This window comes from Bufo gargarizans, chromosome 6 (assembly GCF_014858855.1).
Source record: "Bufo gargarizans isolate SCDJY-AF-19 chromosome 6, ASM1485885v1, whole genome shotgun sequence".
NCBI classification, from domain to species: domain Eukaryota; kingdom Metazoa; phylum Chordata; class Amphibia; order Anura; family Bufonidae; genus Bufo; species Bufo gargarizans.
Window position 1 is genome coordinate 95,443,263 of NC_058085.1, and position 144,179 is coordinate 95,587,441.

Here is a 144,179-nt window from a genome sequence, read left to right on the forward strand (position 1 = left end):
ACAACTCGTATAATAAAGATAACATGTAATTAAGGGGCCATTCACACGTCCGTAATTAGGGTCCGCATTCGTTCCGCAATTTGCAGACCCATTCACTATCAATGGGGCTGGAACGGATGCGAATCTGCATTTCCGGGATCCGCATCAGTTTTTTCGGGATCCGCAATTCCGTTCCTGAAAAGAAAAAAAAATGTCCTATTCAATTGCGGACCAGAAAAGGCATTTTCTATTCTAGTGCGGATCGCACATTGCAGTTGTCCGTGTTTTGCGGATCCGCAAAACATATACGGTCGAGTGAATGGACCCTAAATGAACAACATAAAGAAATGTATGTTGTAATTTTAAAGTGCAAATAGTGGTGGAACTGCTTTTTCCATTCACATCCCCATTAAGGGCTCATGTTTTTGTCCGCATCTGATCTGCATTTTGTGTGGGTCTGATGTGAACCCATTCACTTCAATGGGACTGCAAAAGATGCGGACATTACACAGTGTGCTCTCCGCTTCCATATGTCCATTCTGTAGCGGCCTCAGAAAAAAACAGAACATGTCCCATGCTTGTTAGTTCACACTGGGAGTGTCGCCATGTACCCAGCAGCCTGAGGAGGGCTCAGGGGTGGACTGGCCATGGACCAGATAGGGGAGGTGGCCCCAGGGGTGGACTGGCCATGGACCAGAGAGGGGAATTTCTCGGTGGGTGGATGCCCAGGGGCCCGCCCAAACCAGGTACATAATGATCTGATACCTGCAGCAATAATTTACATAGGAGCATCAGGCACGGCCGCAGGTGTCCTCCTGAACGCAAGTGTTCGTGGGTAGTGTTGAGCGAACTTCTGTTTTAAGTTCGGCGTCTAAAGTTCGGCTTCCGGTTAGCGGAGAATCCCGATATGGATTCCGAATTCCGTTGTGGTCCGTGGTAGCGGAATCAATAATGGCTGATTATTGATTCCGCTACCACGGACCACAACGGAATTCGGGATTCTCCGCTAACTGGAAGCCGAACTTTAGACGCCGAACTTAAAACAGAAGTTCGCTCAACACTATTCGTGGGCGAACAATGCGAACTGGCCATCACTGCAGGTGAATACTGGGGTGAGGGCGGAAGTATTTTGTGTTGCACCACAGTATTGCAGGCCCCACCTACTTCTATTGCCCCGCCTTCTGTTAATTGGGACCCACCTACACTTTCTGGGTGGTTAGCAACCCTGGGGCTGTCCCTGGTGGAAAAATGGGTGTGGCTTAATATAACCCTGCCCATAAGTGGGTGGCCCCAGGCGGAGCGTGTTCCTAGGGGCAGGTTTCTGAATGTTGGTAAGTATGTGTGTGTCCCCCTGGTCATCTGCCCACCCGGAAATTTCCCTGTAGGGTCTATGGCCAGTCCGCCTCGTGCAATCACATCAGTAAATGTGGGCTACTGTCTTTTGTGAAGGTACCTGAAGTGTTATCAGAGGGACACAGAAAGCAGGGTTGCCAAGGGTCCAGAAATTTCTGGACAGTCCGTAATTTTTTTTTCCTGTGTCCGTGTTTTTTTTGGGCTGGCGGTGCTGAGAGTAAAAGCTGGTAATGAGGTGTTAAAGGTATATTGTGTTTTAGACATGTATTCCTTAGGGCTCAATCACGCAACTGTATGTATTTTGCAGTCTGCAAAAAATACGGATGACGTATGTGTGCATTACGTATTTTGCGGAACAGGACAGCTGGCCCCTAATAGAACAGTACTATCAGTGATGTGGACAATAATAGGACATATGGAAACTGAATGCACACGGAGTAACTAACGTTTTTTTTTGGCGGACCCATTGAAATGAATGGTTACGCATACGGTCCGTAAAAAAAAACCTGAATGGACACGTACAGAAAAAACGTACTTTCACACTAGCGTTTTCAGAAAGAACGCTTCCGTTACTGATAATACAACCATCTGTATCCGTTACGAATGGATCCGGTTGTATTATCTTTAACATACCCAAGACGGATCAGTCATGAACTCCCCTGAAAGTCCATAAAAGGGAAAAATTCTGGTTGCCAACCCTGACGGGAAGTGTCTTTAATAACGGATACTGAGAGGCAACAGAAAAACACGAGGTGGTGTCCAGCGCGCTCCGCCATGTCCCGTCCTACAGGCTCCGTTAGCTCACGGACCTGTCATCCACTTTTAGGCTAGGTCTACACGACGACATTTGTCGTGCGACAGATAGGGCACAACTACACTGCAACATTTGTAGCGCAACATTTTGTTGCACCAATGTCGCGCTACAATTTTTATAATGGCAGTCTATGGTGTCGCAATGCAACATGCTGCGACTGCGACGCAATAGTCGCAGAAAAATCCATCTCAAATGGATTTTCTGCGACTTGCATGTTGCAGTGCGACACCATAGACTGCCCTTATAAAAATTGTTGCGCGACATTAGTGCTTGTTGCACTAATGTCGCGCAACAATTTTTATGTCGTCGTGTAGACATAGCCTTAGGGCTCTTGCACACGGATGTACTTTCCGCTTCTGTTCCTTTTTTTTTTTTTGCAGACCGTATGGGGAACCATTCTCTTCAATGGGTCCGCAAAAACAATGGAAGGTACTCCGTGTGTATTCCGTATTTCCATTCTGCCAAAAAGTAGTGCGTGTCCTATTATTGTCCGCAAATCACGGTCCGAGGCCCCATTCAAGTCAATGCCGCAAGGACAAGAATAGGACATGTTTTTTTTTTTTTTGCGGAACCGCATCTTTTGCGGCCCCATTGAAGTGAATGGGCCCGCACCCGAGCCGGAAAAAATGCGTCTTGGATGCGGCACCAAACCACGTTTGTGTGCATGTAGCCAAAAAATATATAAAAAACTCAGATACGGAACAACTGACCCATGAAAAACGGACCGCAGCACAACAACGGTTGTGTACATGAGCCTTCCAGGCCGGTGCCCACGCGCCAGTTTCGAAAATACCGCCCTGCCCTGAGGCCATTGAAGAGCGCCGCCTACTGGTGCCAAGTGTAACAGAACCACCCGAGCCTGGCAGTGGGGGCACACGCCCGCCATTGGTCTCCGAGGCAGTGGGGGTGGGCTGTCAGTGCGGACGTCATTTGCCGGGTTCCTGCCCCCGCCCTCAGTCCTGTTCCGCCTCGGCTCACAGCCGCTCCACACCACCGAGAATGAGCTGCACCAAGCGCGGCCGCTGCGATGACTCCCCGACGCTGGAGGACCCGTATGTCACCCCCGAGAAACCGGCGAAGAAGCCGTGCGGGGAGGCGAGCGACAACTACGAGGCGTGGGAGGTGGAGGACGTGTGCCTGTTCTTACAGCAGCAGGGGCTGGGGGAGCTGCAGGACACCTTCAGAGGTATGACTGCAGCGGATGCTGGGGGTAGTAGTAGTTCCACTGCAGGGCATTGATGGGCATGGGTCACTAGAAGCAGGTGTGCAGCAGCACGGTGAGCGCAGGACTAGAAGGGCTGTTGATGGGGTCTGTGATGCATCTCTGGTGGGGAGATCCAGGACAATTAAAGGGAATGTCCAGTTTCTATTACCCCCCCCCCCCCCCACTGAGGCCAGTGAATGACAGCAGCGGTCATGTGGGGTATACAGCTCCATATCCCACTGAGGCCACTGAATGACAGCAGCGGTCATGTGGGGTATACAGCTCCATGTCCCACTGAGGCCACTGAATGACAGCAGCGGTCATGTGGGGTATACAGCTCCATGTCCCACTGAGGCCACTGAATGACAGCAGCGGTCATGTGGTGGTATACAGCTCAGTAAAACTATGACTCCCATGATGTACGCTTGCTTAGCTGTTCTTAGAACTCCATAGAAATGAATGGAGCATGCTGGGAGTTGTAGTTTCACCACAGCTGGAGTGCCATGTGACGTCACATTCATCGGTCATGGGGCCTAGGCGCAGCTCAGCCCCAGTGAAGTGAATGGTGCGTAGCGCAATACCAAGCAGGAAGAAGGCCACGGCATTTAGGGCTGTTTCACACGAGCGGATGCAGTGCGTGGAATCTTCTCCGTGAATGACAGCCAAGACCCGATGCGGACTGCAGAGGCACGGAGCAGTAACATGACTGATAATGCTCCGTGCCTCTCTGTGACCTCTTTACTACGAAATCACAGTGAAATAAAGTTGTCACCGTGATTTCGTAGTAAAGAGATCACAGAGAGGCACGGAGCATTATCAGTCATGTTACTGCTCCGTGCCTCTGCAGTCCGCATCGGGTCTTGGCTGTCATTCACGGAGCGGATGTCACGCACGGCATCCGCTCGTGTGAAACAGCCCTTACAAGAGAGCCTGTGCCTTCTCAAACAGATGATCGGTGGGGGTCCCGGGTGTCAGACCCTCACCGATCAGATACTGATGAACTATCCTTGATGTGGATGTCACCCATCTGCAGCAGTAAAATCTTGCGCATGCGCAGCATGAAAATGGGCACGGCCGGGCACCATGAATGCTAAGCACCGCCCCTTGGGCTCTTTACAAGTTTATTAGCATATTTATAAAATCGTTTTTTTGAGGGGCGAGAATACATTTATATTGCACATACAGGTACGCTTAGCGAGCCCTCCGGGAGATCTACAGCGCCATATAAGCTATTAAATACACTCGATGGTGGTGACACATATCCTTTAGGCCTCTTGCACATGACCGTATGTATTTTGCGATCCACAAAAAACGGATCCTCAAAAAATATGGATGACTTCCGTGTGCATTCCTTATTTTACGGAACAGCTGGCCCCTAATAGAACAGTCCTATCCTTCTACGTAATGCGGAGAATAATAGGACATGTTCTATTTTTTTTGCGGAAACTGAATGCACACGGAGTACCTTCCGTTTTTTTTGCAGACTTTTTTAAATGAATGGTTCCGTATACGGTCCACAAAAAAAATAAATGAAAATACGTTTGTGTGCAAGAGGCCTTCTGTGAGAGTATTGGTCCCAGTGAAGCAAAGTTGGAAAGAACACCGGTTTTACTTGGCAAAATCAGATGTTATTTTGAAATTTGACTTTTGTGTCCTGACGGTTTCCTGAGAAATTGCATAATCTTGGATTTCTGGGAAATTGTGTCATCTTTCCTCATATTCTGATTTTGTTTATTCTGGGGCATAAATAAAATCGGACTAGGAGTTCCCGTACGTTAGAAATCATCAGTAGTAAAGGGCTACTGTTCTCGTCAAATCAAAAATGACAGGTCAACACGCCTCTTTCTCCGCCCGCAGCCCCTCCCAAACCGCGCCCAAATAACGCCCCTTTATTCTGTTAGATCTGATATTACGTCAGTAATTTAATTATGTTGGCTTGAAAAAGCCTGTCACATAGTGTTGTTCTGTCACATAGTCACATTTTCTTTTTTAACATAATTTTTATTGTGTTCAGAAGAAAAAGAACATGTAAGTGTTACATACAGAGTACAAAATGTATGATTTGTCTGTAGTATTAACAATCATTATAAATCTTATTATATACTCTGCATGGTGTAGTCAAACAGAGCAGGTTTATATATACATTACCATAAGTAACATTGGGAGAATAAAGGGAAGGAAATAAAGATAAAGGAGGAGTAGGGTGGGAGGGTAAGTGACAAGGAGTGTTGAGGGTCTAGTATTCGGAATGGAGTGCCATGATAAACATATCGATCCCTTTCCTAGGGTACTTTCACACTTGCGGCAGAGTGATCCTGAACTGCCTGCCGCATCCGTCAAAACGTATGCCAACTGATGGCATTTGTAAGACTGATCATGATCCTGATCCGTCTCACAAATGCATTGAAATGCCGGATCCGTCTTTCCGGTTTAATCTGGAAAAAAACGGATCCAGCATTAATCCACAGACCGTAAGGACGGATCTGGCATTCCGGTATTTTGAAGGCACTAATACATTCAGGCAAGTGTTTTTGGCCGGAGATAAAACCGTAGCATGCAGCGGTTTTATCTCTGTCCTGATCAGTCAAGACCTCCTGGTGCATCCTGAACGGATTGATCTCCATTCAGAATGCATGGGGATATACCTGATCAGTTCTTTTCCGTATTGAGCCCCTAGGACGGAACTCAGCGCCGTGTGAAAGTAGCCTTACTCATGAGGGTAAATTCACAGAACAGCCCTCACAGTAACAAAAGGGTAGACAGAAAATAATAATAAACCAATAAGTCGTCCTGAAAGAAAGGCGCAAGTAGAAGAAATATTCTGCCTGGTAGAGCCAAGTAACATTGTATGTGGACAGATGTCTGAGAGTAATGGAGGAGGGGGCAGAGACCTGTAAGTACTGTTCTAATGCTACTTAAGGGGTGGGTCCAGCTAAAGAGCTGTCTCTCCAAGCTTGCCATGTAGATTGGGATTTCTTAAGCCTCATCCGCACGTCTGCGTTTCACGGACGTGTGCTGTACGTGTTGTTCACAGACGGCACACGTCCCCATTCATTTTAATCTGTGTAGTCGCACATCCGTGTTTTAGCACGGATGCATGTTCTATTTTGTCCTTGTTCAGTGATCCATCACGCCCATTGTATTCTATGGGTCCGTGAAAACCACAGATGCTGTTGCTTACTAGCGGGCAAGTCCGGGGCAGAAATAAGCTCTTGTTCTGAGTATTGGTTTATGAGTGCTATCCCTTCAGAGATAGATGGTGTGTAGGCTTGTTTCTAATGTCTAGCTATAACTTTCCAGGTAGCAGTTAAAGTATGGTTCCAGATCCATCCACAGCCCAGGGGCAATAGTTGAAATGTCTATCCCTAAGGCCCCTTTCACACGGGCGAGATTTCTACGCAGGTGCAATGCTGAGGTGAACGCATTGCACCGGCACTGAATCCCGACCCATTCATTTCTATGGGGCTGTGCACACGAGCGGTGATTTTCACACATCACTTGTGCGCTGCGTGAAAATCGCAGCATGCTCCTCTTTGTGCGTTTTTCAAGTAACGCTGGCCCGATAGAAATGAATGGGGTTGCGTGATAATCGCAAGCAAGTGCAGATGCGGTGCGATTTTTCACGCACGTTTGCTAGGTGACGATCGGGATGGGGACCCGATCATTATTATTTTCCCTTATAACATGGTTATAAGGGAAAATAATAGCATTCTTAATACAGAATGCATAGTACAACAGGGCTGGAGGGGTTAAAAAATAAATAAAAAATGAATAATTTAACTCGCCTTAATCCACTTGTTCGCGCAGCCGGCATCTGTCGTCTTCTTTGAGGAATAGGACCTTTGATGAAGTCACTACGCTCATCACATGGTCCGTCACATGATCCATCACCATAGTTGTGACGGACCATGTGATGAATGTAGTGACGTCATCAAAGGTCCTAATCCTCACAAAAGAAGAGATGCCGGCTGCGCGAATAAGTGGATTAAGGTGAGTTAAATTATTCATTTTTTATTTTATTTTTTTAACCTCTCCAACCCTATTGTACTATGCATTCTGTATTCAGAATGCTATTATTTTCCCTTATAACCATGTCATAAGGGAAAATAATACAATCTACACTACAACTAACCCAAACCTGAACTTCTATGAAGAAGTTCGGGTCTGGGTACCACAGTCGTTTTTTTTATCACGCTCGTGCAAAGCAAAACACATTGCACCCGCGCGATAAAAACTGAACATCGGAACGCAATCGCAGTCAAAACTGACTGCAATTGGGTACCTACTTGCGCAGGTTTGCTGCAATGCATCCGGACCTTATCCGGACATGCTTGTGTGAAAGAGGCCTAAGGGCTCATGCACACGACTGTTGTTTTTGCGGTCTGTTTTTCAGTGATCCGTTTCTCTCTGATTTAAGTCCTCTTCCGTTCCGTTATTGCACAAAACATATCCGTATGGTTTCCGTATCTGATCCGTTTTTTTGCGGATCGGATAAAGAAACAGTAACTTATTAATCACCAAACACATGAGCAATATGGGCTGGGCATAGCATTTCTACAGTATGGATCCGCAAAATACAGATGACATACGGATGTGTTCCGTGTGCGTTCCCTATTTTTTGCAGACCCATAGACTTGAATGGGGCCTCGGACCGTGATTTGCAGACAATAATAGGACATGCACTACTTTTTTGCGGAACGACCATGCGGACAAACTGAATGCACACTGAGTAAATTCAGTATTTTCTACAGCCCCATTGAAGTGATTGGTTCCGCATACGGTCCGCAAAAAGAACGTAAGCGGAAAGAAAATACGTTCGTGTGCATGAGCTCTAAAGCAGCTAAGGTTACTTTCACATCAACTTTTTTTATTCAGGATCTGAAAGCCTGAATAAAACAATTCAGTTTCATTTAATGCATCCGGATGCATCGGTTTCATCCAGATCCGGTTGTATTAAATAGACGCTGAACAAATCGGATCTGTCAAATCATTGTAAGCCAACGGATGCCGGATCCGTATATTTTTTTTTTTTCCAGTAACGGCACCATTGACTTACATTGATTTTCATGCCGTTTCCGGTTTGTTCAGTTTCACAGACCAGACACAAATGCAATGAATGGGGGCAAAACTGAACCATTTTGATCCTCTGGCAGATCTCAAAACCGGAAACCAAAAACGCTGATGGGGAAAGTAGCCTAATTCAAGTAAGAGAACTGGTAGGGAGATGATCGACAATTTGGCCGTCAGAGAATTGTGTCCACAACGGGGAAATAAAAAGGCATTACCACCTCTTATTTGCGTTTTTCACGATTTTATCAGCATCACATGTCCCTTTGTAATCGGGGATGTGCTGCCAGTAATCGCTAGAACTGCAGTAGTCATCATTCCTCCCATGTTCACTTTGCATCGGCCTATGTGTTTACCGTTGATCTGCGCTCGTCCTTCAGTGTATTAGGACTCTTAGAGTTCACAGATATCGCATTCGGTGTCTTCTCTTCGTGCTGACAGCACTTTATTCAGACTAGCAGCAGAATACAAACAGATGCAGATGGTTACAAAGATCGAATACTGAAGGGTGCAGCCCCATCCTCTTTTAGGGTACTTTCACACTAGCATTATTCTTTTCCGGTATTGAAATCAGGTAAAGGGTCTCAATATGCTTCCGATTTGTCCCAGTGCATTCAGAATTGAAAGCAATCCGTTCAGTATGCATCAGGATGTCTTCCGTTCCGTCCCTTGTACGGTATTTGACCGGACAAAATACCGCAGCTTGCTGCAGTATTTTTTTCTGGCCAGAATTCCGGAACACAACTGCACTTGCCGGATCTGACATTAATTTCCATTGAAATGTATTTATGCCGGATCCAGTACCAAGTGTTCTGGAAATTGCAGTATCGCCGGTCTGTGCATTTGCAGTTCTTTCTAGCTTTGAAAAATTAAATACCGGATCCGTTATTCCAGATGATACTGGAAAGACGGATCCGGTATTTTAATGAATAAGTCTAACGGACGGATCCGGAAAAACAAATTAAAAATCTGTTTGCATACGGATTTCCGGATCCGGCAGGCAGTTCCAGCAACAGAACTGCCTGTCGGATTCTAACCACGCTAGTGTGAAAGTACCCTTAGTAGGGACTTTTTATACTAGCAACATGATGATATGACAAATGCTCACTACTAATGGTAGTTGCAATGCAAGTTTTCTTTCCTACTTGCAACAGTTCTCATGACCTGTTAAGAGGTAAAGTTATTAACCCTCGAGAGGATCACACATTAGAAATCCACATTTGAGAATAGTCTAAAACTATGACTTCCTTTTCTCTATGGACCAAAGCAGCTGGTGTATGAAATTCTTCCATGGCATTAGATTTTTAATTCTTTCAAGGCTTGCGCCATACATGTAGGATGCAATTCAGGGCATTAAAGATGGCGCCCATTAAGGAGCTGCACAACTGCCATAGACTCTAGGTGCCTGTTTTACACCGCAGACACCTGGAGGTAGGGTCTGTGATTGGACAAAACGCCGATTACAGACAGTTAAAGGGGTTGTGTTTCAGGTACATCTCAATGACCTATCCTCTGGATTGGTCAACAATATCTGTTCATTGGGGGTTTTGACGCTTCGCCGATCATCTGTTTGAAGAGGAGGCAGCGCTTGTGTGAGCTCTGCTTCCTTATCAAGATTCCACTGCACATCGTTTCACTTGCAGCGACTGCTCAGTGTAATTATAAGTGCTTATTCCATTCATTGAATTTGACGAGCACTTATAATTATACGGCGCTGCCAAGATGAGAGAGCGTAATCTTCCACAATCGCCACTTCCTCTTCAAAGTTGTTTCGTGGGGGTGCTCGGAGTCTGTCCCCCACCAGTCAGATACTGATGACCTGTTCCAAGGATAGGTCATTAATATTTACCCACAGCACAACCTCTTTACCCCCTCAGGTGCCATGGCATCTTTGTGGTCTTTTCCTGGGGTAGCTGTGCTCTCAGGCACCAAGTGGCTCTCCCCGTACCGAGACTGAGAAATCCGTTTAGTTACTATGGCAGCCTTGGCTCTGAGGCCAGCCATAGTGCAGTTCACATAGTGAATCTCTTTATCCTGGTAAATCATTGCAGTCTGTGGAAGATCAGATTTTAAAGTCCCTTAAGGGGAAATTAAGTGTAAAACCCCCCCCACAAAAACAAACCAATTACATAACCCCCACAAAAAGAAATAAACCTATACAGGGTAACAATATCTATTAGTTTAACGTGAAATACTAAATGGCTAAACAGGGTGGATTTGATTTAAATCAAACAGATTTAAATCACTAGTCAGTAAGGGTTGATTTAAATCATAGTTTTTTACATAAAGATTCATATTTGGACAATTTTTCTGTTGTACTTAGGAAGGAGAAAAATGTGTTTCTTTGGTCATCTTCATCACAGCACATCTCATGATGTTGCCTCATTCGGGCCACCAGGCCTTGCATTTCTTTGTTGCAGTGTTTGCATTTTGCACGCATGCCTGCCTTACCGATAGGTAAAGGAACTTCATTAAAATATTGCCAAACGGGGTCTCTTTTACGTCCTGCTGCCATTATAGTTTTTTTCCTCCAAGGAAAGAATGTGATAAACCTCAGGTCATACACACAAAAAGATCCAAAGACTTGTCTGTCTGTGGCTGTGCAGAACTGTGCTCAGAAAGTTTAACTTTCATTTTGTAGTACTCCTTGTCTGCTTGCCTTTTCCTCCTTACACTTAGTTTCACTTTCTTCTTGTGCAGATCTATTCCACTCCAAACAATCAGAAAAATATTGTTTATATTCTATTCACTGAACTTTAAACTTAGCACTGAAGAGGTTGATTCTGTATTTATAGGTTTGTAGAAGTTAGGATTAAGATCTTTCTAAACTCTTCATGTTATAAATTCAGTTTTGAGAACTCCAAAATTAAACCAAGCATCTGTGATAATATCTTGTAGGCAGAGAAACTACCCAGTAATCTTACAAAAACCTCTGGAAGAGCATGTCATTGTGAATGGATTAATGGAATTTAACAAAAAATTTAACATATACAGCCTTATTCTACATAATTAAAAAAGTAATCTTTATTTCATAATGAAATAACCTTTGGATGGTAATATATTTTCCTCAGAAAGCATTTTATATAAAAAAAATCTGATTTAAATCAAAAAAAATCTGATTTAAATCAAAAATTTTTAGATTTTTATCCACCATGAGCAGCACATATAAAAAGGAGGCAACAGTGGTCTGTATCTGATAACTTTGTAGGGTATACTTGGTTTGCTCATATGTTTTATATGTGCAATCACTTTTTTGAAAATGAAGAGATTTAAAAAAAAAAGTCATTTGTTGCTATTCGATTTTAACTGGCAGAAAACATTTTTAGTGCCATGATTCCTTTATCTCTATGACAAGGCCTCACAACATAAAATAGTGTCAGATGCTAATTTCTGCTTTGTAGTTTGTATAAAGATCCTTATATTCATTTATTCATCTTTATTTAGGCTTTTTTTCCATTACGCCCCATGACCGCACCTGTGAGAGATCCTCCCCCTTCCGGACAGGAAACAGGAACTTCCCAGAGCTCTTTCACACCTGCGTTCTTTTCTTCCGGCATAGAGTTCCGTCGTCGGGGCTCTATGCCGGAAGAATACTGATCAGGATTATCCTAATGCATTCTGAATGGACAGTCCGTCCTTCAGGATGCATCAGGATGTCTTCCGTTCCGGAACGGAACGTTTTTTGGCCACAGCAAATAGCGCAGCATGCTGCGCTTTTTGCTCCGGCCAAAAATCCGGAACACTTGCCGCAAGGCCGGATCCGGAATGAATGCCCATTCAAAGGCATTGATCCGGATCCGGCCTTAAGCTAAACGTCGTTTCGGCGCATTGCCGGATGCGACGTTTAGCTTTTTCTCAATGGTTACCATGGCTGCCGGGACGGTAAAGTCCCGGCAGCCATGGTAAAGTGTAGTGGGGAGCGGGGAGCAGCATACTTACCGTCCGTGCGGCTCCCGGGACCGGGGCGCTCCAGAGTGACGTCAGGGCGCCCCAGGCGCATGGATGACGTGATCGCATGGATCACATGATCCATGCGCATGGGGCGCTCTGACATCACTCTGGAGCGCCCCGGGAGCCGCACAGACTGTAAGTATACTGCTCCCCCGCTCCCCGCTCCTACTATGGCAACCAGGACTTTAATAGCGTCCTGGCTGCCATAGTAACACTGAAAGCATTTTGAAGACTGATCCGTCTTCAAATGCTTTCAGTACACTTGCGTTTTTCCGGATCCGGCGTGTAATTCCGGCAAGTGGAGTACACGCCAAATCCGGACAACGCAAGTGTGAAAGAGGCCTTAAATTGGTCCATTGTCTTCCACCACTCAGTTCTTTCCTGTTTCCTGTCCAGGGACAGGAGGATTTCTTTTCAGGTCTATCTTTGGGCTTCAGGACCTCTAGGGTTAAATTGATGGAAACCTAGAGGAGGTACCTGTCGCCATCTTTATTGCAGAGTATCAAGGAGTTAGTTAAAAATGAAGTTTGTTCTTCTGTGGAAGAACCTAAAAAATCCATGCCTAGCTCATCTAGACATAGGAAGGCTCAGATGGTAGTGGAGGATACTATACAGTCTGATTCAGAGGAAGGCGCTATTGCAGATTCAGATTCTTCCTCTGAGGATTTGACAGGGAAGCCGTTGTTTAGAGCAGAAGATACGGATCTACTATTAAAAGCGGTTAGATCCACGATGGAGCTGGAGGAAGAAAAGGAGTCCAGGTCTAGGCCAAAACTTATGTTTGAGAGCCTAAAGCCTAGAAAGTCTAGGGTGTTCCCCATTCAGGACTGTATCAAAAACCTAATTAAACGTGAATGGGAGAAGCCTGACAAAAAATTCTTTATTCCTAGAGCGGTCAAGAGAAAGTATCCCTTTGAGTGTCAGCCTGGCAGGAGGTTCCGAGAGTAGACGCCCCCGTAGCGAAGATAAATAAAAAATCAGCTCTTCCGTTTGAAGATTTAGGATCCCTTAAAGATCCCATGGACAAAAGGGCTGATGCATACTTAAGGAAGAATTGGGAGGCATCCACTTCTATCTTTTAAGCCAAATATAGCGACTACTTCGGTAACAAGGTTATTAAAGGTCTGGATGGAGGAACTGGAGTCTCATATAGAGAACAAGACTCCTAGGGATCAGCTTCTGGAGGCTATACCAACCATGTCCAGTGCAGTGGACTTTATCTCAGATGCCTCCGCTAATGCGTTGAGGCTTTCCGTTAGAGCAGCCGCACTGTCCAACTCAGCCAGAAGGTCCTTATGGTTGAAGGGGTGGAAGGGCGATGTGGCTTCGAAGTCTAAGCTTTGTGCCCTCCCTTGCCAGGGGATTTTTTTGTTTGGGTCGGCCTTAGACGATATTCTAGATAAGGCTTCCGATAAGAAAATAGGATTTCCAGCACCGTCCTTTCCTAGGCAAGGGAAGCCATTTCGGAATAATGAGAGAAGGAAAAGTTCCGGGGATCAGAAGAAAAGAAGGGAATGGAGATCCGATAAATCAAAAAGTGTGCTGTTTAAACCCAGACCTCAAACTTCAAGTTCCACTCAACAATGATGCCAGGCCCCAGGTAGGCGGTCGTCTTTCTTTGTTTTCTCCAGCCTGGCGAAATATTACCGCAAGCGCCTGGGTAAGGGGTATTATAGAGGAAGGCTACCAACTAGACTTCAAAAGGCTACCACCCAGGACATTCAAAATGACTTCCCTAAACCAAAATTCTCCAAAACAGGCGGGACTTTTGGAGGAAATAAACAGCCTCCTGAGAAAGGCAGTCCTTGGTCCAGTTCCAAAGAACGAACAAAGGGAGGGTTTTTATTCAACCCTATTTCTGGTTCCCAAGCCCAACGGTTCGTTCAGGCTGATAATAAATTTGAAAGGTCTCAACCAATATCTGTCCTACCAGAAATTCAGGATGGAATCCATCTGTTCCCCAACTGCGCCATGGCCTCAATAGATATAAAAGATGCCTACTATCATGTGCCTATTCATCCATTGTCTCAGAAATACCTGAGGGTAGCAGTTGGATGGGAGAAGCAATCGTCCATTTGCAGTTCAGAGCACTTCCCTTCGGGGTATCACAGGCACCGAGGCTCTTCACAAAGCTAATGGCGGAGGTAATGGCAGAAATAAGAAGGTCAGACATCATTTATAATCTCATACCTGGACGACCTTCTCTTGGTAGGGCAGTCCCCAGAACTATTGAGATCTCAAATACAGAAGGTCCTGGGGATCCTGATGAGCCTGGGCTGGTTAATAAATTGGGGCAAATCGTCCCTGATTCCAACCTCCAAATGCGTTTTTCTAGGCATTCTATTAGATTCTCAAACACAAAAATCTTATCTTCCGGCAGACAAGAAGAAAGTTATTCAGCAGAAAATCAGGTCTTTCAGCAAAACCACGGAAGTTTCCTTAAGAAAAGCACTTGGTCAAAAACCCAGAGCACTCAGTCCCAGAATGCCAGGGAATTAAGAGCAGTCCTGTGCGCATTAAAGGAAAGTCTCCCATCTTTGCCTCAAAGACATGTCAGGATCCTATCCGACAACGCCTCGGTGGTAGCCTATATAAACAAGCAAGGGGGAAAAAGATCCCCTCAACTAATGGGGGCCTATCAGAACAAGTAATTGGGACTCTTCTAGCTAGTAGGAAAAAAGTCACCTCCGAGATCTATCTCAGGGTATGGAAGACCTTCCTCCGGTTTGCAGGGCCAGACCTAGATTTGAGCTCACCCAACATCCCGTTTAATTTAAATTTTTTTACAGGAAGGCCTTAACAAGAAGCTTAAACCTAGCACTCTCAGGGTCCAGGTCTCGGCACTCAGTGTCCTATTTTAGATTAGCCACTCATCCTTGGGTCAAAAGGTTCATTAACGGGTCCTGTAGACTATGTCCTATAGTTAAAGCTAAATCAGCCCCATGGGACCTTAACCTGGTTCTGTCCGCTCTAACCAAGGCTCCGTTTGAGTGGGGACATCCCCTTAAAGATGCTGTCATATAAGACCGTATTTTTAGTAGCCATTACATCTGCCAGACGAGTAGGTGAACTATCCGCTTTATCATCTTCCCCTCCATATACTAAAATTCTGGAGGATAGAATTGTATTCAAACCGGATCCTGCATTCCTGCCCAAAGTAGTATCTGTCTTCCATAGATCTCAGACAATAGTTCTCCCTTCTTTTTGTCAGGACCCAAAGAATGAAGGGGAAAAAGCTTTTCATACTTTAGACGTCAGAAGGTGTGTCTGTGCTTATTTAGAGTCTACGAAGGGCTTTGGAAAAACCCTGCAACTCTTTGTGCAGTTTCAGGGTCAGAATAGGGGCTCGAAAGTTACAAGCCGTACCTTAGCCAGATGGATCAAGAGAGTGATAGGTCTGGCATATTCACAATCGGATTGTCAGGTCCCTTCAGATTTTTCTGCTCATTCCACCAGGGCAGTAGCCTCTTCCTGGGCAGAAAAAGGGTGCGCTACCATTGATCAAATCTGTAGGGCAGCAACGTGGAGTTCCCCTCTACGTTTTACAAGCACTATAGGTTAGACCTGTCATCTGTGCAGGATATGTCTTTTGGGAGAAAGGTGCTGCAGGCTGTAGTCCCTCCCTAATAGTTGCCTAGACTCTCACAGGTGCTGTCATGGAGTGTAATGGAAATACTCTTACCGGTAATATGTTTTCCATGAGCCCATGACAGCACCTACATAATTCCCTCCCTGAAAAAAAGTAGGTTTATATCTATATATTGCAAAAAAAAAAAATATATATATATAAAAAAAAAAAAAAAAAAAATAAATATATATATATATATATATATATATATATATATATATATATATATATACATACATGGGGAGGATCTCTCACAGGTGCTGTCACAGGCTCATGGAAAACATATTACCGGTAAGAGTAATTGAAGTATTTCCCAAATAACTTTTTTTTTTTTTTTGTGTGCCTCTTCTAGAAAATCAAGTAACGGGAAAAACTCTTCCGTACCTCACAGAAGACCATCTGAAAGAAATGAAAGTCAGGTAAGCTTAGTTACTGCTTCTTTTGTTAAAGGGGTAGTCCCATCTGAGATAATAGGGGCATATCGCTAGGATATGCCCCCATTGTCTGATAGGTGCGTGTCCCACCTCTGGGACCCACATCTACACAGAGAACTGAGCGGGGAAGGTGGTGGCCGGACCCAGGCGCAATCCTCACAAGCACACGCGCTTGTGCGGCAGCCGCTCCCATTCATTTATATGGGGGCCGACGGAAGTGGCTCGGCTGTTTTTGGTGGCCCCATAAAAATGAAGAGGGCGGCTGCCCATGCCTGTCTGAGATGGGAAAACCCCTTTAATCTTTTGATCAATGCTACATTTTGTCTTACTAAATTAATAGTTTGAATTTGTCACCACTGAGACTGGTCCTAACATGGGCGACCCTACATGTCGCCGTTCGGATAAAGCCGATGACTCAGATCTCCTGAAATCCGCAGAGATTGGGAGATGCCGTTCTTTGAGATACTTCGTTTTTAGTGATTTCTTCCAGCCTTTAAAGCCAGCTTCCTCCGAACTGGGTGACCTATGTCATTGTATAACCATGTGTTGCCACAAAAGTCCATGGACTCAGCCATTGTTGTATTGGTCCACAACAGTTTGAATACCTAGTATATTTATGAAGGGAACTGTTTTATCCTGTGATCTGGGTTCCTCTTATAATTTACACTTTGCAAGTTTTATGTATCAGAGATAATGGGGGAGATTTATCAAAACGGGTGCAAAGATAAAATGGCTTAGTTGCCCATAGCAACCAATCGGATATCACCTTTCATTTTTCAGAGCTGCTTTAAAAAAATTAAAGATGGAATCTGATTGGTTGCTAGGGGGCAACTAAGCCAGTTTTCCTTTGCATCAGTTTTGATAAATATTTCCTGATGCCCATCCGTTTCTTCGTCAGCAGTTCAGTCACATTTGACTGTTTTTACGGTCAGAAACACTGGAACTTTAGCGGACCTCCAGTGAGTGCTTGGATCCGTTGTATGGATGTTTTTTGCTTTCCCCCTCGTTTGTTTCTTTAACACTTTTTTTTCAACTCTCCACCAGTCCTGTAGGAAAAAGATTGGATGTGGCCCGTAGTTTACATCTGCTGTGTCACAGCTACGGTCCCGAGATGAAGGTACGTCATTATAGTGCTGCTTCAGTGCAGGTCAGATAAAGAACATTTTTCCACCCAAAATTTCTTAACGTAAATGAGGAAACGTATGGATGTGATCTGCCGTAATTGTAGAAATTGTTAATGTTCATACCCATGCACTTTCTGAAGCTTCTTGAGACTGTTCCTCTGACAAACACTATTGACTTTCAGGAAGTGGCCTATTGTTTAAATCACATTTTTATGTTAAAAAATACATTTTTTTTGCCGCATTATTAAACAGGACCTGTCATGTTAAGGAGCTGATCAGATTGATAGTCTTGTGGGTAAAGATTCTGTAAAGTTTTAATTTCTACATTTAAAGAGGACCTTTCATCAGGATATGTAGCGCGTCACCCAGGGATCTCACTGCACTTACTATTATTCCTGGGCACCGCTCCGTTCGCCTGCTGTGGCCCCTGGTATATTCTCCCGCTCTGTATGCTAATTGCTAGCATCGGAGCAATGGGGAGAAGACTGCCCTTTTTCTCAAGGGACGTTCCGTTTTCCTGGCTGTAGCGCAAGTGCAGAGCGTCACAGCTAGGGAGTAAAAAAACTCACCTTCTCCCTGGCTGTGACGCTCTGTGCTGCGATTGGACGGCGCTACAGCCAGGGAGAAGGAACGCCCATTGAGAAAAAGGGAGGTCTCCTCCCCATCGCTCTGATGCTAAAAATTAACATACAGAGCTGGAGAAAATACCGGGGGCCACAGCAGGCGAACGGAGCGGCGCCCAGGAATAATAGTAAGTGCAGTGAGATCCCTGGGCGCCGTGCTACATATCCTGATAGTTAGTTTACAATGTTTGGACCCATGAAAGGTCCTCTTTAAATCTCTGCTGTTTCTGATTTCAATTGTACATGGGGAGGTGTTATCAGTAAGTGATAGCTTTCGCTGTGTAAGTGTGTATAGAGATATGTCATTGACTGACAGCTGTACACAGGGGAGGTGTTATCAATGATGACATTATCTGTGTAAGTGTGTTTACAGAGAGCTGTCAATCACTTATAGCTGTACACAGGGGAGGTGTTATCAGTGATTGATATCATTATCTGTGTAATTGTGTGTACAGAGATGGCTGTCAGATAGTTGTACGCTAGGATGGTCTTAGCTTCAGAAAGAGCATAGAGTTAAATGTATAAATCACAAGTTTTACTGAATAATTTCCCATAAAGCAATACATCAATCTGCTCCCCTTGTTCTTTAACATGGTGCCTGCCAATTGCACAGCATTTTGACTACTATCCTCTCTAAGGATAGTAGTCAGTTTTGAAAATACAGAATTTTTTTTATTTTTTATTTTTTTAATCCTGATATTCTCCTTTAAAGATGGCGGCCTCTCTGGAGCAGAGTGGGCACCATAGCCGCTAGGTGCCTGCTGTTTTACACAGCAGACACCTGGAACTAATTTCTAACGGCGAAGCACTGATCAGATATTTAACCCCTCCAGATGCCATGATCAATTGTGACCACTTCATCTGAGCGGATTTTACTCGGGGGAGCTGTACGTTCTCTGTGGGAGCCGGAGGCTTACTACCGCTATGTTACTATGAGACTTAAAGGATAACTGTCACACTTAGACCCTCATTTCAATTTTCATATATGTAGTTACTAATAACATGATATTCCAGAATCAGTTACTATTAGACTGACTTACCCTATATTTAATAAGATTCAGCCCTTAGCAACCAGTCTGCATAAAACTGCAATTTCACTATTTAGTTCAGATGGCCGCCACCGCCCTCACCCTGAGGCTAATCCCGCCTGCCCTCACTAGCCAGTAACACTAGCCCCCCAAAAGTGTCAGTAACCACAGCCCTCCCCCTAAAGGGTTAATCTCCTGCAGCACAAAGGGGTCCTCTTACCACATGTTGCTTTCATTTATACACTGAGCAGATGGCAGATCTCCCTTCCCTGCTCTGCGCTGGTTCAACTCTGCATCCTCCAAGTCTGCTGAGTGAGGGAGCGTCTGCCAAGCGCAGGGACAGGGAGAAGTGCACACAGCCCAGGCACTGTTATCAGCTGCTGGGGAGGACCTGGCTTTAATCATTTACTTACAGTCCCTGTCTGTCAGTATTCTGACCCTGCACACTGTGTGCTCATCCTTCAACAGATAGACGGACCATGCCTAGCAACCCTATTGTAAGCACAGGTAAAAGTAGGCAGTACAGGGAACAAAAATGTGGAATTAAGGGGTAATTGAATACACAGTGAAAAGTTTAAATAGGGCCACCAAGGTGATATTAATCACCACAATCCAATACGCAAAAAAATAAAATAAATATGACAGTTATACTTTAAAGGGGTTAGCCACTTTCTGGTTACTGTTGACCAATATTTGTGAGATGATTATATGGCTCTTGCTAGTATTCGCTTTGTTGAAATTCTGCACTATTTTCTATATTTCAGAAGGTACAGTCCCTTGTTTACAAAATCTTTTGTGCTGTTCACACAGTTCCTGTCAATGATGGCCGCTGATGGAGGGTCATGTGACCAGGCAGTTCACCTCCATGTGATGTCTCCTCCATTCAAATACAATGCACCTGCACTGAACTTCAAAGAGAACAAGTGCAGGTGCAGTGTATTTGAATGGAGGAGACCTCACATGGAGGTGTTTTGCCTGGTCACATGACCCTCCATCAGCGTCCATCTTAAGAACAGGACCTCTGGGTGGACAACACAAAAAACTTTGTAAACAATGAACATGCTATATAAAATATATAAGTGCAATATAATCATCTTACAAACACATTGGTCAACAGTAATCAGAACGTGTCCAACCCCTTTAATATAAGTGGAAAAGAAAGTAAAAATTATGTGTGTGTGTGTGTGTATATGTGTATATATATATATATATATCTCTATATCTATATTTTTTTTTATATTCAAATCACTGCCTTTTCTCGTATAGTAAAAATAAACGAGAAATCTTTTGCACCACCACACATAATGAGAAAATAATCCAAATGGCCGATTCAACGTTTTTTTCGTTGCTTCATCTCCCCAAAAATTGTATAAAAAGTGACCAAAAAGTCACACACACTCCAAAATGGTATAAATAAAAACTACAGATCACCATGCAAAAAATTAGCACATGCACAACATGTAAATATCTGATGATCAGAATATGGTGAAAAGACATTTGTATGTACACCTTCGGAGGCAATTTGTTTATGATTGCATTTTACTCATTTTTGACAAAATCATTTTTTCAATTTGTGTTTTATTTAAAATATTGAGCAGTTAACTTTTTCTAACTGTGTGACTGGTACATTACCTTTCACTTTGTGCTGGTCATCTAACTAACCTTATCTCTAAACTGCTAAGAGGTCATAAACACTTATTTAAGCCAGATTCTTATCAGTGGGAACTGAGCTATACTGAGTGTTTATAAAGTCAGAGATCAGGAGCCCGTCAGCTCCCCAAATGACGGAAAAGAGAGCGATTCTGCTATTAGATCATGTCTGCTCTGTACTAAAAAAAGGGCTCCATGTCTTTAATAAAGACCAGTTGAAAAAAATGATTTTAGGTGTACATAGCCTTTAAGTACTAAAACACAAGAAAAAAACGATATAAATGTGGTATCGTTGTAATCCTACTGACCTGAAGAAAGAAGATAACAGATCAGTTTTACCACATAGGGAACCCCGTAAAAATAAAACCCATAAAACTATGGTGGAATCCCATCCCATTTGGGATTTTATTTCCACCTGCCCACTACATAATTTGCAAAATTAGGCTACTTTCACATCAGCATCATCACTATAGGTTTTGAGATCCGGCAGGGGATCTCAAAACCACAGCAAAATCCTTCCGTCCTATTAATACAGCCAGCTGCATCCGTTCAGAGCGGATTCGGTTGTATTATATTGAAAATGAAGAAACTGGATCTGGCACTAAAACCATTGTAAGGGTGGCTTTACATCTGCATTCTGGATTCCATTATGGATTTCCGTTAGAACATGTTTATAATGGAAAATAACGGAATCCATAAGACCGAAGTCAAAACGGAAGCCTTTAAGAGGCGTTTTGATCCGCCTTAATAGAAGTCTATTTGCAATCATAACGGATCCGTCTGGTTCCCGTTATGCAAGACGGAAAACAAAGTCCTGTCAACAGGACTTTTTTCTTCGTTCTTCATAACGGAAACGGGACGGATTCATTATGATTCTCATAGACTTCTATTAAGATGGGAATGCCTTTTAAAGGCTTCCGTTTTGCATTCTGTCATAATACAAGTCTATAGGCAGCAGAACGGATCCGTCCTTCTTCCGTCTTATGGATTCTGTTATAACCATGTTATAACGGAAAGCCATAACTGAATCGAGAACGCAGATGTGAACCCACCCTAAGTCAATGTTTGCCAGATCCGGTTTGTTCACTTTCCCATGCCACACACTAAAACGCTGCTCCCATGTCTGGCATGGGAAAGCAACAAACCGGCACGGCCTGTTTTCCTGTCAAAATATGCCATACAGGAGTTCTACAGGAATAAGATCTGGTGCATACTGAGTATTGGCACGAGCACATATCGTTGCTCATGCCCGCTGCGCTCCACTAAAGCCTGACCTATATTTACAGCATACCCAAGGGCTATGCCAGGCTTTATCAAAACGGGCACAGACATAAGCAGTGTTGTGCCATGCAAAGCTCCTGCCTGCGCTGGCTTCACTACGCCCAAAGCACTGCACCAATGTCCTATGCCAGGCTTTAGCGGCGCATGCTTAGCTGTGGCGTGCAACTTCTGTATGTGCAGCAGGGATAAGTGCTGGAACTTCAGCGGTCAAGAATACTAAAATTAATTTTTGGGCATTTGGAATAGTTGAAAAACTTCAAATATAGATCTATATAGGCACGGAAAGTTGGAAAAAATTCTTCACTGGAAAGACTGTAATTCTCTGTGTTCACCTATTGTGCAATTTCGCTGTCGGTGGGGGGAAGGTCGGCCATTCTGGCTGGTTTGTAGATGGGCCTTATTGACACAGGACCGGAAAGGTTTGTGGATCCTTTGTCAGCGGTGTAGACATTGCCAGGTAGTTTATGTAACCTTGAGCTGTTATCAGTGTGAAGTGTATTCCTCTTCTGTGCACACATTGAGTCAGTATGTGCTGGGTCATGTTTCTTGTCTGCTGATAAGCTGTGCAGTCTGCTAATAGACTTCCCTCACCTACTGGCTTCATGGGATTTGTCTGCAGTAGCCATTCTCAAGACCAGGGATGCTCAACCTGCGGCCCTCCAGCTGTTGCAAAACTACAACTCCCAGTTGAGCAGTCCTGCTCTAGACTAACAAATCAGCATCTGCTGACCCAGGGTTTCTTGGGAGCTGGAAAACTGCAGCAGAGTAGGAATAGGATAGCCGTGGGGGAATTTTTACCTGATTATCCTATGCTACAGGAGTTTAAAGGGCACCTGTCAGCAGATTTGTGTCTATGAAACCAGCTGACCTGTTACATGTCCGCTTGGCAGCTGAAGGCATCTGTGTTGGTCCCATGTTCATATGTGCCCGCATTGCTGAGAAATATGTTTTAATGAGTGATCCTATCTGGCCCGGACTCCTAAATTCAATCAATGTGCAGAGGACATGGCAGTTGCAGAGAGAGCAGAGCCTGTAGGTGTAATGGTAACTCCCCCGTTGCTCCTAGAGGCTAATTTGCATATATTAAAACATAATTTTTCTCAGCAATGCGGGCACGTATGAACATGGGACCAACACAGATGCCTTCAGCTTCTAAGTGCACATGTAACAGGTCAGACAGTGTCACAGTTACAAAACTGGTGACCGATATCCATTATTCCACCCATAAGCCGTCATTTAACTGATGGAGAAGAGGATATAGGACAGCAGACTGGCGTCATGCATGATATACCACTTGGGCACTGTATAGCGGGAAAAAGCCCGCTATACAGTAAGACGTCAACAAGATGTTGAACACTTAAAGGCACTCTGTCCCCAGTGACCTCCCTATCAAACTCTTCGCATAAACACAAAGCTGGGGTTCACCTGAATTAAAAATTCTATTTTTCGGTTGTTGATCCTAGGATCCGTTCCTGAGTTATACTTTTTCTAATATGCAAATTAGGCCTTTGGTGCAATGAGGGCTTCACCATTGCTCTTGTTGCACCCAAGCTCCACTGCTTTCTGAGGCCAGCCCCAGCTTTGCTTCCTTGATTGACAGGGCCAGGCAGTGGTAGCAAGGGAGGGGAGGGGAAAAAAAGGAACATTTAAGGATTAAAGAGGGACTTGGGTAAAAGAAGGGCACTTGGGAGGCATGCATGTGTGTCTGGAAAGCTCCCATTACATATCCCGTGGATGCCAGTCCTTTTAGTTTATTTTTTTTTATTATTTTTTCTATTGCGTAGAAAATTATAGTTGACACTTTATTTTTATTTATTTATTTTTTACATAATTTTTATTACATGTGTGCTACTTTATGTATATACTGGAGATTTCCTTCAAATGGATACTTCAGAAAATCCAACATATACTCTGATGGAAGATGCAGCAGTTTACTGAAACCAGTTTTGACCCAAGGCCATTGAAAGCCGCCCAGTAATTACAAGGTCACCAGTCACAGATAACAGCATAATTGATGTTTGCTCAGACGGTTCTTATGTTTGTTCTCCCCCTTCAATGGATTCTTCTACAGAAAAAATGCAGTTTGTAGTGATAAGTAACTGTGCTTTTGGAGTTACCCCTGCCCCCCCTCAGTAATTAAAAATGAGATGGCTCTTGTTGACAGTGAAGCCATGGCTACTTTCACACTGGTGTTTTGGCTTTTTATTTGTGAGATCCGTTCAGGGCTCTCAAAAGCGGTCTAAAACGGATCAGTTTTGCCCAGCGCATGCGCTGAAGATGGCCGGGGACACTAGTACAGCGCTTCAGAGTAGCCGCCCAGCTCAGTGAATATTGATGAGCTGGGCGGCGCTTCAAACGGCAGTTGTGGCGAGGCTGGCTGGGCGCAAGTTGATATGAAGCACCGCCCCTTGGGCAGATTGAACACCAGGAAAGCAGGTTATAAAACTTCAGATTACTGTATTTATGAGGCGGACAGGGGGGATACTTACATGATTCTAATACCCTTTATAAGACCTATACTGTCATATATACCCCTAAATATGCTTTTTGGGCCCGTCAGTGTCCCTTTAAGACGGATCCGTGATGGCTTTAGAAGACCTAATACAACTGGATCCGTTCATGACTGATGCATGTGGTTGTATTATTGTAAAGGAAGCGTTTTTGCAGGTCCATGCCGGATCCGCAAAAAAACGCTAGTGTGAAAGTAGCCTATGCTGGATCTGTTTTTAAAAGGAGACTGATAAATCCCATTGACATGAATAGTGTCTGTAATGTTTCCAGTATTTTTGACAAAAAGAATGGACATAATTTAGTGATGGATCGCTCCGCCAAACGTAGAGTGAGGAGTAGCAGCAACATAACTGGAGTGACCATGAGGGAGAGAGGGGTCCGTATAGGACTATATGCTGATATCATTTTGTATTTATCCTCACCTCATACATTCCTTTGATAAACGAATTTGGGGAGTTCTCGGGCCTAAGAATTAAATGGGAGAATTCAGTTTACATGGCTCTGGGCAGCCTGGACAGGTGCTTCCCATGTGGAACGGCTAAAGGTAAACAGTCAAATATCTGGGAGTGAATATTACTAAGACATTCCCAGGCCCTGTCACTTAACGTTTATCCCTTAATTGATCACATACGGAGCAAGCTTCAAAGCGGGAAGACATTGCCTATTTCAGTGGCAGGATGCATTAACTTAATTAAAATGATTATACTCCCCAAGGCTCTTTACGCTATTCAACACTCAGAGGTACACATACCCAAATTGGTGTTTAAATTAATAGATTCCCTGACTAAAGTTTTTATTTGGGGCAGATCCCGCACTAAACTAAGCCTTGCTACTATAAAACGGCCAAAAACAGAGGGAGGCATGTCGCTACCGGACTATTATCTATATTACCTGGCAGGCCAGCTACTGTACCTGGTATACAATTGAAGACCTGCCCACCTCGGAGTACTTTTTAAAACGCTACCTAAACTGTTACAGGTTATGGTCAGTTTTGGAAATTCCCCCTAAATTCCAGGAACCATTGTTGCCGCTGCACAAATTGGCTCAAACGACCTAGAAAGAGGCTAAATCGCCAACCCAATTTACGGAGATCGTCTCAGATATACCTCTGTGGGCCAATCAATCGTTGCCGCATACACAGGTGGTTATGGGTAGTGTTGAGCGAACTTGTGTTTTAAGTTCGGCGTCTAAAGTTGGAGTCCGGGTTATCGAAGAATCGCGTTATGGATTCCGCTACCACGGACCAAGTTGTGGTCAGTGGTAGCAGAATCCATAACACCAGCACCATGGTCTCTACGTACCCACTCATAGGAGTCGTCGAAACCCAGGGCCCCAGAGGACTAGTATCAGTAATCTACTCACACTTAGGACATGCAAAGGTCAGTGCCAATCCCCTCATGGTAATAGACAAATGGAAAAGACTGATACCCTCACTCACAGAAGAATCCATAACTGTTTTAATAGAATCTCATTTACAAGTATCACCAGCAGTCAATAACAAAATAATCCAACTTTACATCATTCATCAGACATATCTCACACCAACTAGGCTATATAGAATGGGTAGAGCACCATCCACGGCATGTCCACGGTGTGGGGAACTGGAGGCGGACTTCTGGCACAAGATGTGGAGATGTAGCCCGATTGCCACATTCTGGAAGGAGGTGACTGACTGCCTTTCTTTCAAACTTGATGCCGGTTCAGGTGGCCTGCACACCTGATGTTTTCCTGCTGGGACTACTGACTGAGGATAGTTGGGATCATTGCATGACAACATTTTTGAGGGAATCTTTATTTATGGCACGTAAATGTATTGCTTTGAGATGGTACAACCCCATTACAGCGAATTTGTCCTTGTGGAAATTACAGATAAACCAGATCCTACCATATATGGTGTTGGTGTTTTAAACACCGCAATAAACCTCAAAAATTTGACAGGGTTTGGGGTCTGTGGTGTTGGTCGCCCCACACTATCTACTCAACCTCAAGACTGCGGCAAGCTTGGTCAACGGCTCGAGGATCCATGGTTCAGTCGGTTTAGTGGGGTAACCTGAATGTATTGTATAATGTAACGTCAGCCAAAGAAATAAGGGATTCGCAACTGGGCAGTGGGTGTTTGAAGCAATTGATTAAAAGGAATCTTTATATCTGGCCCCATGCACACGGCCGTGTGCGGGCCGTGGAACCGCGGCCTGGATCCCTCCTGAGAGCAGGAGCGCACGGCGTCACTGGTTGCTATGACGCCGTGCGCTCCCTGCTGCCGGCACAGTACAGTACTACACTGGTATAGATCATACCAGTGTATTACTGTATTGCGGCGGCAGCAGGGAGCGCACGGCGTCATAGCAACCAGTGACGCCGTGCGCTCCTGCTCTCAGGAGGGATCCAGGCCGCGGTTCCACGGACCACTCACGGCCATGAAACACGGCCGTGTGCATGGGGCCTCTGTCTGTATTATGACATGTAACAGAAGTGTATGATGTCGATGTTATTTCTATTCTGTTAATAAGAGTTAAAAAAAAAAAATAATTAAAAAAAACTTGCATGTTTTTTATGGAGTCAAGGTAAATCACTTGGTCAAACTAGACTCTTGGCCTACAGATCTCGCAATGCTGGAAACCCAAAACTTGTAAGACTTTGACATTATTTTTTTCTTGTTTTAATGTTCTTATTTTGCACTTTAGGTCTTCAATGATCCCATACATGGACATATTGAGTTACACCCGTTGTTAGTTCATATAATAGACACTCCTCAGTTCCAGCGTCTGCGATATATCAAACAGCTTGGAGGCAGCTACTATGTGTTCCCAGGAGCCACCCACAATAGATTTGAGCACTCCATTGGGTAAGCGACCGTTTTTTGTTTTTTTTTTGCCATATATTACATTGTGCTCTTCATTATACTCTGATTTACTGTCTGTCAACAAATGTTGAGTTGGGTTCCTGTTTTTTTTCACTCATGTTTAGAAAATTGAATATCATGTATTTTGTCTCATGATATATAATTTATTTTTATTTTTTTATCTCCATAGTGTTGGTCACCTGGCTGGATGCCTTGTACGCACCTTACATGAAAGACAGCCAGAGCTACAAATAAATGAGCGAGACATCTTGTGTGTCCAGATTGCAGGCCTGTGCCATGACTTGGGTAAATAGCATCCAAATTGGTAATACTTTCCCCAGTTAAATAAGTAAAAAAATTGTGTCACAAGGACTTGTATTACTGCCGTTTCAGGACATGGACCGTTTTCTCATATGTTTGATGGAAGATTCATGCCTCTTGCATGTCCACAGAAGAATTTCAAGGTGACTGACCATTTTGTTGACTTCTAACAATGACTATCCAGTAGGGGATTTAACATCTCCATCATAATGCTGGAGGCCTAGATAAGGCACCAAAGCAAAGGCCCCCATATAGGTTACATTATGTTGCACTCTAATCCCTGGCAGCCCAAAAAGTATTGTATTCTTTGGCTAGTAAGAGATATTAACCACTCACTTATTGCCACACTTCGTTTTATGAGACCCACTACCCCCCCCCCCCCCCCCCCCCAAAAGTGTAGAAAAATGGCAATGTATCTTATAAAATGAATACTAATGGAAGGGCCGGGGAACGATGAGTCTAGCACTGGTATAGCTCACCACTCCCTGGTCGTCTTAAGGTGTGTACGTAGTGTGCTTAAGGGCACACTATGATCTGATGCTGTGCAGGAAGAGTGCACTGGATCTCCCAAGTGACGGCACCATCCAGAGCAGGATAGGCAAGTTGTTTATTTTTTGTCATAGCTTAGGTCTGATGAAGATTGGGGGTCTGATGTGAATTTTTTTCTTATTTTCCTCCTCTAAAACCCTAGGTCACAGGGATTCACAGTGAAGAAAAGTGGTCAGGGGTGCACACAGAGAACGTCCTTGGGGGGGGGGGGGGGAGAGCACTATTCTGGGGTTAATGGGTTAATGAAAATAAAAAAAATCCCATAAAGAAGTGAATAAAAACTCAAATAAAAAAAATAAGTTAAAGCTTTAGCTATTAGTTTTAGCAATAGTATAGCAGACTACATACGCACATTTTCCTCCTTTTTCTTTCATAAACAAATACTAAATATATTTATTAGTTTTAGCAATGGTATAGCGGACCTTGCGTGTGTAAAATATAAACAAATTTTAAAATATAGGTATTCGTTTTGGTCTACTTTCACACTCGCGTTCTGGCTTTCCGTTTGTTAGATCCGTTCAGGGCTCTCACAAGCGGTCTGAAACGTATCAGTTTGCATTCTGAATAGCAAAGGATCCGCTCAGAAAGCCTCAGTTCAGTTTCCATTCTGCTTGCAGCGTTTTGGTGTCCATCTGAAACTGAGCCAAACCGTTTTCACTGGCAAAATCTGGCACAATAGAAAACTGATCCCGTCCTCCATTGACTTTCAGTGGTGTTCAAGATGGATGGATATCTTAAAGATAATACAAACGGATCCGTTCTGAACAGATGCAGACTGTTGAATTATCTGAACGGATCCGTCCATGACCACACAAAACGCGAGTGTGAAAGTAGCCTTAGCTATATTTAGTATAGCAAGGGGTTTTGGTGTCTAAAATATACCTGTACAAACACATGCGTAGTTTTTTAATTTATAAAAAATAAAAAAAAAGCCCCAAAAGTCTGTTTCCCCAAGATCAATACCGTAGGGCAGTGATGGCGAACTTTTTAGGGACCGAATGCCCAAACTGCAACCCAGAACCCACTTATATATGGGAAAGTGCCAACACTGAATACTACAGTCCAGTCCAGTATAGTATATCTTCCATGTACTTTATCATTTAGCTATAATAGCCTTACTACATTCAGTGCGCTGCCTGTGCTGTCCATAGCGTGCCCTGCACTGATGAATGGCAAGAAAAGTCTAAGGCATATTGGAACGCCATAGACCTTATCCAGGGAGTGGGTGCCCACATAGAGGGCTCTGAGTGCCGCCTCTGGCACCCGTGCCATAGGTTCGTCACCACTGCCGTAGGGGGTCAACATAAAAAAAAAAAAGTTACTTTGAAGGAGTTTCTAATGCTTTGGCACTGTATAACATCTGTACTCACAATAGGATGCCATAGAACAGCAATAGAAAAATTGGCCTCCAGAATGCGCTCCTGAACCTGTATTTAGAAGTGGTGCACTCCCCCTGCCTCGCCGTTTTCTTGTCAGCAGTGACGGGCTGCCTTATGTACAGAAATGGAAGCAGCACTTCAAAACTGTGGTTCAAAAGCTATCAAAATGTAATCCAGTGTGGCACTGTTTTGGCTTAAGCAAGATTGAAAAAGGCTTGTTCAAGCTAAATTTTGCATCGCTGGATTAAATTTTGATAGCTTTTGAACCTGCTTCCATTTCTACATTAGGGATAGGAAGAGGTAATGTGTGTGTTCTCGTAAAGGGGTTTTCTAGGAGGTCAGTATTGATGGCCTATCCTCGGGTCATTAATATCTGATCGGTGTGGGTTCGACTTCCACCATCTCCTGCCAGTTAGCTGTTTGTTGTTCAATCATTTTATTGAGGTATATCATACGACAACATGCACAAGTACTTCATGGAAATCGCAGTACAATTAATAACATTAGGGCTATACATCCTGTTTGAAGATATCCGCACATATTAAGAAACACCCAGCACAGAGTATCCCCCCCCCCCCCACCCCACCAAAAAAATGCATATACATGTAAACAAGACAAACGGGGTAGACAAACTAACACAACACACACACGACACATAAGGAAAAAGACAACCACACCGGTTAGCTGTTTGAAGAGGTCACATTGCTCTGTTGAGCTACACAAATTCTTTGTGGGCCACTGTCTCATTCATCACTCACATGAACTATTTGGAGCTCAGTCATATTCAAGCGAATGGACCTGGGCTGCAGTACCAAGCACAGCCACTAAACAATGTACGGAACTGTCCTCGGTATTCGATGAGAAGTTCCACAACCTCTTCAAACTTCTGAAAAATCCCATTAATGAATACAGCAGACTGATAAAAAAAAAACCATTTAGCTGTATTCTCTTAGCTGCTATTAGTCAAATGGCACAATATCTTTTTTGTGCCATTTGAGCTAGAATATTATTGTGACAGATACTATGTGAAATCTAGTGTAAATTATAACTCAAATCTACACATGCCCATACCTGGAATAGATTCCAGTTTTTGGCACACAGACAGCCAGCCAATGGCAGATTAAGAAGGTCCTGGTCTAAACTTGACCACCCCATACTTGCCACTGCTGACCTGCCATGCTAGGTCTATAGTAAACACAATCTTTTACTCCTAGCTTTGACAACTGGGGTTGTCCCTACACAGTGACTTCAACAATATCACACTGTATAGAGACAAATCCTCTTGACGAGGGGAATGGAACATTTGTCATTTAGTCCTCAGCTACTCAGACTTTTTTTTTTCTATCCTCTTCTTTTCCTTCCAGCCCAGACCACCAGTTTGACTTCTCCTGATGACTACCAGGTTTTCTGCTTAGGCATATATTCGGCCTCTCTCTACTGAAGCCATCTTCATCCTCCATAGGAACACAAATTCATACGAGATGCCTAAATAATCACAGACACAGGAAAGAATATAATTCTAAGCAAATGCACTGTACAAACCGATTTTTCTCTCAGTTTTTGCCACAATTTGTAGCGAAACCCATGATCAAAAATCTGAATTTTTATGGTGTCCATAAGCAGTTTGTCCCCAAACACCCACATTGCAATCCTCCATTATAGATAGTGCAAGATGCGCCAAGTTTATTAAAAATCGTGCTTATCTTACTCCACCTGACTTTTTACCAGTTTTCAGTAAATGTAGCCCAATTATATTCAGTTGTATGTTATTATTTTTTTAACTTCGTTTTTAGCACGAGACTGCTTCTGTAAAGATGTTCGACCACCTTATTGAATCCAATCAACTGGAAACCATAATGAAAAGATATGGCCTCGTCTTGCCTGAAGACTTAAAATTTATTAAGGAGCAGATAGCCGGACCTCTGCCTCCTGAAGATGAGGACTGTTTCAATTCTAGTCAGAATACATCTGTAAGTAACACTTGATATAGGGGATTTGGATTATTCATTGTACTACACCAGTAACGTGCCAGGCAAGACCATGAAGCATTTTCAATGTAGGGCAGCATTACTATTACTGTAGATTTTTGAGTCCATGTTGTAAGTTTTGATTTAGCATTGATAATGGATAACTCCTATGACAACCTATGTTACTTTGCACCTCTTAAAATGTCTGCAAACAACCTCATTAAATGTTTTGAGCCATGTTTGAAGTATTACGTTTATTTTAATTTAAAAAAGGGGTCTGTGATGGTGGCATATCCCAAGTACAAACTCTAACATTCTTCATTTACAGTGGCCTTATGAAGGTCGTCAAGAAGACAAAATCTTTCTTTATGAGATTGTGGCGAACAAACGCAATGGCATTGATGTGGATAAATGGGACTACTTTGCCAGGTACCTGTCTTCTTGGGTTAACTCAATTTTAAAGGGGTTGTCCACCATTTTTCAGACCTCTCCAGCAGTGGTGATTATAGTTACCTGATCCCCCGCCGCTGGGTTTCAGATCCACCTCCAGCTCTGCAGCTTCCAGGTGGGCCTGTGTCAACACCCTGTGACCGCTGCAGCCAATGGCTTGTCGCAGTGGTCACCTTCTCCCATTGCGTCATGTCAAATGGTCTCATGACTCGAGCACAGCAGGTCACCACTCTTGTTCATTTAATTTAAAGGGTTTTTCCGAGATAATGAAAAACTTCATCCAAAGCCTGGTCCATGATAAACTATCCTGTGCTTACCCATTAAACCCCCACTTCATCCAGCAAGCACTACTCTTTCTGACCCCACCTCAGTTCTCGGTTTACATGGCAGCATCCATATACTGGTTAGGTCCGTAATCGGCTGCAGTGGGCACATGGGGGTATACGGTATGTCACCACTGAAGCCATGTAAACAGATCCAATGTGAGGATCAGGTAAATTTTAGTATATTTATTACTTCTACAAATCCTGGCTTTTCTGCGGAGCCTTATATAGAAAATAATATTTTATATATTTTTTTTTTCTAAATAAAAATTGCTGTCATTGTAATCCTACTTATGGTAATGATGCAAAGTTATCTGTACAGACCAAGAAGTAGTGCCTATTATAAGGCTTAGTGTAGGTACACCTCTCTTTTCTAGCAAAGGAACAGACTGAGTTATCCGCACCACTGGATTCCCATTGAAAATAGTGGGGTCCTGCGGATTAGCGGCATAAATACCAGTAATTTCAATTTGTCTGGCCGAAAGCCGGCATTTATGCCAGAAAACCCACCGGATTCCCATCAAATCCTTTTAGTCCCATTGTCAATGGGAATCCAGTGGTGTCTGGCTCTCGGATACGGCTACTCCATTAGGGCTCATGCACACGACCGTGCCGTTTTTTTGCGGTCCGCAAAAAAAGGATGGCGCAATTTGCGAAACGGAACTGGAGGCCCATTATAGAAATGCCTATTCTTGTCCTCAAAACGGACAAGAATAGGACATGCCTCATAATTTTTGCGGAGCCACGAGACAGAGCAACAGATGCGGACAGTGCATAGAGTGCAGTCCACATCTTTTGCAGACCCATTGAAATCAATGGTTCCGTATACGAAATCAAAATATGGCCCGTATACGAAACACAAAAAACTTGTGTGCATGAGCCCTTAGTCTCTTCCTCTGCCAGAACAGACTATTGGATTTACCTGCTGGAGATGTGAACGTAGCCTTAGTGGCCAGTATGAAAACTGGAGGATTTTAGATTTTTTTTATTTTTTTTATTTTTTTTATATAGACATGAAAAATTTAAAATAACCACCAAATATTCTTAAATATTTGTAACATCAAATTTTTCTTTAAGGAATAGTTTGTTTTCTGATAATGCAGTCCCTTTAACCTCCATTTATGTGTTCTCTATTCTGTTAAATAGGGACTGTCATCATCTGGGTATTCAAAACAACTTTGATTATAAGCGATTTGTCAAGTTTGCGAGAGTTTGTGCTGTTGGGAAAAAGAAACACATATGCACCAGAGAGAAGGTAAGTATTGTAATTATCAACTATGTCTTGATATTATATTTTCTTATGACACATTCCCTTTAAGAGCGTGGCCCATGCAGACAACTCATTTTTTGATGAGGATGAGGAAAGTCGTGGCCAGGCCTTTACCCTGCAATGGCCCTGTTGCACGAGGAATGTAAAATCACTTGGCAGCCATTTAGGCATGGTTTGAGTGCGTTCCTTTGCGGATCATAGAGAGGTGTCTTGTCCTGCACCCCCTCCCCTGTGTGTTTTGAATTTTTTTTGTTACGTCGTTTACCGGGCAGGGATTTTTTAAAATACTTTAATAGTTCAGACATTTACGGACGTGGCGATACCTAATAATATGTTTATTTTTATTGTATATATGTTTTTTTATATGTAAAATTGGGAAAGGGGGGTGATTTAAACTTTTTTACAATTTATTTTTACCTTTTTTTTTTTTTTTTTTTCACTTTTTTTTTTTTTTTACGTTTACCCCTCTTAGAGGGCTAGAACCTGGGATCTTTTGATCCCTTGTCCTATTCACCCTAATAGAGATCTATTAGGGTGAATAGGATTTTCACAGGTTCCCTGCTGCCTGTGCTTTCTGCATATGGCAGCATGGAGCTTACCGTGGCAGCCATGGATCACTTCAGCAGCATCCAGGCTGCCATGGAAACCGATCGGAGCGCTGCAATTTCACTCAGGGGGCTCCAATCGGAAGGAAGAGGGAACCGCATCCCTCTGCCTTCACTCACAGGTGTCGTGATCAGCGTTGATTGCGGCACCTGAGGGGTTAAATGATGGGGCGGCACGATCGCCGCTCTCTTGTCAGTGCAGCTGGGTGCTGGCTGTATGATACAGCCGGGCCCGCTGCAGAGACCCACTCCAGTACATCACGGTGGCTTAAGGGGTGAAAAATGTTGTGTAGCCAATAAGCTATTTAATAAAATGTATCTATATAGCGCCACCTGCTGTTTGTTCTTTTTTTATTTTTTATTTTTTGTCCATCTCGCTAAACTGGTCGAACGTGCTCTGTTTAAATCTTCAACTGCCACCAGCCATATGTTCTGTTATAAGCTGCTGCAGTTACAGGGAGAAAGCTGCAGCAGAAAGGACACACTCCCTCAGCTATCAGGCTGAAGATAATCTACCAGAGCAATTGGAGTAATGAATGGGGAGATCTGTGGACCCCTATGCAGTACAGGGCTGGTTTTAGATTTGTTAGAAAGTTATTGTCATGTACTTATGATATGATGTCTGAATTTTATTTTTTAAACCAATCATGGCATAACCCCTTTAAGGCTTGAGCAAATGATAACCACATATAAAATGTAAGCGGTTATCCCATGATTAATGTAAATAATAAAAATCTGACATCATATAGTACACGACGAGCTCTTTCTAACAAAGCTAGGACCAGCCCTGTACCTCACCAGAGATCTCACCATTCATTGCTCCTATTGCTCTTCTAGATTCATATATAGTTGGCAGCTCAAGGGGAGTGTCCTTTGTCAGGGGGCGTGTCTTTCTTCTGTAGCTTTCTTCCTATCACAGCTCAGGAGGCAGTTGAAGGATGAAACTGAGCATGTGCGGCCTTCTCAGTAAGTAGGACAAATAAATAAGAAAAAACAAACAGCAGGTGGCGCTATACAGATACATTTTATTAAATAACTCGGTAGCTATATTAAATGTTTAATTACATGCAATTACAAAAGTATTCATGTGCTGGTTTGAAAACTGTAGCATATCTTTCGTGGGGCAACCCTTTTAACTCACTTTATTGTAGTGTGCACAAACTGAAACCTGTTTTCTTTTCTCACCCTTTATTCGTAGGAGGTTGGAAATCTGTATGATATGTTCCACACACGCAACTGCCTCCATCGGCGTGCATACCAGCATAAAGTTGGCAACATCATTGAGACAATGTAAGGCCAGTTACTATAACTTGGATATAAAACGGTCATGAGCTTCCTTCCTTACACTACACCCCCATTTGTACTTGCCGACACAGCACCACAGGAATATATTGAGAGGACTTCTGAACTTGCTCTCAGAAGATGCTCAGCATTGTGAGCGCGCGCTCAGGAGTCTTCTCAATGTATTTCAGCAGCACTTTGCAGTGGCACAGCAGGGAACGGGGTTGACTATTAACATATTGATTAGCAATCAAGATTCCATTCCAACAGTACTATATGATAATCGGGAGATGCACTGTTGCCAGTATGCAAACTGTATGGGGACGAATGATTGTAGAAATGGTCATTCACCTCTACAGAGTACAGTCATTTCTACTTGAAAAAGGAATGGTCTCGGATTCAAATGGAGATCCTCTTAAAAACTTCTTCTTCTTTATTGGTACATTCATATACAGCAGACACAGCCACTTGGTACACAAGACAAGTTGACGCGTTTCGGGTACTTGACCCTTAGTCATAACAATATCACATGGTGAGACACTGAAATTTAAATGCGTTCAGTGCTCGCCCCTCCAAAGTTCGGGGGAGGAGAGCACCTTCTTCATTGGTTGTCTCACTGTGTCACACCCATCATCTAAACTAATATCTAAAATATGGCAAGCTAATTATAAATGGATTGCGGCAGACGTAATAGCATTGTATCCTTCTATTCCCCACGGGGTCGCCCTGTTAGCCATGGAGTATCACCTCCACAGGTATACAGGATCCAATTCCAGCTATATAGACTATGTGTGTGAGGTTGCGGCTTTTTTGCTGACTCATAATTATTTTATGTTCGACGGTGTGCACTATCTACAGACACGTGGAGTGTCAATGGGGGCCAAATTCTCGCCCTCATTGGCGAATTATGGCATACTGGGAAAAAAAAATTCATTTATAGCTTGAATAACCCATTTGGGTCCGGATTGGTCTGGTACGGCAGATACATCGATGACCTGCTCATGATCTGGGCGGGCGATGTGTCTGCCGTCCCGGGCCCCCAGGCCTATCTCAATGCCAATGATTATAACCTGCGCTTTACGTGCACAGTAGATGAATTCAGTATCAACTTCCTTGATTTGACACTCCACGGTTGTCCAGGTGAGGTGGTGCACACCCGAACATATAGGAAAAAGGTAGCTGGAAATTCGATTCTGAATGCCAGAAGCCATTATCCCCTACACACTATCAGAGCGATCCCCGTGGGGGAATACATACGGACTGCGAGAAATTGCAGTTCACCAATGCTCCTAGAAGAGGAATTCAGTATAGTGGACAAAAGGCTAAAAGCTAGAAACTACCCTGACTGGATGTTGTTGAGGGGTAGAAACCTTGCGATGCAAAAAAATAGATGTGATATGCTTTTTGGGTCCGAAAAGGATAGGAGAAACTGCAAAACTCCAGGAAGGAGTGTGAAGGTACATGGAGACAGGGACCAGGACAATATTTCGATTCTATCCATAACATACAGTAAGGAATTTAATAAAATTAGCTCTGTGATTGAGGGATGTTTACCTATCCTATATGACGATGAGATCCTATACAATGCACTAAAATCTGGCTGTAGAATCGTACCCAGGAGGGCTACTACATTGTCCTGCTCTCTGTCTCCGTCTCTATTCACCTCCAACAGATCAGGGGTTAATAAAAAACAAAGCTGGCTCAGTTACAAGGGGTTCACAAGGTGCGGGGGGGGGGGGGCAAAACTTGCAACTATGTGACTCCCTTGCAATCTTTTGAGAATTCGGACCACTCCTGCAGTTTTCCAATTCAAAGTTACATCAATTGTAACACTGCAGGAGTGGTTTACATTATCCGTTGTATCGAATTTGACTTGATGTACATTGGGAGTACTATTCGGATGTTCAAGAATCGACTCCTGGAGCATCTGAATTATATTAGTAATCCCAACGCATTAAACATCTCCAATGTAGCAAGACATTTCGTGCAAATGCATGCTCGTAAAGTAAAAAGCTTTAATGCTTTTGCAATAGAGAGGAAGTTCGCACCCACGAGAGGGGGTGACCACCGGAAAAAACTCCTCCTACGGGAGGCGTTTTGGATATTCAGATTAAACAGTAGAGTCCCGGCTGGTTTAAATTTAAAAAGGAGCTAATGTACATCTATCAGTAAATTTACAACTTAGGCTACTTTCACACTTGCGTTCGGGGCTCCGCTTGTGAGTTCCGTTTGAAGGCTCTCACAAGCGGCCCCGAACGGATCCGTACTGTCCTAATGCATCCTGAGTGGATACGGATCCGCTCAGAATGCATCAGTCTGGCTCCGTCTGTCCTCCGCTCCGCTCAGCAGGCGGACACCTGAACGCTGCTTGCAGCGTTCGGGTGTCCGCCTGGCCGTGCGGAGGCAAACGGATCCGTCCAGACTTACAATGTAAGTCAATGGGGACGGATCCGTTTGAAGTTGACACAGTATGGCTCAATTTTCAAACAGATCCGTCCCCCATTGACTTTCAATGTAAAGTCAAAACGGATCCGTTTGCACTATCATGAACAAAAAAAAAAAAAAAATGTTTTTTTTTTTTTTTTTTTTTTTTTTTTGTTCATGGTAATGCAAACGGATCCGTTCTGAACGGAGCCACCGTCTGCATTAATATGAGCGGATCCGTTCAGAACGGATCCGATCGAACGCTAGTGTGAAAGTAGCCTTAGGAGGCAATGTATTATACATGTCATTCTCCTAGGGGTAATGGATGTAATCCCTTATGTTAGGAATTCAACGGCAGGATCAAGGTCATATTAGTTATGATATTATATATGTTTTTATGTGTAGTATACCATTCGCACTGTGCGGTTTCTCTTTCCCCCTTTTTCTAGTCAATATGACGGGACTATAGTTCTCTAGGGGTTAATTGGATCTAGTGTTTCAGCACAATGTGAAATACATCTATCCTGTGATTAGCAGCTTAGATGATGGGTGTGACACATAGTGAGACAACCAATGAAGAAGGTGCTCTCCTCCCCCGAACTTTAGAGGGGCGAGCACTGAACGCATTTAAATTTCAGTGTCTCACTATGTGATATTGTTACGACTAAGGGTCAAGTACCCGAAACGCGTCAACTTGTCTTGTGTACCAAGTGGCTGTGTCTGCTGTATATGAATGTACCAATAAAGAAGTTTTTAAGAGGATCTCTTTTTGAATCCAAGACCATTCCTTTTTCAAGTTGACTGCAGACTGCAATGGGGACACTCCCCTAAGGTTTTAGGAGTCGGGAGCATACATTGACCAGGAAGATGAGCTGGATAAAGTGTGTTTGTTATACAGTCACTTTTACATTTAAATGTGCTAAATGAGCTCCACTCAATATGCTAGATTGATTGGTGCTCGTCTACAGGTAGAAAGCTGTCCCTGTATAAGGACTCGCTGTTGGCTAAACAGAGTCGGTTTGGGGTGCTGGCGCAGATGACCAGCAGGCGCAGATGATTGATTATAATGCCACATCTTTTGACCACTGAGGAAGGGACCATCCAAAGTCCCGAAACGTGTATGGTTTAGATCCTTCATTTGACTATAAAGATAATCGCAACTTACAGCAATCATTCCGTACTGTATAGACATTTTAAGTTTGTGACAACCTACGACCTGGAACTACGGATTAAAACGCTGGCGCCAGTTAGGAAAGCACGTGTATAAGGCAGACGCCGGCATGGACTATACAAACAAAGAAAGTCTTTGAATTTACGACTTCACATTACGAACCAACGTTCATCGATTTTATTATGTGCCTCTGGTGGAAAATTTTGACACTCATGTAAGTTAGCAGGAGCGGGGGGCCTGGTGTAGTACACCACGCGGGACACCGAAACCTGGCTTGCGAGTATAACTTATTGTGCAGAGGAAAACTCTGTCCGATTTTTACGCTTATAGAAGTTGACTTTAATACGACAGCTAATTGGATATATTTTCAAGGTTATGTGCTTTGGAACATTACGAACATTCCTGACACTATCACGTATAGATAGACTATTTTTTTTTTAATGCGATTATTATCAGAGAATTGCGTTCATTGTATCAGTTGGATGGAAGTACTGCAGTAATTTGCTGATTGTTATAATACAGTGCAATTTAGTTTTGCGGCGGATCGATCGGATCCTTCTATTTTTTTCGCACTTAGTCCCTCTTTGAGTGGATAGCTATATTTTAAAGTCTGGCAGACCATTCATTATTAATAATATATATATAAAAATTAGTGGTATACTGTACACATTAGCTAAAGTACCACCTACTCCAGATAGTGAGTGCCCAGCTCTCTCTCTTTATATATTCTGTTATTTTCATAGATTGGGTGAATCTGTTGCCTGTGAGCACCTATCCGGGGAACCAGGCGCAGTAGTGCTACTTTTACACATTTATTTAAAAAAAATATCTTCCTGCTTTTGAGTATGAATGGACCTGTTCATCACAAGTAAATGCTGACTTCAAATAGTGGTCATTGTCTTTGAGGATCTGGTTTGGAGACCAGAAACATTTAATTGCTGTGTAAGGTCCCATTCACATGACTGTATCCGTTTTAACAGACAAAACAGATACCGGCCGTGTGCGTCCTGCGTTTTGTGGTCCCGCACACTTTTGTCTATGTTAGAAATGCCTATTCTTGTCAGCAAGTTGGACAAGAATAGGAAATATTCTATCTTTATTTACGGTGTGCTGTCCGCATCTTTTGCAGCCCTATTGAAATGAAGAAAAAAAAGTCGGACCTGAAATACGGTCATGTGAATGGGCCCTAAGTGTAGGTTCTGTGTGAAGGATTCTGTCCATGACCTATGCAATGGCAGAAACCACTGTGCTATGCTGCAGTTTCTGCCGTGGGTTTTCATGTGGACCCACTCTAGGTTTAGCTTCATTGAATGGAGCTAAACCACAGGCAGGCTTTTGCCACAGCTTTGCGAGGGGGCACTAAGAATGGGCCTGTACGTTTTTGGCATGGTCTTGAAAACCTTGTGGCAAAAACCCTCAGCTGCGTGAACTGCGGCAGAGCCTCCCACTGATAACAATGGAGGACAGTATCGGGCAGATTCAGCCTGGTTTTCTGCACCGAATCCACTCTGAAACCCACGCTGAAAATCCTCTGTGTGGATATACCCCCACAGTCATATGAATTGGTGTTGTTGGAGGTATTGGAGAAATTGTGAAGGTAAAAGTTTAAAAAGAAAAATTATAACTTAACGTTGTCCCTGTTGGAAAGCAGAAAGCCGCCTCATTCACGTTCTGTTATGCCTCTCCCGTTGTTAATTTTACTTTTTTGTTTAGGATTACCGATGCTTTCTTGAAAGCCGATCCACATATAAAGATTGAAGGATCAGATGGGAAGTACTATACAATCTCTGGCTCAGTGGATGACATGGTTGCCTATACCAAGCTGACAGGTGAGTTTTAAGTGAAGATTGCCCAAGGTCACCCAATGAACGAGCCTCTCTAAGTTTTATTGTGGCCCTTGGGATTGGATCCTTCTGACAATGTAGACCTCAAACCAGAAAAGTTGGGAATCTCTGAAAATGTTATGAGTCTTGGAATGCAGAGGCAGAAAAACAAAGCTTTGACCATAACCTATTGAGAATAGGGGATTGATCTATTTATCAATAAAATAAATAAATATAAAAATATATATATATTGTGTATGTGTCAAAGAGCACATCCAGTAGAAAAAACACGTGGTACAGTGAGGCAATGTTTTGGCTCATACACAGAGCCTTTCTCAAGCAAAGAACACAAGTGAAGGGCAAAATATAAATAGCTCAAACAGTTCATAGAAGTAATAATTACATGAATGAAAAGTGAAACAAGCAATATACATAATATTAAAAAATCACCATAGTACATGATGAAATCAAGTGCAAAAAAGGAAAGTGATACATTACTTCAATCTCAAATACATGATTATAGAGGTCAATATTTCTGCGAAAACAGATATAAAACATAAGTGATGCTAATTAAACACAAGTGCTATACATTGTGATAATAGTGATAAGATGAGGGGGTGGGACATAGGAATAAAACACAATCATACCCATCAGGTGTATTGCGCCATACTCGGCGTATGATGAATAGCAATGCGCAGGCGCCAGGTTGCGTCTAGAGTGTAGAAATCGATGCCGTCAGTGGAGCATGCGTACTACATGCCTACCACTACTTCGGCCATTGCGCAGCAAGTCACAAAAGCTAAATCCAGGAGCGCATGCCCACATGATGTCATAACAGGCAGCGCCATCTTGGGTATTGGCAAGTTGCCCAGAGTTATTTTTGCACTAGAATAACGGCATGCAGGTGGACAATGGTAATCAAAGGGGTAAACCCTCCACCCCAATGGGCTTACAATGTAAGCACGGTCTGCACTGCCATGTCAATCATGCAATACAGACAGCCCCATAAAATCCTCCTAACGCAGCCAGAAACAGGGATCTCCTGATAATTAGGCTACATGCATATGACTGTATGTGTTTTGCGGTCCGCAAAAAAAACAAAAACTGATGCATGCCATCATATTATTTTATTTATTTTTTTTGCAGATCCATTGTAACAATGTTTAAAATAGACTAGAATAGGACATGTTCTATATTTTTTGCGGGGCTACGGAACGGACATACTGATGCGGACAGCACACTGTGTGCTGTCCACATTTTTTGCGGACCCATTGAAATGAATAGGTCCGCATCCTATCCACAAACGGACACTGAAACAAACAACGTTCGTGTGCATGTAGCCTTAAACCGTATTCTGAGGACAGCAATACAGTTGACTTCAGGAGGTCACCTGTGGTCATTGGCCAGGTGCATAAGTACCTGAGTCTTCTACCATTATTTAATGCGGAGAGCATCAGATCATTTATGTACCTGTCCGGTGGCCGTGAGGAGAACTTGGGTGGCCCCCCTGGGCATCTGCACATTGGGAAATTTCCTTGTAAGGTCTTTGGCCAGTCCACCCCTGTGGATTCGGATTCAGGGTCGGACAATTAATTTAAGGTATAAACAGGCCTTGGCATTAACGAGTTAAAAGGCAGTTGTGACCCAGTGTACATGGTAGTGGTAATGTAAGCAGTGCTGCTCCCTATGCCAGCTAGTTACGGTTTATTGAGTCCTGAATTTAAATCAGGCCATCTGCCAGATACAACAGGCTTGTTTGTCTCTAATCTCTCTTAGCTTCTAGGCCTTTATTTATAGCTAAACCAGTTTCACAAAGAGTCGCTGTTCCGGTCATAAGCAACTTGTGCCACAACTAACACACTGTTTGTGTCTCCAACCACTTTGTTTCAATTTTTCTCGCTTTGTTCCATGCCAGATAATATTTTGCACCAGATTTTATACTCCAATGAACCCGAACTGTCCAAAGCCCGAGATATACTGCGCAAAGTAGAACGTCGGCAACTCTATAAGTACGTGGGACAGACTCAGCCGAATGCAGATAGCAGGATTAAGCCGGTGAGATCTCAATGTTCTGGCGTCTGTTTGCCTTTCCTGCTCCCATTATTGGTTTCAATGGTATTTTATGTGGTATTATTTTGTGGTCTGTTACAGGAGGAGTATGACAAACTACCAGCTGACTTGGCAAATTCCACCCCACAGTACTGTACATCAGACATCAGGCTCAGCCCTGAGGATTTTATAGTGGATGTAAGTCCTCCTCTTCTATATGATCCAACACAAGGGATTTTTACCATATGTGCGCGTAGTCGAGCGTCTGAATACTTTTCCCATAGAACATTGCAGTTGTAGGAAAGCTCATTAATGTAGAAAACCTTCAGTTCTGTGTGTGTCAAGGATTTGGCATTCTGAAATCCAGCATGCTCTCGATCCCTCTTTCCCCGGACATCTTTATCAGGGGACAGTTGTCAACAGATGATGCTTTCAAAATCAGTGGCTTTGACTGACTTATCTCTAGTGAATGACCAGTCTGAAGAAGTTTCAGGGCTTTAAATGTTGAATGGAACCTGACTTGCAGGAACCCAGCATGGCCACTACACATTGGGTGGAGATGTCGGCTTCTGGCTTCATCCATAGTTGATTGGTTGGGTTGCTGGATATCGAATCCCCACCGATCTGATATGAATAACCTGTAGACTTCATTTCACACCTTACTATATATGTTTTACTCTCTTCTCTCTGTCTATGCAGGTCATTCATATGGATTACGGCATGAAAGAGCAAAATCCCATCAACAACATGCGATTTTACTGCAAGACTGATCTGACCAAAGCTATAAAAATCACCAAAGATCAGGTAGGATCTCAACCCAGCCCCAATCCTATGTTTTCTTAGACAATTGTGACTTTACCAAATAACGCTTCAAGTTTGAATTTCACACTGGTGAGTGCCGCTTAGTATTTCTTCCTTTTGAACGTTTGCATATGAACTCCTGCTATTCGGAAGCTGTGCACCACCGGGAGTGTGATTTATTAGGAGGCCAGTGGGTCCTTCAGTCGCTGCATCTGAATGTTCACAGCTGTGCCGCCTTGCTATCGATGTTGCTATGTTTTCTTAGAGATGATGAATAGTAAATATGGTATTTTGTCCAATGGCTTATGTCAGATGTTAAATGGGTATTCCTATGACAGATATTAAAGGGTTTCTCCGAGAATTAAGATAATTAAAATATTGGGGCGTGGCCTACGAGCGCATGGAGTAAGACTCACAGCTCCTGCCAGAATCCTGTCTGAAACAAGTGGTAGCACCTATCGATTACTTGCAAAAACCTTGCCTGGTGGAAGAGAAGTGACCGGAGGGTATTGTGGCGATTTTGAGAGACTGAGCATGCCGAGGAAGTGGGCCAACATGGCGCCGATGGCGGAGAGGGGACGGCGCTGCAGCAGATGGTGAGCCAGAGCGCTGCTGCTAGACTGAGCAAGTATGCTCATACAGACTGCGGAGTGGGCGACTGGGCTGAAGAAAAGGAGCCAGATATACATACCTCCTCTGACCAGGAGGACGGATCCCTTGATGGTGAGGCCCTGGATGCGGTCAACTGGCCGCCGCTGACTCATGCAAGCTCAGTTAAGGACACAGTAGGCCCTAAGGCCGCGGCCAGTGGGGAGCCCACTTTGAAAGATATTATGGCCGCTGTGGCCAGCTGTAACAGCACCCTGAAAGTGCTCACGGTGCAGGTTGGAAGCCTGAGATCGGATGTGTCAATAATAAGACATGATTTACACAAGATTTCTGAGCGCACCTCTGAATTGGAAAAGAGGGTGTCCACTATAGAGGACGTGATTCAGCCTTTGCAATTGGCGGCGAAAACTACTGTAAAGGACATTGCGGCTTTATATGCTAAAACGGATGATCTGGAGAACAGGTCCAGAAGGAATAACCTGAGAATTGTGGGAGTGCCAGAGAAGACTGAGGGGGAATTTGTGAAGAAATGGCTGCACCAGTTGTTTCATGAGAAGGGCTTGTCTTTCTTGTATGCGGTGGAGCGGGCGCACAGAGTGCCCATGCGGCCGCTCCCGCCCGGCAGGCCTCCTCGCCCTATACTGGCAAAGATTCTGCATTTTAAAGACCGGGACACTATTCTGCGACAGTCCAGGGATAACGAGGAGATGGTCCTGAATGGGGTCAAAGTGTCCATATTCCCGGACTATTCTAATGAAGTGCAACGGAGGAGGAGCAGATTTATGGATGTCAAGAAAAGGCTGAGGGGACTTCAAGTCCAATATGCTATGCTGTTCCCTGCTAAACTGCGAGTGGTGGCGTTGGAATCCACCAGATTTTTTGAAGATCCAGAGGAGGCAACACAGTGGCTGGACGTCCACGAGCGGCAATTGAGGAGTGGGGCTCTGGACACTTGAAGGAGGCAGATATATGGTTTACTGTGTTTCATCTATATATGTATTTGCACTTTAAGGTCATGTTACTGTTGCACCAGTTAAGAAGCGTATTATGCATTGCTACCGTATGGTAGATCCTGAGGTGGGAGCGGGTGGTTGAGAGATTGTAATGTATTTCTCAGATGTGGGGAGTTTTCCCTGCCTGAGGGAGTGGGTTCTAATCTGTTCTGACCAATGTGGGTCCGGGGGCAGGTTGCCCTCGGGTTGCCCTGTTTTAGGGATTGAAATTAATGAAGAGGCGACTGCTGTCCTCTGTTACAGTATTCTAATTAGGGGTAGGGGGGGGGGGAGGGTGGTAGGGGAACAGTTGGGGGGCAGGGTTGGGATTGTAAACTCTGAGCGGATGGTGTCTGAGTGCGGTGTGAGATGCAGATATGGCTTAATGTTCTACCATGTCACAGGTGATTAGGGTTTTAAGCTGGAATGTGAGAGGTATGGCAGACGCACGGAAACGACAATGTTTGTTCCAATACTTAGGGCGGTTCCAGCCGGCCATATGCTGCCTCCAGGAAACACATTTGACTAGAGATAATCTCCACTGGCTGAACAAAAATTGGGTGATCCATGCGGTACATTCCACTCATTCATCTCACTCTAGGGGTGTAAGTGTGATAGAAGTATTAGATATGAACATGTGCAGGAATGTGTAGATGTTGAAGGCAGGTATGTGTGTGATGTGTGTAAGATAGATGGGATTAAGGTGGTGCTTGTGTCGGTGTATGTACCTCTGCCGTTCGCTTCTCCATTGATAAGAGAGGTTATGAACTTTGTGGCGGACTTCCCTGGGTTACCATGGCTGCTAGTGGGCGACTTTAATTGCACGCTGAATGACGCCTGGGATAGATGTCGGGTGGAAGGATCAGGCGGGTCGCCGGGGAGTGTTGCTCTAAAGAACATTGAGTGAAATTGGGGTGTATGATGTGTGGAGATTGCGTAACCCTGATAAGCGCATATACTCGTGCAGATCGGCTACACATCATTCTCTATCACGTATAGACTTGGCCCTTGTAAATGATGTTATGCTTCCACTGGTCAGGGACGTTGTCTATCATCCTCGGTCGTTGTCTGATCATTCTCTGGTGCGGATTGACTTGTGCTTGGGGGCGTTCAGACAGGGACAGAGGCTGTGGAAATGTAACTCACATTGGCTGAATGTGCTGGGAGATTTAGCCGGGATTTCTCTGGAGGTCAGGGAATTTTTTGCTATCAACGCGGGGACGGCTTCAGTGCCCGGAGTCTGGGATGCCATGAAAGCATTCTTGAGGGGTCTTGATGAAAGAAATTAGTAAGCATAAATCTAAGTCCAGGGAGGCGGATGTTAAGGCTCATGTTCTAGTGGCAGAGGCTGAGAGGGAGTTCGGTCGATCCTCGACTCTGATTAATAGTGAGGCTCTGGCGGTAGCGCAGGAGCAGCTGAGATGTCAGTTAGTACAGGCCGCTGAAAGGAAAAGTAGTTTTCTCGTGCATGGCATTGGGGGACACAGCACCATGGGTATATGTCCAACTACCACTAGGAGGCACTAGACACAAAAAGTGTTGGCTCCTCCCAGGTGGGCTATACCCTCTCCACAGGCACGAGGCTATTCAGTTTTAGTCTAGTGTCCGTAGGAGGCAGACCTGTCCTGCTTTTTTGCAGGTTCTGCTGTTTTTTATTTTTATTCTTTTATTTTTTCTCTCTTCCGCAGGTCTCGGTGTTCTCCACCGTTATACCTGCTGCAGGCTGGGGCTCCATCGTGTTCCACTTTAGTTGCCCCCCTGCGGGCGCGTACTTCGGTACCATCGCCGGTCACCCAGTCCCCACGGACTGCATCCGCAGTGGCTTGCCGGCATTCCCACGGTTTCCGTGTTGAGTCTGCCGAAGGGGTGACCCTGCTGCGCCCGAAGACATCGGATGGTGAGTATATCTGATGGTGAGTATACTCCCCTGTCCCTGTGTCCCTGCCCCAGGGTTAGGTTCCCTCCTGTGGCCAGGGGGATGGGATCCACCTTAGCTGGGGGTCCTGGGGAGCCTCCATCTTCCCCCTAGCCAACCCCCCCTTTTTTCTGGGGGGGGGGGGGGGTTATATTCTTGTTTCCCCTCCCTTCTCTTCCCCCTTGGTTGGTCTTTTCTCTCCTCCCTGGCCACACAGTCTTCTCCCTGGCTTCTCCGCTACTTTAGTCCCCGGCTTCTGCCGGGACTAGGCCTCATCTTCTGTGGCCCGTTCCCGGCTCCCAGGTGCTCCGTTTGCCCTGATCCACCTGTCCCTAGGTGTCGCTTCTCCCCCCCTACCCTCCTCACCTATTTTTATGATTCGGTGGGCTCTCTGTCGGCCGCGGTTCGCCCCGCCCCCCTCGCTCCATTCCCGGCCGCCTTAATAAATCGAGGCCCCGGCTTTTGGGCCTGCTAGGCCGCAATCTTCCCGGCCCCTCCTCCTTGCTTCCCGGGCTTTTCTGAGCCCCGCCCGGCCCTTGGGAGGGGCTATCTCTTCACCCTTTCCTGGGCTAACGTGTTTTTTCTGCTGAAGGGGGTGGTTAACCCCTTCCCTCCCCTCAATTGCTTCATGTCCCCTGCAGCCCTACTGACCACCTCTTTTGGGGGGACAAGCTGCTGCAGCGCCTCTTTGGGGGAACAGGGCGTCCGGGTCAGGATAGACAGCCTCTGCTGGCTGCTTTTTGAGCATCTCCTCTCCCAGCCTCTCCTCGGTCGCCACGTGTTTTCACGTGCGTCCGCTGTCTGCACCTCTCTGGGTCTAACAATGGCTGCCGTGCGGTCAGCCTGTCCCTGCTGGGTGCAGTACCTCTTCCCAGATCCTTTCCCCGAACAATCCCTTTGTGTCGGTCCCCCATGAATGGGCTCCCTCCGTGTCAATGCCATGGGAACCTTGACCGCCTCTCCCTGGCGGTGTCGCTGGCCGCTACCAATCCAAATTGCGGCCACCTCTGCCCTCCCAGGGTCCTCCCTGCAGATGGGGCACGCTCAGTTAGGGGTACCTGCACCCGGGTTCGGCTAGGGGTAGCTCACGGTACTCCCTCGGGTGGTCTCAACGGGGCACCACCCCTCCTCGGATCCCCCCCAGGACAGGCCTGAGGCTGGTGACGAATCCTTCCTGTCACCCCATCCGTTGCCTCTGGGGACACCTCTGCGCCGATTCCCTCGGAACAGAGCATCAGGCGGTCTTCCTCCATACAGAAGCCCTCTGGGAGGTCAAGACGAATGTGGACGGAGGAACCTTTCCTACCCAGGGTTGGTATCCCCTCTAGTGGATTTTCGGATGGTGCTCCCCTGACCGCACAGGTATTCAACCGCACAGGTAAGGCAGCCGTCCCCGTGTTTAGCATACTGAGTCACCTACGCGGTGTCTCTGATACGTACGCCTTCTCCTTAACAGGGGGATTCCTGCACCACTGCCATAGGCTGTCCCTGACAAGCCTTCCTGGTTCCCCTATACCAGGGGCTATCCTCTACACATTTGAGAGTGTTTCCACAGGGTCCCCATCCTGGTGGTGGTGTTCGCCACTCTACCTCATTACAGGGGGTTCCTGTTCTGGGCAAGCGGTTAGCTCGGCTATCGCCTCCTGTAGGTTGGGGAGTTAAGAGCAATTGTACAGCTGCCTTGCCCCTTTTCATAGGTAGTGTACCTACACCTACTCCAGATGCTGAAGCCATTACTCCTGGCTGGCTCTGGGGTGTTCCATACAGCACTATTTCTCCCTTCCGGGCGAGATGTACAGGCCACTTCGATTGCCGTTGCAATTGCACCTGTCTGTTCCCAGCCACTTTGCTCCCGTCATAGGTAGAGTATCTACGCCATCTCCTGATGCTGTAGCCAATTCCCCTGGCTGGCGCTATGGTGTTCCGTGCGGCACTATTTCTCCCTTTCTGGCGAGATTTACAGGCCGCCTTTAATTGCCGTTGAAATTGCACCTGTCTATTCCCAGCCATTTTGCTCCCTTCATAGGTAGAGTACCTACGCCATCTCCGGTGCTGTGGCCGATACCCCTGGCGGGCTCTATTGTCTTCCAGGCGGCAACATTTCTCCCTACGGGCGAGATATAGAGGCCACTTTCTATTGCCATAGAGTTGCCCCTGTCCGGTTCAGTTACACCTGTCTGTTCCCTGCCACCTTGATCCCTTAACAGGTAGAGTACCTGCACCATCTCCGGATGTGGTAGCCGTTCCTCCTGTCCGGCTTTATGGTGTACCATGTGGCATTTTCTCTCCCTTACAGGACGAGATTTTGAGGCCTCCTCCAGTTGCCGTGGCCATTGCACCTACCTCATCATAGTGTGCACCAAACAGCCATCTTACTTCCTTCATAGGTAGAGTTCCTGAACCGTCTTTGATGCTGCAGCCGTTACACCTGTCTGGCTTCTATGGTGTACTATGCGGCCCTGTTTCTGTTGCCATTGCACCTACCTGATTGTAGTGTGCACCTGTCTTGTTCTTTGTGGTACCGTGCGGCCCTATGGGTTCCATTGTTAACGCAGTTGCTGTTGCACCTCTCTGGGTCTGGGGTGCACCATGCGGCCACATTGCTTCGATCTTACATGAAGTTCCTCTTCACAGCCATATTTCTACTTTACAGGTTGTGTACCTGTACCCTCCGAATGCTGTCGCATCCCCAGATGCTGTGGCTATGCTTCCACTCTCCTTGGTCGGCAACATGCAGCCACTTTACCTTTATTTTAGGCGTGTGTTTGTAGTACCCCAAGTGCTGGGCCCTATGGTGCGATCTGTGGCCCAGACAGTTTCTTTCTTACTAGGTGTTTTCTGCCCACGGGTTCTAATCTGTGCTGCAGATGTTGGTTCCATCCGTTTGGTTCTTCCATACGTCTGCCACTCCGTTACTGTCGTCCTCATTGGTCTCCTTGTGCCGCTCAAGGCACTGTCAGCACCAGGTCACCCTTGTTCAGCATGTGCATGGTTACCATATCTGGCAGGGGTGGGTCAGCCCATCCCCCACCTTATCGGTCTAGTGCTGCTTCTGGTAGCTCCAGTATATGACTGATCTGTCTGGTCCGGCGGGTGGTCCTCATTCAACCTCCTACTCCATGGCCAGGTGGTTGTTGGCCTTTGTGCTAGAGTTGCTCTTGCTTTCTCTTTAAGGTCCTACGGTATGCTGTGCTCCGCGTTACCCCATGTTATAGGGGAGTACTCACATTGTTTCCTATTGCTGAGCGGGCCATTCCTGGTGTAGTACAAGGATCTCCACTGGATCTTCTACCTTGTTTGGACATGTAGCTGGTGAGCATCGGCCGCGGCAGCGGTTTTCGGTCATCGCTGGATGTCCGCCTCACGGTATCCTTCTGGGTCCACGGCTTTTTTTTTTTTTTTTTTTTTTTTTCCGTCGCTGGACGTCCTCCCTGACGGGTCAAGGACAGGACCACTGAGCGCCACACATCTGTCTGAATTTTCAGCTGATTGCTCTGGTATCGGTCAGGGCCCCGTAGTTCCTTCTGGGTCCAGGTGTTTTCGGTTTTCCCTTGTATTTTATGCTTGGTTGCACTACATGGCGGAGGGACGTTCCCCTTGGACCTTGCCGTCGTCTGTACCTATCAGGTACTTTCTCCCCCCTGCGAGTTTTCTGTATGCCGGTCGCAGTTGGTTTCTACATTTCTATGTAGGCTACCCCGGTTTTTTTCATGGCGACTTCTGCATTCCTTATGCATATCGATGTCTGGCGTTTTGTGGTACCTCCGAGCTGCTGTACTTGCCCTCTCTGGGACAATGTTTACGGTTTGCTGGTCAATGTTTTTGGTGCGGCTAGTTGTCCATGGCCAATGTCCCTTCCCCTATGGCGGTTTCTTTTCGCCTTTCCTGGATATGCTGGCTTGCGTTGTCTTCCGGTGGTTCAGCTCCTGGTTCCTTGTGACCCCATCTGGGTACTCCTTTCTGGAGTCCCTGTCCCTGTTCATTTGAGGTCCTCTTGGGATTTGTCTTTTTTTCCATCCTCCCACGTCAAGTACCTGGTATTGAGTGGTTTGGTGCTACGGTTTGCAATTCCACCGTATGGTCTCCTTCGGGAGGGACCTCCTCCTGTTGTAGACCCCTTCCTCCTTAGGCTGTTTGGAGTGCTCTTCTTCTACTCCCATGTCTGTCAGTCCAGTGTGTTCCTGCCAAGGTTGCCTGGGCCTGTCTCTGGTTCCTTTTTTCCATGATACTTCACATGCCCAGAGTTTCCTCTGGTCTTGCGCTTTACAGTGCTATCTTGTTTTCGGAGGCTTGTGCCTCGTTTCCTGTTTTTGGGAACGCAGGAGCGATCGTTCTTTGTTCCTGGCTTTTACCTACAACCCCCTCCTTCTCCAAGGGTTGGCAGTTTCCTCTAGCAGCCTTGGGTTTTCGCCTTTACATGGGGCGCTTGGCTTCTTCACCTGGCCTTGCGGTGAGGGGAGTCCTTCTCCCTTCACATGTGAGCCTTGCTATGGCTTCCCTCACTCGTTTGGTTTCCAGTGCTTCCCTGTTTCTTTTCTCCCCTGGCCTTTCAGGGGATGGCCACAGGTTTATGGGTCTGAGACAATGTAGGGCGTTGGGTCGATCCAACACGCAGTGCTGTCCTAATTTTTTTCTCCAGCCCTTGGCTGCGCTTGGTGTTCCCTTTTGCCACCTTCTTGCATTTGGGATTTTCTTCCAGACATTTGTCCTGGGGTGCTGGCGGTCTTCCCTGCTTCTTCTGAGGTTTCTTCCTTGTTATGAGACCTCTTGCCCATTCCGTGTTTTTTCCTGTTGGGTCACATGGTCACATTCTCCTGCACCTGTATGCCCAGCCGGTGGCACGTCTCTTCTTTTCCCACCCTCAGGGACTGCTTTGGGACGTCCCATGGTGCTGTGTCCCCCAATGCCATGCACGAGAAAATTGGATTTTTTGTACTCACCGTAAAATCCTTTTCTCGTAGTAGGCATTGGGGGACACAGATCCCACCCTATGTTTTTACTTCCGCTTCTCCGGGCTGGTCTCTTGATCTTTCCCGGTACGGGAGTTGTTGGTTCCTTGCTTTTCTTCTCTCTCCTACTGCTTTTGGTACAAACTGAATAGCCTCGTGCCTGTGGAGAGGGTATAGCCCACCTGGGAGGAGCCAACACTTTTTGTGTCTAGTGCCTCCTAGTGGTAGTTGGACATATACCCATGGTGCTGTGTCCCCCAATGCCTACTACGAGAAAAGGATTTTACGGTGAGTACAAAAAATCCAATTTTTATCGCCAGAGGTCTTTTGAGGAAGGTGAGAAGATGGGTCATCTGTTGGTTGTTTCTAGTGCCCAGAAGGGTTCCTCCTGTATCCAGGAGCTGAGGGATGGGTTTGGGAATAGTAGGCAAGACACGAAGGGAATACTGGATATTTTTAAAAGTTTTTATGTATCTCTATATGCTTCCACTGTTTCTAGCTCAGAGGAGGCTTTGAACGCCTTCCTGAGGGAGGCTCAGTTATCGGTGCTGTCGGATGAGGACAGAGAAAGGTTGGAGGAGCCGATTTTATTGGAGGCTGCGCTTGGGGATATGGCGAATGGTAAGGCTCCGGGGGCAGATGGATTGCCGGTAGAGAGATATAAAAAGTTGCAGGGGATTCTCCTTCCTGAGCTGCTTAAGGTTCTTGAGCACTCACTGGAGGCAGGTTCGCTACCACATTCGATGCAGGAGGCTATAATTGTAGTTATTCCTAAACCGGGGAAAGATCCCAAATTGCCAGATTCTTATAGACCAATCTCTCTTTTAACAGCGAATGTAAAGCTCCTAGCAAAAGTGTTGGCGAACAGGCTGTCCAGAGTAATCTTGACCATTGTGCACCCTGACCAGATGGGTTTTATGCCTGGGAAATCAACCGCTATAAATCTCCGTAGATTATATGCCAGCTTGAACATCCCGGCAGATAATTGTGGAGACAGGGCACTACTTGCCCTAGATGCCGCTAAGGCGTTCGATGGTGTGGAACTACCTGTGGGGGGTCCTGAGTGTCATGGGTTTTGGTGCACGGTTCATTCAGTGGGTAAGGGTGCTTTACTCGAGTCCTAAGGCGAGAATAAGAGCTAATGGGGGGTTGTCAGATAGTTTTGCTTTGGCCCGTGGCACCAGACAGGGATGCCCACTGTCGCCCTTATTGTTCGCTCTAGCAATTGAGCCGCTTGCGGCTTTTATTCGCTTGTCACTAAATATTGATGGGTTTCGTTATGGTATGCTGCATAATAAAGTAGCTATGTACGCGGATGATACCTTACTATTTCTGGGCGATACTGGTGCATACCTGGATGCGGCCATGGAATTGATTGATAGGTTTGGAAGCTTCTCTGGGCTGCAGATAAATTGGCAGAAGTCCGCTTTGATGCCGGTTGATGGACAGGCCCTGTCGGGTGGGCGTGTAGATAGCTTGGTTCCCTGGGTGGATAAATTCAAGTATTTGGGGCTGTATATTACGCCTAGACTGTTGGATTTTGAAGACCTTAATTTGACTCCGCTGCTAGCCACTTTTAGACTGAAGGTAAGGACATGGTGTAGACTTTTCTTATCGGTTGTGGGCAGAGTAAATCTTTTAAAAATGGTAATGATGCCTCAGCTGCTTTATGTATTGAATAATGCTCCTGTGTGGATTCCTCTGGATAGGTTTAGGAGAATACACTCTATGTTTAGGGATCTGGTTTGGAAATACAGTCAGGCTAGGATTAGGCTGGAGACGTTGCAATACCCTAAGTCAGAGGGGGGTCTGGCTGTTCCTAATGCGTGGATTTATTTCTTGGCTTCCCAGTGTCAACATTTTAAGGGATGGATTAACTTCCAATTGCCGGATATGACGGGACAGATACTACAACACTGGGTGGGCAGTCAGGACCTTATGTGTATTCTGGGAGAGAGAAATTGGTGCTTGTGGAGCTTATGCAGAAGATATGGGCGAAGGTAAAGCAGCTTATGGGTGTAGGTGGCGTCTGTGAGCTTTCCCCGTTCAGAAATAATTGCTTGCTGCCGGAGTTCCTAAAAGGGTCAGGACTCCGGAATTGGGAGTCTCGTGGTGCGATGAGGATTGGCCAACTAATAGAGGGCAAGATATTTAAATCATTCCAGGATTTGCAGCAGGAATTCAACCTTCCTCGGATATGGTTTTATAAATATCTTCAGCTGAGGCATGCCTTTGAGGTCATGATGAGGAAAGGATGCACAATAGCCCAGATGGAAGTGGTTCATAAACTCGTTCTTCCGATGGGGGGGGGAAAGAGGACTGATATCACAGGTGTATACTCTTCTACTGGACAAATTTTTGGAGGGATTTCCGCTTTCCAGGATGGGAGCCTGACCTGGGGGCCATCTCTAAAGATCAGTGGGATCACCTACTGGAAGGAGGTCCCAGAGTGTCTCTGAGTGAACAGGGCAACTGTTGATAATTCATAGAGTGTACAAAACACTGGTGTTCTTTAAAAAAGGTGGGGGTTAGGATGGATGACAAGTGTCCAAAGTGTATGGAGGACGGAGCGGATCTGGTGCATATGCTTTGGTCTTGTCCAGTAATAGGCCATTTCTGGGAAGGAGTACTGAATATGATTAATAGTAATATGTTGTTGAATCTTCAGAAAGATCCCAAGGTCTGTGTGTTAGGGTATGTGTCGGAGATCGGAGGGTCTGAGACGGTTAAGGTAGCGGTGGGGAGGTTGCTGTATGTGGCCAGGAAGTTGGTGGCTCTGAGGTGGATCCAGGGGAGTCTGCCCACAATGGAGGAGTTTGTGCGGAAGGTGAATGATATGTTGATGATGGAAAAAGGTGTGTTTGTTAAGAGAGGTTGTCCTCAGAAGTATGAGAGATTATGGAATGAATGGTTGTCTCACACGCATGTTGTCATCTAGGCTTTCTTCAGAGTTCAAGATGTGTTGGTGGGGGGTGGGTGGGATAGGGTGGGGGGGGTGTAGGGGGGAGTTAGGATGACTGCATCCATTGATAAACCTTGATCTTATGCCTCTGTACATTATGTACTGTTGTATGATGATCCTTGTCAGATGTTATCATATGATTGTGCTACGTAATGATTCTGCACTTTGGAATGAAAAAAGACAATGCATTGTTTTAACATGAGGTGCCTTTATTTGATCAATAAAAAAAATTATTTGATTAAAAAAAAGATAATTAAAATATTTAAATATTACTTTAAATATATTCCAAAATACCTTTCATTAGTTACAATGGCTCGTTTAGTCTAGGGAAATAAAATGGCTGCCGTCCCATTAGTACACGCAAAACCTGTCCTGATAACACAGGAGGACAAATTACTTCATGACACGGAGCTAAAGAGCTGCCTCATCCTCCTCTCTGCTCTAATTGTCAGGGATTATGTTGCCAAATACAGTTTAATCTGATCTTCAGCTAAATCTCTGTAGGAATAAAGTTCATGACGAGACATGAAGTACAGAGAGGAGGTGGGGATGTGGCTGATGAGCAGCAGCACCACTTGTATGCAGTCTCCATTACCACAGCCCCAGTCTGTCTTGTCCATCCTCTCTGTACTAAATTCCCCAGAGATTCGGCTAAAGTTCTTATCTGCTGTATTCAAGATCATAATCGCTGACCAGTAAGGCAGAGAGGAGGCTGAGGCAGCTCTTTGGCTCAGTGTTGTGAAGTAATTTGTCCTTCTGTGTTATTAGGACAGGTTCTGTATGTACTAATAGGATGGCAGCCATTTTGTTTCCCCTGATGATTGCTCCCCAAACAAAATGAGCCATTATAAATAATAAAAGGTATTTGGAAATATAATATATAAAATATTTATTATAAAGTAAAATTTAAATATTTTCATTTCTCACCCATATTCATTGGGGGACACAGGAACCGTGGGTATAGCTATGTTGACACTAGTAAAAGCTGTTAGCTCCTCTCCTGGCAGCTATACCCCCTCCAGCCTGGAGAGAGAGCTTTTGTTTTTTCTAGTGTCAATAAGAGGCAAGACCTCCCTGCTCTGCAGGGTAGCTCCTGAAGATTTTTTTGATTTTAGTTTATTTTATTCTTGTTCTTTTTCAGGTGGGAGACAGTGGACATCTCGCCTCCCTGTACTCTCGGGGGAGCACGCCAGCGTTGGTACGCAATGCTGCCTCCTCCCCCACAAGAAGACAAGGGGACCAGGGCAGCCTCGCTCGCCTGCATCCTGCCAGCTAAAGGGTCACCCATCCAAGTCCCTCTTCCAGCTTCCTGCCACTACGGTGCCAGTAGCTGAAGGGGTGACCCTGCTGGACCAGAGGAAGGGTGAAGACGGCTGCACGGATAAGTGACGTCGTACTCGCCCGCCAGCGATCCTGTCTACACACTTGGCACTGGCTGCAAGTTCTCTCACCGCCGCAATTCTGAGCGGGAGATGCAGGACCTGAGAGGGCGGGGCCTACTCTTCACGCCACAGCTATTCAGGAAGTCTTCACTGGGACATCCTCCTCCTGGACGGCATCTGCTCCTGGCTCTGGTAGGAACTGTGCTCCTCTCCTCAGGTCGCTGTTCTCTCTCCAGCCCCAGATTGCCATCCCCCCCTAGGTCACTACTATCATGTCTGATCCCTCAGGTGCTCTGCCTCGGCTTCCAATAGCTGTCCACTATGCCTGCTCTATGTCAGGCAAAATTCCCTTGCGGACAATCGGATTCTGTCTGCTCTGGCAGGTGGCCACCCTTCAGCCCGTACTGTTGCTGCCCCCCCCCCCCTTCTGGCCGCCGAGTTACCTGATTGGGCCAGAACTTTCTCAGGCAGTGGAAAACCTTGCAAAAATCTCCCAATCCACCCTATCTATAGTGGGTCACTTGGTTGAGACTCTTGCAAGCTGCTCCTCCCTCGGATTCACCCTCCAGAGCTTCTTGCTCGGGCGACCCCCCCCCCCAGTTCACTTCCCTCCAGTGATTCCATCAATGCACACATCTCCCTCTCCGCCCCGTGTACGGTCTCATTCAGGGTTTTCTTCTCCTGTGGACGTGCTGTCTGAAAGAGAGGTTGAGAATTCGAATTTGGATATGGAGTAGCCTTCTAAGTTGGCCTCCACCGTGGATAGCCTCATTGCTGCTATCTGCAGGATGACCCTCCCCCCACTGACCAACAGGGGGTATCCTTCTGTCTAAAACAGGCCTCAAAGGTGTTTCCTCGCCATAATGATTTTTCGCCGGTGGTTTCCAAGGCTTGGGATCATCCAGACATGCGTTTTTCTGCCCCCAAGAAGTTGGATATCCTATATCCTTTCCCAGCGGACTGCGTTTCCACATGGATATGCCCTCCTAAGGTGGACCCACCAGTGGCACGGCTAGCCAAAAATACGGCTATTCCTATATCCGATGGATATCTTCCCTTCATTCCGCTGAAGATTGTCGGATGGAATCCTTGACGAAGTCCCTCTTTGCAGCTACGGGGTCAGCCCTTAGGCCCATTTTCGACTCCGTGTGGGTGGCAAAAGCAATCTCTGAGTGGGGCAGCCAGCTGGACCAGGACTTGGTATCCGAGGTCCCTGCTCAGGATCTCCGATCCTTGGCGCAGCTGATCATTCAGGCGGGGAAGTTCCTTTGCGAGGCGTCGCCCTGATTGTGCGCTCTTCGGCGCTTGCGGTCACCGTACGTCACAAGCTTTGGCTGAAGGTGTGGGCAGCGGATGCGACTTCCAATCGTTCTTTAGTTGGTCTCCCCTTTGCTGGCACCCGTCTCTTTGGTTCTCGGCTGGACGAAATAATTTCTCAGACCACGGGAGGCAAGAGCACCCATCTCCCACAGCCTAGGGCCAAGCAGGCCTCTCACGTTAGGTCAGGTTCCTCACGTGGCAGGCCTTTTCGTCGATTCGCTAGTTCCCGCCCCGCAGCGAGCTCCTCCGCTGGGGGAGGCGGGTTTACTTCCCAAGATTGACGCAAAGAAAGTCCTTTCGGGCACAGCCCTCCTGGCGTCCCAGACCTCAGGCCGCTCGACCCCCTGCGGCTAAGCAGTCCTCAACCTGAAAGTGCGCCCCTGCCCAACTGGGTGGGGGGCCGCCTCCTCCTCTTCCAGGACGTCTGGCGGGCCCACGTGTCCGATGCTTGGGCACTCGAGATTGTATCCTCAGGATACGTGATTGAGTTCCTGTCTCTTCCCTCAGACAGGTTTTTTCAACCCCGTCTTCCACAGGACCCCGAGCGGGCAGCCACCTTCTCCCAGGCCATTCAGTCCCTCCTGGACCGTGAAGTCATCTCTCCCGTTTCCCCAGCAGAAAGGTTTCAAGGGGTTTTATTCTAACCTTTTTGTGGTTCCCAAAAAGGAGGGCTCGGTGCGCCCAATCTTGGACCTCAAAGTTCCTCCATCTCCAGCGGTTTTGGATGGAATCCCTTCATTCCGTAGTTGCTTCTCTGGAGCAGGGGGAATTCATTTCGGCCATAGATATCCAGGACACGTACCTCCATGTTCCCATCGCGCAGAGTCACCAGCGCTTCCTGAGGTTTTCGATAGACTATCATTACCAGTTTGTCGCCCTCCCGTTCGGTCTGCCAACCGCACCTCGATTTTCACAAAGATCCTGGCCCCTCTTCTCTCCCTGCTCCGTGATCCTGGCCCCTCTTCTCTCCCTGCTCCGTTCCAGAGGCATCATCCTTATGCCTTATCTGGACGACATCCTCATCAAGGCCCCCTACTTTGCTCAGGCATCGAACAGCGTACAGATCTGATACCCTCCAGACAATTTGTCTTTCTGGGTATGCTTCTAGACATGGACGCGGCACGGATTCGCCTTCCTCTGGACAAGCGACTGGCTTACACCGTTCTGTGAGGGTTCTTCTCGACGGCAGACTTCCGTCCATTCGACTCTGCATGAGGATGTTAGGGAAGATGGTCCCTAACACCCTCCAGACAATTGCCCAGTTCCACTCTCGCACGTTCCAGAAAGCGATCCTGTCCTCCTGGGACAAATCTTCCGAGAGGTTGGACTATCCCATCCGCCTCTCTCCTCAGGTGAGGTCGACCCTCAGTCAGAGACCAGTCGGAAAATGCCACGGCGGTGGCGTACATCAACCACCAGGGGAGAAGATGCAGCCTCGCGGTGATGCAGAAATCTGCCGAGATCTTAGGGTGGGCGGAGGCCCATGTACCGGCAATTTTAGTGATCTACGATAGATCCGGGCGAGTGGTCCCTCCACCCGGAGGTATTCAAGGCGATCTGTCTCCGTTGGGGTCGCCCCGACGTGGACTTTATGGCCTCAAGGCTCAATCGGAAGATTCCCACCTTCCTCTCCCGTGCAAAGGATCCGGAAGATTGTGGCGTGGACGTCCTGATCTCCTCTTGGCATGGGTTCTCCCTCCTTTGTTTCCCCCCTTCCCCCTCCTGCCCAGGGTTCTACAGAAAATCAGGATGGAGGGCATTCCGACTATCCTCGTCGCCCCAGATTGGCCCCCGTCGCACGTGGTACACTTACCTTGTTCTCCTTCTGGGAGACATTCCTTGGTCACTGACACTCAGACGACCTACTTTCACAGGGACCAGTCTTCCATCAGCATTTAAGGTCCCTTAGTTTGACGGCATGGCCATTGAAACCGCCATTCTAAAGCGAAGAGGTTTTTCAGCGGATGTTATCCGCACTATGATTCAGGCTAGGAAGCCTGCTTCCTCCAGGATCTATTACAGGTCCTGGAGGTCCCTTCCTGGGTTTCTGTGGAAGCCAAAACATTCCTCCTCTTTGTTTTTTCTCTCCCCACGGTCCTGTCCTTTCTTCAATCAGGGTTGGACCTTGGTTTGGCCCTTAGCTCTTTGAAGGGTCAGGCCTCGGCGCTTTCTATTTTTTACCAGCGCCCTCTGGCCCCCCTTGGGCCTGTAAGGACTTTTTCTTCAGGGAGTGGCACATACGGTTCCTCCGTACCATCCTCCTTTACTGCCTTGGGATCTGAATTTAGTCCTCTTAGCGCTCCAGGTTTCCCCCTTTGAGCCTCTGTGGGAGATTTCTCTCCGACTCCTGTCCTGGAAGGTAGTTTTCCTATCACTTCCATCAGACGGGTGTCTGAGTTGGTGGCGCTTTCTTGTAGAGAACCCTTCCTGGTTCTTCATAAGGATAAACCGGTTCTCCGGCCCGTTCCTTCCTTTCTTCTGAAGGTGGTCACAGACTTCCGTATCAACAAGGAAATTGTCCTTCCCTCACTGTGTCTATCTCCTTCACACCCTAAGAAAAAGGAGTTGCATTATTTGGATGTTGTCAGAGCTCTGAAGATCTATTTAGCAGCCTCCGCTCCCTTCTGCCGTACGGACTCCCTTTTTGTCATTCCAGAGGGTCCTCACAAGGGATTGGCAGCCTCCAAGGTGGCAATCGCACGTTGGAACCGGGCTGCAATTGCGAAGGCATGCAGCGCCCGGGACAGGGTTCGGCCCTTAGGTGTCTCTGCTCACTCCACCAGAGCGCATCTTGGGCTCGGAGGAATCAAACTTCAGCTGCACAGTTGTGTAAGGCGGCTACTTGGTCCTCCTTACATACATTTACTAAATTTTACCAGGTGCATATCTATGCATCGGCGGACGCTGCCTTAGGCCGCATGGTCTTGCAGGTGGCAGTTTCTTAGATGCCTGCAGGAACGCTTGCTTCCATAGGTCTGTGGTTTTTCCCTCCCTGTGGACTGCTTTTGGACGTCCCACAGTTCCTGTGTCCCCCAATGAATATGGGCGAGAAAAGGAGATTTTTGTATAACTTACCAGTAAAATCTTTCTCGCTCTTCAATGGGGGAGACGGCACCCACCCAGTATTGTTGTTTGACCACAGTTGCTGGTTTCAACCCCGTTTGGTCTTTTGGCATGGTTGGTGTTCCATGTTTTTTTCTTTGGTTGGCTTGCTTCTCCTACTGCTTGTACACAAACTGAAGCTCTCTCTCAAGGCTGGAGGGGGTATAGCTGCCAGGGGAGGAGCTAACAGCTTTTACTAGTTTCAGCACCTCCTAGAGGACATGGCTATACCCACGGTTCCTTTGTCCCCCAATGAAGAGCGAGAAAGAGATTTTACTGGTAAGTTATACAAAAATCTCCTTTTTCTTAATTCCTGGAGTACTCCTTTAATGGCCTTTTCCTAATGCATGGGGGTCCCAGCATTGGAAAACCTACTTTAGGATTCATGCACACGGACATATTTATTTTGCGGTCCGCAAAATGCTGATGACATCCTTGTTGCTTCAATTTTCTTACAGACGCCAAGAATAGGACTTGTTCTATCTTCAGACACAAGACACACACACACACACACACACACACACACACACACAGACAGCATACGGATGACATCCATGTGTGCAGGGGTGCACCACCATTGAGGCCAGGTGAGGCGATCACCTCAGGCAGCACCAGGTAGGGGCAAAAGGGGGGCAGCCGAATGGCCATGGGCTGAAGGGAAGGGGTTAGTTTAAGAAAGTGACATTAGGAAGGAAGGGGGCGCCGTTTCATTTTTCGCCTAAGGCAGCAGAAAGGCTAGGTGCAACCCTGCATGTGTGGTTCATGTTTTTTGCAGACCCATAGGAATGAATGAGTCCGTGTGCAATCCACAAAAGATGCAGATCGGATACAAAATACAGTTATGTGCTTGAGGGGTCCCAGTATCCTATGGTGTAGTTTTAGGTAATCAGCGATATGCCAGAAATGTCTGTTGCCTGAATCCCCGTTCAATTTGATTGACCTTTTTTTTTGCTAAAGCTTTTCCTTGGGGACAATATTCTCGGATCTCTGTTCATCGAAGTGTCTTGAAGGGGTTATCCGATATCTTAAACGCGCCCCCCCCCCCCATGTGCCGGGCCCCTCAGAGGGAATATACTTACCCTGGTCCTCGCATTGCTGCTGATGCTTCTCCCTGTACACGGATGAAAGCATCTTGTGTCGGGGAAAGGAGGGTGGAGCAGTCAACGGCAGGCGGGGACGAACATTGCTGGTGACGCTAGGGAGGCTCAGCCCCGCCTGCCATTGGCTGCTCCCTCCTGACACCAGATGTTATTACACATATTACACATTAAAGTTCTTCACGCACATTCATCATCAGAGTTTTCCCTTTAATACTTGGAGCCTCATGTCCTTGATGTGGCAGATTCTTCTCTTCAGTACAGCACCAGTCCTAGGCTATAACGTAGTATTAGCAGCGGATTACAAGCAGTCAGATATCTTGTGACCTTTTTGTCTCTGGAGATGAGAATATTTTATGGCTGCCCTCAGAACCCTTTGCAATCTTAAGGGGACCTTTAACCTTTCCTGACCTGACTGTGTTAGATGCTTTAGAATTGTTATTACAAGTCTGTCTGTTTTAGCAACTACTGGCCGTTGGGCATCTACATTCAGGAGAGCAGACCCTGCACATGTAGTGTGGTGCTCCTTGTCACCTCTGTGTGCACCAAGCAACCAATGAGAGGAGTAGAGCAAACAGCAATTATTATTTTTTTATTTTTTTTTGCTTTTACCAGTTGGGTAAAAAGGGTCAGACTGTGCAGGGACTACCCAGGTGGACCTTTATTGCAGACAGTTGGCAATTAATTCATAAAATTCTAGCAGGAATAATAGAGGAACGGAACATCATAGAATCATACAAATGGACACTCCAGAATTGTTATTACACTTGGAATGCAAGTAGTTACTAGGAGAGCTGACAAGTCCTCTTTGAGCCCTTCAGGACCAGGTGATTTTCCTTTTTCCTTTTTTTTTTTTATACTCCCAGCCTTACCAAAGCTATAACTTTTATTTTTCCGTACGCCTCCCCAAATGCACTAAGCAGGAGGATACCTCGCGCCTCCCAGGGACAGGAAACAACGTAGAGAACAAAGTTTAAAAGCCTTCTCCCCTTTACCTTCTCCAGTTGTTTCCTGTCCCTCTGGGATGAGGTAGAGAACAGGCAGGTTCCCTCCTGCTCAGCCTTTTGGTAAGTAGTCCCTGGCATCCAGGAGGGCTGTAGCAGAGCAGCGGAGTTCCGGAACGAGAGACTGTTCCCGCCGCCTGCTTTTGGCGTAAGTCCTGCTCTTCAAGGCAGCCCCGGGCAGCAACGGCTCATATCATAGCCTACACAGGGGACGGACGGCACGCCGATGTGAGACGCTACTGTGCCGAAGTCTTGCGAGATCGGGTCACATGATCACGGCAGATGCTGCGAGACTTCCCAGCCGTACCATGTGACCAGGAAGTAGTTAAGAATGCACGTATGGCGATCTGGACGCCGTGCAGAGTGTTTGGCATCCCGGATTAAGCACAGTATCATGTCGCTCCCTGCAGAGAAGCCTTCCGACGCCCCTAAGGCCCTCAGCCCGGTAAGCCTCCTCTTGGGAGAAAATCTTCCTACACATATGTGCCACATCTTTTTTTCACTTGTGGAGGTTCCCCATTCATATCCTACTCCTTAGTTAGGAGTTGTTTATTGTGCTTTCAGAGCAGAGATGCCGGGAAGAGTGGGAAAACTGCGCAGAAAAGGAATCTGTAAAAAAACAACTGGCAGGTCACAGTAAGAGACCTATCTGCCAGAAATGCACAGACAAGATTATGTCTGAAGAGGCCCCTTCCTTGGTGGATAGTTTGAAAAACATCATAAGAGAGGAAGTAAGCTCGGCCGCTGAGGCCAAAATAGCCTCCTTGCCCCAGAAACCCTCCACTTCCAGATCTAATATAGAAACCCCAGATGGATTGGGATCTGGAGGTAGCAGAAGATATGGATTCTTCTGAGTCAGACTCTTCCTCTGAGGATGAAGCGGGTAGACCCCTGTGTTCCATAGAAGAAACTGACTCTCTTCTAAAAGCTATTAGATCCACCTTGAACATTGAAGAGTCAAAAGGAACCCAGACTGTTCAGGATCAGATGTTTAAGGGCCTAGGGGATAGGAAGAAAAGAGTATTCCCAGTCCATGACAGCATTAAAAAACTTATTTCTAAAGAGTGAAAGGATCCTGAAAAAAGAGCTGGTACTTCTAAAGTATTTAAAAGGAAATATCCCTTCAATGAAGATGACTCAGTCCACTGGGATAAGACTCCCAGGGTAGATGCGCCAATAGCCAAAATTTCCCAAAAAGCATCCCTACCATTTGAAGACGTTGGGCTCTTGGAAGACTCTATGGATAAGAAGTGTTAATCTTCTAAGCAGTCAAGTTTGACGCCAGAGATCCTAAAAAGATTCTGCCCGGCATGGGAACAAATCTCAAACTCCCCTTGGATTCTGGACATAATCCATCAGGGATACAAGCTAGAATTTTCTTCTCCCCCTCCAGAGAGGTTTGTAATAAAAAACTAAAAGTAGATCACCATCTCTTAGAGTCTCAGAGTCTTCTCTTATTAGAAAAGGAAGCAGTTATCCCAGTCCCAGAAGACCAGATAGGGAGAGGCTTCTACTCCCCAATATTCCTAGTTAAAAAACCGAACTGCTCCTTCAGAGCTATTATCAACCTAAAATACCTCCACAGGTTCATCCAATACAAGAAGTTCAAGATGGAGACAGTGAAGTCAACAATCAATTTGTTAACACGGGATTGCTACATGGTCACGCTTGACTTAGCAGACGCCTACTACCATGTACCAATTTATCAAAAGCATCAGAAATATCTACGATTCACAGTCTTCTTGAAAGACCACCTAATACATCTACAGTTTCAGGTTCTACCGTTCGGCCTGGCATCAGCTCCCAGGGTGTTTACAAAAATGGTAGGAGATATCAAGTTTTTTTTTTTTTCATCAGAAGGAGATAATTTTTATCCTATACCTAGACTATTTCCTCATTTCAGCAGCCTCACAGATACTTCTACAAAATCATTTAAGGACTGTTCTAGATGTACTCCAGTCCCTAGGCTGGAAGCTGAATTTGGAAAAATCAGATCTAACACCCAACAGGGTAAAGGTCTTTTCTTCCAGAATCAAAGAAGAAAGACCTTATTTCAAAGATTTCAGCAGCTCAAAAAGGTTGCCTTCAGGAAGATAATGAAAATTCTGGGGCTTATGACTTCAACAATTCCGGCGGTCAAGTGAGCTCAGTTCCACGGACCATTTCTCCTAAAACATTTGAACAGAAGTGCGCTTTCACTGGACAGGTCAGTGACCCTCTCCCCGAAAGTCAAAAACTCCCTGAATTGGTGGCTGAACATGCCGAACATGAACCAAGGAGTTCCTTGGTGGACCACAAACCAAGTGGTCATAACAACGGACGCAAGTGGGTCAGGTTGGGGAGCCCACTGCAAAGAACAGCTAGTACAATGAACATGGGACCCAGACATTCTCCCCTTTTTACCAAACATTCGCTTCCAGAATGTGAAGATCCTCAGACAACCTAAACAGGGGGGCACGAGAAGCAGGACTGTGTGCCAGATTGCATCCCGGATTTTCTCCTCGGCCGAGACGCACATAGTCAATCTCCTCAGTCCATCTAAGAGGAGAAGAGAACATTCTGTCAGACTTTCTGAGCAGAAGGAGGTTATTTCCAGGAGAGTGAAGCCTCAAGAGATCAGTCTTTTTTAAAATTTGCAGCAAATGGGGACATTTGACGGTGGACCTTTTCGCTTCTTAGAGGAACAAACAAAACAATTTTTTTTTTCCCTCTCGTTCAGTGACAACCCAACGAGAGTGGATGCTTTTTCAGGTCCTTGGCTGCCAGGTCTCCTGTATGCCTTCCCACCAATCTAATTATTCCCAAAGGTCCTAAAGAAGATTGCAGAAGAACGCTCTTGCGTAATCCTGATTGTTCCATATTGGCCATAAAGGGCGTGGTTTCCCCTGCTTCTGAGTCTCTCCAGAAATAGGTACTGGATTCTTCCTCAGATCCCAGACCACCTGCTTCAAGGTCCGGCCTGGCACCCAACAATCAACCAGTTAAAACTCACTGCCTGGAATTTGAACGGTCCATCCTGAAGTCAAAAGGGTTATCAGATGTCGTCATCGACACTCTTCTTTCCAGCAGAAAACCGGTCACGTCCGACATCTATTTTAGGACTTGGAAGACCTTTCTCCAATTTTCCAGGGACTTCTGGAGTCCTACTCTACCACCAGATACGAAGGTAATTTTAGACTTCTTGCAAAAAGGTCTTGACAAAGTACTCAGTTAGCACCATTAAGGTCCAGATAGATGCTCTTAGTGCCTTTAGGCATAGGTCCACGATTCCTCCCTGGGATCTTAACCTGGTTCTTTCTGTCCTGATGGATCATCCCTTTGAGCCTCTTGACGGATACTCTCTCTGACTCCTATCCCTAAAAAAAAAAAGCCTTTCTTATAGCCATCACCTCGGCTAGGGGAATCGGAGAAATTCAAGCCTTGTCCAGTAGGCCTCCGCATCTTAATATTTTGGAGGACAGAATTGTGCTAAGACATGAGCCTTCTTTCCTACCAAAAATGTTATCAAAATTTCACTGTCAGCAGGAAATCTCGTTGCCTACATTCTGCGCCCAAGTAAAATCATCTAAGGAATTAAAGTTTCATTATTTGGATGTGCGTAGGTGTGTGCTGTCTTATCTGGATTCTACGAAAGAACTGAGGAAAACCGATCTTCTGCTGGTCCAGTAAGCAGGACAAAATAAGGGGCCGGCAGCTTCAAAAGCTACCATCGCTCGCTGGATTAAAATCGGCATGGCATATAAAGAAAGAGGACGCTCTCCACCCGCTGAATTGAAAACGAATTCTGCAAGAGCAGTGTCTACCTCTTGGGCAGAAAATGCCTCGGCATCATTGTCTCAAATCTGCCAGGCAGCAACCTGGTCCAGTACATCAACGTTTTTCAATTACTATAGACTGGATGTACAGTCCAACAGGGACTTGTCTTTCAGACGAAAAGTTTTGTCTGCAGCAGTCCCTCCCTAGCCTGTTTCCTTTGTTAATCCCCCTTCTTAGTGCCGTTGGGGAGGCGTACGGAAAATATGATTATTACTCTTACCGGTAATTGGATTTTCCGTGTAGCCTCCACAACGGCACTGGGTTTTTTCCCACGCTGGTACTTTTCGATTGTTATGTGCTAATGAATGAAAAAAAAAAAATGTCTCTCCCAAAATAAAATCTTGTTTCTTCAGCATCATCCTGAGTTCTTAGGTATTTACTGGAGAAAGTAAAGGGGAGGAGGCTTTTAAACTTTGTTCTCTACGTTGTTTCCTGTCCCTGGAAGGTGGGATGTCCTCCTGCTTAGTGCCATTGTGGAGGAAAATCCAATTACTGGTAAGGGTAATCATCATCTTTTCCATTCATATAGCTGTATGAGGGTTTGTTTTTTGCGGGACAACTTGTACTTTCTAATGGCACCATTTATGGTCCTGGTGTGAGATATTTTGCTGTAAGCGCCACTATTTTTTAACAATTCAAGATTAATAAAGAGTTGGGCTAACCTCTAAAAATGTAATTGCATCATGGACTTAAGACGAAGAGTACATTCACACGACCGTGTTGTGTTTTGCAGTCTGCAAATTGCAGATCCGCAAAACACTGATACCAACCGTGGCCGTTCCGCATTTTTCAGAACGGACATGGCCAGCGCCATATAGAAAATGCCTATTCTTGTCCGCTATTGCGGATAAGAATCGGACATGCTCTATATTTTTTGCGGGGCTGTGGAATGGAACTGCACATGCTGATGGCACACTGTGTCTTTTGCAGCCCTATTGAAATGAATGGATCTGCACCATTTCTGCAAAATTGCGGAACGGATGCGGCTCATTCATACGGTCGTGTGAATGTAGCCTTACAGTGCAAGCAAATGCAAACACTTCTCAACACAAACATGTACAGTCGTGGCCAATAGTTTTGAGAATTACATAAATATTGGAAAAGTTGCTGCTTAAGTTTTTATAATAGCAATTTGCATACAGTCCAGAATGTTATTTAGAGTGATCAGATGAATTGCATAGTCCTTCTTTGCCATGAAAATTAACTTAATCCCCAAAAAAACTTTCCACTGCATTTCATTGCTGTCATTAAAGGACCTGCTGAGATCATTTCAGTAATTTGTCTTGTTAACTAAGGTGAGAATGTTGACGAGCACAAGACTGGAGATCATTATGTCAGGCTGATTGGGTTAAAATGGCAGACTTGACCTGTTAAAAGGAGGGTGATGCTTGAAATCATTGTTCTTCCGTTCACATCATTATGTTGCATAAAAATGGCTTCACAGGCAAGGATATTGTGGCTACTAAGATTGCACCTCAATCAACAATTTATAGGATCCTCAAGAATTTCAAGGAAAGGGGTTAAATTCTTGTTAAGAAGGCTTCAGGGTGTCCAAGAAAGTCCAGCAAGCGCCAGGATAGTCTCCTAAAGAGGATTCAGCTGCGGGATCGGAGTGCCACCAGTGCAGAGCTTGTTCAGGAATGGCAGCAGGCAGGTGTGAGCGCATCTGCACGCATAGTGAGGCGAAGACTTTTGGAAGATGGCCTGGTGTCAAGAAGGGCAGCAAAGAAGCCATTTCTCTCCAAAAAAAAATCAGGGACAGATTGATCTTCTGCCGAAAATATGGCGAATGGACTGCTGAGGACTGGGGCAAAGTCATAATCTCTGATGAAGCCTCTTTCCGATTTTTTGGGGCATTAGGAAAAAGGGTTGTCCGGAGAAGAAAAGGTGAGCGCTACCATCAGTCCTGTGTCATTCCAACAGTAAAGCATCCTGAGACCATTCATGTGTGGGGTTGCTTCTCATCCAAGGGAGTAGGCTCACTCACAATTTTGCCCAAAAACACAGCCATGAATAAAGAATGGTACCAAAACACCCTCCAACAGCAACTTCTTCCAACAACAGTTTGGTGAAGAATAATGCATTTTCCAGCACGATGGAGCCCCATGCCATAAGGCAAAAGTGATAACCAAGTGGCTCGGGGACCAAAACGTTGACATTTTGGGTCCAAGGCCTGGAAACTCCCCCAGATCTTAATCCCATTGAGAACTTGTGGTCAATCCTGAAGAGGCGGGTGGACAAACAAAAACCCACTAATTCTGACAAACTCCAAGAAGTAATTATGAAAGAATGGGTTGCTATCAGTCAGGAATTGGCCCAGAAGTTGATTGAGAGCATGCCCAGTCGAATTGCAGAGGTTCTGAAAAAGAAGGGCCAACACTGCAAATACTGACTCTTTGCATAAATGTCATGTAATTGTCGATAAAAGCCTTTGAAACGTATGAAGTGCGTGTAATTATATTTCACTACATCTCAGAAACAACTGAAACAAAGATCTAAAAGCAGTTTAGCAGCAAACTTTGTGAAAACTAATATTTGTGTAATTCTCAAAACTTTTGGCCACGACTGTAGTATGGCAGTCCATGGTCATGTTAAAGGTTTTGTATAGGTGCTTATTGTGTTTGTATTGTATATTTAACCCCTTCCTGATGCAGCGATTTTCAAATAATTTTTTATTTTATTTTTTCATTTTAGTTTTTTCTCGCCTGCCTTCCCAGAGCCAAAACGTTATCTTTCAATTCACATAGCTGCATGAGAGCTTGTTTATTGTGGGACAAGTTTTGCTTTCTAGTGGCACTATTTACAGTTGCATACAATCTAGTGGAAAGAAGGAAAAACTGACCTGTTACATTTATTCTCTGTGTCAGTACAAGTACAACAATACCACATATGTAATCTTTTCTCACATTTTAATACTTCATACTTTAATATTCTTATCCCCATAACTTTTTTTTTTTTCCTTTTATGTGTACGGAGCTGCGTGAGGGGTCATTTTTTGCAGGATGATCTGTACTTTGGTATAATTTTGGTGTGTATGACTTTCAGTTTTTTGTGGGAGGTGAATTGACCGAAAAACTCTAAATCGGCCATTTTGAATTTATATTTTAATAGTACAGTCGTTTTTGCATGTGATGATACCCAAGTGTTTAATTTTTTTGTTTATGTATAAAAATTTTAGGGAAAAGGGGTATGGTGTAAAAAAAAATTATTTTAATTTTTTTTTACATTTTTTTTTATAGTTTCCCCCTAGGGATATTGAACAAGCAATCATGAAGCATCTGAAGGGTTAAACGTGTGCAATCAACGTTATTGTCTTGGGTGCCTGCTATTTAAAACAGGCACCCGGCAGCTATTGCGGGTGCTGTCTTTAAGTACCCAACTGCGGACATAAATTTACATTAGGCGTTTGGGAAGGGGTAAATGATTAGACCTCCAATATAATCATTGTACTACCATCCCTTAAGGGTCCTTGTTGCTGTGGAAAGATCTCTTTAAAGGTTCTGGTTTCTCCTGTTTGGCTGACCATCTAATATGGATGAGGGCCTCTGAGCTATTCACCTAACGGTATAGGTCTGAAGAATTATGGATCAGGCAGATGGATATCAACATGCACAATTCTTGTCCCTTTTTAACAAATAGTGTGCAGCCTTGTAACAGGGGTTGCTGTTAGCTGATGTTCCCCTGCTTATCGCCATGGTCCCGGGCTCCGGGTTCAGCAGTGATCTGCTGTCGCTGTTTCCCCATTCACCGCTGCAGTCCTGGGCTCCGTCCTTGCAGACAGCATATGTCCTGGAATCTGCTCCGTCGTTTCCTTCCAGCCATGAGCACAGCATGCTTCCAGCTTGTTCTCTGTAGAACTTCCGTTAGGGCTGGCACATGTCCCTTCCTGTTATTTATTGGTTAGCACATGTGACATTGCTGACCAATCCTAGCCCTCCTATACCTATATAAGTTGCCCAGCCCCTTCCCAGGTGCCTGAGCTTCAAGGTCCTTGTGTCATGCAAAGGTTGCGGTTATCTCTGCTTGTGTTCCTGTTTACCTGACCTGTGCTTGTGTTTCTGGACTTGGCTACATGTTTGATCCCTGCCTGCTTGCCTTGACTCTCCTGTTGCTGAGCCGGATTGCTTGACCTGTACCTGCCCTGACCTATTGCTTGTTTGACTTCTCCTTTGCCTCATACTTCAGTCCCACACTGTTGCTCCTGGTTACGACCCGGCCTGAAGACTATGTCTGTACCTCTGGTACCTCCTGGACCAGCTGTCTCATGTGCCTATCCTCCTCAAGAGGCAGCGACCTGGTGTTTCCCTTGGGAAAGTCTATCCCCACTATCAGGTGTACTGTGAAGAACGATTGGTTCACTTAGACAACACGTGGTACAGAGTGTTCACACCCGCTGGTTCGTGACAAGCCTACAAGTCAATGAAGTCCATGAAAGGCATCTTTTGATGGCAGGATGTGCAGGTCCTGAGCCTACAGCAACATATTTAGGCATCACTTCATTACATCTTCAATTTAGCCTGAGCAGGTCGGATTATAAATTGTCAGACAGCTGACCAGATATCACCACCCTCATGGAGTGAAGACGTGATGACGTAGTGGACGTCACGCTCCCGGCTCTCCCCGCTGTTCTGCTACCTCGCTGCCGCTTTGAGTATGCCGGCGTCTGTGTGCCGAATTCTACATCTACCTTCTCTGTGACCGGGACCGCGTGATCTGCGCTGCTGCTCTTTGCCCAAAGCCTGCTACGGTGCCGATATCGGCTGTTGGGTTCAGGCTGCCTCCGGTTCCTTCTTGACTGTGCCGTGTCTGATGCTGCCGCTCCTGCCTCCTCTCCTGCTCTCCATTTCATTGCAAACAGTTTGCTGTCTGGAGGTTTTCTCTCCTCTACCTCCATTGAGTGTGCCTCCGGTTCCTGCCTGATCCGTTACCCCCCCTGGTTCTGATGTCAGTGAGTAACCTGCTGTTCCCTCATATTTTGAGGAAGCTATAAGTTTCTCTCCTCTAGTGATTAACCTCCCCATGACCGCTGACTCCAACTAACCTTGAATGGACTTTGAGTAAGTTGTGTATGTATGGTTACATATGATTATAAGCTGCACTTGATCATAAGATCACAAGAAAGCTAACTTTAAAGTCTAAAATATAAGCTGGAGAAGGGGAAAAAAAAAAAAAAGGAAATAAGAGGAGAAAGAGTATAAAGAAGAGTGGACATAAAAAGAAAAATAAAAAAAAAAAAAAAATAGGGAGGAGCGAAAAATAAAAGGGTTTAAAAAAAAAAAAAAAAACAAGAACTAAGAAGAAGGCACTGAAAAAAAAAAAAAGGGGGGATAAGGAAAAAAAGAAAAAAAGGAAAAAAAAGCAAAAGAAAAGGAACAGAAAAAAAAAAAAAAAGAAAAAGAGAAAGAAGGAGAGTAAGGAGAGTATAGGAGAGTACAGGAGAGTAAGGAGGCGGAATAAGGGAAAAAAAAAAAATAAATCAAAAATCAAATAAATATCCAAGAAAAGAATATTTAAAGAAAAAAATTTACAAAAAAAAAAAAAAAGGAGGAATAAGATATGGGCCCAAAAGCCCCAAGGCGTTCGACCGATCTATCAGGTCAGAAACAGGGGTCTAGAACGGCTGAACCAACAAAACTTGACCAGTTTCTGAAATCCCCAAGGGTCAATACGAGGGGCGGACAAAAGGAATTCTCTGAAAAAAGAATTATGAATTGGAGGTAACTGAGCGAGAAATACAAAAAGGCGCTAGTTACCCTGAGGAGGAGGATGGAATAATGGGGGAAGTTATCCCTGATGACAATTCGTCCCCGCTGGAAGAAATACTCCTAGCGGTTAAACAGAACGGAGATTTGATACAGGTGGTTACAACCCAACTTGGATCTATTCAAGTTGATGTGGGACTAATAAAAGAGGAATTGACCAAAATGCGAGTCAGACTCAACACCCTTGAAAGCTCTGTTACTTTTATACAGAAGGAATCCAAAAAAATAAATACGGAAGTTTCTATACTTAAAGTGGAAAATAATCTCCTGAAGAAAAAGGTAGTGGACCTTGAAGATAGGTCACGAAGATATAACGTGAGAATAATAGGCATTCCAGAGGGTGAGGAAGGAAAAAATCCAACTGAATTCGTACAGAAATTAATTCTTGAGAACTTTGGTAAAGAATCATTTTCTCCTCTTTTCATGATTGAAAGAGCTCATCGGGTCCCAGGAGGAAAACCAATTCCAGGGAGACAACCTCGGACAATTCTTGCTAAGTCACTGACTTCAGGGGACAGAGATGTCCTCTTGAGAAGGGCGAGGGAATCCTCACCGGTTGTTTATAATGGGATTAGACTGGCCTTTTTTCCTGACTTTTCGAAAGAAATACAAGAAAAGAGACGCACATTCATGATTGTTAAAAAGAAGTTAAGAGAGAGGGATATTAAATATTCTCTTATATTCCCGGCCAAACTGCGGATTATTTTTGAGGATAAAACTTTTTTTTTTGATACCTCAGAAGAAGCCGCGGACTGGATTGACCGAAACAATCAATGACTCAATTGGGTTATGAAATGACGGGAATAACTAGTAATATAGGGGGTTCACACCCCTAAATGAGTCTTCTTTGCTTCAAAATGGCGGCGGGGGGGTGGTTGACTGGGGGGAGGGTCGAGGGTTGGTCTTAGGAAAGAAATCTACTACAATATGTGGTGGGTTGCCTGTGGGAGAGGGGTGGGGGGGGGGGTTGGGTTGTGGTGCGTCAAAGTAGGTGTGGTTCCCTTTTTTTCAGTTTATTATTTTCCCTTTTCATCTTGTCTTCTCCTTTTTCCCTCTCTCCTAATCTTCCATCTAACCACTGGTGATGACGATGATTAGAATTTTTTCCTGGAATGTACGTGGTTTGGGGGAAAGAGGTAAGAGACAAGCGGTTTTTGACTTGACTCAGGTCCATCTACCAGCAATAATATGTTTGCTCGAGACCCATCTTACTGAGGAGACCACTAGAGTGGTCGACAGGGGATGGGCTGTGCATACGTATCATTCTACCCTCTCCAATTACTCGAGAGGGGTTACGGTGCTGATACATAGACTTATTGACTTCGTTTGCGAGGCATCCTCTGTCGACCAACAGGGAAGATTTATTTTTCTATACTGCAGGTTAGGGGGAGAGTTATGTATTTTGGCCTTTGTCTATATTCCTCCGCCATTTTCTCTGCTGGTTCTTAATTCTCTTCTAGTATTCATGGATAAATGGCCAGAATGTCCAACATTGATTATTGGGGATTTTAATTGTGTCATCGATCCTTTACGTGATAGGGTCTCTATGAGTGCTAAGGGGGACAGTACGGTTCAGGGGTCCCCCCTCGCACGATTCTGCCTGGAGGCTGGATTTGAGGACGCTTGGGAATATCTGGGACAGGGGAAAAGGGTTTTTTCATGTTCTAGTAAAGCAGGTAAATCATTGTCTAGAATTGACCTAGTACTGATAAATAGCAAATATATGAAATTGATAAAACGAATGAAATATGAAACAAGGTCAATATCCGATCACTCCCCGTTAGTACTTGAACTATGTTTCTCTCAGGTTAGATATATATCAAAACCTCCCTTTAGATTAAACCCCTACTGGCTATCAGTCATAAAGACACATGAAATAATTCGAAATGAAATAGGCCGATTCTGGGATATCAACGACGGCTCGGCAAAAATTCAAGTGGTATGGGATACCTTTAAGGCCTACATGAGGGGATTGATGGTTAGTAATATCACGAATCTTAGAAGAGAATATGGGAAAAAACAGAAGAATCTAGAGAAACATGTGATCACAGCGACAGAATCCTTTCATATAAATAAGACGGAGAAAAATAGGGAAAATATGCAAAAAGCTACACAAATATATGCTAATTTTTTACTGGATAAAGCTCAACAGAATCTTTTCTTTAAAGGGCAAAAATATTTTACAGAGTCTGGGCGACCCGGTAGGCTACTCTCCAGAGTAATCTCCAATCAACAACCTAAAAAACATATAGAGAGGGTTCGAGTGAGGGATGGTAGAATAGCTATTGGTCAGGGTCCGGTGGAGAAGGCCTTTTTTGATTATTTTCTTGATATGTATAAGGCTGATTCTAATATTACAGACGATAAGATAGATCTTTACCTAGATAGGATCAACTTTTCAACTATTAGTGAGAACCAAAAGAAAGCATTAGAACTGGAGGTCTCAATTAAGGAACTTGAGGGAGCTATTAAATTATGTTCACCCAATTCTACTCCTGGTTCAGACGGGCTTCCATATGAATTTTATAGCAAATATGGGGACTGTATTTTTCCTAGATTACTGGAGGTCTTTGCTGAATCAGTGGAGGATGGGAGGTTGCCGGATTCAATGATGGAGGCTACAGTGATATTAATTCCAAAAAAAGGCAAGGACCCTCTAGATTTAGAATCTTACAGACCAATTTCACTGCTTAATGCAGATGTAAAACTTTTGGCGAGGGTCCTCGCTACAAGGCTCTCTGGGGTCATCTCCTCCATAGTCCATCCGGATCAGAGCGGTTTTATGAAAAATAAGGGTACACATTATAATCTACACCGGCTCTTTTCTAATATCCAGGCCCCTGGGGGGACCGCCCGCTCCATCCTGTCATTAGATGCCTCTAAGGCCTTTGACAGGGTGGAGTGGCGCTTCCTCTGGAAGGTTCTTGCTAGGATGGGCTTTGGAGAGAGGTTTATACGCACTCTTAGGTTGTTGTATGGATCTCCAAGGGCTAAATTGAGTCTTAATGGAATTTTGAGTAGCAGTATCGAGTTAAATAGAGGCACCCGTCAGGGTTGCCCACTATCTCCCCTACTATTTGATATATATATCGAACCCCTTGCGATGGCCATTAGGCAGGACGATCAGATCAAAGGATTTGGTACGCTGGGAACACAAGATCGTATCTCACTATATGCAGACGATGTTCTGTTTTTTATAGACCATACGGAAACCACTCTCCCTAGGATTATTCAAATGGTTAAATTATTTGGTGAGGTGTCTGGTCTTCTTATAAACTGGACCAAGACTAGTCTGCTTCCAATAGACCCCCTACCACAGAAAGAGATTCCTGTTACACAGTTGGATATTGTTGATACCTTCCAATATTTGGGTTTGACGATATCGCCTCGGGTCGAAAATTTTGTAGAACTTAATTTGATTCCCATCATGGTAAAGATTAGAGCTAAAATAGGAATTTGGCTGAAACTTCCCCTATCTAGAGCTGATCGAGTTTCACTAGTTAAAATGGTGATATTACCACAATTGCTCTATGTGCTCAGGAATACACCTATTTGGATACAAGACAAACATTTTAAACTTATAGAGAGTCTAATTAATGATTTAATATGGGGAAGAAAGCGAGTTCGACTTAAGTTGGAGTATTTGTATAGATCAGTGGAGTGTGGGGGTTTAAATCTCCCCTACTTTAAGGGATACTTTATTGCAGCCCAGCTATTGAGGTGCTATGAATCAGAGCATAGCGCACTTCTGGGGAAGTTGGTAACTAGTCATGCCCACAATAATATTTTTTCCTTGTTGGAATCTGGCCTATTGAAGAGTTATGAGCAAGGCTATAGAGAGACTATAAAACTACTCCTTAAGGTGTGGGCTACAACTAGGACATGGTTGAAAGTTAAGGGTTCACTTACATTTACGCCTCTTTGGCACAATTTGTATTTAAAAAGGCTGGATGAAATTGCAGCTGACACATTTTGGCAGAAGAATAAAATTTTATATATTTCACAGGTAGCTAAAGATAGAGAAATTAAATCCTATATGGAAATGACACAAAATTTAAAAAATCTTTCATGGTTTAGGTATTTCCAATTGCGTTCTGTGTTATCCAGCTTGGATGATAAGCGGCTGTTGGATATAGATAATGTTTCCTTTCTGAATGATTGGGTAGGAGGTACACATTCTAGAATAAAAATCTCAAATATATATAAGTTATTAATTAAAGCACGGTTTAGTGATATACACTCTCCAGGACAAAAAGCGTGGGAGGCGGACTGTCCGAATGTACAAATAGAAGGGTGGGATAATATTTTTGGGAATCTATCTTCACTATCCCAGAACTTTAACCATGTCCTGATACAATTTTATATCTGCCACAGATTATATATTACTCCACTGTGGATGAACAAATGTGGGTTAAGAGACACGTCCAATTGTCCCAAATGTGACACTGTAGGAGCAGACTTTCTCCATATAATATGGACCTGTCCAGAACTTATAAACTACTGGAACGGTATCAATAACTATATTATGTGTAAATTAAAAATTCTAATCCCTTTTGAACCACAAGTATTTATTCTCAATGATCTCTCCAAATTAAAAATTCATAGTTATCAAAAGATTTTCTTGAGTAGAGTATTCATGTTGGCTAGAGTTTTGATCAGCCGCACCTGGTTTGCCCGATCCACTCCAAATAAAAACACATGGATAAATTTAATCGATAAGGTAAAGAACTACGAAAATTTTTTATATAGACGGAGGGAAAATGAATACCAATGGACCAGGATATGGGGTGGTTGGAGGTCTGGTTAGCTGAGATCAAGTTGTTTTATTTATAAGGGGTCCTACTTTGACGCACCACAAACTGGGAGGGAGGGAGGGGAGGGTTTTTCTAAATATTTTGAAAAGATGAGTGGAATATACGCACATATAATTACTTGGGTTACTAAGAATTGAGAGATTGTAATAAATTTTTTGTTGTAAACGTTATGTAGTTTTCCCAATAAAAAATTTAAAAAAAAAAAAAAAAAAAAAAAAAAAAAATTGTCAGACAGCTGGAGGAGAGTAGGTTATCTCTGCTATTGACTAAAATCACCTGTAACTAGAGCTACTGCAGACGCCCCAATAACAGTGGAACTGCTAATTGACTGCTTTCTCTCTCTTACTGTGCAAACCTTAAATTACCTGTCAGTTTGCATGAAACAAATACAGTATCATTTAAAAATGAAACTCATCTGAATGATGGTGAAAATGTCCTTGTGTAAATTAAAATAGTTTATTTTTACATTAAAAAAAGTTGGACAAATAATTTTTTACAGTTTCTTTATCTTTCAACTTTCTCCATTAGGTTTCACAGCTTCTCCCAGAGAAGTTTGCAGAGCAGATCATCCGTGTCTACTGCAAGAAAACTGATGAAAAGAGCTTGGAGGTGGCTAAGAGATATTTTGTGCAGTGGTGCATGAACAGGGACTTCTCCAAACCTCAGGTCTGTTATTGCAGTAGAACTTCTTGGTGTCCCTCTCTCAGATCCATCCTTGCATTTCTGGATTGCTCAGAAAAGTAATATACCGTATTTTTCGCCCCATAAGACGCACTTTTCCCCCCCCAAAAATCGGGGGGAAATGGCCCTGCGTCTTATGGGGCGAATGCTGACAATTTAACATCGCTGGATGCGATGTAGCGTGAGCTGGGGCCGGGGGAGGGACTGGGAGGAGGAGCTGGGGGCCGGGAATAGCGGCGGGGCGGTGCAATCAGTGTAGTATAGCACCGCCCCGCCGCTCCGGTATACTAATATTAAATGTCTTAGTCGATTAAAATTTATTATATATGCCCTCTCACTCCTATATTGATAATCGTACCTTAAATCCTATTCCTAGGTGCTGTAATGCAGGCTGGGCGGGCGGCAGCGTAACTCCTTGATGTCACTTGCCTGCGCCGCCTACTTTATGAATGAAGCAGGCAAGTGACGTACGTCAGCGAGTGACGCGCCGGCCGCCCGGCCTGCATTACAGCACCTAGGATGAGGATTTAAGGTTCGATTAGCAACCCCCATAACAGTGTCCGTCATCCACAGATCCCCCCATAACAGTGTCCGTCATCCACAGATCCCCCCATAACAGTGTCCGTCATCCACAGATCCCCCCATAACAGTGTCCGTCATCCACAGATCCCCCCATAACAGTGTCCGTCATCCACAGATCCCCCCATAACAGTGTCCGTCATCCACAGATCCCCCCATAACAGTGTCCGTCATCCACAGATCCCCCATAACAGTGTCCGTCATCCACAGATCCCCCCATAACAGTGTCCGTCATCCACAGATCCCCCCATAACAGTGTCCGTCATCCACAGATCCTCCCATAACAGTGTCCGTCATCCACAGATCCTCCCATAACAGTGTCCGTCATCCACAGATCCCCCATAACAGTGTCCGTCATCCACAGATCCCCCCATAACAGTGTCCGTCATCCACAGATCCCCCCCATAACAGTGTGTCAGTCATCCACAGATCCCCCCCCATAACAGTGTGTCAGTCATCCACAGATCCCCCCCCATAACAGTGTGTCAGTCATCCACAGATCCCCCCCATAACAGTGTGTCAGTCATCCACAGATCCCCCCCATAACAGTGTGTCAGTCATCCACAGATCCCCCCCATAACAGTGTGTCAGTCATCCACAGATCCCCCCCATAACAGTGTGTCAGTCATCCAAAGATCCCCCCCCATAACAGTGTGTCAGTCATCCACAGATCCCCCCCATAACAGTGTCCTTCACAGATCCCCAGTAATAGTGCCACCCACAGACCACCATTAGTTCCAAACCCACCAAAAGCACACCTTTTTGTTAAAAATATTTTTTTTCTTATTTTCCTCCCCAAAAACCTAGGTGCGTCTTATGGGCCGGTGCGTCCTATAGGGCGAAAAATACGGTATTTGCTGACCTTAAAAACACACCTCTAAATTAAGCTTTTTTATATATATATTTTTTTAACTTAAGTTATATATGAATTCTTTTATGATTTACTTCTTGTTTGTAATAATAAAAGGTGAACTAGATAAAGGTCTGGATTTTTTTTCCCCTCGTTTCCACTATTGTCTGGTCATGACCCCTTTGGTAACAGACAGGAGGTCACTTGAGAACATTTTGAGAACATTTTCAAATGGAACTGGACGGATCATACATGTCCTGCAATTTGGGTTTCAAATTGTGGGAAGCCCACACGTATAGAAACTAACTTGTCTTTTCGTGTATTGGATAGGCTCCGAGTATTATAGATGCTTTATTATTGACCTATAGTCTACAGTAGATTTCTTGTTTGTTTTTCTTTCGTTTTTCAGATCTTTTTTTTTTTTCTTTTTTCTCAAATCAGTAAAACTTGCCATGTTACTCTTTCAGGACATTGATGTTGTAGCCCCAGATATGACTCCATTGAAGCCCAGCTGGGTTGCAAAAGAAGATGAAAACAGTGATTCAGAGCACAGAGTTCTCTTGCAGAAATCCAGGGTCAGGCTGTTCAACAATTAAGTGCTTTGGTCTTTCATCTTTACAGTTCTAGCAGCTCATGGACCCAGTTTGTTTTAAGCTGCTTATTTACCCTTCAGTATTGCAGATAGTTTACAGCAATTTATATGATGAACCCCAGTCTAATAATTCTGTCCAAATTGATATTTCAGTTTCTTGCCATGTCATAAGGGGTGTTGCCTAACCTTTTTCATACAGTGTAAAATATTTTAAAGAGAAAACCATGGACAGACTGTTAAACCACTTGATGGGCAAATTGCATGTGTTGTCTTTGGCTCTCGGGTTTCTCTCATTCAAGGGTATCGTACCCCTGTTTAAAGGGCAGCTGTCAGCAAATTTGTTCCTATAACACTGTCTGACCTGTTACATGTGTGCGTGGCAGCTGAAGGAGTCTGTGTTGGTCCCATGTTCATATGTGTCTGCATTGCTGAGAAAAATGATGTTTAAATATATGCAAATGAGCGTCTAGGACAGGGATCAGCAACCTTCGACACTCCAGCTGTGGTGAAACTACGACTCCCAGCATGCACACTTGCTTAGCTATTTTCAGAACTCCCATAAAAGTGAATTAGCATGCTGGGAGTCGTAGTTTCAACACATCTGGAGTGCTGAAGGTTGCTGACCGCTACTCTAGGAGCAACGGGGGCGTTGCAGTTACACCTAGATGCTCAGCTCTTTCTGTAACTGCTGCACCCTCTCCACTTTAACAGGGCTGGGTGTGATGACATTTGTGCTCCCTGGCCTTGTCAATCAAAGTGGAGAGAGTGCAGTAGTTGCTGTTAGAGCAGAGCCTTTAGGTGTAACGCCAATACCCCCGTTGCTCCGAGAGGCTCATTTGCATATATTAAAACATTATATTTCTCAGCAATGAGGGCACATATTAACATGGGACCAACACAGATGCCTTCAGCTGCCAAGTGCAGATGTAACAGCACCAAGGTATGAAGGGGACTCATTACTAAACCAAGGCTGTGGCCAGTTCTCAGGGTTGGATCTCAACCAATCCTGAAGGTATAGCATCCCCTTCTGAGATGAGAAAATGTTTTAAATGTTAAAATTCTGCTGAAAGCTTTTACCTTTACCAAGGTACTCTAGCTGCAATGTTGAACAATGTGTGTTTTTGTGCACTTTTTATTTAACTTTTTTATGTTATTTTATTCTGATTTTCGTCTAAACAGTTTCTGCATTTAAACTTCTTAGACCAAATACAAGTACTTAGTTTGAAGGTCTGCATATTACTTTTGTTTTACTTGTCTTTTAAGATGGGTTTTAAAGTTTGAATGTCTTGTTTGCTTAAAAAAAAATATATATATATACCTGAATGTAAAAAAAAGAGAAATGTCTATAACTTAGAATATATATATAGATTTTTTTTTTTCGTTGTTTGCCCTTGAAAGTTATTTCTGTTTAAACTAGCACATTGTTTCTCTGCATGTCACCTGTGTCTTCTTCAGCTAAGGCTACTTTCACACTTGCAGCAGAGTGATCTGGCAAGCAGTTCCGTATCCGGCAAAACATATGCCAACTGATTGCATTTGTAAGACTGATCAGGATCCTGATCAGTCTTAAAAACACCTGATCAGTCAGAAAAATGCATTGAAATGCCGGATCCGTCTTACCGGTGTCATCCGGCAAAACGGATCCGGCATTTATCTATTTTTTACCTTTTTTTTTTTCGGTCTGAGCATGCGCAGACTAGAGTGCCGAATGCAGCATTCCGGTATTTTAAATGCCGTATCCGGCACTAATACATTCCTATGGAAAGAAAATGCCGGATCTGGCATTCAGGCAAGTCTTCAGTTTTTTTCGCCGGAGATAAAACTGTAGCATGCTGCGGTTTTATCTTTTTTGCCTGATCAGTCAAAACGACTGAACTGAAGACGTCCTGATGCATCCTGAATGGATTACTCTCCATTCAGAATGCATGGGGATAATCCTGATCAGTAGTTTTCCGGCATTGAGCCCTTTTGATGGAACTCAGTGCTGGAAAAGAAAAACGCTAGTGTGAAAGTACCCTAAGCATCCACTTATCTCACCATATCCCACATATGTATTTTCATTTTATGTAACACTTTGTAAATTAGATGACTCCATTGTACACATTTGTTTGTTATCCACATGTTATATTTTTGCCCATTTGTAACTAAAGTAGAAAGTTAACTGCATGCTCATAATGGTTGCTGCAACCAAGTTGTCAGCCTGGGTTGGCTGCATCACTACTTCTAGTTCTTAGAAGTTTTGTGAAAATGACGGGACTGATTGTATAACGTTGCACTAGAAATCTATTTTTTTAATAGACTTTTGTGATTAATAATTGATAATGTAAGTGCTGGGGTCACATTCTTAAACAGGCTCTTAAAGGGGAATTCTCATCTTAATGATCACTGTTAAATCTGTTAATGATTTGACAGTGATCATTTTTCTAAATACATGTTTATTACCCAATTCCCACCCTTTTTTTGAAAATAAGTCCCCTCTTACCTGATGTTGTCTTTTTGGTCTCCCCTGGTTACGGCCACCTCTCCTGTAAAATCCGGCCGGGCTGCGCAATGTCCTGAACGCGCACGCCGCCGCGCATGCACCATGATGACTTCTTCCTGGCCAGTATAGTACAGAGCCACGAACGCGCATGCCGGCTCTATACTATACAGGCCAGGAATAAGTGACCATGGCGCATGCGCGGCGGCGTGCGCGTTCAGGACATTGCGCTGCCCGGCCGGGAGAAGAATCCAGGAAGTGAACGTCGCACTCAAGGAAGTTAAGTATAAAAAGGGAAGATGGGGGGGGGGGGGGAAGGGTTTTTCTAGGCTCTCAACATTGATGACATATCATCAGGTTATCCTCATCCAATCCATAGAGATCTGCCGCCACCACCAATCACCGATGCCAGAACTTTCAATTTCAATGAACAGAGCTGTTATTCCAGCTCCAAAGTGTAATGGCCAGGCTGCGTTACTGAAGATCGGCTTCCATTAACCTTACATGCTGTTCAGACAACATCTGTTCTTGCCAGTTCACCTTGCACACTTAGCCAAGTGTGCAAGTGCTTCCAGTATGGAGAGGGGAAATTGTCCGCGGCCAGAACTGATCAGGCATGTTGAAGTCAAACATCTCCTAGCCTTCTTTCCCCTAGCATTTGCCATAAGGGAAGAGTTGAAACAACCTTATACACATTTGATATTTCGATGGACCTGCTGAAATGTTTGGCGATGTTCGTCTAATGCAGGGATGCCCAACCAGTGGCCCTCCAGCTGTTGCAAAACTACAACTCCCAGCATGCCCGGACAGCCTACATCTATCAGCCAACAGGCGGGCATGATGGGAGTTGTAGTTTTACAACAGCTGGAGGGCCGCAGGTTGAGCATCCCTGGTCTAATGTGTCTGGTCTCCCAACCTCCCCACCCCCCATTCCCCATCTTTGTGGAGCTGTAATACGGCATGGAAGTGTATTGGACTATATGTGCCTCTGAATGCATCAGATTTTGTGTGGATCTGCTGTGCATTGTCCTATCTGATTCCTTTTGAATCGCATAGAAAATAAATTGTGGAATGCCTTGTCACCGAGGAAGCATTGCTTCTAGGGAAGAATAGTTCCATATTCATACATGGGGCTGTGTGTGCCCCTGTACAGGCTCTATGCACATTTGTGTTACAGTGTGGGTTTCATTTTTCCCATTCAAAGTGAGCTTTGAAGTACAAACATTATTATTCTGTTTTAGGCTATTTTACAGCTGCATTTATAGCTGTAGTTCATTTATATTTTCAGTATATCATTTCTAGGTTAATTTTTTTATGGATTTTGTGTGTGGTAATAGCTTATAATATACAATCATGTTATTGATATTCTAAAATGTCTATGTCTACAATCTGACTTCATTTTGAAAAATCGGTGAATTATATTCGTAATAAGGGTTTACTGAGGAATCAGTTTAATGTATTCCTACAGAGTTTTATTCATGTTCTATATTTTTTTTTCTTTAGACAATTGCATTTTATATTCTGAAACAAAGACATTGATTGTAGCCAAATAAAACCAGGCGCTTTACCAACCATTTGCCATGTGTTTTCCGTTAATTCTTTTGGGCTGTAGTAGAGGCCGGGGATTCTCGGACTTGAGGTCATCTATGCATTTTAGGAGAATGGACTGCATGTAAAACTCCACTTCCCCAGCATCGATCAGCTGGACATTGAGGCCATTCAGATAGTTGTGGCTCCAGTATGACACACAGTTCATAGCACCTAAAACTGCAGTGAACAGTTGTCTACTTGGAGGGTAGTATACTCAGAAGATGGTGCAACGAAAATTCTGCCACATTGATATCTCACCTAGATGGGTTTGGTCTTTTGACACTATCCCATTTTTCGATCTCCTAAATCTACAGATTATTAGGTGTGTAGTTAATATATTATTTTTCCTCTGTACAGTTAGGTATTTGTCTGGATTCCTTGTATAGACCTTTTATGAAAGGTAGCCAGAAACTGACATATGGCTCGTGTAGATGGCAGAGTCCGTTTACTCCATTACACGGATTAAAGAAGCCAGAAGGATTGCCCACAGGGCATACACTGAGAACTGGCATTACCTGTGGCTGCTTTGCTGTATTCCTTAGTGGATGTAATTTGAACAGGAAATTATTCAGACGTGATTTAAAATGGGTTAGAAGATGAAGATTTGTTAAGATCACTTTACGAGTTCCCTGCTGAAATATAGTACGGCTAAGGCTACATTCACATATCTGTTACAAACTCCGGTATTCTGTTCTGGCAGAGGAACAGACTACCAGACTTTACCGTACCTGTCATAACCAGATACCCATTGACTGGAATGGAATTCGGCAGCTTTCCTGCACGGTGGCATGTTGTGTGACAAAAAAAGTTGACGCTAGATGGCGACATGTGTCCCATCATTTTTGGTAATAATGGTCAATGGTGTCACAATACAATACAGCATAGTGCAACTGCGATGTGCAAAATAATCCAATATGGATTGACTATAATTGCCAAAAATGTTGTTGCGCGACCTTTTTAGCAACAAAAAGACACATGACACGTTGCCGTGTAGCCTTATGTCGGAAGCCGCCAGATCCCGTTGTAGTCAATGGGGATGCGGCGGTGTGCAACAGTATTGTCCGTAATCCTATTTCTTACAAGTGGACTGCGGCTGGAGTCAGTGCTTCAAGGGCCACCACACACAGATGTTTCCAGGACATGGGCTACAAGTGTCTCATTCTTTGCGTCACGCCACTCATGACCCAGAGACAACATCAGCTGGGCTATGGAGAAAAAAAACTGAACTGCTGCGCAATGGTCCCAAGTCCTGTTTTCAAATGAAAGTACATTTAGCATTTCATTCAGAAATCAAGGTCCCAGAGTCTGGAGAAAAGTGGAGAGGCACACAATCCAAGTCCAGTGTGAAGTTTCTACATTCATTGATGGTGTGGGGAGCCAAGTCATCATCAAAGTACCAATACCTGGTAAAAATAACTGGTATCACTGTGCTTGATTGACCTGCAAACTCGCCTGACCTAAACCCCATAGAGAATCTATGAGAAACACCAGACCCAACAATGCAGATGAGCTGAAGGCCGCTATCAAAGCATTCTGGGCTTCCATAACACCTCAGCAGTGCCACAGTCTGCTATATCTCAGTTAATCATCAACATTATTAGAATTAAACGCTTAAAGGGATTCTGTCACCTCCCCTAAGCCAAAAAAACGATTTTAAAGCAGCCATGAAGCACAGCTTGCCTGTATTAGGCTGTGCTCTTTTATCTTGAAATCCGTCCAGCAGTTACTGCAAAAAACGACTTTGATTGATATGTAAATGTGTCCTGAAGGTGCCCAGAGGGGCGTTTTTTTCTTCTTAGAGAGCCCAGTACCGCCCCTCTTTCAGTGCCCAGCCCGCCTTCCTTGTACTTTCTAACCGACGCCTCCAGCCTGCCACAGCCTCCCCTCCCTCTCCGCCCCCTCCCTCACGCCGAACGAAGTCTCGCACAGGCGCAGTACCCACTGAGGGCTGCGCCTGTGCGATCATCAGGAGACTGAGGGCGGCAGCTTCATCTTCGTCACTGGGCATGCGCCGAGCCCAGTGACGTCCGATGTTCGCTCTTTCCCTCAGTCGGCCTGGTAGGAAGCGCAGAGGATTGCCGATCGGCTGCTGCACCCTGCGCTTTCTCCAGTCTGCCTGCCACAGTGAAGACGGCCAGCGATTTCTTTCCCCACCCTCCCTTCAGGAAAGAAATAAGTATTTGTTGGGGCAAATTAGGTATTATTATATTAAGTAAAGCTGTATTGTATTTAGCCGATCGGCAATCCTCTGCGCTTCCTACCAGGCTGACTGAGGGAAAGAGCGAACATCGGACGTCACTTGGCTCGGCGCATGCCCAGTGACGAAGATGAAGCTGCCGCCCTCAGTCTCCTGATGATCGCACAGGCGCAGCCCTCAGTGGGTACTGCGCCTGTGCGAGACTTCGTTCGGCGTGAGGGAGGGGGCGGAGAGGGAGGGGAGGCTGTGGCAGGCTGGAGGCGTCGGTTAGAAAGTACAAGGAAGGCGGGCTGGGCACTGAAAGAGGGGCGGTACTGGGCTCTCTAAGAAGAAAAAAACGCCCCTCTGGGCACCTTCAGGACACATTTACATATCAATCAAAGTCGTTTTTTGCAGTAACTGCTGGACGGATTTCAAGATAAAAGAGCACAGCCTAATCCAGGTAAGCTGTGCTGCATGGCTGCTTTAAAATCGTTTTTTGGCTTAGGGGAGGTGACAGAATCCCTTTAAAATAGATCACTCTGTGTGTAATGAATCTATAGAATGAGTTTCATTTTTGGAATTGAATTACTGAAATAAACTTTTTGATTATATTCTAATTTATTGAGATGCACCTGTATATAGAGCAACAGCTTAATAAACAGCTCAGTATAGGTATCATTTGTATAGTTGGAGCACCATGATAACTTCTCCCAGCCACCACTCCAGAGTTTTCTGCACGTATGTCTCTCACTTTACTAACACATCCACACCCTTTATTCTAACAGAAACTCTTTGCCCTGGATATAATAACAGAATATACTGTGCCCTTCAATACAATCATGTCACACACATATTATGACCTCTAAAAATAAAGTGCCACAAACACAGTACCCCTAATGGTAATTCCCACTATAGATAGTGACACACACTCTGCTTCATATTTAGTGCCTCATATACTGTGATTCCTGTTTATAGGTCCAGGTTCTATGCCTCCTTAATACAGTCCCTTTTCCTCTGACTCTGCACATGCAGAACATAACAGGCGGTGCAATGATGTTATTGTGCTGCCTGCATCACAACCAAGTGCCAGAATGGTGGGGCAGTGAACTAGTGGTCGCCTTGTCTGATCAGCACTGACAGCTGCTCAATTGTATATGTGTCCCTGGGACAATTGAGTGCGGGGGCCCCACAAACTGGGTGAATCAACCAGGTGCCTGGGATACGGGACCCTAAATCTAGTCCTGGGAAAACTAGGAGAGTTGGCAGCTCTGCAGCTGGTGATATTTGTGCGCTTATCTCAGGTAAGTGATATATTGACAACCGCTCTGCTATTTATCATTGTCCACAACTAGCAGATCACTAATCGCTGCCGTTTCTGTTGTGAAATGCGAGTGGGGGCTCCAATAGACCACTTTTACTAGTGATCTGCTGGCTATGGAGTTATAATAAGAGCAATTACTGTACTGCTGTATATGAGGTTTACATACAGCCATTAGCAGCTGGTGGAATTATTCTTAAAGGGGTTCTCTAGAAAATGCAAAAAAGTAAACACTGAAAAAAACACATTAAATCCCTAAGGACTTAAATTATTTAGAATGGTTGGTTTTGTCAATCAATGGTTCGTGTGACTGCTGCAGCCAGTCACTGGCCTCAGTGATGCGTGAACAGTGCAAGACCACTGAGATCAGTGATTGGAAGCAGCAGTCACATGAACCATGGAGGTGATATCATCACTCCATGAGCAGTGGCAATAGAGCAGCAGTATATTTATACTGCTCCCTGCTCTCTGACAATTTTTTTTGCAAACTTTGGACAACCCCTTCTACCCTGGGCCAGTTTTCACCCTCCTGCCCAGGCGATTTTATTTTTTTCAAATCTGACATGTCACTTTATGTGGTAATACCTTTAGAACACTTTTACTTATCCAAGCCATTCGAAGAGTTTTTTCGTGACACATTGTACTTCATGACAGTCATACATTTGAGTTAATATTTCTCACCTTTATTTATGAAAAAATGCAGAATTTACCAAACATTTAGAAAAATTCACAATTTTCAAAATTTCTATTTCTCTGTTTTTAAAACAGAAAGTGATACCTCATAAAATACAGTCAGGTCCATAAATATTGGGACATCAACACAATTGTAACATTTTTGACTCTATACATCACCACAATGGATTTGAAGTAAAACTAACAAGATGTGCTTTAACTGTAGACTGTCAGCTTTAATTTTAGGGTATTTACATCCAAATCAGGTGAACGGTGTAGGAATGAAAACAGTTTGTGCCTCCTACTTGTTAACCGCCTCCAGACCGCCTAACGCAGGATCGCGTTCCGGAGGCGGCTGTCTCAGGCAGAGTCACGCATCTATGCGTCATCTCGCGAGATTACGCTCAAAGCCAGCCCGCGCATGCGCATCGCGGGCCGGCAAAAGTTAGAGGGGGGTTACATCATCAGCCTGCCAGCCAATGATCATCGCTGGCAGGCTGATGATTTTCAAAAAAATGAATCACAAGCCAGTTAACACTTTATATTTATCAATATAAGGTGTTAAATGGCTTCTCTGCTGGTCCTTTTCGTCGGTTGGTCTCAGCAGAGGAGCAGACATCACAGTGAGTACACCAAACACCACACTTAGCCCCCAGATCACCCCCAATTAACCCCTTGATTGCCCCTGTCAATCACCTTGTGAAAGGGAAAAAAGTGATCAGTGTAAACTGTCACATTTTTTTCCCACTGGTATTGACTGTTAGGTTTTAGGATAGTTTAGGCCCCTTGGTTAGGCCCACCGCACCGCAGTCATTTTCCGCTAACTTGTGACAAAAAATAAAAAGTTCTATGAACTCACTATGCCCATCAGCGAATACCTTAGGGTGTCTACTTTCCGAAATGGGGTCATTTGTGGGGTTTTTCTACTGTCTGGGCATTGTAGAACCTCAGGAAACATGACCGGTGCTCAGAAAGTCAGAGCTGCTTCAAAAAGCGGAAATTCACATTTTTGTACCATAGTTTGTAAACGCTATAACTTACCCAAACCATTTTTTTTTTTATCAGACATGTAGAACAATAAATTTGGAGAAAAATTTATATATAGATGTCATTTAAAAAAAAAAAAAATTACAACTGAAAGTGAAAAATGTCATTTTTTTGCAAAAATTTCGTTAAATTCCGATTAATAACAAAAAAAGTAAAAATGTCAGCAGCAATGAAATACCACTAAATGAAAGCTCTATTAGTGAGAAGAAAAGGAGGTAAAATTCATTTGGGTGGTAAGTTGCATGACCGAGCAATAAACGGTGAAAGTAGTGTAGTGCAGAATTGTAAAAAGTGGTCTGGTCATTAAGGGTGTTTAAGCTAGGGGGGCTGAGGTGGTTAAGGAACCAAAAGTAATGGGACAATTTGCTTCTCAACTGTTCCAGGTGTGTGTTATTCCCTCATTATCCCAATTACAATGAGCAGATAAAAGGTCCAGAGTTTATTTCAAGTGTGCTATTTGCATTCGGAATCTGTTGCTGTCAACTCTCAAGATGAGATCCAAAGAGCTATCACTATCAGTCAAGCAAGCCATCATTAGGCTGAAAAAAATAAAACAAACCCATCAGAGAGATAGAAAAAAACATTAGGCTTGGCCAAAACAACTGTTTGGAACATTTTTATAAAGAAAGAAACGCACCGATGAGCTCAGCAACACCAATAGAACCGGAAGACCACGGAAAACAACTGTGGTGGATGACCAAAGAATTCTTTCCCTGGTGAAAAAAACACCCTTCACAACAGTTGGCCAGATCAAGAACACTCTCCAGGAGGTAGGTGTATGTGTGTCAAAGTCAACAATCAAGAGAAGACTTCACAGAGGGTTCACCACAAGATGTAAACCATTGGTGAGCCTCAAAAACAGGAAGGCCAGATTAGAGTTTGCCAAATGACATCTAAAAAAGCCTTCACAGTTCTGGAACAACTTCCTATGGACAGATGAGACCAAAATCAACTTGTACCAGAGTGATGGGAAGAGAAGAGTATGGAGAAGGAAAGGAACTGCTCATGATCCTAAGCATACCACCTCATCAGTGAAGCATGGTCGTGGTAGTGTCATGGCGTGGGCATGTATGGCTGCCAATGGAACTGGTTTTCTTGTGTTTATTGATTATAAAAGCAGCAGGATGAATTCTGAAGTCTTTCAGTCAATATTATCTGCGCATATTCAGCCAAATACTTCAAAACTCATTGGACGGCACTTCACAGTGCAGATGGACAATGACCCAAAGCATACTGCAAAAGCAACCAAAGAGTTTTTTAAGGGATAGAAGTGGAATGTTATGCAATGGCCAAATCAATCACCTGACCTGAATCCGATTGAGCATGCATTTCACTTGCTGTAGACAAAACTGAAGGGAAAATGCCTCAAGAACAAGCAGGAACTGTAGACAGTTGCAGTAGAGGCCTGGCAGAGCATCACAAGGGATGAAACCCAGCGTCTGGTGATGTCTTTGCGTTCCAGACTTAAGGCTGCAATTGACTGCAGAGGATTTGCAACCAAGTATTAAAAAGTGAAAGTTTGATTTATGATTATTATTCTGTCCCATTACTTTTGGTTCCTTAACAAGTGGGAGGCACATATGCGAACTGTTGTAATTCCTACACCGTTCACCTGATTTGGATGTAAATTCCCTCAAATTAAAGCTGACAGTCTGCAGTTAAAGCACATCTTGTTTGTTTAATTTCAAATCCATTTTGGTGTATAGAGACAAAAATGTTTGTGTCGATGTCCCAATATTTATGGACCTGACTGTATGTATTACTTAACATTCTCCATGTGTCTACTTTATGTTGGCATCATTTTGAAAATGTCACTTAATTTTTTGGGACTTTAGAAGGCTTAGAATTTCTGAATCAAGGAGAATAGAGATGAAATTTCTAAATTTCACTTTTTTGGCAGATTTTCCATTTTAATGTTTTCCAGTTACACATCAAAGCTTAACAGCCCAAAAAAAACTCAATCTATTACCCTGATTTTGCAGTTTACAGAAACACTCCACATGTGGACACATGTAAGGGCACACGGCAGGGCGCAGAAGAAAAGGAGCGCTGCATTGTTTTTGGAAGGCAGTTTTTGCTTGACTGATTTTTAGACACCATTTCCCATTTGAAGCCCCCGATGCAACCCTACAGTAGAAACTCCCAAAAAGTTACCCCATTTTGGAAACTACGAGATAAGGTGACAGTTTTATTGATATTTTGGGGTACATATGATTTTTGATAGCTCCGCATTACGCTTTTTGTGAGGCAAGGTAGCAAAAAATGGCTGTTTTGGCACAGTTTTTTTTTATTTTTGTTTTTTACAATGTTCATCTGACAGGTTAGATCATGAGCTATTTTTATAGAGCAGGCTGTTACGGAAGCGACAATATCAAATATGTCAACTTTTTTTTTGTTTCAATTTTACATAATAAAGCATGAGAGCCATGGTTTATTAACTTTTTGGGCTGATTGTCTTGTGCATGGGCAAATTTTTTGCAGAATGAAGTGACTGACAATATTTTCGAATGCATAAGCCTTTTTGATCGCTTTGATCACTTTTTGTGATGTAAGGTGACAAAAAAAATGGCTTTTTTTTTACTTTGGTTTTATTTTTTATTTTTTACGGTGTTCACCTGAGGGGTTAGGTCATGTGATATTTTTATAGAGCTCTTTGTTATGGACGCGGCGATACCTAATATTTCTACTTTTCTTATTTCCCTTTAACACAATAAAAGCATTTTTTAAACAAAAAAAATGTTTTCGTGTCTCCATATTCTGAGAGTCAAAAAATATATTTTCTCGCCCATATTCATTGGGGGACACAGGAACCGTGGGTATAGCTATGTCCTCTAGGAGGCATTGACACTAGATAAGCTGTTAGCTCCTCCCCTGGCAGCTATACCCTCTCCAGCCTGAAGAGCTTCAATTTTTTCTAGTGTCAATAGGAGGCAAGACTTCCATGCTCTGCAGGGTAGCTCCTGAAGGTTTTTTATTTTAGTTTTTTATTTTCCTTCTTTTTCAGGACGGAAACAGTGGTCGCCTAGCTTCCCTGTTCTCCCGGGGGAGCACGCCAGCGTTGGTCAACCACGCTGCATCCTCCCCCTACAAGAAGACAAGGTGGACCAGGACAGCCTCGCTCTTCTGCATCCCACCAGCTGAAGTGTCACCCATCCAAGTCCCTCTTCCAGTGTCCTGCCACTACGGTGCCAGTAGCTGAAGGGGTGACCCTGCTGGAGAAGAGAAAGGGTGAATATGGCAGCTGGACAGATAAGTGATGCCTGCTCCCGGCCATCGCAGCCCGCTTCGGCTGCACAGTTTCTCCTCCACCCCCCTCCCTCTCTGAAAGAGGCACTCTCCGGTCTCATGCCTGACCGACCGGCGGGGTGATTTTTTTACTCAGCGCTTTGCGCTTCTGCATCGGGACAAAGCGGCACAGGCTTCCGGGTTCAAGTTAGAGAGAGGCGGCGGTTCTATATCTTCCCTCCGCCTAAGAACAGACAGAAGCTTGTTTCAGGATCTGCCTTTGGCCACTTACTGCAGGGGTTACTTTTTCCGATACTGCGGGGGTTACTGGATGGCGTGGGCGTGTGCGCGTGCACTGCCGCGGCACTGAGCGGGAGATGCAGGACCTGAGGGGGCAGGGCCTTCTATTCCCTCTACAGCGCTCAGGCAGATCTTCTCCGGACATCCTCGGACGGCGTCTGCTCCTGGCCCTGGTAGGAACTGTTGCTTCTCTCCTCAGGTCACTGGAACCTCTCCAGCCTCAGGGTATCTTCCTGGATATATCATGTCTGATCCCTCTGGGGTTCTTCCGCGGCTTCCAATAGCTGTCCATTATGCCTGCGCTATGTGTCAGGCAAAATTCCCTTGCGGGCAACAGGATTCTGTATGCACTGCTTGTCAGACGCCCAGGCAGGTGCCCCCCCTTCAGCCCATACCGCTACTTCCCCCTCTGGCATCTGAGTTACCCGATTGGGCCAGAATTCTACAAACCGGATTCCAAAAAAGTTGGGACACTATACAAATCGTGAATAAAAACAGAATGCAATGATGTGGAGGTGCCAACTTCTAATATTTTATTCAGAATAGAACATAAATCACGGAACAAAAGTTTAAACTGAGAAAATGCACCATTTTAAGGGAAAAATATGTTGAATCAGAATTTCATGGTGTCAACAAATCCCCAAAAAGTTGGGACAAGGCTATTTTCACCACTGTGTGGCATCTCCCCTTCTTCTTACAACACTCAACAGACTTCTGGGGACCGAGGAGACCAGTTTCTCAAGTTTAGAAATAGGAATGCTCTCCCATTCTTGTCTAATACAGGCCTCTAACTGTTCAATCGTCTTGGGCCTTCTTTGTTGCACCTTCCTCTTTATGATGCACCAAATGTTTTCTATAGGTGAAAGATCTGGACTGCAGACTGGCCATTTCAGTACCCGGATCCTTCTCCTACGCAGCCATGATGTTGTGATTGATGCAGAATGTGGTCTGGCATTATCTTGTTGAAAAATGCAGGGTCTTCCCTGAAAGAGATGACGTCTGGATGGGAGCATATGTTGTTCTAGAACCTGAATATATTTTTCTGCATTGATGGTGCCTTTCCAGACATGCAAGCTGCCCATGCCACACGCACTCATGCAACCCCATACCATCAGAGATGCAGGCTTCTGAACTGAGCGTTGATAACAACTTGGGTTGTCCTTGTCCTCAGGCTCGGACTGGCCCACAGGGATACAGGGGAATCCCCCGGTGGGCCCCTGAGTAGGGTGGGCCCCTAGTCTCCCACCCCCTACACAAGTGGCACATTACACATTAGACTTACTGCACTACATACATATATTCAATGTACAGCACCTCAACCAGCCTATGTTCATATAAAAAACTTGTTAAATTATTTATTATATTTAAATGTATCCGTACGGTGGGCACCCAAAATAAATTTTCCTGGTGGGCCCTAGGTACCCCAGTCCGACACTGCTTGTCCTCTTTGGTCCGGATGACATGGCGTCCCAGATTTTCAAAAAGAACTTCGAATCGTGTCTCGTCTGACCACAGAACAGTCTTCCATTTTGCCACACTCCATTTAAAATGATCCCTGGCCCAGTGAAAACGCCTGAGCTTGTGGATCTTGCTTAGAAATGGCTTCTTTTTTGCACTGTAGAGTTTCAGCTGGCAACGGCGGATGGCACGGTGGATTGTGTTCACTGACAATGGTTTCTGGAAGTATTCCTGAGCCCATTCTGTGATTTCCTTTACAGTAGCATTCCTGTTTGTGGTGCAGTGTTGCTTAAGGGCCCGGAGATCATGGGCATCCAGTATGGTTTTACGGCCTTGACCCTTACGCACAGAGATTGTTCCAGATTCTCTGAATCTTCGGATGATGTTATGCACAGTTGATGATGATAGATGTTTTTCTTCTCCTGGGGACGTGCCGTCCAAAGATAAGGTTGAGGATTTGGATATGGATACGGAGCAGCCTTCTAAGTTGGCTTCCACAGTGGATTGCCTCATTGCTGCCATCTGTGACACCTTCCGGGTGCATGAAATCCCCCCCCCCCCCTACTGACCAACAGGGGGTATCCTTCCGTCCAAATCAGGTGTGTTTCCTCGCCATAATGATTTTTTGGCAGTGGTTTTCAAGGCTTGGGATCATCCAGACATGCGTTTTTCCGCCTGAAAAAAGCTGGACGTCCTATATCCTTTTCCAGCGGATTGTGTTTCCACGTGGGCATCCCCTCCTAAGGTGGACCCACCAGTGGCACTGCTCACCAAAAATACGGCTATTCCTATAGCCGATGGATCCTCCCTTCAGTCCGCTGAAGATCGTCGTATGGAATCCTTGACGAAGTCCCTCTTTGCAGCTACAGGGTCAGCCCTTAGGCCCGTGTTCGCCTCCTTGTGGGTGGCAAAGGCGATCTCGGAGTGTGGCAGCCAGCTGGACCAGGACTTGGTATCCGAGGTCCCTGCTCAGGATCTCCGATCCTTGGCACAGCTGATCATCCAGGCGGGGAAGTTCCTTTGCGAGGCGTCCTTGGACACTCGCGCCCTCATCGCGCGCTCTTCAGTGCTTGCAGTCACCTTACGCCGCAAGCTTTGGCTGAAGGTGTGGGCAGCGGACGCGACTTCCAAGCGTTCTTTAGTCGGACTTCCCTTTGCCGTCACCCGTCTCTTTGGTTCTCGGCCACGGGAGGCAAGATCACCCATCTTCCACAGCCTAGAGCCAAGCAGGCCTCTCACGTTAGGGGTTCCTCACGTGGCAGGCCCTTTCGTCGATTTGCTAATTCCCACCCCGCGACGAGCTCTTCCACTGGGGGGGGGCGGGTTTACTTCTCAAGATCGATGCAAGAAACCGTCCTTCCGGGCACAGCCCTCCTGGCGTCCCAGACCTCAGGCCGCTTGACCTCCTTTGGCTAAGCAGTCCTCAGCCTGAAGGTGCGCCCCCGCCCAACTGGGTGGGGGGCCACCTCCTCCTCTTCCAGGACGTCTGGTGGGCCCACATCTCCGACGCTTGGTTACTTCCTGTCTCTTCCCCCAGACAGGTTTTTTCAATCCCGTCTTCCACGGGACCCCGAGCGGGCGACCGCCTTCTTCCAGGCCATTTAGTCCCTCCTGGACCGGGGAGTCATCTCTCCTGTTTCCCCAGCAGAAAGGTTCAAGGGGGTTCTATTCAAACCTTTTTGTGGTCCCCAAAAAGGAGGGCTCTGTGCGCCCAATTCTAGACCTCTAACTACTGAACAAGTTCCTCCGTCTCCAGCGGTTTCGGATGGAATCTCTTTGTTCCGTAATTGCTTCTCTGGAGCAGAGGGAATTCCTTTTGGCCGTAGATATCCAGGACGCATACCTCCACATCCCCATCGTGCGGAGTCACCAGCGCTTCCTGAGGTTTGCGATAGGAGACTATCACTACCAGTTTGTCTCCCTCCCGTTCGGACTGGGAACTGCGCCTTGGGTCTTCACAAAAATCCTGGCCCCTCTTCACGCCCTGCTCTGTTCCAGAGGCATCTTCCTTATGCCTTATCTGGACAACATCCTCATCAAGGCCCCTTCCTTTGCTCAGGCGTCGAGCAGCGTACGGATCACGCTGGAAGCCCTTGCATGTTTCGGGTGGTTGGTCAATCTGCAGAAGTCATCTCTGACCCCCTCCAGACAAATTTTATTTTTTTCTGGGTATGCTTCTGGACACGGATGCGGCACAGATTTGCCTTCCTCCGGACAAGCGACTGGCCTTACACCGCTCCTTGGGGGTTCTTCTCGACTGCAGACTTTCGTCCATTCAACTCTGCTTGAGGACGTTAGGGAAGATGGTCGCCTGTTTCGAGGCGATTCCCTTTGCCCAGTTTCACTCTCGCACGTTCCAGAGAGCGATCCTGTCCTCCTGGGACAAATCTTCCGAGAGCCTGGACTATCCCATCCACCCCTCTCCTCCGGTGAGGTCGTCCCTTTGTTGGTGGCTGTCGGTTCCAGTTCTGGGAAGGTCTTTCCTTCCGATATCCTGGACGGTTGTTACCACCGACGCCAGTCTGCTGAGTTGAGTAGGAGTGTTCCTCCCAGGACAGTCCAAGGCACATGGTCTTGGTCGGAGTCTAAGCTCCCGATCAATGTCCTGGAGCTCAGGGCGATTCTTCTATACCTCCGGCACTGGACCCACCTCCTGAAGGGTCGCCCCGTCAAAGTCCAGTTGGACAATGCCACGGCGGTGGCATACATCCACCACAAGGGGGGAATACGCAGCCTCGCGGTGATGCAGGAATCTGCCAAGATCTTACGGTGGGCGGAGGCCCGTGTACCGTCAATTTCAGCGATCTACATCCCAGGTGTGGAGAACTGGACTGCGGACTTCCTCAGCAGGACCACGATAGATCCGGGCGAGTGGTCCCTCCACCTGGAGATATTCGAGGCGATCTGTCTACGTTGGGGTCTTGCCCTCGACGTGGACTTGATGGCCTCAAGGCTCAATCGGTAACTTCCCACCTTCCTCTCCCACGCAAGGGATCCGGAAGCTTGCAGCGTGGACGCCCTGATCTCCCCTTGGCAAGGGTTCTCCCTCCTTTACGTGTTTCCCCCCTTCCCCTTCCTACACAGGGTTCTATAGAAAATCAGGATGGAGGGCATTCTGACGATCCTCGTCACCCCGGATTGGCCCCGTCGCGTTTGGTACGCCGACCTCGTTCTCCTTCTAGGAGATGTTCCTTGTTTTCCTTGTTCACTACCTCTCAGAGACGACCTTCTTTCGCAGGGACCAGTCTTCCATCAGCATTTAAGGTCTCTTTGTTTGACAGCATGGCCATTGAAACCACTATTCTAAACGCGCTGAGGGTTTTTGGCGGATGTCATCCGCACTATGATTCAGGTCAGGAAGCCTGCGTTGTCCAGGATCTATTACAGGACCTGGATTACAGGACCTGGAGGTCCTTCCTGGGTTTCTGTGAAAGCCGAAATATTCCACCACTTCATTTTTCTCTCCCCATGGTCCTGTCTTTTCTACAATCAGGGTTGGACCTTGGTCTGGCCCTTAGTTCTTTGAAGGGTCAGGTGTCGGCGCTTTCTATCCTTTTTCAGCGCCCTCTGGCCCCCCTGGGGCCTGTAAGGACCTTTATTCAGGGAGTGGCACATACGGTTCCTCCGTACCGTCCTCCTTTACCATCTTGGGATATGCATTTAGTCCTCTCAGCACTCCAGGCTTCCCCCTTTGAGCCCTTGCAGGAGATTTCTCTCCGACTCTTGTCCTGGAAGGTAGTTTTTCTGGTCGCTATCACTTCCATTAGACGGGTGTCTGAGTTGGCGGCGCTCTCTTGCAGAGAACCCTTCCAGCTTATTCATAGGGACAAAGTGGTTCTCCGGCCTGTCCCTGACTTCCATATTAATGAGGAAATTGTCCTTCCCTCACTGTGTCCATCTCCTTCACACTCTAAAGAAAAGGAGTTAAACCATTTGGATGTTGTCCAACCTCTGAAGATCTATTTAGCAGCCTCCGGTCTATTCCGCTGTACGGACTCCCTTTTTGTCACTCCGGAGGGTCCTCACAAGGGATTGGCGGCTTCCAAGGTGGCAATCGCACGCTGGATTCGGTCTGCAAATGCGGAATCATACTGCGCCCAGGGCAGGGTTCCGCCCTTAGGTGTCACAGGTCACTCCACCAGAGCGGTTGGCGCATCTTGGGCTCGGAGGAATCACGCTTTGGTTGCACAGTTGTGTAAGGCGGCAACTTGGTCCTCCTTAAACACATTTACAAAATTTTACCAGGTGCATACTTATGCATCGGCGGACGCTGCCTTAGGCCACATGGTCTTGCAGGCGGCAGTTTCTTAGATGCCTGCAGGGACGATTGCTTCCATGGGTCTGTGGTTTTTCCCTCCCTGTGGACTGCTTTTGGACTTCCCACGGTTCCTGTGTCCCCCAATGAACATGGGCGAGAAAAGGAGATTTTTGTATAACTTACCAGTAAAATCTCTTTCTCGATCTTCATTGGGGGACACAGCACCCACCCAGTATTGTTGTTCAACCACAGTTGTGGCAGTTGCTGGTTTGAACTCCGTTTGGTCTTTTGGCATGGTTGGTTTTCCATGTTTTTTTCTTTGGTTGGCTTGCTTCTCCTACTGCTTGTGCACAAACTGAAGCTCTCTCTCCAGGCTGGAGAGGGTATAGTTCCCAGGGGAGGACCTAACAGCTTATCTAGTGTCAGCGCCTCCTAGAGGACATAGCTATACCCATGGTTCCTGTGTCCCCCAATGAAGAGCGAAAAAGAGATTTTACTGGTACGTTATACAAAAATCTCCTTTTTTTTGGCACAGTTTTTATTAATTTATTTTACAGCGTTTACATGACGGGGTAGATTATGTGATATATTTATAGAGCTATTCGTTACGGACGCGGGGATACCTAATATGTGTGTCTTTTCTTTCTTTTTTTCTCAATTTTTTTATTCAAAATCTTTTTTTTTACTTAATGTTTTTAATAATAAAAAAAATGATTAACATTTATTTATTTTTTGTCCCACTCTAGGACTTCAACTTTTGGGAGTTTGATCCCATCTGTATTGTTATGCATTGCCTGTTAGTGTATGTTGTGGAAATTTTATTAGGATGTGTATTTAATATATTGTGTATTGTCATCATGTCTCTCAGTGTCAGGGTAAACCATTGGAGTGGATATCTTCCCGTGGATGTCCTGTCACAGCTGCTGGGCGCAGGGGTCTCCGTTGGTGAATGGTCCATGTGCTAAGCACTGGGCTGTGGGCCGGGGGAGACTGATGTGTTCAGCAGAGCAGTGTTTTGTTGGCTGATGTATGGACGCCGGCTAGGGCCCCAGCGCAAGACGCGGATGCATTTGTTAAGAGAACAATATATGAAAGGAACGTGCGTTTGTTGTCTCTAGCGCGCCTGATCAGCCGCTGGAGATAATGATGTTGTCCTGTAACTAAACATGCATGAGGATCATAGTAATTTTATCTGGCATTGATCACTGAGCAAGGCTGGATAAAATTAGCTCCAGTGGAAATGGGAGATTATTGTATACATGTGTTTGTTAGCTGGCTATGTTATTCTAAATGATGGTGTCTTGTCTTCCTATGTCATCACTTCCTGTATCCTTGTCTTGGTCCAGCCCCTTTTACATCTTTTGTGAGTAAATAAAAGAAACCGACTGGACAGGGAGGAGAGGAGTTGCTCAGCAAGAATTCAATATGGTAACACCTGGGTCTGGCTCTGACTGCGGCTGATGGAAAGGGGGCTTACATTTCCTTACACAAAGATATTGGAGAGCAGATTACAACTATTAATATTTGTACAACAGTGTATTATACTGAATACAATGGAAATTTAAACAGTCGGCACTCCTCCTCATGAATCGTGGTGCTCGCGTCCAGGGTGAGAATAACCCGCATCAAATGTCCAAAGAAAAGACCGGCACTTCACTTCTTGTGCAATATGATGTTGCTTTATTGAAGCATAGAGGAGACACAGCGCTAGAGCAGCGACACGTGTTTCGGCTCGAATACGAGCCTTTTTCAAGCATAGTGTGTATTAACAAAAAGCACATTTAAATAGTGTGCCATCACCGGCGTCAAAAACGTGTTGACGTCACATCACCATAGTAACTTGTATACATAAAACATAGAACGCAACAGGAGATATTGCAATTCATGTTCATCTTGGTAAACATCTTGTAGCTTCATATCGATGAAATGGGCTGTGAGAAGGAAAAAATAACAAAGGTAAGCCAGCAACGTGTGACACAAACATACAAGATTCATTAAGACCGGAAAAAATTATAATTACCCTGAGATAAATAAATCTGATACAGGCTACGCTTGGATTAAGGGTTTCCAATCTGGTTATTTTTTCTGTGACTAGACGAATAAATATAAATTTTAAATTTATACAATGGCATTAAATCTCACTTATCAAAAAAACATACATCATCGATAACCTACGAAAACGCATTCAATTCATACTCCCGATTGAGACCCCTTGGTTCAAGGGTTTGAAGAGTGTGAATCCAAAAACGTTCCCGTTTTTTAAGCATCAGCAACCTGTTGCCCCCTTTACGCGGTTGCGACACCTGTTCAATGATCTGAAATCTTAACTGTGATACATTGCGAGAACATCTATCAAAATGGAAAGGAATCGGAATAGCAGATATTTCTTGCGTATGGTAGACTTGTGATTGCTAAACCTATCCTTCATTTTGAACAACATCCGATATCCACCTCAACCGAGGGATGATTACTCTATCCAAGTAATTGACTAAGCCTATGGCAGCTATCATATATATATAGAACCTACACAGAGAATTGCCAGACCGCTTATGCTATTCAAAATCTTTATTACAAAAAATCACAAATATTTGCATGATTAAACATAAAAACAATACAGTGCAGGAGATAAAAACGACATCACTGGAGGAGATCTACAGCGGATCTAAGTCCATAAGTATTCAACATGATTTTCACTTTTTTAACCCCTTAAGGACCAGGCTCATTTTCACCTTAAGGACCAGGCCATTTTTTGCAAATCTGACCAGTGTCACTTTAAGTGCTGATAACTTTAAAACGCTTTTACTTATACAGGCCATTCTGAGATTGTTTTTTCGTCACATATTGTACTTCATGACACTGGTAAAATAAAGTCAAAAAAATTAATTTTTTTGCATAATAAAATACCTAATTTACCAAAAATTTGGAAAAATTAGCAAATATCAAAGTTTCAGTTTCTCTACTTCTGTAATACATAGTAATACCCCCAAAAATTGTGATGACTTTACATTCCCCATATGTCTACTTCATGTTTATAGCATTTTGGGAATGATATTTTATTTTTTGGGGATGTTACAAGGGTTAGAAGTTTAGAAGCAAATTTTGAAATTTTTCAGAAATCTTCAAAATCCCACTTTTTATGGACCAGTTCAGGTTTGAAGTCACTTTGTGAGGCTTAGATAATAGAAACCTTCCAAAAATGACCCCATTCTAGAAACTACACCCCTCAAGGTATTCAAAACTGTTTTTACAAACTTTTTTAACCCTTTAGGTCTTCCACAAGACTTCATGGCAAAAAGACATACATTTTAAGAATTTAGATTTTTGGGAAAATTTTCCAATATAATCAATTTTTTCCTGGAAAAAAACAAGGGTTAACTGCCAAACAAAACTCAAAATGGGTTGCCCTGCTTCTGTAGTTTGCAGAAATACCCCATATGTGGTCGTAAACTACTGTTTGGCCGAACGGGAGGACATAGAAGGAGGGGAATACCATATGGGTTTTGCAAGGCAGATTTTGCAGGACTGGTTTTGTTTATACCATGTCCCATTTCAAGCCCCCCCTTGTACCCCTAGAATAGAAATTGCAAAAAAGTGACTCCATCTAAGAAAGTACACCCCTCAAGGTATTCAAAACTGGGTTTACAAACTTTGTTAACCCTGTAGGTGTTCCACAAGAGTTAATGGCAGATGGAGAAACAATTTAGAAATTTCTATTTTTTGGAAAATTTTCAATTTTAACCAATTTTTTACAGCAATAAAGTAAGGGTTAACAGCCAAACAAAACTCAAAATGGGTTGCCCTGCTTCTGTAGTTTGCAGAAATACCCCATATGTGGTCGTAAACTACTGTTTGGCCAAACGGGAGGACATAGAAGGAGGGGAATACCATATGGGTTTTGCAAGGCAGATTTTGCAGGACTGGTTTTGTTTATACCATGTCCCATTTCAAGCCCCCCCTTGTACCCCTAGAATAGAAATTGCAAAAAAGTGACTCCATCTAAGAAAGTACACCCCTCAAGGTATTCAAAACTGGGTTTACAAACTTTGTTAACCCTGTAGGTGTTCCACAAGAGTTAATGGCAGATGGAGAAACAATTTAGAAATTTCTATTTTTTGGAAAATTTTCAATTTTAACCAATTTTTTACAGCAATAAAGTAAGGGTTAACAGCCAAACAAAACTCAAAATGGGTTGCCCTGCTTCTGTAGTTTGCAGAAATACCCCATATGTGGTCGTAAACTACTGTTTGGCCAAACGGGAGGACATAGAAGGAGGGGAATACCATATGGGTTTTGCAAGGCAGATTTTGCAGGACTGGTTTTGTTTATACCATGTCCCATTTCAAGCCCCCCCTTGTACCCCTAGAATAGAAATTGCAAAAAAGTGACTCCATCTAAGAAAGTACACCCCTCAAGGTATTCAAAACTGGGTTTACAAACTTTGTTAACCCTGTAGGTGTTCCACAAGAGTTAATGGCAGATGGAGAAACAATTTAGAAATTTCTATTTTTTGGAAAATTTTCAATTTTAACCCATTTTTTACAGCAATAAAGTAAGGGTTAACAGCCAAACAAAACTCAAAATGGGTTGCCCTGCTTCTGTAGTTTGCAGAAATACCCCATATGTGGTCGTAAACTACTGTTTGGCCAAACGGGAGGACATAGAAGGAGGGGAATACCATATGGGTTTTGCAAGGCAGATTTTGCAGGACTGGTTTTGTTTATACCATGTCCCATTTCAAGCCCCCCCTTGTACCCCTAGAATAGAAATTGCAAAAAAGTGACTCCATCTAAGAAAGTACACCCCTCAAGGTATTCAAAACTGGGTTTACAAACTTTGTTAACCCTGTAGGTGTTCCACAAGAGTTAATGGCAGATGGAGAAACAATTTAGAAATTTCTATTTTTTGGAAAATTTTCAATTTTAACCAATTTTTTACAGCAATAAAGTAAGGGTTAACAGCCAAACAAAACTCAAAATGGGTTGCCCTGCTTCTGTAGTTTGCAGAAATACCCCATATGTGGTCGTAAACTACTGTTTGGCCAAACGGGAGGACATAGAAGGAGGGGAATACCATATGGGTTTTGCAAGGCAGATTTTGCAGGACTGGTTTTGTTTATACCATGTCCCATTTCAAGCCCCCCCCTTGTACCCCTAGAATAGAAATTGCAAAAAAGTGACTCCATCTAAGAAAGTACACCCCTCAAGGTATTCAAAACTGGGTTTACAAACTTTGTTAACCCTGTAGGTGTTCCACAAGAGTTAATGGCAGATGGAGAAACAATTTAGAAATTTCTATTTTTTGGAAAATTTTCAATTTTAACCCATTTTTTACAGCAATAAAGTAAGGGTTAACAGCCAAACAAAACTCAAAATGGGTTGCCCTGCTTCTGTAGTTTGCAGAAATACCCCATATGTGGTCGTAAACTACTGTTTGGCCAAACGGGAGGACATAGAAGGAGGGGAATACCATATGGGTTTTGCAAGGCAGATTTTGCAGGACTGGTTTTGTTTATACCATGTCCCATTTCAAGCCCCCCCTTGTACCCCTAGAATAGAAATTGCAAAAAAGTGACTCCATCTAAGAAAGTACACCCCTCAAGGTATTCAAAACTGGGTTTACAAACTTTGTTAACCCTGTAGGTGTTCCACAAGAGTTAATGGCAGATGGAGAAACAATTTAGAAATTTCTATTTTTTGGAAAATTTTCAATTTTAACCAATTTTTTACAGCAATAAAGTAAGGGTTAACAGCCAAACAAAACTCAAAATGGGTTGCCCTGCTTCTGTAGTTTGCAGAAATACCCCATATGTGGTCGTAAACTACTGTTTGGCCAAACGGGAGGACATAGAAGGAGGGGAATACCATATGGGTTTTGCAAGGCAGATTTTGCAGGACTGGTTTTGTTTATACCATGTTCCATTTCAAGCCCCCCCCTTGTACCCCTAGAATAGAAATTGCAAAAAAGTGACTCCATCTAAGAAAGTACACCCCTCAAGGTATTCAAAACTGGGTTTACAAACTTTGTTAACCCTGTAGGTGTTCCACAAGAGTTAATGGCAGATGGAGAAACAATTTAGAAATTTCTATTTTTTGGAAAATTTTCAATTTTAACCCATTTTTTACAGCAATAAAGTAAGGGTTAACAGCCAAACAAAACTCAATATGGGTTGCCCTGATTCTGTAGTTTGCAGAAACACCCCACATGTGGCCGTAAACTACTGTACGGACACACGGTAGGGCGTAGAGGGAAAGGTGCGGCGTGTGGTTTTTGGAAAGCAGATTTTGCTGGACTAATTTATTTACACCATGTCCCATTTTAAGCCCCCCTGATGCACCCCTAGAGTAGAAACTCCATAAAAGTGACCCCATCTAAGAAACTACACCCCTCAAGGCATTCAAAACTGGTTTTACAAACTTTGTTAACCCTTTAGGTGTTCCACAAGAGTTATTGGCAAATGGAGATGAAATTCGAGAATTTACATTTTTTGCCAAATTTATTATTTGCTCCATTTTTTCCAGTAACAAAGCAAGGGTTAACAGCCAAACAAAAGTCTATATTTATTGCCCAGATTCTGTAGTTTGCAGAAAAACCCCCCATATGTGGCCGTAAACTACTGTACGGGCACACGGTAGGGCGTAGAGGGAAAGGTGCGGCGTGTGGCTTTTAGAAGGCAGATTTTGCTGGACTGGTTTATTTACACCATGTCCCATTTGAAGCCCCCGTAGAGTAGAAACTCCATAAAAGTGACCCCATCTAAGAAACTACACCCCTCCAGGTATTCAAAACTGGTTTTCCAAACTTTGTTAACCCTTTAGGTGTTCCACAAGAGTTATTGGCAAATGGAGATGAAATTCGAGAATTTAAATTTTTTGCCAAATGTTTTATTTACTCCATTTTTTCCAGTAACAAAGCAAGGGTTAACAGCCAAACAAAAGTCTATATTTATTGCCCAGATTCTGTCGTTTGCAGAAACACCCCATATGTGGCCGTAAACTACTGTACGGGCACACAGTAGGGCGTAGAGGGAAAGGTGCGGCGTGTGGCTTTTAGAAGGCACATTTTGCTGGACTGGTTTATTTACACTATGTCCCATTTGAAGCCCCCCTGATGCACCCCTAGAGTAGAAACTCCAAAAAAGTGACCCCATTTTAGAAACTACGGGATAGGGTGGCAGTATTGTTGGTACTATTTTAGGGTACATATGATTTTTGGTTGCTCTATATTACACTTTTTGTGAGGCAAAGTAACAAAAAATTGCTGTGTTGGCACCATTTTTATTTTTTGTTATTTACAACATTCATCTGACAGGTTGGATCATGTGGTACTTTTATAGAGCAGGTTGTCACGGACGCGACAATACCAAATATGACAACTTTTTTTGGTTGTTTGTTTCAGTTTTACATAACAAAGCATTTGAAAAAAAAAACTGATTCTTTAGTGTCTCCACATTCTGAAAGCCATAGTTTTATTTATTTTTTGGGCGACTGTCTTGTGTAGGGGCTCATTTTTTTCGGGATGAGATGACTGTTTGATTGGCACTATTTTGGGGTGCATATGACTTTTTGATCGCTTGCTATTACACTTTTTGTGATCTAAGGTGACAAAAAAATGGCTTTTTTTACACCGTTTTTATTTTTTATATTTTACGGTATTCACCTGAGGGGTTAGATCATGTGATATTTTTATAGAGCAGGTTATTACGGACGCAGTGATACCTAATATATACTTTTTTTTTATTTATGTCAGTTTTACACAATGATTTCATTTTTGAAACAAAAAAAATCATGTTTTAGTGTCTCCATAGACTGAGAGCCATTGTTTTTTCAGTTTTTGGGCGATTATCTTAGGTAGGGTCTCATTTTTTGCGGGATAAGATTACGGTTTGATTGGCACTATTTTGGGGTGCGTATGACTTTTTGATCGCTTGCTATTACACTTTTTGTGATCTAAGGTGACAAAAAATGGCTTTTTTTACACAGTTTATATTTTTTATTTTTTACGGTATTCACCTGAGGGGTTAGATCATGTGATATTGTTATAGAGCAGGTTATTACGGACGCAGTGATACCTAATATATATACTTTTTTTTTATTTGTCAGTTTTACACAATGATTTCATTTTTGAAACAAAAAAAATCATGTTTTAGTGTCTCCATAGTCTGAGAGCCATAGTTTTTTCAGTTTTTGGGCGATTATCTTGGGTAGGGTATGATTTTTGCGGGATGAGATGGCGGTTTGATTGGCACTATTTTGGGGTGCGTATGACTTTTTGATCGCTTGCTACTACACTTTTGTGATGTAAGATGACAAAAAATGGCTTTTTTTACACCGTTTTTTTTATTTATTTTTTACGGTATTCACCTGAGGGATTAGGTCATGTGATATTTTTATAGAGAAGGTTAATACGGACGCGTCAATACCCAATATATAAATATTTTTTTTATTTATTTAAGTTTTACACAATGATTTCATTTTTGAAAAAAAAAAAAAATGTTTTAGTGTCTTCATAGTCTGAGAGCCATAGTTTTTTCAGTTTTTGGGCGATTGTACTATGTAGGGGCTCATTTTTTGTGGGATGAGGTGACGGTTAGATTGGTACTATTTTGGGGGGCATACGCCGTTTTGATCGCTTGGTGTTGCACTTTTAGTGATGTAAGTTGACAAAAATGGCTTTTTTATACACAGTTTTTATTTTTATTTTTATGGTGCCTATCGGATGGGGTGGATCATGTAATATATTTATAGAGCCGTTCGTTACGGACGCAGCGATACCTAATATGTGTGTTTTTTCTTTTTTTTTCAATTTTTTATTAGAAAATCAGGGGAATGGGGCTTTTTTTTTTTTTTTTTTTACTTGAAACTTTATTTTTTTATTCCAAACACTTTTTTTTTTTACTTTTTTTAAAACTTTATTTCTATCCCACTCTGATCCCCTCTGCAATGCATTACAATACATCTGTATTGTAATGCATTGCCTGTTAGTGTATGACATTGAGTCATACACTAACTGGTTGCCTAGGAGACCCAGCCTGAGGCTGGATCTCCTCGGCTCCCGTAGAAGGCAGTTCCCGATGCCGTGCAGGGCATTGGGCAGCCTCTGCACGGCATCGGGCTGCCTTGTCACGCATCGGGTCCCCGCCACAGCAGCGCGGGGACTCGATGCGATCACTCACCTGCCGCAAACAACTTCTATGTCGCGGTCCGCGCGGACCGCGGCATAGAAAGGGTTAATCCGCCGGCATCGCTGTAAACAGCGATGCCGGCGGATACAGCAGGGGCCCGGCTACCAGGGACTGCCGGACCCCTGCAGTGATCGGGTGCGCACCGCTCCGGTGCCCGCCCGATCATCCTGCCGTACATGTAAGGCGGAATGCATTCTGGCAATGCATCCCCCGCCGTACATGTACGGCGTTCTGCGCTAAGGGGTTAAAGTGCATGTGCAGCAGAATGACAAATAAATGTATAATAAATATTAAGTAAGTCTTTGGACATTTACCCATGCTGTTTCTCCTCCAGTTTTTATGTTTAATCATGCAAATATTTGTGATTTTTTGTAATAAAGATTTTGAATAGCATAAGCGGTCTGGCAATTCTCTGTGTAGGTTCTATATCCTTCATTTTGGTAGATGTCTCACCAATGTACAACAGACCACAGGGGCACTTTAACAGGTATATTACATAATTGCTATCACAGGTAAAAAAAAGCCCTTCACAGGGAATTTTTTGCCTGTGTATGGGTGGGAAAAGGATTCACCTTTAATTACTGTGGAACAAAGAACACACTGCAAACAGGGAAAGGTACCCTTTTTAGGAGTGGAAAGGAAAAGTTGACGTGGCATGTTCATAGTGCCACCTATGTCCGCTTTAACAATTGTGTCCCTGATGTTTTTTGTTCTTTTATAGCAGATCATAGGTATGTCCCGGAATTCAACAACATCTGGGTAAGCTGCATGCATAATCCCCCAGTGTTATGACATGGCGAAACTTGTTGATCCATGGATGGTATTTGACAATAAATGGTAACCGTTTATTGTCACTGTGGGATTTTATTCTCTCAATCTTGCTACTGCATCCTCTAAGGAGGAAAGACAGGCATTGCCTACCATACTTGATGACAAATCTGTTATCTTCAAGCCTGCAGATGAAGGGGGCTCGCTAGTCATGTTAGACAGGGAGTATTATGTTTCAGAGATTTTGACACAACTTTCTGATCGAGATACATATTACCCTTTGGATAGGGATCCAGTCTTTGACATTAAACGCAAATTGTCGGACATTGTATATACACATAAAGATGCAGGTTCATTAGATGAAAAGTTGTGCCAATTTCTGATCAATCAACATCCGGTCACTCCTGTGCTATATACAGGGCCTACTAAAAAATTTTTGCATATTGTGATAAAGTTCATTATTTTCTGTAATGTACTGATAAACATTAGATTTTCATATATTTTAGATTTATTACACACAACTGAAGTAGTACAAGCCTTTTATTGTTTTAATATTGATGATTTTGGCATGCAGCTCATGAAAACCCCAAATTCCTATCTAAAAAAATTAGCATATCATGAAAAGGTTCTCTAAACGAGCTATTAACCTAATCATCTACTAATTTACTCTAAACACCTGCAAAAGATTCCTGAGGCTTTTAAAAAACTCCCAGCCTGGTTCATTACTCAAAACCGCAATCATGGGTAAGGCTACTTTCACACTAGCGTTCGTCGGTCCGCTCGTGAGCTCCGTTTGAAGGAGCTCACGAGCGGACCCGAACGCAGCCGTCCAGCCCTGATGCAGTCTGAATGGAGCGGATCCGCTCAGACTGCATCAGTCTGGCGGCGTTCAGCCTCCGCTCCGCTCGCCTCCGCACGGACAGGCGGACAGCTGAACGCTGCTTGCAGCATTCAGCTGTCCGCCTGGCCGTGCGGAGGCGAGCGGATCCGTCCAGACTTACAATGTAAGTCAATGGGGACGGATCCGTTTGAAGATGCCACAATATGGCTCAATCTTCAGGCGGATCCGTCCCCCATTGACTTTACATTGAAAGTCTGGACGGATCCGTACGAGGCTATTTTCACACTTAGCTGTTATATGCTAAAAATAATGCAGACGGATCCGTTCTGAACGGAGCCTCCGTCTGCATTATTATGATCGGATCCGTTCAGAACGGACCCGATCGAACGCTAGTGTGAAAGTAGCCTAAGACTGCCGACCTGACTGCTGTCCAGAAGGCCATCATTGACACCCTCAAGCAAGAGGGTAAGACACAGAAAGAAATTTCTGAAGGAATAGGCTGTTCCCAGAGTGCTGTATCAAGGCACCTCAGTGGGAAGTCTGTGGGAAGGAAAAAGTGTGGCAGAAAACGCTGCACAACGAGAAGAGGTGACCGGACCCTGAGGAAGATTGTGGAGAAGGACCGATTCCAGACCTTGGGGGACCTGCGGAAGCAGTGGACTGAGTCTGGAGTAGAAACATCCAGAGCCACCGTGTACAGGCGTGTGCAGGAAATGGGCTACAGGTGCCGCATTCCCCAGGTCAAGCCACTTTTGAACCAGAAACAGCGGCAGAAGCGCCTGACCTGGGCTACAGAGAAGCAGCACTGGACTGTTGCTCAGTGGTCCAAAGTACTTTTTTCGGATGAAAGCAAATTTTGCATGTCATTCGGAAATCAAGGTGCCAGAGTCTGGAGGAAGACTGGGGAGAGGGAAATGCCAAAATGCCTGAAGTCCAGTGTCAAGTACCCACAGTCAGTGATGGTCTGGGGTGCCATGTCAGCTGCTGGTGCTGGTCCACTGTGTTTTATCAAGGGCAGGGTCAATGCCGCTAGCTATCAGGAGATTTTTGGAGCACTTCATGCTTCCATCTGCTGAAAAGCTTTATGGAGATGAAGATTTCATTTTTCAGCACGACCTGGCCCCTGCTCACAGTGCCAAAACCACTGGTAAATGGTTTACTGACCATGGTATTACTGTGCTCAATTGGCCTGCCAACTCTCCTGACCTGAACCCCATAGAGAATCTGTGGGATATTGGGAAGAGAAAGTTGAGAGACGCAAGACCCAACACTCTGGATGAGCTTAAGGCCGCTATCGAAGCATCCTGGGCCTCCATAACACCTCAGCAGTGCAACAGGCTGATTGCCTCCATGCCACGCCGCATTGAAGCAGTCATTTCTGCAAAAGGATTCCCGACCAAGTATTGAGTGCATAACTGAACATAATTATTTGAAGGTTGACTTTTTTTGTATTAAAAACACTTTTCTTTTATTGGTCGGATGAAATATGCTAATTTTTTTAGATAGGAATTTTGGGTTTTCATGAGCTATATGCCAAAATCATCAATATTAAAACAATAAAAGGCTTGAACTACTTCAGTTGTGTGTAATGAATCTAAAATATATAAAAGTCTAATGTTTATCAGTACATTACAGAAAATAATATACTTTATCACAATATGCTAATTTTTTGAGAAGGACCTGTACATTGCCAAAAATTCGCAAATGTATGACAGCTCCCCCTGGTCGGCCGATAGTGGCCTTAAATGATTCTATTTTGTCCGCACCTGCCATGTTAATAGAGAAGGTGTTAACTCCGCTGACAAAAAAAACCCTTCTTTTTTATTAGACACTAATAATTTTTTGTCTGATATTAAAGATGAACATCTTGAGGCAGGAGACTTCCTAGTCACGTATGATGTATGCAGCCTGTATACATCAATTGAACATGTGAAGGGCCTTACTGCTGTCGAATGGATCCTGGAATTTTCTAATTATACTACACAAGAAAAACATTTTTTTCTACAATTGCTTAAATTAATTTTGCAAGAAAATTACTTTTTATTCCAGGACACATTCTTCCAGCAGAAACGGAGGACCGCGATGGGCTTGCATGCCGCACCTCCATACGTAAATAATTATATGGCCTGGTTTGAAGAAAACTTTATATACAAAAATTCACTATACATGCAATCCTGTATTTTTTGGCGTCGTTTCATAGACGACATTTTTTGCGTATGGCGGGGCGGCTGCGAGTCCCTCGAGCAATTTACTCTGTATTTGAACAATATATGGCCCGAATTATCCTTCACAGTCCAAAGTGATCTACATAAACTTAATTTTTTGGATACCTGGGTAATAAAAAGCCTTGATAATTACATACAGACCGATTTGCATATTAAAAAAACAGATAAGAACAACCTTTTACATTACTCTAGTAATCACTCACCATCGGTTAAGAAGTCGTTGCCCCTTTCACAATTTAGACGAGTTGAAAGAATTGTGTCAGATGAATCAGTGAGGGAGGTCAGATTAAAAGAGATGGCTGATAAATTCTCCTCCAGGGGCTATCCAAGATCCTTGTTGGATTCTGGAATAAAAAAATGCAGTAGCAAGATTGAGAGAATAAAATCCCACAGTGACAATAAACTGTTACCGTTTATTGTCAAATACCATCCATGGATCAACAAGTTTCGCCATGTCATAAATAAACACTGGGGGCAGGGGCGTAGCTAAAGGCTCATGGGCCCTGGTGCAAGAGTTGGGCTTGGGCCCCCCTTCCCTCAGTGCTTTGTGTGTCTTCTTATGCAGCACAAGGGTCTTTGGGCCCCCTCAGGCTCCTGGGCCCGGTAGCGACTGCCCCTGACTGGGGGATTATGTGTGCAGCTTACCCAGATGTTGTTGAATTCCGGGACATACCTATGATCTGCTATAAAAGAACAAAAGACATCAGGGACACAATTGTTAAAGCGGACATAGGTGGGGGCGTGGCTAGCGGCGCATGGAGATGGACGGCTAAGTCCTGAGCCATCGGCACTAATCCAGCATAAAACAGCCCTGCAAGTGTATACATCTGCCTGCTGTGATCACCGGAGGATTGCCCCAGCACCCTGCAACGAGTGGTGGAAATTTCAACCATGCCGAGGGTAAGAGACGCCAAAGTCCGGCAAAACTCACCAGCTTCTTCCCTGCTGTAAATGCGCTCCAAGATGGCGATTCTCGCGCTTCAGCAGCGGCAGTCAGATCGGCACCTTCTTCCTCCTCAGCGCAGCCTGTGTCTCCTCAGACTTCAGGGAGATCTCCGTCCTCCTCCTCTGCCTCAATATCCCCTGCACAGGTCACATACTCTCCCCAGCATGACCTCTCTGTGCAGCAGGACCCTCCAGCACATCAGGCACACAGTGCCTGCCTCACATAAAACAGTTAAACAGCTCACCTCTGCTGCTTTGCTTGGAATTGCAGAAGGAGAAACAGATCCTGCTCCAATCACTGAAGCAGTGTTAAAGGGGATGAAAGTACTCATGGCTGATTTACAAAAGTCCTTGAAACAGGACCTCAGGGACGCTATTACCCAAATTCAGCATGATATTTCAGCTTTAGGGGCTAGAACCGCAGGTGTGGAATCTAAAATGGCGGAATTGACCTCTGCGCACAATGAAATTGTGGACACTACTAATTCGCACGAAGAAGAAATAGCGCGGACATGGAGGACCGCTCTCGCAGGAACAATTTACGTTTCCGCGGAGTTCCGGAGACTGTGAAAGGCGATGATCTTGCAGCTTTCCTGAAAGAATTCTTCGTATGCCTGTTACCTCAGGCTCCAGTCGCAGATTTGCTCATAGATAGAGCACACAGGCTACCTAAGCCCAAAACCTTACCTTCCTCTGCACCGCACGACACTATTGCGTGCATTCACTTCTTCCATGCTAAAGAACAGATCCTAAGATCAGCAAGACTATCCCCTGTTCTGCCGGAGGAATTTCGGGACATCTCTATTTTTGCCGATTTATCAGCGGCCACCTTGGCGAGGCGCCGAGAATTTGCCTCCAGCACTGCTTTACTGCGCAAGCATGGAATCCCTTACAGATGGGGGTTCCCCGTTAAGCTGCTTATTACCTACAGCGGCTCAATGTGGCCTCCACTCCTGCGTCTGCACTGACTCTGTGTCAAGAATGGGGCCTATCCGACCCTGAATCCCATGGCGACCGTCATCCACATTCGCCGAACTCACGCATCGAGGAGGAATGGATTACCGTGGAACTCCGCAAGCGGAAAACTGTGTGAATATTGGTTGGGTGAGAAACCTCGCCCTCATCTATCATTCACTTTGTGCCTGTTTTATCTCTCCCTTTACCTCCCACTTATTTTCCTTGCAGGGTTCTATTTCGGCTGACTAAGGCCGATCCTAGCTCATGAATATGACCAGTATTCTTGTATACTGCCCCTATGTTGCAAATACCCTTCTTACAAAAATTTGGTATATTATACCTATTTCTTTGTATCCGAGCGGTCACCACCGCCATATACTCTCTCAGTTATGTTATTGTTTTATCTTATTTATCTGTTTATAGCGCCACATTTACGTCTTCTCAGGTATACTCCGCCTCTCCTATGATGACTCTTGTGCATATACAATATGGGATTTTCTCGCATAAGATACTACGGCATCCTCGACAGTTTCTCAGCATGGTATTTAAGATTGTCTCACTTAATGCTAAAGGGTTAAATTCTCCCTTCAAACGGTCTTTACTATGGAAAGAAACTAAGCACCTTCAAGCTGACATACTCTGTGTACAGGAAACACACATATTACCTGTTGATGTTCCTAGATTAAGGCACAAAAATTTTCCCCATATATTCTCAGCTCCAGCAGTTGGGAGGAAAAAAAGGGGGGTATCCATTGCGTTCAAAGATTCGATTGCACTTTAAGTAGAAAAGGTTGAGACGGATAAAAGTGGGAGATTTGTCATTGTGATAGGCCTTATTAACAATGTTCAATATACAATTGTCTCCTTAAATGCGTCTAATCAACGCCCTTCTGCCTTTTGTTCCTCTCTTCTGCGTAAAGTGTCCAAAATTCAGAAGGGACGTCTCATTGTGTTGGGGGACTTTAATACGGTGATGTGGCATTCTATGGACTCTACCTCCTCAACTGGAGCTAGGGAACCATCGGCAATGGCTAAACTTATGCAATCCCATGATCTGTATGATGCCTGGCGGATCCAACACCTCACTGAGCGTGATTTCACCTTTTTTTTCTGCTGCCCATAAGGTGTACACTAGGATCGATTACTTTTTGGTCAGCAGGCAATTACTGCCCTGCGTAGTCTCCTCAAATGTCTATACCATTACTTGGTCAGATCATGCGCCCATTGCAATTGAAATAAAATAGCAGAACAGTACACTTCTGTACATCACTCCATATGGAGGCTTAATAATTTTATCCTGCAGAGTCCGCGTTACTCACCACAAACCATTGAGTGTTTGCATAATTATTTTAGGGAAAACGATACTGGTGAAATCTCTGAAGGTATTCTGTGGTGTGCTATGAAAGCGACTCTCAAAGGTCATTTTATTAAGCAATCTTCCTATGATAAAAATGCAGAACTCAGTTGTCACTCCAATTACAATCTAGGCTAGCTGAACTGCACCGCTTAAATAAGTCTTCCTACTTGCCTCATAGAGCCGCATTACTTGCTAAACAATTGAAGTTGCGCAGTGCCAAAAACAGAATCTCTTACTTATCCTGCTCTGATGGGTCTAGGGTGTTTTATCCGCATTGCTGATGAGTTTGCTAAGTACTATGCATCATTGTACAACCTTTCAACTGACACGTCCACGCCTCAACCTTCTTTGCCCTCTATACAAACATTTCTAGACCATCTAAATTTACCCTCATTGACAGACAGTCAAAAGCTAGACACATCCTCTGTAGCAATTAAAACCCTGAAAACTGGCAAGTCACCTGGACCGGATGGTCTCACCAATGTATTTTATAAGGCTCATAGAGACCTACTAGTTCCTTACTTAACAAGGCTATTTAATGATGCTGCATCCTCAGGCTCTCTACCTGAAGAAATGCTAAACGCATTGATAGTCACCCTGCCGAAGCCTGGGAAATCTCCAGATGTTCCCTCTAACTTTAGGCCAATATCACTTCTTAACCACCTCCCGACCGCCTAACGCACCGATGCGTCCGGGAGGTGGTTGATTTACTCCTCCTGGACGCATCGGCACGTCATCTCGCGAGACGCAAGATTTCGTCACAGCCGGCCCGCGCATGCGCATCGCGGGCCGGCATTTCGTCGAGAAGTATTTTGTCAGCAACCTGCCGGCCAATGATCGCGGCTGGCAGGTTGCTGATTTTTAAAAAAACCAATCAGAGGCCATATATCAGATCATATTTGTAAATATGATCTGTTATATGGCTGGCCTGCTCCTCTGCTGGTTCTTTTCGTCGGTTGGATCCAGAGGAGGAGCAGGCTACACAGTGATTACACCAAACACCTCATACTAGCCCCAGATCACCCCCCTGAACCCCTATTAACCCTTTGATTAACCCTTTGATCGCCCCTGTCAATCACTAGTGAAAGGAAAAAAGTGATCAGTGCAAACTGTCACTTTTTTTTTTCACTGGTATTGACCGTTAGGTTTTAGGTATAGTTTAGGCCCCTTGGTTAGGTAGTTTAGGGATCAGTTAGCGCCCAGCCCACCGCACCACAGTCACTGATTCACAGATTAGGGTATCGCTAATCAGCATTTGGACTTTTATAGTATCTGGAAGTGATCAAAACTGATCACGGTCAGATCTATAATTGTATTAGTGTCACTTTAGGTTCGCCCTCCACCCAAAACGCAGTGTTTGCCCGATCAGGCCTGATCGGTCGCCCACACGTGCGTTCACCCACGCCCGCCCCACCGCAGTGACCCAAAATTTTTTTTTTTGATCACTGCACATTCACTTTACACGCGCTGCGGCGATAAAAAAAATCTGTTTTGATATTTTTTATCAACCGCAGCGGCCTCCGGTACTTCGCTAGCCTCCCATTTGTAAGACAGGCTTGCTTTTTTTTCTTGGGTAGTCTCAGGGAATACCCCTAAATTTAGTTGCCCACATGTCAAACAGGGGGTATTCTTCTGAAGAGGCCTACAGGCTTCTGACCCAGTCGGATGAGGAATGGGAACCCTCATCTGATGAATCTAGCAGGTCAGAATACGAACCTGTAGAAAGCAGTGGCTCTCTGACCCAAAGTTCGGACGAGGAGGCTGAGGTCCCTGATAGCACCAGGCGTACCCGGCCCTGTGTCGCTAGACCGCAGGTTGCGCAGGATCCGCTTCAAGAGCAGCAGAGTGGGGCTGGTGCTGTCGGATTACGTGGTGATGCATACACCAGCAGCCCAGCCCTTCCTGGACCTAGTACCAGCACTGCCGTAGAACATGGTGAAGTAGCGAGCACCAGAAGGGCAGTTGAAGCTGGTACGGTGGCACGTGCAGTAGTGACCCCGTCGCAGCCACCGCAAAGACGTGCCCGTAGAGCCCCTAGAATCCCTGAGGTGCTGGCAAACCCTGATTGGCAGTCCCCAACTTCAGCCGCACCTGTAGTTCCCCCTTTCACCGCCCAGTCTGGAGTTCGGGTTGAGACAGCTCAGATCGGTTCGGCCCTGGGATTTTTTGAGCTGTTCTTGACTGCGGAGCTCTTAGACTTAGTTGTGGCAGAGACAAACCGGTATGCCACACAATTTATAACCGCTAACCCGGGAAGATTTTATGCCCAGCCTTTCCGGTGGAAACCAGTCCAAGTTTCCGAAATTAAAACTTTTTTGGGCCTTCTCCTCAACATGGGTCTAACTAAAAAGCATGAATTGCGGTCATATTGGTCCACGAACCCAATTCATCACATGCCCATGTTCTCTGCTGCTATGTCCAGGACACGATTTGAGACCATCCTGCATTTCCTGCACTTTAGTGATAACAGCACCTCCCGTCCCAGAGGCCACCCTGCTTTTGACCGGCTCCACAAAATTCGGCCCCTCATAGACCATTTCAACCTGAAATTTGCAGATATGTATACCCCAGAGCAAAACATCTGCGTAGACGAGTCCCTGATACATTTTACCGGGCGCCTTGGCTTCAAACAATACATCCCAAGCAAGCGTGCCCGGTATGGGGTCAAATTGTATAAGCTCTGTGAAAGGGCCACAGGCTATACACACAAATTTCGTGTCTATGAGGGAAAAGATCAGACCCTGGAGCCGGTCGGTTGCCCTGACTACCTGGGGAGCAGTGGGAAGATAGTCTGGGACTTGGTGTCACCCTTATTCGGCAAGGGGTACCATCTTTATGTGGACAATTTTTACACAAGTGTGGCCCTCTTTAGGCATTTGTTTCTAGAACGGATTGGCGCCTGTGGTACCGCGCGAACTAGTCGCGCGGGCTTCCCCCAACGGCTCGTTAGCACCCGTCTTGCAAGGGGGCAGAGTGCCGCACTGTGTAACGAAGAACTGCTCGCGGTGAAATGGAGAGACAAGCGTGACGTTTACATGCTCTCCTCCATTCACGCAGACACGACAATACAAATTGAGCGAGCAACCCGTGTCAATGAAAAGCCCCTCTCAGTCCATGACTATAACCTTCACATGGGAGGGGTGGACTTCAATGACCAGATGTTGTCTCCGTATTTAGTGTCCTGCAGAACCAGACGCTGGTATAAGAAGGTGTCTGTATCTTTAATTCCATTGGCTCTGTATAATAGTTTTGTTCTCTACAATAAGGCTGGGAGAACTGGATCCTTCCTCAAATTTCAGGAAGAGATCATCGAGAACCTCCTGTACCCAGGAGGTTCCGTGGCCCCATCCACCAGTGTAGTTAGCCGTCTACACGAGCGACATTTCCCCAATGTCGTTGCTGGTACCTCAACCCAACCGTCACCCCGAAAAAGATGTTGTGTCTGTAGCAGGAGTGGAATAAGGCGTGACACCCGCTATTTCTGTCCTGACTGTCCTGACCACCCTGCCCTATGCTTAGGGGAGTGTTTCCGGAAGTACCACACACAGGTACACCTAGCATAGGGATCATCTCACCAGGACAGGCACACAGGGCTATTAGGGCCCATTCACTCACACAGCTGCTGCAAACGTCTCCTTTCACCTGAGACAAAGTGCATAACGCACTTCGCCACATCTTTGGGCGATTTGCGCTTTGCACATTGACCCATGGGGAAGGAGAGGTTTGTTCTATAAAGGTAAAAAAAAATGATTTATTCATCCACATCGATTGATGTGAATGGAGAAATCTGGTTTGCCAGGGCATACGAGCTAAGTGGGTATGGATGTTGGGCGGAGCTCCTATGTCCTGGCAGACGCCTTTCCCCTCCTTTTTTTTTTTTTGGGCAGAGATTTTTTCATCCACATTGATCGATGCGAATGAAGAAATCTCTGCCGTTCATTTTTTTCTTTCAGCCCAGAGGCTGAACGGAAAAAAAAAATCTCATTACCTGTATGCTCAATATAAGGAGAATAGCAGAAACTCCTAATGCTGGCCATACATGTAATGATTGCGGAGACCCTCAAATGCCAGGGCAATACAAACAGCCCACAACTGACCCCATTTTGGAAATAAGACACCCCAAGGTATTCGCTGAGGGGCATATTGAGTCCTTGAAAGATTTAAATTTTTGTCCTAAGTTAGCAGAAAGTGAGACTTTGTGAGAAAAAACAAAAAAAAATCAATTTCCGCTAACTTATGCCAAAAAAAATACATTTCTATGAACTCGCCATGCCCCTCATTGAATACCTTCGGGTGTCTTCTTTCCAAAGTGGGGTCACATGTGGGGTATTTATACTGCCCTGGCTTTTTAGGGGCCCTAAAGCTTGAGAAGAAGTCTGGGATCCAAATGTCTAAAAATGCCCTCCTAAAAGGAATTTGGGCACTTTTGCAGCCTAGATGCGCAAAAGTGTCACACATCTGGTATCGCCGTACTCAGAAGAAGCTGGGGAATGTGTTTTGGGGTGTCATTTTACATATACCAATGCTGGGTGAGATAAATATCTTGGTCAAATGCCAACTTTGTATAAAAAAATGGGAAAAGTTGTCTTTTGCCAAAATATTTCTCTCACCCAGCATGGGTATATGTAAAATGACACCCCAAAACACATTCCCCAACTTCTCCTGAGTACAGCGATACCAGATGTGTGACACTTTTTTGCAGCCAAGGTGGGCAAAGGGGCACATATTCCAAAGTGCACCTTTCGGATTTCGCAGGCCATTTTTTACACATTTTGATTGCAAAGTACTTCTCACACATTTGGGCCCCTAAATTGCCAGGGCAGTATAACTACGCCACAAGTGACCCCATTTTGGAAAGAAGACATCCCAAGGTATTCCGTGAGGGGCATGGCGAGTTCCTAGAATTTTTTATTTTTTGTCGCAAGTTAGTGGAATATGAGACTTTGTAAGGAAAAAAGAAAAATCATCATTTTCAGCTAATTTGTGACAAAAAATTTTAAATTCTAGGAACTCGCCATGCCCCTCACGGAATACCTTGGGGTGTCTTCTTTCCAAAATGGGGTCACTTGTGGGGTAGTTATACTGCCCTGGCAATTTAGGGGCCCTAATGTGTGTGAAGTAGTTTGCAATCAAAATGTGTAAAAAATGGCCTGCGAAATCCGAAAGGTGCACTTTGGAATATGTGCCTCTTTGCCCACCTTGGCTGCAAAAAAGTGTCATACATCTGGTATCGCCGTACTCAGGAGAAGTTGGGGAATGTGTTTTGGGGTGTCATTTTACATATACCCATGCTGGGTGAGAAAAATATCTTGGTCAAATGCCAACTTTGTATAAAAAAATGGGAAAAGTTGTCTTTTGCCAAGATATTTCTCTCACCCAGCATGGTTATATGTAAAATGACACCCCAAAACACAAAAGTGCCATAGAAACATAGAATGTGTCGGCAGATAAGAACCATTTGGCCCATCTAGTCTGCCCAATATATCTGAATCCTATGAATAGTCCCTGGTCCTATCTTATATGAAGGATAGCCTTATGCCTATCCCATGCATGCTTAAACTCCTTCACTGTATTTGCAGCTACCACTTCTGCAGGAAGGCTATTCCATGCATCCACTACTCTCTCAGTAAAGTAATACTGCCTTATATTACTTTTAAACCTTTGCCCCTCTAATTTAAAACTGTGTCCTCTTGTGGTAGTTTTTCTTCTTTTAAAAATGCTCTCCTCCTTTACCGAGTTGATTCCCTTTATGTATTTAAAAGTTTCTATCATATCCCCTCTGTCTTGTCTTTCTTCCAAGCTATACATATTAAGGTCCTTTAACCTTTCCTGGTAAGTTTTATCCTGCAATCCATGTACTAGTTTAGTAGCTCTTCTCTGAACTCTCTCTAGAGTATCTATATCCTTCTGGAGATATGGTCTCCAGTACTGCGCACAATACTCCAAGTGAGGTCTTACCAGTGCTCTGTACAGCGGCATAAGCACTTCACTCTTTCTACTGCTTATACCTCTCCCTATACATCCAAGAATTCTGCTGGCATTTCGTGCTGCTCTATTACATTGTCTTCCCACCTTTAAGTCTTCTGAAATAATTACTCCTAAATCCCTTTCCTCAGATACTGCGGTCAGGACTGTGTCAAATATTCCATATTCTGCCCTTGGGTTTTTACGCCCCAGGTGCATTATCTTGCACTTATCCACATTAAATTTCAGTTGCCAGAGTTCTGACCATTCTTCTAGTTTTCCTAAATCCTTTTCCATTTGGCGTTTCCCTCCAGGAACATCAACCCTGTTACATATCTTTGTGTCATCAGCAAAAAGACAAACCTTACCATCGAGGCCTTTTGCAATATCACTTATGAAGATATTAAACAAAATTGGTCCCAGTACAGATCCCTGTGGAACCCCACTGGTAACATGACCTTGTTTTGAATGTTCTCCATTGACTACAACCCTGTTGTCTGTCACTCAGCCACTGCCTAATCCACTCAACAATATGGGAGTCCATGCTCAATGACTGCAGTTTATTGATAAGTCTTCTGTGTGGGACAGTGTCAAAAGCCTTACTAAAATCTAGATATGCGATGTCTACTGCACCTCCACCGTCTATTATTTTAGTCACCCAGTCAAAAAAATCTATAAGATTAGTTTGACATGATCTCCCTGAAGTAAACCCATGTTGTTTTTCAACTTGCAATCCATGGGATTTTAGATGTTCCACAATCCTATCCTTTAATAGGGTTTCCATTAATTTGCCTACTATTGATGTCAGACTCACTGGTCTATAGTTGCTCGATTCCTCCCTACTACCTTTCCTGTGAATGGGCACGACATTTGCCAATTTCCAATCTTCCATCTCAGCCAAATTCCCCTTCAAATGGGCCGGAGGAAGTATTCCTTACTTAGGTATATCCCTCACATTCCCCCTAAGTAACCTCCAGTCTGTTAACTACAATGCTATCATTGCACAAATTAAAAATGACATAGTGGCCTATTCGCAATACCCTCTCTCCTGGTTGGGCCGAATTGTTGTGTCCAAAATGTTTCTTTTGCCAAAGATTTTGTACTAATTTAGGAACTTGCCTGTCATTGTGCCCCGCAGATATATTGCCTCGCTCCAAGCCCTTATATCACAATTTATATGGAAAAAACAAAGGGCGAGAGTAGCGGCTGATATTCTATACAAGCCTGTTAAACTGGGGGGACTGGGATGTCCATGCCTTCCTACCTATTACCAAGCTACTGTGCTCGACCAACTCAAAAGCTGGTGGATTTATGACACCGCGAAAAAATGGGTACAAATGGAAACTAGCTTAACTCGTGCACCCTCATTGCAGCACTTACTTTGGCAGGGATTACTTTCCAAAACGCCCCCTCGATCTCCATCTATCACTAGTCAAGCTGGAATGTCGTTGTGGACCAAGTGTCCCCTTATCCCGAAAATCCTTCCACTCAGGATTATGGATGCTCCCTTGTCAGCTTTCAGTGCCTGCTTGCCGGATACTGATTTCTCACAATGGGAATCTAAAGGAATACTTTCAGTGTCCAGAATTTAACCAATGGGGCCCTTATATCTTTCACAGACTTAAGAGAGCGGTATCAAATCCAGTGGTCTGATTTTTATAAGTACCTTCAATTACGTCACCTCCTAGCATCCAAGAACATTACACACTCCACGCATTCCTCTATGTATGCTGCATATTTCCAGAACCCCAGAATACGGAAGGGAGGCATTTCTGAGGCCTATAGGGGGTTGCAGCTCTCAGTTACTATATCCAGACTAAATGGGAGAAAGATTTAAATAAAACTTTTGCGCCAGCACACTGGGCCTTTGTTTTTTCCCTGAGCTCTAAAACTTCGAAGTGTGTCGACCACCTGGAGGCCTCAAGAAAACTTCTTTATAGGTGGTATTATACCCCTTATCGCCTATCCATTATATACCCAACCACCTCAAATGTTTGCTGGCGATGCCTATCAGCAGTTGGCAACTTAATGCATATCTGGTGGACCTGCCCTGCTGTCAACCGTTTCTGGTCCAACATATTATCACTTATAGGTGCTGTAATACAGGATATAGATACTCTAGAGAGAGTTCAGAGAAGAGCTACTAAACTGGTCCATGGATTGCAGGATAAAACTTACCAGGAAAGATTAAAAGACCTTAATATGTATAGCTTGGAAGAAAGAAGAGACCGAGGGGATATGATAGAAACTTTTAAATACATAAAGGGAATCAACTCGGTAAAGGAGGAGAGCATATTTAAAAGAAGAAAAACTACCACAAGAGGACACAGTTTTAAATTAGAGGGGCAAAGGTTTAAAAGTAATATAAGGAAGTATTACTTTACTGAGAGAGTAGTGGATGCATGGAATAGCCTTCCTGCAGAAGTGGTAGCGGCAAATACAGTGAAGGAGTTTAAGCATGCATGGGATAGGCATAAGGCTATCCTTCATATAAGATAGGGCCAGGGACTATTCATAGGATTCAGATATATTGGGCAGACTAGATGGGCCAAATGGTTCTTATCTGCCGACACATTCTATGTTTCTATGTTTCTATGTAATAGGGAAGGCGCTCCCCATGTCCCCGGAAATAGCATGGCTCTCCTTTGAGCTGGAATGTTTAGATTTAGCGGACCTCGCTATTGCTTTTCATATACTAACAGTAACGAGAGTTGCAATAGCTAAAAGGTGGAAGAGTAGGGACATCCCAACCATACCAGAAATCATTGCTAAAGTCCACTATAATTATGGCATGGAACTACTGATTGCAAAACAGCTGTGCCGGATATCAAGTGTCAGCACCAGGTGGTGAAAATAGGCGTCTTATATATCCAAACACTATCCATCTTTGCCAGATCTACAAGTGTAGGGGATTCATACCTCAATTCTACTGCTTGATTTTAAATGTGGCGAAGTGTTTATCATTGTTTGTTTGTTGGTCGTGCTTTCACGGCCTTGTTTCTTTCTTTGATATACATGAAAACTTTTCATCCGATGTCTTCTATCCTGAATACTTGTAATGTGATGAGCAAAAAATTCCCTGTGAAGGGCTTTTTTACCTGTGATAGTAATTTTGTAATATACCTGTTAAAGTGCCCCTGTGGTCTGTTGTACATTGGTGAGACATCTACCAGAATGAAGGATAGGTTTAGCAATCACAAGTCTACCATACGCAAGAAAAATCTGCTATTACCGATTCCTTTCCATTTTGATAGATGTTCTCACAATGTATCACAGTTAAGATTTCAGATCATTGAACAGGTGTCGCAACCGCGTAGAGGGGGCAACAGGTTGCTGATGCTTAAAAATTGGAAAGTTTTTGGATTCACACTCTTCAAACCCTTGAACCAAGGGGTCTCAATCGGGAGTATGAATTGAATGCGTTTTTGTAGGTTATAGATGATGTATATTTTTTTGATAAGTGATATTTAATGCCATTGTATAAGTTTAAAATTTATATTTATTCGTCTAGTCACAGAAAAAATAACCAGATTCGAAACCCTTAATCCAAGCGTAGCCTGTATCAGATTTATTTATCTCAGGGTAATTATAATTTTTTCCGGCCTTAATGAATCTTGTATGTTTGTGTCACACGTTGCTGGCTTACCTCTGTTATTTTTTCCTTCTCACAGCCCATTTCATCGATATGAAGCTACAAGATGTTTACCAGCATTATGATCATGTATTACAATGTCTCCTGTTGTATTCTATGTTTTGTGTATACAAGTTACTATGGTGATGGGACGTCAACGCGTTTTTGACGCCGGTGATGGCGCACTATTTAAATGTGCTTTTTGTTAATACACACTATGCTTGAAAAAGGCTCGTATTCGAGCCGAAACACGTGTCGCTGCTCTAGCGCTGTATCTTCTCTATGCTTCAATAAAGCAACATCATATTGCACAAGAAGTGAAGTGCCGGTCTTTTCTTTGGACAGTGTATTATACTGAGTAATACACAAACATGTTGCCTAGGAGACCCACCCAAGGGCTGGATCTCCTCCGCTTCCATAGAAGGCAGGTCCATTGGGCTGCCTTCTCACCCATCGGTCACTGCAGCGCAGGGACCCGATGGAGATCTTCACTCACAGCAAACACCTTCTATTCCACAGTCAGCACTGACTGTGGAATAGAAAGGGATAATCCGCTGGCATTGCTGAAAAAGCCTTCTCACCCATCGGTCCCCGTCACTCACAGCAAATGCCTTCTATGCCGCAGTTACAGCAGCACAGACCTCTCACATCCAGTGTCTCCCAGGTGATGTCTCCTCCGATGTAGATGTTCTCTGTCATCATCTTCTCCATTTGGTCCGGACAACTTCTTTTAGCCGTGCCTTGTCCCTGCAGAGTAACCAAAAATAGTAATGGGCCCTGACCAGGGATAAAATGGAGGACGAAAAGTCACACTTCATATTAGCACTGTTGGAGGTAGTCCTAACATGTAATTATTTTTTATTTGAGGATGCTTATTACATCCAGAAGCGTGGGATCGCTATGGGGTCCAATGTGGCCCCGACGTATGCAAACATCTTCATGAGCAGATTCAAGGAAGAGTTTATATACCCATCTAGCCACTACACACGTGTGGTAGGCTGGATGAGGTATATAGATGACATTTTTTTCCTTTGGAAGGGTACATTGGAGGAATTGATGGACTTCATGAAGTACATCAACTCCATCCACGAGGAATTACAGTTTACCCTGGTATCCTCACAGACACAGCTACAGTTTTTGGATACGACAATTTACAGTGCTGGGAACCATTTAAGAACAGACCTGTTTGTTAAACCCACAGACAGAAATAATATGCTTTTATTTCAGAGTGACCATCCAAATTTTATGAAGGAGTCTTTACCGTACAGCCAGCTCTTAAGGGTGAAATGCATTGTCACAGATGACAACACATTAGAGCATCGCCTAGATGAAATGTGCCATAAATTCTACGAAAGAGGGTATCCCAGAAGCCTGGTCAACAGACATAAAAAAAGGGTACAAAAATACCAAAGGAGGGAGCTACTGGGCCCAAAACGTGCACTCAATAAGAAAAAGAGGATACCGTTCGTCTCCACACACACCACCCAAAGTAGACGAATTGTTCAAGTCCTCAAATCCAACTGGCACATACTCAAAGAGACGTTCCCGGATATAGCATAATTCCAATCAGCACCACTCTTGTCCTATAGCAGATCACGGAATCTAGGGGATAGACTAATAAGGGCTGATACTAAAAGCTATGAAGGACCTGTGATAAAAAAGAAAGGCTGCTATCCATGCTGAGCTGTTGCAATTGTAACAGTATGCTTAAGGGGGACAGTTTCACACATCCTAGAACTGGCAAAAGGTTCCCAAGAGGGTTCTACACCTGCAAGTCAGAATATGTTATATACACTCTGCAGTGCCCATGTGGGCTACTCTATGTGGGTGAAACAACACAGGAAATGAGAAATAGACTAAACCAGCACCGTTACCACATACGTAAATTGCTCGCTGGGAAAAAGAATGAGGAACCACAAAAATTTTAACCACCGGTACCGGAACATTTTGTAAAATTCAAACATAATGTTGCGCAACTACGCTTCCGTATCATAGACGGTATACCTCCACAGAGAAGGGGAGGAGATAGGGAAAAGAAACTTAAGAGACTTAAATTAAAATGGATTTTTGAACTCCAAACGCTCGAACTGAATGGTTTAAATAGGGATTTTAGGATTGGCGCTCTTTTCTAATCCAGAAGGAATATTGTGTTCTTCATATCGAATATTATGCAATGCCATTTAGGTGTTGTACCTAACTGTTGGTTATGATTTCAAAGACTAATATATGTCTTTTTTTAACAGATTGGACCCCGAGTGGACGTCTGGTGGGCAGGGCCACAGTGACAGAATCCCCCCCCCCTTTTCAAACAACAGTTGGACGTTGGTAGATATAATATGATCACATAATTTGACTATAATTACATAAGTTGGGGACTAATAGTCTCTTGGGAATGTTATGACTGCAAGTTTAACACTATTGGAGATACAATCTCTCCAAGCATGGTGGCACAAGGTTTGTAGTTGTCTATGATTTAAATTGAGTTTTGAATATACTCCCTTTTAATACAGAGCCTAGTTTGAATTTTAGGTGGCAGCAAACATGCATCCCTTAAAATAGTATTTTGCACCATATTTTGAGTAGTATGTGTTCTTCACTTTAGTAGAGGGCTATTGGGCTGGTATGAATGATAACCCCCGGAGGGAATGAGGGACCTAGGGATGGGTCGCCTGTATCCCCTCCAAGGACGGATGTACATGGTAAACCGTGTCCCGTTACAGAATGAAGGGTTGACGTTTACCATACGCAATGGCGGGCACTTACGTGTGAAGGGGTCTCCTTCCGTTTACCCGGTTGGACCCTTTCACACTGTGGCCTTAAGCGTTGAATGAGTTAGGACTTTGGGGTAGCCGCATATCACTGTGTGGTTCTACCACTGTCCATGTACATGCCTTTTGCCCATCCCCCTACTGAATTGATACACACTGGAAACCAGGAGACGCCACGATTCAAAGTGTTTTGGCGAGCGTCCTGCCTCTACACGCCTGCGCAATCGCATAGGAACGAAGGGGACACAGACATGCCTCCGAGTATATGATATACATATCCCTTTTATACACCCCCACCAGTACTCCACCAGGTGTACCAAAGGAAGTACTGATTTATGAATTTGCAAATCTTGGAAAGATGCAATGCCTTACTGTTTTAAGAGTGTTCTTGATTTATTATTAATTAATTTTTTTGACATGTGTGTTAGCTCCTCCTTAAAGGAGGGTATTTAAGCCTGGTAATTATGTATTGTCAGTTGCTTGAAAAAGACCGTCCAGGTCGAAACGTCGCATGGATTTGATGGAATAAAGGAATTAATGAGAGTGCTGGGGTTTTACTATTTTTGGTTGCCTGTTTGGAGGGATGTTACGGACTGGCGTTCAACACCGCGTGTACCACCACATTAAGGCCAGTATACCCTTCAGTGCTGCTACACCCTTTATTCTATGTTGTCCCTGCAGAGTGTGACACACAGACATCTTAGCTACCTCACTTTTCTATCATTATCTCCCAACCTATAGTCCCAACAGTGTTATCCTGCTGCTTGCTGTGCCTCCCTAATACCCCGAAATACTATCCTGAAGAAATATCAGTGCTATACAGATAGTCCTCCCCATAGTGAGAGTGCTCCACCAAGTCCCACCAATAGTAATTCCCTTCTAGAATGCCCTTATTAGGAATACTGCCCCCTACAGTAATAATACTCCCCAAGAGTGTCTCCATTAGTAGAAGAGCCCTCCAGTATTAATACCCTCACAGAGCCCCAGTACAAATAAAGCCCCCAGTTTAAGTCTAAGGTTAGAGTCTAAGATGTAAAATATGACCTCTATGAAGGTGAGTCACAAAATACAACTTACTTGTTTTTTTGCTGTTCTTGGTTTGTGACTAATACAACAGGGTAACGCCACGCAGAATACACAATGACCCTGTTTAATTTCCATAGTGATGTCACTCGATATATAATCATACAGTTGAGAGAGCTGCAAAGGTGAAGCCTAAAATAACTTGCTGGTTATTGTTTATGTTACTGGTTTGGGGCGGACACCAGCCTATGTGCATACCCCAGCTATTGTTGTAACTATGGAGGCGAGGCAAGAAAGGAACAGCTTCTTTATAGTTCCTGGCTTGTGTTGTCATAGGTCACTTGTAAAATACCTTGTCTACAAAGGTGCATCAGAAAAATACAAGTTGAACCAGGTTCACATCGCCGTTGCATTCTCAATTCTTCTGATCTGTCAGAAGAACAGAAAAATATACAAAAAGCACACAGATTTCCAGCTCCCTGATTTGTTGCTGCTCTGGCAGCGGGAATCTGTACCCCTTTATATTAGCAGGTTCGGGGGCGCTGGCTCAGAAGTGCCTGAAGACTTGAGCAGCGTCCCCCCTCCCCCTACTTTTTTCATTAAGTCACCTGTCGCTGGGCTTTATTAGAGGGGTGTCGCTCAGCTCATGCTGAGTGGATCTTGGTCTTTATATGGTTAATTTATTATTGGTCTTTTGGTATCAGGGCCGTCTTTAATATTGATTGGACCCTGGGAAAAAAATTTACTTGGGCCCCCTGGATCCCGCCTTCCCACACCTTAGCAGGCAATCACGCCCTCCACCACAACATACACACAAAAAATACACACATCTGGTAGAGTGCAGTGAATGACTGTAAATACTTCCAGTTCTGAAGACTCCAGCGGCTCAGGATCAGTGTTCTGGGCAGCTGGGCTCAGGCTGGAAGTGGGCACCGCTCTGCAGGAAGGAGACCAGGGCTCGGCTCACCCTAGTGTTACAGTGCACCCCAGCACCCCACAGTATGCAGTATAGCACCCTATAGTATACAGCACCACACAGTATGCAGTATAGCACCCCACACTATACAGTACCCCACAGTATATAGTAGAGCAGTATAGCAGCCCACAGTATACAGCACCCCACAGTATACAACACCTCACAATATACAACACCCCACAGTATACAACACCCCACTGTATACAGCACCCCAAACTATACACGATACAGCCCCCCACACTATACAGTACAGCAGTATAGCACTCCCCCCCACTATACAGGCCCCCCACAGTATACAGCCCACCACACAGTATACAGGCCCCCACACAGTATACAGGCCACCCCCCACAGTATACAGCCCACCACACAATATACAGCCCATTACACAATATATAGCCCACCACACAATATACAGCCCACCACACAGTATACAGCACCCCACTATACAGTAGTTTACAGTATATTAACATAACAGCCCCTGTCACCTTTTTCTGATGTAATATTTACACAAAAAAGCTCCACAGTTAACTTCTGCAACACTCAGTAGGACCTGTGATGACCTCATAGCCATGTGACCAGTAATTGCTAGGTTACTGGTCACATGGTAATGATGTCATTAAGGTCCTAGATCCAAACTCATTAAGGTCCTAGAATTAAGATCATTAACACAGTACGATCATGATGCCTGTGTAGCCGACAGCCTGACACCCGGGGCAGTAGCTAGCAGGGCTCAAGAGGCAGCTGCCTTGGGCCCCCCAGGAGCAACTGGGCCCAGGGCAGCTGCCCCTTTTGCCCCTTGGTAAAGACGGCTCTGTTTGGTATCGGTTATGGTGGTATTTTTTTTATTTTATTTAAATAAACTTTATTATTTTCTAAGACAAAAATACAATATACAATAGCATAGTATTCAACTATACATAAGTAATTATAAACATTTGACATACTTAACCATATTTACCCCCCCCCCCCTCCCTTATTCCACTGCTGCGGGAACCACCCATATATTAATTTCTCCTTACCTACAACCAAGCTTTTGAGGGAAGGACCCTACCCTCTCTAGAGTTGCTTTAAATTCAATTCTAATTCCAATTTCCCTGCCATCCTCCTATAAGTATCAATATTGTCCATCCGAGCTCTCCATTCATTAATAATAGGACTATTTTTTGTGCCCCAATATTTAACAATCAGGGCCTTCGCTACCACAAAGCCCTCCAGACATATTTGTGTCTGGTAGGGCGTCAAATCAGAAGGTGAGAAATTGCACAATATTGCCTGCATAAAACATTGATTCAGTTTGATCTTATATCTTCTCAATATTTCCTCCTAAATATTAGTCCAAAAACCTCTCACTTTGGGGCAATCCCAAAACAGGTGACCTAGGTCGGCATTTTCTGCAGAACATTTCCAGCACAAGTCCCCTTTTTCCCTGTATATTTTAGCGAGGAAGGCAGGGGAATAATATAGGCGATGTACAACCTTAAACTGGGTAAGTCTATATTTCTGACAAATCGATCCTTTTTTAATATTTTGATATATTATATCCCATTCCAGGTTACTTCCATCACCCAATTCAACCTCCCAGCCGCCCTCACTTTTAAATTTAGTTATTTCCCCTAAGCAGTCCCGAAATCTATGATATATTTGAGAGAGTGTAAGTTGTCTATCCCTAGATCTGAAACAATAATCCAAAAAGGAGTTTGCTCTAACAGTCAAAAGGCTTTTATCCTCAGTATTCCTATATACATGACTAATTTGTGCATATCTATAACTATCCATAAAGGTTACAGGTGTGCCCTTTACCAATATATCCAGAGGGATAATATTACCATGTGATATGTGCGTTAAGCTGTTAATGCCACGTGAATTCCAATATTTGTAATCTACAATTGACATAAATTCTACTAAATTATAATTGTGCCAAAGTGGAGTAAAGTGAGTAGGGTTTTTTACGCCCAATATTTTCTTAATCTTATTCCAAACCCTATTTAGTGTATCACTAATATGACATTGTTTTTTCCTTCTACCCGGATGTCCAGTCTCCAGAATAGAAAAAATATCCCCATATGGCCCCTGAAATTCCCTTGCCAGGATACTTAACAATAGAGCGAACTGGTGGTCTGCGTCCCCGCCCACACACCACTTTATATGAGCGGCAAGATAGTATCCTTGAAGGGAGGGGATGGACAGACCCCCCATCTCTCTCAGAAAGACAGAGATACTTTTGCTTAATCCTGACCCTACCCCTCCCCCAAATCAACTCATTCAACAATTTATCTAGCAGCCCGAAAAAGGAATCATCAATCCATATCGGACACGCATGTCAGGGCATATAAGGCAATAGGGAGAACCACCATCCTTATTAATGCAATTCTTTCCACCTGTGATAAGGGCAACTTCTGCCAAGTCTGGATCTTATCTCTAACCTTATTGATCATAGGGATAATATTTAAGGAGTTATATCTGGACAGATCAGCACTTATTCTAATACCCAGATATCGGATAGAATCAGTTAATCCAAGTAGCCTGATACCAAAGAGCCTGACTGACTCCCAGGTGTGTGGCTAGTGAAATTACATACACCATCTCTACAAATTAAACCGCTGTAAAACATCAATAGACATAATGTGCATCATGCAACCCATCCAGGCAATCAGCCACCGTCCCACAAGTCTCCACACGATGGTCACTTTCACGTTCATATATTCAAGGTCCTTAGGCGGCTCCATCCAGTACATAGACAAAGGTTCATCAAGCTCATCCAAAGTGATCTAGAATGAATGAAATATGTATCAATATACAATAGTTGTATTCACAAGAAAGCGAGCACTGTTATGTATCCCCTACACCAGACAGAAACGTCGAGGACCCCCACGTTAGTGAGTACTGTACACATTCGTTACCCACATAGTTCCCATCTACATTCAGCATTGAGGCCATCAGGCTTCAATGCATGTAACCCATGTATCCACATGATCTCACGTTGTTTTAGTAGTCTTTCCCTGTTGCCTCCCCTTTTATATATATATATTTATATATATATATATACACTCACCTAAAGAATTATTAGGAACACCTGTTCTATTTCTCATTAATGCGATTATCTAGTCAACCAATTACATGGCAGTTGCTTCAATGCATGTAGGGTTGTGGTCCTGGTCAAGACAATCTCCTGAACTCCAAACTGAATGTCAGAATGGGAAAGAAAGGTGGGCTACAACAGCAGAAGACCCCACCGGGTACCACTCATCTCCACTACAAATAGGAAAAAGAGGCTACAATTTGCACGAGCTCACCAAAATTGGACTGTTGAAGACTGGAAAAATGTTGCCTGGTCTGATGAGTCTCAATTTCTGTTGAGACATTCAAATGGTAGAGTCCAAATTTGGCGTAAACAGAATGAGAACATGTATCCATCATGCCTTGTTACCATTGTACAGGCTGGTGGTGTAATGGTGTGGGGGATGTTTTCTGGTCACACTTTAGGCCCCTTAGTGCCAATTGGCCATCGTTTAAATGCCACGGGCTACCTGAGCATTGTTTCTGACTATGTCCATCCCTTCATGACCACCATGTACCCATCCTCTGATGGCTACTTCCAGCAGGATAATGCACCATGTCACAAAGCTCGAATCATTTCAAATTGGTTTCTTGAACATGACAATGAGTTCACTGTACTAAAATGGCCCCAACAGTCACCAGATCTCAACCCAATAGAGCATCTTTGGGATGTGGTGGAACGGGAGCTTCGTGCCCTGGATGTGCATCCCTCAAATCTCCATCAACTGCAAGATGCTATCCTATCAATATGGGCCAACATTTCTAAAGAATGCTATCAGCACCTTGTTGAATCAATGACACGTAGAATTAAGGCAGTTCTGAAGGCAAAAGGGGGGTCCAACACCGTATTAGTATGGTGTTCATAATAATTCTTTAGGTGAGTGTGTATATATATATATATATATATATATATATATTTATTTATATATATATATAGTGATATATATCCTGTTCATTATCACTGTATTTACATGACTCTGTGGAAAGGGTTAATGAATACTGAGAGATTGTTAGGGCTTTGATTGAGAAGCTGGTAATTTTCCACAGCTGCCATAGGGTTTAAAGAAGACCATGTTTTGGAGGGAAAAACCCAGAAGTTGTTTACCACCATGTTACCAGTAAAGAAGCACCCTGGTTTACTGCAGACCCTAACACTCTGGAATTATTACCCATCGTGGTATCGCCCATACGGCGCAGGTAGGAGAGCGTTAGGTCCCGGGCTACTTGAGAAACCTTGACGTGGTGCCCGGGCTTAGACATGTTCTACACCGTAGGACATGTTGACTAATCTCTCAATTTTAAATTCAGTTTGAGGGTTTAGTGAGACCGCAGAGTGCACCTGTATTTGTTGTTGTTTTGTTATATTGTTATATTGATTATTACATCCGCACTTGTTACCTTGTGTGAGATGTCTATTGTGGTACTTGTGGTTCGCCGCGGGCATCCTCCACCGTATGCATTTTGCTGGGGATCGCCATTAGCAACGGGCCACAAGTGCAGGATTTGCTCCCCTATATATATGCGCGACTGCATGTGGGTTTGAGCACCTCCTGCTAATGCCACCTTGTCTTTTTTGGTTTGTATATATAGATTCCTGGAGGTGTATAAACTCCAATTCAAATGTGCCTGTTTTCCATCTACAGGCCACATTTAGGTGCACCTGTGAGGCCTGGGCCATATCAGTCAGTCTTGAGTGGGACTCACAGACTCCTCCCTCCTCCCATTGCAAGCATGGTTACATGCTGGAGGTAACTGGTGAGCTGTTTGTGAGTCGGCCTCATGCTCCTGTAATTTGCCCACTGGCTCCTGGTATCGCCCATACGGCGCAGGTAGGAGAGCGTTAGGTCCCGGGCTACTTGAGAAACCTTGACGTGGTGCCCGGGCTTAGACATGTTCTACACCGTAGGACATGTTGACTAATCTCTCAATTTTAAATTCAGTTTGAGGGTTTAGTGAGACCGCAGAGTGCACCTGTATTTGTTGTTGTTTTGTTATATTGATTATTACATGCGCACTTGTTACCTTGTGTGAGATGTCTATTGTGGTACTTGTGGTTCTCCGCGGGCATCCTCCACCGTATGCATTTTGCTGGGGATCGCCATTAGCAACGGGCCACAAGTGCAGGATTTGCTCCCCTATATATATGCGCGACTGCATGTGGGTTTGAGCACCTCCTGCTAATGCCACCTTGTCTTTTTTGGTTTGTATATACCCATCGGGGTGCACCACGCCTTACCATCCCTTCTGGAGAGCAGCAACACGTGGTGACACCTCGACGGTGTCCGGGGGACCCAGCATAGCATTGGGGCCACCCCAAATCCGGCCACTGCACCTACTTGTAAGATCTTCAGCTGAATCTCTGTAGGAATGTAGTTTATGAGGAGACATGAAGTGCAGAAAGGACGGACAGGACAGACTGTGGCAATGGAGACTGCATACAAGTGCTGCTGCTCATCAGTCACATCTCCTCCTCTCTGTACTTCTTGTCTTCTCATGAACTCCTTTCCTATAGAGATTAATCTGAAGAGCACATTAAACTTTATTCAGGATCATAAAACCTGACAAGTAGAGCAGAGAGGAGGATGAGGAAGCGCTTTACCTCAGTGCTCTGAAGTAACCTTTACTGCTGTGTGATTAGGACAGGTTTTGTGTGTATTAATAGGATGTCAGCCATTTTATTTATCCTAATGATTGGCCCCCACACAAAACAAACCATTATAACTAATGAAAGGTATTTGGGAATATATTTTTATTAAAGTAATATTTAAGCATTTTCATTTTCTTAATTCCTGGAGAACCCCTTTAAGGAGTAAAACAAAGTATGCTAGCATCATAAAGGGGATGTCCATCTGTGCTGTCCTATTTTTTAGTGGCCCTGGCCAGACCTGCGGCAGCGAGCATACTTACCCTATCCCGCTCCTGGGTTTAGCTCCAACACTCATGCGCTGCTTGTCACCCTCAGCAATTCATAATTGCCCATAACTAGCAGATCAGATCCCCTGAAGATGCAAATTTTATGGTTAAACATGTCAGGACTGTGGCTCCAACAGACTCCTTTTATAGTGATCTGCTGGTTATGGATGGTCAGTTATAAACAGGTGAGAGCAATTGTCAATACATTACTGTGCTACTGTACATAAGACTTACATACAGCCTTAGGCCTCTTTCACACTACAGTATGTCCATTTCAGTGTTTTGCGGTCCGTTTTTCACAGATCCGTTGTTCCGTTTTTTTGCTTCCGTTGTGGTTCCGTTTCCGTTCCGTTGTTCCGTTCCGTTTTTCCGTATGGCATATACAGTATACAGTAATTACATAGAAAAAATTGGGCTGGGCATAACATTTTCAATAGATGGTTCCGCAAAAAACGGAACGGATACGGAAGACATACGGATGCATTTCCGTATGTGTTCCGTTTTTTTGCGGACCCATTGACTTGAATGGAGCCACGGACCGTGATTTGCGGCCAAATATAGGACATGTTCTATCTTTCAACGGAACGGAAAAATGGAAATACGGAAACGGAATGCATATGGAACACATTCCGTTTTTTTTGCGGAACCATTGAAATGAATGGTTCCGTATACGGACCGTATACGGAACGCAAAAAACGGACCGCAAAACGGAAAAAAAAACGGTAGTGTGAAAGAGGCCTTAGGGCTCTTTCACACCTGCGTTCTTTTCTTCCGGCATAGAGTTCCGTCGTCGGGGCTCTATGCCGGAAGAATCCTGATCAGTTTTATCCTAATGCATTCTGAATGGAGAGAAATCCGTTCAGGATGCATCAGGATGTCTTCAGTTCCGGACCGGAACGTTTTTTGGCCGGAGAAAATACTGCAGCATGCTGCGCTTTTTGCTCCAGCCAAAAATCCTGAAGACTTGCCGCAAGGCCGGATCCGGAATGAATGCCCATTGAAAGGCATTGATCCGGATCCGGCCTTAAGCTAAACGTCGTTTCGGCGCATTGCCGGATCCGACGTTTAGCTTTTTCTGAATGGTTACCATGGCTGCATACTTACCGTCCGTGCGGCTCCCGGGGCGCTCCAGAGTGACGTCAGGGCGCCCCAAGCGCATGGATCACGTGATCGCATGGCACGTCATCCATGCGCATGGGGCGCTCTGACGTCATTCTGGAGCGCCCCGGGAGCCGCACGGATGGTAAGTATGCTGCTCCCCCGCTCCCCACTACTACTATGGCAACCAGGACTTTAATAGCGTCCTGGCTGCCATAGTAACACTGAAAGCATTTTGAAGACGGATTCGTCTTCAAATGCTTTCAGTTCACTTGCGTTTTTCCGGATCCGGCGTGTAATTCCAGCAAGTGGAGTACACGCTGGATCCGGACAACGCAAGTGTGAAAGAGGCCTTATACAGCCTCTATCAGCAGGATCAACCCTATTAAGTCAGACATACTGCCTGGTAGGGTTAATCATGCTGAGATATATCTTCATTTTTAGTCATATGAGCAAATTTGGAGCACTGCTTTTGTAATGTATGCACACTTACCCCTTCCCTTGTTTGACAGGGCTAGACATCAGCATGGTGAGGGCAGAACTGCTTCTCATATTTTGCCTTGCACCCCAAAGACCCACCAACACCAAGGGCACGCGAACCACCATCAGACAGGAGAACCCCAATATCAGGGTGTGCCCCGGGGGAACCTGGGTGCGTCTCCCCTTCACTGCAGGGGTCCAGGAAGCACCAGAGCAAGGACTGCCATTGTGAGTACTAGTAGTGAATACTACTCCCGTCAGTTCCACCCCCATGCTCTACCCCAGTCCCTTCCCGGGCTTGCTGCACTTTTGTATTATGGACTAACTAAGCATCTCTCAAGCTGTTCATTCAGCCTCTCACAGAAAGTCTCACACTCTGAGACCTCATGCTCATGCGGATAGGATGGGGACCCATTCATTTCAATCGGTCAGCCAAAAAATGCTGATAGTTCATCCGTTTGTGTTCCGGGTCCGTTGTCCGTGTTTCCCTTCAGCAAAAAAAATAGCGCATGTCCTACATTTTTCACATTTGCGGACAAGGATAGCCATTTATTGCAAGGGATCTGTTAAAAAAAACGGATCCTCCCAAAAAAACGGATGCCGCATCCGAGGTTTTTTAGCAGACGCACAATTTGCGGATGCAAAAAACAACTGTCGTGTGCATGTGGCCTTAGGCCATATGCTCACGACCGTATTTGTTTTGCGGTCCGCAATAAAAACGGATGACGTCCGTATGGCATCCGTTTTTTGTGTGGATCCATTGTAATAATGCCTATCCTTGTCTGCAAACTAGAAAAAAATAGGACATACACTATTATTTTTGCAGGGCAACGGAACGGGCATACTGATGTAATATTATCACATTAAGGCTACATGCACACGAACGTTGTTTGTTTCCGTGTCCGTTCCGTTTTTTTTGTGGATAGGATGCCACCTATTTGTTTCAATGGGTCCACAAAAAACGCGGACAGCACACCGCGTGCTGTCCGCATCAGTATGTCCGTTCTGTTGCTCCGAAAAAAATAAATAATGCATGTCCTATTTTTTTATTAAAAAAACGGATGCCATACGGAACGTCATCCTTTTTTTGGCGGATCCGCAAATTGGGGACCGCAAAACACATACGGTCGTGTGCATGTAGCCTAACTCTTCTCATGCAACTCTTCAGCTGCCAAACACCAAAACAAAGAACCAATGAAACATAGGATTCTTAAAGGACTACTTCCACAAGATACTGGGGACATCCTCGGCTTCATGGGGTTTACTGATACTGCAGTGAGCCCCCATAGGGAGCCGGTGTAGAGGATGGGAGTGGTAGTGGCCCTAAATTAGTGTTGTGTTACGGTGTCTGAACTCAGGCTGTCGCTCCATGGGGTCTGTTGCAGTAAAAGTTATTGTACTGAAGAATGAAGCCATAGTTGAACATGACATAGTTACTTAGAACTTGAAATGCATACATATAGCAGCAGCAGTTTTTAATGCTATTCTTCTCTGACACTAAATGAGGAGGTATGGTGGCAGGGTGAATGGCTGCAGCTTGGCACTTAGATGATACTGACCTAGTGGCTGTTTGGTGATGGGTGGCCCAACTGTAGTCCCTCTCCACACACAGTGGGCCAGATTTATCATTACTCTGACAGCTCACTCCACTTTAGCATATGGCTAAAGTCAGTTTTAGCCAAGTCAGATTTATGATTGGCCCTTTAAGACTGTAATAAATGTGGTTTGACGGTAGCAGTTTATCCGTCAGTAAGCAGCTTTACAAAAGTCGCACATCTTTACGAAAAAGTCGCAAGTTTTTATGAAAAAGTCGCATGTTCTATTAAAAAGTCTCATAAGATAAGCTTGGTCCTCACTGGAGTGAAATTGCGTCTTTTTTGCAACTTTTTAAATAGTCCCAATAGTAAATCTGTCTAGAGATGAATTTACATAAGAAAACACGCCCACTTTCAGAAAACTGGGGAGCATAGTGCAGAGCAGAAAAAAGTCGCAAATTCGGGACTTTTTCACTCCATTATTCTGACCTGAGCTAATGATAAATCTGGCCCAGTGTCTTCAGTATGATTCTTTAAAGTGGATGCTCTGCGAGCTACTTCCCAACTCTCTGCCAGGAGAGGGAACTTTGGATACTTGACCTGGATATAGTTATTTGGAGTTGTTGCTGTACGAGCTACTTCCCAGCTCCCCCAGTAACAAGACAGGACCTCTCATGTACTCGCTCTTCCTTCCACTCCTCTAAACTACTCTCTCCCCTAGACCTCCCTCTCCTGGCAGGAAACAATTGATTTATTATGTACGTAAATAGAGTTGAGCGAACCCGAACTGCAAAGTTTGGGTTCGTACCGAACTTTGCTAGTTCAGGTACCCGGACCCAAACCCGGACTTTTTCACTGAAGTTCGGGTTCGGTGTTTTTATTTTTTTCTGTTATAATATGGTTATAACGGAAACTAATAGCATTCTTAAAACAGAATGCTAAATAAAATGTCTATTAAAGGGTTAAAAATAAAAAATAAACTCACTTCATCCACTTGATCGCGCAGCCGGTATTTTCTTTTCTTCAGGACCTGCAGAAGGACCTGCGATGATGTCACCACGCTCACCACTGAGCGCGGTGACGTCACCGCAGGTCCTGCTGAATGAAGATAGAAGGTGAGTTTTTTTTATTTTTAACCCCTCAATAGACATTTTCTTTAGCATTCTGTTTTAAGAATGCTATTATTTTCCGTTATACCCATGTTATGACGGAAAATAATAAAGTGAAGTTCGGGTCCCCATTGACTTAAATGGGGTCCGGGTTTGGGGTCTGGCTTCGGGGTGAAGTTCGGGTCCCGAACCCGAACTTTGACCTGAGGTTCGGCCGAACCCGGCAAACCCTATACGCAAATGTAGGAATAGGGGCTAAGTAGATCGTAGTAAGGATTGACCAACAGCTTAGGCTACTTTCACACTGCCGTTTCTGGGTCCGCTTGTCAAATCCGTTTCAGGGCTCTCATAAGAGGCCCAAAACTGATCAGTTTAGCCCCAATGCATTCTGAATGGATAAGGATCCGTTCAGAATGCATCAGTTTGCCTCCGTTCAGCCTCCATTCCGCTCTGGAGACGGACACCAAAACGCTGCTTGCAGCGTCTTGATGTCCGTCTGACGAAACTGAGCCAAACTGATCCGTCCTGACTTACAATGTAAGTCAATGGGGACGAATCCGTTTTCACTGACACAATATGGTGCAATTGAAAACGGATCCGCCTCCCATTGACTTTCAATGTAATTCAAAACGGATCCGTTTGCATTGTTCGTGGTAATGCAAACCGATCTGTTCTGAACGGATACAAGCGTTTGCATTATAGGTGCGCAGGTGTGAAAGTAGCCTTAGGCCGAGTTCACACTTTAGTTATTTGGTCAGTTATTTTGATCAGTTATTGTAAGCCATTACCAGTAGTGAAGCCTACTCAGATATAAAGTGTAATGAAAAGATATTGACCTGTTTAATATTTTTGTCCCACACCTATTTTTGCTTCTCTATAACTGATGGAAATAACTGACAAAAAAACTGAAGTGTGAACTCAGCCTAGGGCCTCATGCACACGGACGTTTTTTTTCACGGTCCGCAAAACGGGGTTCCGTTGGTCCGTGATCCGTGACCGTTTTTCCGTCCGTGGGTCTTCCTTGATTTTTGGAGGATCCACGGACATGAAAAAAAAGTCATTTTGGTGTCCGCCTGGCCCTGCGGAGCCAAACGGATCCGTCCTGAATTACAATGCAAGTCAATGGGGACGGATCCGTTTGATGTTGACACAATATGGTGCCATTTCAAACGGATCCGTCCCCATTGACTTTCAATGTAAAGTCTGGAGTTCTGTTATACCATCGGATTGGAGTTTTCTCCAATCCGATGGTATATTTTAACTTGTAGCGTCCCCATCACCATGGGAACGCCTCTATGTTAGAATATACTGTCGGATATGAGCTACATCGTGAAACTCATTTCCGACAGTATATTCTAACACAGAGGCGTTCCCATGGTGATGGAGACGCTTCAGGTTAGAATATACAAAAAAACTGTGTACATGACTGCCCCCTGCTGCCTGGCAGGTGCTGCCAGGCAGCAGGGGGCAGACCCCCCCCCCTGTTTTTAACTCATTGGTGGCCAGTGGGCCCCCCCTCCCCTGTTGTTAACTCGTTGGTGGCCAGTGTGCGCACCCCCCTCCCTCCCTCCCTCTATTGTTTTAATACATTGGGGCCAGTGTGCGCGCGCCCCCCAACCCCCCCTCCCTCCCTCTCTTGTTTTAATACATTGGGGCCAGTGTGCGCGCGCCCCCCCAACCCCCCTCCCTCCCTCTATTGTTTTAATACATTGGGGCCAGTGTGCGCGCGCCCCCCAACCCCCCCTCCCTCCCTCTCTTGTTTTAATACATTGGGGCCAGTGTGCGCGCGCCCCCCCAACCCCCCTCCCTCCCTCTATTGTTTTAATACATTGGGGCCAGTGTGCGCGCGCCCCCCCAACCCCCCCTCCCTCCCTCTATTGTTTTAATACATTGGGGCCAGTGTGCGCACCGACCCCACCCCCCCACCCCCCTCCCTCCCCCCATTGTAATCATCATCGGTGGCAGCGGAGTAGAAGATTTTCATACTTACCTGGCTGCTGGCTGCTGCGATGTCTGCGTCCGGCCGGGAGCTCCTCCTACTGGTAAGTGACAGCAATGCGCCGCACAGACCTGTCACTTACCAGTAGGAGGAGCTCCCGGCCGGACGCAGACATCGCAGCAGCCAGCAGCCAGGTAAGTATGAAAATCTTCTACTCCGCTGCCACCGATGATGATTACAATAGAGGGAGGGGGGGGGGGGGGGGTTGGGGGGGGTGCGCACACTGGCCCCAATGTATTAAAACAATAGAGGGAGGGAGGGGGGGTTGGGGGGGCGCGCGCACACTGGCCCCAATGTATTAAAACAATAGAGGGAGGGAGGGGGGGTTGGGGGGCGCGCGCACACTGGCCCCAATGTATTAAAACAATAGAGGGAGGGAGGGAGGGGGGTGCGCACACTGTGCCACCAACAGTTAACAACAGGGGAGGGGGGGGGCCGCACAATGATATTCAAACTGGGGAGGGGGGGGGTCTGCCCCCTGCTGCCTGGCAGCCCTGATCTCTTACAGGGGGATATGATGGGGTTAATTGTACTATCATATCCCCCTGTAAGAGATCGGGTGCTGCCAAGCAGCAGGGGGCAGTCTTGTACACAGTTTGTAGTGTATTCTAACTAGAAGCGTCCCATCACCATGGGAACGCCTCTGTGTTAGAATATACTGTCGGATCTGAGTTTTCACGAAGTGAAAACTCAGCTCTGAAAAAGCTTTTATGCAGACGGATCTTCGGATCCGTCTGTATGAAACTAACCTACGGCCACGGATCACGGACACGGATGCCAATCTTGTGTGCATCCGTGTTCTTTCACGGACCCATTGACTTGAATGGGTCCGTGAACCGTTGGCCGTGGAAAAAATAGGACAGGTCATATTTTTTTCACGGCCAGGAAACACGGCTCACGGATGCGGCTGCCAAACGGTGCATTTTCCGATTTTTCCACGGACCCATTGAAAGTCAATGGGTCCGTGAAAAAAAACGGAAAACGGCACAACGGCCATGGATGCACACAACGGTCGTGTGCATGAGGCCTAAGGCTGGGTTCACACCTGAGCGGTTTACAGCGCGCTCCTACGCGCTGTAAAACGCTCAACAAGGAGAAACCAATGATTCCCTATGGGAATGGTTCTCACCTGGGCGTTTTACAGCGCGTACGATCGCGCTGTAAAACGCCCGACGACCCAAAAAGTACATGAGCATTTTTGGGGCGTCTTGTCGCGCGTTCCCGTACATAGACTTTCGGGAACGCGCGACAATGGGCGTTCGCTTGTCTCTGTATGCGCGATTGCAAACGCCGATACTATTGCGCATACAGAGCGCTCCATCGCGAACGCTCAGGTGTGAACCCAGCGTGAGGGCTTATTCAGAAGACTGTATGAAAGGCTCCGCATCCGTTCTGCAATTTTGCGAAAGGGGTGCGGACCCATTCATTTCAATGGTCCTGCAAAAGATGCGGACAGCACACGGTGTGCTGTCCACATCTGTAGTTCCGTTCTGCAGCCCTTCAAAAAAGGGTGAGCATTTCTATGATAGGGACGGCCATGTGCGGTCTGTAAAATGCAGAATGCACACAGCCGGTATCTGTGATTTGCAGATCCGCAATTTAGGGACCACAAAACACTTACGGTTGTCTGAATGAGCCCTTAGGCTAGTTTCTCACTAGCGTTCAGAGATCCAGGAGGTTGTTCTGCATATTTGCTGGGTTGTGGCCGGATATCCATGGGTCACCATTATAGTTAATGGCGCTGGTGGGCATTCAGACAGCACACGGCTAGATCTGCCAGTCTGTTTCTCCACATGAGCACTAATGAAGAATACCGCTCCATAGCTCTGAAGTTTGGCTCACTGACGTGTATAGCTATATTGCATGTGAACTAGAGATGAGCAAACTTCTTGAAGTTCGTTTCATGTCCAATTAGTTGCATTTTTTGAAAAATTCCATTAGTGTCCGAATAGATTCTACAAGAATCAAATATGGTCCAACTGGCCTAAAATTGGGAGATTAGTCAACATGTCCTACGGTGTAGAACATGTCTAAGCTCGAACACACCGCCAAGGTTTCTCAAGTAGCCCGGGACCTAACACTCTCCTACCTGAGCCGTATGGGCAATACCAGGAGCCAGTGGGCAAATTACAGGAGCATAAGGCCGACTCACAAACAGCTCACCAGTTACCTCCAGCATGTAGCCATGCTTGCAATGGGAGGAGGGAGGAGTCTGCGAGTCCCACTAAAGACTGGCTGATATGGCCCAGGCCTCACAGGTGCACCTAAATGTGGCCTGTAGATGGAAAACAGGCACATTTAAATTGGAGTTTATACACCTCCAGGAATCTATATATACAAACTAAAAAGACAGGGTGGCATTAGCAGGAGGTGCTCAAACCCACATGCAGTCGTGCATATATACAGGGGAGCAAATCCTGCACTTGTGGCCCGTTGCTAATGGCGATCCCCAGCAAAATGCATATGGTGGAGGATGCCCGCGGCGAACCACAAGTACC

At 44.7% G+C, this 144,179-nt stretch overlaps 1 protein-coding gene across 1 annotated transcript; it reads left to right on the forward strand.

The window, feature by feature from the left end:
• Window positions 1–3,082: 3,082 nt before the first annotated feature.
• Window positions 3,083–80,802, forward strand: SAMHD1 (SAM and HD domain containing deoxynucleoside triphosphate triphosphohydrolase 1). The gene is made up of 16 exons (XM_044297871.1): window positions 3,083–3,332; window positions 16,349–16,415; window positions 17,475–17,547; window positions 27,332–27,492; window positions 27,680–27,795; window positions 27,883–27,953; window positions 31,532–31,708; window positions 32,034–32,134; window positions 33,625–33,733; window positions 35,552–35,643; window positions 40,943–41,058; window positions 42,968–43,107; window positions 43,204–43,299; window positions 43,801–43,905; window positions 78,155–78,292; window positions 80,204–80,802. The coding sequence occupies exons 1-16, from the start codon at window positions 3,146–3,148 to the stop codon at window positions 80,330–80,332; spliced, it is 1,878 nt and encodes a 625-aa protein (XP_044153806.1). The 5' UTR covers window positions 3,083–3,145; the 3' UTR covers window positions 80,333–80,802.
• The last annotated feature ends 63,377 nt before the right edge of the window (window positions 80,803–144,179 follow it).

Coding starts and splice junctions, on each gene's coding strand:
- SAMHD1 (XM_044297871.1), top strand. CDS start 3,146: ATGAGCTGCACCAAGCGCGGCCGCTGCGATGACTCCCCGACGCTGGAG. Junction 3,333..16,348: donor GCTGCAGGACACCTTCAGAG/GTATGACTGCAG, acceptor TGCCTCTTCTAG/AAAATCAAGTAACGGGAAAA. Junction 27,796..27,882: donor AGGCCTGTGCCATGACTTGG/GTAAATAGCATC, acceptor CTGCCGTTTCAG/GACATGGACCGTTTTCTCAT.